Below are 144,179 nucleotides of genomic sequence, written 5' to 3'. Positions count from 1 at the left end.
CATTCGCGTGAAATTGAAAAATCAGTGGCTTTCTCGGCGGTACAGAAATGCAGATGGAAATCTTCAAGAATATTTTTACAAGCAGATGAGAGCTGCAAAATATTTCGAGCCCGGGCTCTCCGCGTATGAAATGATTTTTTCGATCGTACAACAGTTCCCGAGCCGTGTACGAGAAGCGTTAGCATCAGTAGAATATACTATAGATTCCATAGCCCAGGCTTTGTCACGGTTGGATGGCGTACAGAGAGAACGCGATGTTGAACGAAAACATTATCAGGGGGATAATAATCGTGGTCAACAAGATAATCAATATATAAGAAATGTCCAGCAAATTCACGTGCAAGACACGGAACAAAATACGAATTACAATCGAAATTATAACAACGGACGAAACTTATACGCGCCGTATGATAGGAGATCGAATAACAACTGCGCTCAAGGCCAATATAGAGATTATTCCCGTCAACAGTTCGAACCACGAAACGAAAATTACATGCTTCCAGATACGCGTTATCCACCACCGAATTTAAGAGTAAATAGCGCTAACGATGGAAATAGAAGGCAAAATGAAAACAATTTAAACCAACGTACGGCATTCCAAATAAAGGTCCGGTAGAGTGTCGCGGTATTTATGATTTCGGCAAGGACCTGGAAAATTATATCAACATCTCGAATTCAGAGAGGAATAGGAATACAAAAACAAAATGTTTGTCGGTGAAAACTAAGATCTTTGATATTGAAGCCTCGGCATTAATTGACACAGGTAGCCAGGTAACATGCGTGTCAGAAGAGTTTTGGAAAGAATTGTCAAATATTCACAAAATAGAAGAATTACCAGTAGTCAACGTATACATTATAACGGCAATCGGTAAAAAGACCACGCGAGTAAGCAGACAAATTTTAATGGATATCAAAATCGGGGATATCATTTGTCGGTCAGCATTTCTGGCGATACCGCGTTTAACCGAACAAATTATCCTTGGTCACGATTGGCTGTTAAAAAACGAGAGTATTTTAAATTATAAAACCCTGCAAATGTCGGTCCGTGGGATCGGTGTCCCGGAAGATTTAATCTCTTTCCACTGTGAGTCGTCCGGAAGGGTGGTCACTGTCGAAACGAATAACGCAATTTATGTATGTGTTTTGAGTCTAAGCTCTATTTCGGAGCAAAATCAAGAAAACGTCGATGACGTTCATGATTTCCAACCGTGATGAATCGTCTATGAACGTTCTTGACAATCGCGATGTCATTGTTAAAAAAATTACAAAAAAAAGTGACGTGTCCCCTGACGGTCATGTGCAGATGACGGAGAAAACTTGGGTATCCCAGGATGATGAACCGACTATGACTGGTCACGAGACAGGTCAAGTGAATTTAAAAAACATAAATATTCATATGAATGATCATGAAAGTGCGAAATGTCATGCTAATGATAATAACGACTTAATTATTGATAATAATAATGAATTGAGTGTTGATACAAATAAAAATGATAATGTTGAATCAAAATTAAAAACTTATGACACTATTATCTCCAAGTTGAATAAAAATCTGTCAGTGGAGAATTCGTGTTCGATAAATGAGATAATTCTTGATAATCAAATGATGTTGAGCGATGAAGACTCCGCGAATATCGAAAAAAATGACGAGGAAAATATAATATGCGAATTGCGTGATATCGGAATAGATCAGTGGGACCAAAGCTTCCAGGACGACCTTCAGGAGGTCGCGCGCAAGCTAAAGGGATTAAATGAGGAACAAATTGGGAAGGTGATCGGTATGTTACAGAAATACGAAAGGCTTTTTACTGATAAATCCGAAGCCACTGACATATACACGCATAAATTGCGAATTATACCACATAAACCGTTCGTAAAACGCTCGTACCCTATACCGTTTGCCGTACGCGAATCAGTTAGTGCAGAAATACAAAGAATGCTTGCAGCAGGAATAATAGAACGCTCTGAGAGTCAATATTGCAACCCATTGCACGTTGTGAAAAAGAAAGATGGCCGCGTTCGCTTATGTTTAGATGCGCGTGCTCTCAATAATATTATAGAATCGGATAACGAAACTCCTCCGAAGATTAATGAGTTAGTACAAAGATTTCACGGAGTAGAAATTATGTCATCTGTCGATCTTGCCCATGGCTACTGGCAGATTTCGTTGGCTCCGGAATCGAGGCCGTATACTGCATTTTTGCACGATACTACGCTTTACCAATTTTGTCGAGTCCCATTCGGAGTAAAAACTGCCGGAAGTGGGTTTATTCGGGCTTTAAATATGGCGCTAGGACATGAATTTAATAGTTTTTTGACTTGTTATATTGACGATCTGTTAATATCATCCAAGAGTTTCGATGAGCATCTCGAACACTTGGCTATGATATTTGACAGATTACTAAAATACAACTTTACATTGAATATCGAAAAGTCATTTTTGTGTCGGACGTCAATTCATTTTTTGGGATTTATAATTTCACGGGAAGGAGTCATCCCCAATCCGTCTAAAGTTGAGAAGATAATAAAGTTTGAACCGCCAAAAACTAAAAGGCAATTGCAACAATTCTTAGGAATGTGCAATTATTATAATCAATTCTGTCTCAAATATGCAAATCACATCGAGCCATTTCGAGTATTGCTACAGAAAAATGTCGTATGGAATTGGATAGACCGTCACACTAGAGCCTTCGATGAATTGAAGCACAGCTTTGTCAATTGTGTAGCGTTGAGCCACTGTATCCCCGGTGCAACATACAAATTACAAACTGATGGTAGTGACAATGGAATAAGTGGTTTGCTGTTCCAGACCGATGTACATAATAATTCATACGTGATCTCGCTAGTGAGCAGATGTTTAACGAACGCAGAAAAACGATACACAACTACCGAAAAGGAGTTGTTGGCGATAGTATATTCAGTCATGAAATTTAGAACTTATTTATTAGGTGTTAAATTTCAAATCATTATTGATCATAAGAGCCTTACATTTTTGAAAACTGCTCAATTTCACAGTCTGAGATTGCAGAGGTGGATATTGTTACTCCAGCAATATGATTTTGATATAGAATATTGTAAGGGAAAGGACAACCTGGTCGCGGATTTCTTTAGCCGTCACCCGGAGAGTCAATTTCTTGAGGAAAATCCGGAAAATTTGCTTGTCGCTCGAATGGGATCGTTCGTCACTTTATCAAAAGCGCCTGCTTATCGCGTGGCTCCCATCACAATCCATTCAGTTAAACGCGAAGCCAGTTTTGTCGAAGAATTGAGAGGATTGCCCGAAATGCAAAAGAAAGATGACGATATTAAGCGAATTCTCGATCGGATGAAAGAAAAGGCTCTTGACAAATATTACACAGTCTATGAAGATACTCTATTTAGAAAACATAACGCTCGAGGAGAATGGCAAATAGTTATCCTAAAAATTATCCGCGAAAAAGTAATTGAGGTTGAGCACCACAGAGTTGGGCATGCGGGTGTATATAAGACCACCAAATATATTCAAAATTTTTATTATTGGCATAAGATGGCCTCGGAAATTAAAAAATATGTCGTTAATTGCGACCTCTGTCAAAGAACGAAACCGCTGAATGTAGCAATGACAGGACAATTCAATCGTATGGAGTCAAAAGCACCCCTTGATCTGGTCGCGATAGATTTTTATGGACCGTTACCGCGTTCTACCGGCGGAGTACAATATATACTCGTCGCGTTAGATGTTTTCTCGAAATACATACGTTTATATACACTTCGTAATGCGACAACTCAAGCAGCGTTGAGGAAGATATTAGGCGATTATGTATCACGAATGGGAAAACCCCGTAAAATACTGTCAGACAATGGGACTCAATTTTCGTCATCTAAATGGCGAATCGCGTTGGAAAAAGCTGGTATATCGATATGTTTCTCGTCCGTGCGCCACCCACAGTCAAATCCTGCGGAGCGCGTCATGCGTGAGTTAGGCCGGTTATTTAGAACTATGTGTTATGATCGACATACGCGAGGGGCTCGGTGTATAACAACCGTTGAAAAATTGCTGAATACCACTGTGCATCTGAGCACGGGGTATGCCCCCTGCGAATTGCATTTTGGCCAGAAAGTCACTGACGAGATAAAAAAAATAATAAAGTTTCCGCCCGGAGAAACGATGTCTCACGAAATAATTGTCACGCGGGCTCATGAAAATATTATAAAGAACTTTGAGAAACGACGTGACAAGCAAAAAGCCGTGTCGCAAATCGAAATAAACGAAGGGGATTTTATATTATTGAGAGTGCCTCGCCTGTCCAATGCTTTAGATAAGGTTACCCGCAAATTCTTCCATCTTTTCGAGGGGCCTTATCGAGTCAAGAAGGCGATCACACCAAATGCGTATTAATTATCCGATATAAAAAGTAACAAACTTATAGGAACAGATAATCGAAGCAATTTAAAGAAATATAAATACCCCGCTCACAAGCCTCCGGTGGAATCAAACGTGCCGAATCCAATAAATATGTAATTAGTAAAGAAAAGCTCAAGAAGTCGTCACTCGGATGTTTGTAATCAGGCGCGAACAAGCTGTTGCGTTTTGTAATTAGATATAAGATACATTGACGAGTATTTGTAAATAGATAATTTGTTTGCGTTCATGTTTTGACTATCCATGCCCGCCAACAAAGGGGGATGTTGTAACGATTAAGCGTATCAGTCCGTAGAAAGGAAAGAGAGGGAGAGAAAGAAAAGAGAGGGAGAGAAAGAGAGAGAAAGGGAAACCCGAAATTGGAGACAAGACACAATTCGTTAGACCATCGGAAAGACCAGAGCTCTGCTTCGATCTCTTATTTTGAAGACCTGGAATCGAAGTCGTTGTACACACCCGAAAGAATCTACATCGAGGCACCTCTCCGAGGATCGACGTGACGACGAAGATCCATCAAGGAGCAGTCGCCTAAAAAGGGAGATCATCTGGATGTATCCAGCCTCCCCACAATATATAATCACGGGAATTGGTGGAAACGACGACTACAGCACCGATCAATCGAGAAACAGCAGGTCGAAAGAATTTTTCTTACACAACCGTTTATCTCTCTCTCTTTCGAAGTCGAATCACATCGTAATATTTCCGAAACGAACATTGTAAAAAATTTAAGAACAAGGAGAAGATCGATACTTTGTGACTAGCATTGATAAATTTATAATATTTGGAACAAACCAATGTTTTTCTTATGGTTTCATTTCATTGTATGAAGAATAAAATAGAATAATCGTTATATTATGTTTGAAATGGTTTTTTTATAACCTTTAGTAATGAATTGCTCATGTGAAGCAAGTTTCGAGAGAATAGATTGAACAACTTCTTATAAATCAACTTGCATTTGTGTTTTGAACTACATGAGTGTCACATAGGGTTTCACTAATAAACCTATCCTCAAAATCTCTGGGGTTCCCGTAGCGCGGACTCTCGGATCGACTCGGCGACGTCTCGATCCCATAGCCCGTGGACGGTGAATTGCCTATTTTCTTGGATGCCTGGATTCTCGGAGCGACTCGGCGACGTCTCGATCCCATAATCCAGGGTCCGCCTCTAACCTCTAAAAAATTTCCGGCTTTCCGTTGCACGGAGTTCTCGGATCGATTCGGTGACGTCTCGATCCCATAACACGTGGACGGGAAGTTACCTCTACCCTGTAGATGCTCGGACTCTCGGAAAGATTCGGCGACGTTTCAATCCCATAGCCCGCGGTCTATTTCCTACCTTTTCACATTTTTATTTCTTTCTTATTGTTGAGGAGAATTAAAATTTATCCTATTATCAAAAATTAAATTCTCATTGAAAAATATTGTCCGAAGTGGTCCAGACAGGGAGATCTAGACCCATTTAGAAAATAATCATCCAAGAGGCGATAGATAATACTAGAATTTATATCGAATCAAAAACGGAAAGCAGGATTGTAAAAGCGAAAAATACTCTTATTTGATTTTAAAAGCGAGCATAACAGGACATCGGAAAAATCGAGTCTAACGAATTATAGCACGAAACATTGAATAGAAAGTTTTTTTTAAATGCAAGGCGTGTCGAAAGATTGGAACAAACGCGACAATTAAATTTAAAAATTGTTTTTTAATTACTATTTTTTGTACAATTAAATTCCGAAAATTGAGAAATTTAAAATTATCTCAGACAGAGAAATTGCAACGTTTTCGGGTCTTTCGGGTCTTTTTCTCGCCAGATCCGATTAAACAAAGCAAGACAGTTAAAACAAAAAACATAAATTTGTTTTAGAAATCAGCGAGCAAAAGCGCAAAGTTTCTTTTATTTTGTCAGAATTCGGTAAATTATCTGAATAAAATTGATTATTTTATTTTTTTACTAAAATTAACAGTGTCCGCGTTTCCTTCATACCTGCTCCTTATTATTAAGGTTGCTCGAACCGACGCGTCGCGGCGTTCAGGCCAGGTCGGCAAGAGCGTTTCGTTACAATAAGTATAATAATAATACTCAGTATATGATCAGGTTAGGGGAAGCTCTCGTAAGGCCTCATTAAAACATACTGATCGGTACCATTTCAGACTCGCATGAAATGGCAGCTGTAACGCAAGGCCTGGTTAGGTCCCCGCAGGGTGGGCACCAATACGGCGGTACCACAGTGAGCCTTAGAATGGCCTTTTTGGGGCGACATTCGGTTAGGCCTTAGTACAGCACATCCGATCAGGACCATTTCAGAGTTTTCTTTGTTCAACATTTATTATGGAGAGCCTGATAACAACCAGGTCAGGAATGCCATTACAGTATTGCCCGTTTCACAACCTGATCATGGCCTAATCCTGAACGGGTAAACCCTAACGAATTTCTAGGCGGGAGGTGCTGCCTGATGGTTTTTGTCGTGGGCCCACCACGGCTTCTAAACGTCCGAAGTCGTGAGGGAGGCCTCTCCTCGGTTTTTCAGAGCTGCCCGCCGTATCCCCAAGAGGAAAGGCACCCGAATCACGGTAATCCAGCCGGGAGGAATGTTTCGAGGGGACGGGAGAGGCGAAAGCAACAGGAAGGTGAATTATCGACGTGTCGCGCTTCGTAATTTGAATTCCCGCGAAAGTGTGGACTCTGAGCCCGTGCTCTAGTTTACGCCTAGCGGGTAAGCGCAGCGTTTCGTGGGCCTAGTGGTGGGGATGGCGCCGAATATTGAGGACCACTCGTTCGCACAATTAGTCTTGTTCCGATCACCTCACCGGCGAGTCAGAAGTCGAAGCCTGCTACCATCGAGGCCCTCTTTCCTTTTCCGAATGTGCGACGAGTGATTTCCTCAGTAAACCTACTACTCTTTCTCCACAAGTTCTTTGTTAGAGTTGAACCTACCTTTTTCGGAATTTAGTTCCAGTTTTTCGAGTTTTGTTGCCTGGTGGCTTTTCTTTTGAGGGCGACATGTGTGACAAAGTATCGTGCGAGATTGCGGCCGATACTTCCAGTGTCTCCATTTTTCGTATAGTTTATGCAGAAGCTCAGCTTTATCAAAGAATTCATCGTTAACTTGGTTCAATTCCGTATTGCATTATTTCGAGAAAGTTATAGGGACGATGATTCGTTCGATTTTGAGAAAGCGCTACGTATTGCGCGCAGCAAATTTCGAGTTATCTTTTGTCTCTCTCTCCTTGCACGTGTCAAAGGCTCTAGCGGGCGCGCTCGCCGCGCGATGTTTGCGTTGCGTCTCTCTCGCTCTCATTGTCGCGTTCGGAATGTACAACGGTTAGTCAAGCTGTTGTTTTTCAGTATTTTTCCTTCGAGTCTTTTGTATTGCGCATTCTTTCTGATATTCTGCTGTATTATTTCTTGCCTCATGATCGACATATTTTCTGTCCCCTTTTTCGAGTATTCTATTGTGAAATCCTGTAAATTTTCCTCGTCGATTATAATTTCGCCTATCTTTTGCCTTTCGCGTTGCGCCTAAGTATTGTTCCGAATCGCGGAACACTACCTTTCGCGATCTTTTGTTGCCGTGGTGTAGAATAGCTCGCGGATGAATTATTGGGTAAAGAATCACCGGGTGTCAATTATTTTTTACCTTTGCGCTATCTACGACACTTGCGTAAGTTACCTGGGATTGTTTCGCAATGGTTACTTTGTTGCCTCCCCTGCCGTAGTGACCATCGCGTTACAATTCCCGTCATAGCAGTTACCTATTACCTATTACCTGTAGCTACCTTACGTACTCGGGTAAGCTGTTTGCAACATTTAGTTACCTGCGAGTAATTAAGGCCAATGCGAAAGCGCATTTAAAATATCATGTTTCCGAATTATTCATTTGTTAAATTTAAATAGCGAATCCAAAAATTATTTTTCGATTTATTATTCGGTTTAAATTTAATTGGCGCAATCGCATATTGTTCTCTTTGTATAATTGGTTTCTTCGTCTAAATTGTCCATAAATGACGAATACTGTTCTGAATTTTAGACTTTGTTGTTGATTATTTCTTTTGTGTTTCGTAATTGCTTTTTTGCCCCAAGGATCCCCCCCCCCCCTCTGCCTTTTGTATTTCAGATTAGCTGAGTAGTCGGACCGTCCTCGGTCATTCGTTCCCCTCGTGTACTCTAAGTTTTAGCTTTGCGTTGCGTTACGATCGCGAGAATCGACGAAAATAAAGTCGATTAATTCGACGGTATCTGGCGCCCAGTTCATTCTCGCAGCCAAAGAGTCATACGGGAAGGAGCAAGTGAGCCGAGAAGGGACTGGATCGTCCCCCCCCCCCGCCCCTCTGGGAAAATGTTGTTACAGCATGCGTGTGTATATGTGTATTCACGAGCGCGTCTGCCGGGAATGGATGTTTAGGGGCAGAGGGAAGCTAAAGTTTGAAAAACTTACTTTCATTTTGAGGTCCGGGTTCTTTCCTGCCTGGTTGATGCTCATTATTGGGATCCTCACTTCCACCTATGTTTTCCAGATCTGAAAAAAATTGAAGAAAAAAGTGATTAGAGAGATACACCGGAAAAATTCAATATTTACCATGTATCACTAAGTTCATCTATAAGAAGTAGTGTGGTATATCATGATATTTTTTCTTAACCTTTTTGTACCAAAGATATATTCAGTCAGAAAGACTTCGTTATGACACACTTAAACTCAATTCATTAGCTTATTCCAACCAGATCTAGCTCTGCTCGGAGTATGCTAATGAATTGAGTTTAAGTGTGTCATAATGAAGACTTCTGACTGAATATATCATTGGTCCAGAAAGGTTAGGAAAACTGTCAACCTACCACACCACTTCTTGAAGACGAACTCAACGAAAAATTATTGAATTTCTCCGGTGTGTCTCTCTGATCACTGTGAATGAACGTGTCAAACTGTATCGAAGCTTTTGTTACCATGTAATATATACCACACGTTAATTCACAGTGGTCAATGAGATACACCGGAGAAATTCAACATATTCACGGTGATCGGCGAGAAATAAAAAGTACTCACCCATGTCCAGTTCGGCAAAATCCATCTGAAAATATGAAAAATATAATTATTGAATATAATGTAATTAATTAATATAAATATGAGCGGCGAAAAAATACTTACCTCTCCAAACGACATGGTTCCTCTATCCCTGTTTATGAAACAATGCCGGTTGCTAACCGCGGTTTCGACGTTCCTTTCACGGCTGACCGTGGATCATGAACCATCAACAGAGGCACAAAACTGGCGACACCAAGAGACGCGGTAGTGGCTCGACGTCAAGTATTAGGAACTAAAATCACACGCGGGATCTACCGCACTCTTATAAAAGTAAAAAAGGCACGCCAAGTATTAAAAGGTCGTGACCGTCGTTTTAAATGATTTTCTATATTCGCATTGTCAATAAATAAATTTTAAAAAATGTTTAACTGTGAAAAAATATGAGATCTATTGTAACATATACAGTGAATGAATTACGTTTCCTGTAGGAATTCTGAATTTTGGAAATAAAAAAAAATGAGATCATTTTCTAACGTAGCCAAGTACAGTGAATGAATTAAGGTTCTTGTGGAATTCATTCGTGTACACTTTTAGCCCTAATCCCTCACTTATTCATAAAAATTTTCCAGCAAACGTCACAGAGCAACAAAGGTTTCTCGAATGATTCTGCAATTATTAAGAGATTATCATCTGTTTTTATGCTAGCACGGGTTATAAACTTAAAACAGTTTACGCGTACAAGTGCATGCATTGTATCTATACGATGAACTGCACAAATTCATTTTCAACATTACACACAAGCTTGGCGTGCATGGTTTTCAATCGGAAGCTCGGGAAGAGACAATTGTTTAAATTTACTATGAAAACAATAATTAATTAGAATTGTATGAACGAGTGTGAAAAAAACCGATCCCCCAATAAAATAAGAGGGGCCCTGTTATATAATGATTTGGTAAACAATACAGATGGGTGAAATTTGTGGATAAAATTGAACAATTAAACGAACGGATAAAGAAATGAAATCAATCAATCCCTTTATATGCCTTTATCTTGTACGGATAGATACGGCCATTCTTTCATGCCCATACGCATTTTAATTTATCGACGCGTCACTTTCACTCGTTTGTCCGTACACTCTTTTTTTTACCATGATGAATTACACAAGTATTGAAATGGATGAACAAAGAAGTAAGCTGTGTAAACATTGATTTGAGAAAAGAAAACGCGTTGAATACGAAACTTTTGGAGTAATGAATTTATCAGTCAAACTGGTCAAGAATAGATATTTTTCTTTGTGTACACAGCGCGAGATCTTACGTCGAACTACTCAATAAAATAGTTGGATGGAAAAGGGATGGCAAATTAAAAAACAATTACATGAGAGGATCATCAAGTTTTCTTCAAATATATGGATGGATGAGGCATTCCTTCGCCGAGCTTCCGATTGAAAACCATGCACGCCAAGCTTGTGTGTAATGTTGAAAATGAATTTGTGCAGTTCATCGTATAGATACAATGCATGCACTTGTACGCGTAAACTGTTTTAAGTTTATAATCCGAGCTAGCATAAAAACAGATGATAATCTCTTAATAATTGCAGAATCATTCGAGAAACCTTTGTTGCTCTGTGACGTTTGCTGGAAAATTTTTCTGAATAAGTGAGGGATTAGGGCTAAAAGTGTACACGAATGAATTCCACAAGAACCTTAATTCATTCACTGTACTTGGCTACGTTAGAAAATGATCTCATTTTTTTTTATTTCCAAAATTCAGAATTCCTACAGGAAACGTAATTCATTCACTGTATATGTTACAATAGATCTCATATTTTTTCACAGTTAAACATTTTTTTAAATTTATTTATTGACAATGCGAATATAGAAAATCATTTAAAACGACGGTCACGGCCTTTTAATACTTGGCGTGCCTTTTTTACTTTTTGAAGTTTTAATATTTACTGATTTCACTTCTTTTTGCGAGACGTGACAACTATATAGGGATCGTCTTTCATTCACTATATTTGTCAACTTCAGAAAACGATCTCATTTTTTTTTCTATTTTGAAGTTTTTTATTGATAATACAAATATAGAAAATTATTGGAAACTACGGTCGCGACCTTTTAATAATTGGCGTTCTTTTTTTACTTTGTCAATTATTTTTTTTTCTAATTTAGCTTATTTTTTAGAGGCGTGACAATATTTACTTAAGAAAAAAAATACATTCATCGTCTTCGACGAAAATTTTTAAAACGATTTGTTTCAAGTTGAGTGCTTTTCTCTATGTGCCAAAAGCAATCGACACAGCCAATTTTTCTATATAGACGGACGAAAACTGTGCGGTTATGTTCATGTGAGTTGAAACCTTTTACAAGCAATAATGGTGACGATTTTGATTATCCATTCAGCAAATCGAATTTTCCAATGAAAGATTGGGAAATTCCTATGCAATGGGATGATATTTTCATTTCCTATTCCTTTTTTTGAAAAGTTCCCCTTGTTTACTTGGAAAAATGATTTTTGAAACTATCTTCTTTTCATTCATGGATTCCATGTTGACATGGATACTGTCAATGGTTTGCAATGTCCAAGGAGATGTTTCCATGGTATTCAATGTCTAAGACCACAGCTTTATGGTTATTGGTGTCCAGTGATATTTTTTTAATGGTCTTCTGTAACGTCTGAACCTGCCTCGTCAATGCAAACTATTAAATCGCAGATCTAGATATCGATAACTATGAGGAAATATATCGTAAACCATTGCACCGTTTACCTAAATATCGAGAAATATAAAATTGGCGAATATATATTGAAAAATACGAAGGCATCCACCTAGACATCGAAAACCCTATAGTCGCCAAACTAGACATCGTAAACTATAGAGCCGACGACCTAGATATCGAAAAGCTTAGAAAAACTCACCACACTATCGGAAACTATGGAGCCATTGACTTTCATATCGGGAACCATTGACAAATTCACCTTAACATCGGAAACTATGGAGCTATCGACCGGGATAGTGAAAACTATGAAGTCGTCAACCTAGTCCACGAAAACAATGGGAAAACATACCTGGACATTGAAAACTACGGAGCCGTTGATCTAGACCTCGAAAAGCATGAAGAAACATACCAAGGCGACGAAAGCCATGGAGAAATATACCTAGCCATCGAAAACCATGGAGCTGTCGATGTAGACATCGAAAACAATGGAACCGTCGACCTAGACCATGAAAACCATGGAGAACCATAACCAAACATCGAAAACTATGGAATTGTTGACCTAGCATCAAAAGCCATGACGGAATATACCTGGACCACGAAAACCATGAAGGAACATACGTAGACATTTAAAACTATGAAGAAATATACCTGGACATCCAAAACCATGGAGGAATATACCTAGACATTGAAAAATATATAGACACATACCTAGACATCGAAAAGTATGGAGTCATCGACCTAGATCACGGAAATGATGAAGAAATATACCTAGAAAACAAAAACTATGGAAACTCAGACCTAGCCATCGAAAACTGTGGAACCATCAATTTAGACCACGAAAACCATGGAGAAACATACCCAGACATCGAAAAACATGGAGGAATATACCTGAACCACGAAAACCATGATGAAACATGCCTAGACATTGAAAACCATGGAGGAATATACCTGGACGACGAAAAACATGGAGGAATATACCTGGACCACGAAAACCATGGAAGAATCTACGTAGACCACGAAAACCATAGAAAAACATATCCATACATCGAAAACCATGGAGGAATATACCTGGACCACGAAAACCACGTAGGAACATATCCAGACATCGAAAACCATGAAGGCATATACTTAGACATCAAAACCCATGGAAGAATTATCCTAGACCACGAAAACCATGAAGAAACATGCCTAGACATTGAAAACCATGGAGGAATATACCTAGACATCGAAACCCATGGAGGAATTATCCTCGACCACGAAAACCCGAGAGAAACATACCTGAACATCGAAAACTGTGGAGCCGTCGACCTCAACTCCGAAAACCATGAAGAAACATACCCAGACCACGAAAACCATGAAGAAACATATCCATACATTGAAAACCATGGAGAAATATACCTGGACCACGAAAACCATGTAGGAACATATCCAGACATCGAAAACCATGAAGGAATATACCTAGACATCAAAACCCATGGAGGAATTATCCTAGACCACGAAAACCATGGAGAAGCATACTTGGGCATCGAAAACTGTGGAGCCGTCGACCTCGACCCCGAAAACCATGATAAAACATGCCTAGACATTGAAAACCATGGAGGAATATACCTAGACATCAAAACCCATGGAGGAATTATCCTCGACCACGAAAACCCGAGAGAAACATACCTGAACATCGAAAACTGTGGAGCCGTCGACCTCGACTGCGAAAATCATGAAGAAACATACCCAGACCACGAAAACCATGGAGAAACAAATCCAGCCATCGAAAACCATGGAGGAATATACCTGAACCACGAAAACCATGATGAAACATGCCTAAACATTGAAAACCATGGAGGAATATACCTGGACGACGAAATACATGGAGGAATATGCCTGGACCACGAAAACCATGTAGGAACATATCCAGACATCGAAAACCATGAAGGAATATACCTAGACATCAAAACCCATGGAGGAATTATCCTAGACCACGAAAACCATGAAGAAACATGCCTAGACATTGAAAACCATGGAGGAATTATCCGAGACCACGAAAACCATGGAGAAACATACCTGGACATCGAAACCTGTGGAGCCGTCAACCTCGATCGCGAAAACCATGGAGGAATATATCTGGACATAAAAAACTATGGGGTCGTCCACCTAGAAATCGAAATTCGCGATAGAATGTACCTAAACCTAGTCCTCCAAAACCCATGATCTATCGCCCTAGACATCCTCGAAAAATCCAGCGGCGTCGACCAGAATTTTATATTTTTTTATTTTTATTATTTATTATTTAATGTTATTCGTATTATTCAATTTTTTTGTTTTCTTATATTATTATCATTTTATATTATATATTGTATAATATAATATATATATTATATTATATATTAATTATAATAAAATATTTATTATAATAATATTTTATTATTAATTAATATTAATAAATAAAATATATATTATATAATTATATACATATTTTATGCGCAAACCAGGAGCTGGTATTGCCCCCGCTGTGCGCCCATTCTCTGTCTCTCTCGCTCGGCGACGCAGAAGGAGAGGGGGTAGCCGCGTTCAGCGCAGTGCGTGACGTAGAGTGTGACAAAAGTAAGAAATCGTGCAAAGGACGTAAGTCCAAATGTAAACAAGCGTAACTTACGCCCCTCTGTCTCTGAGAAAATGAAAATCCCGAAATGATGGATTTTAAATCACTAACGTTACATATCTCAGGATCTACTGGACGGATTTACTTGCAACAAAGACCAATGGAAAGAGAAAAATCGAAAAAAAATCGTCACAAATTTTCAAGTTCTTTTATGAAATGGTTTATTTGTGAGAACCATTTGAAAATTCTGTGACGTCATAAAACCGGCATATTCGCGTATATAAGAGTAGCGGCAGGGCTCGCGCTGGCTTTTCTTTTGCGCTGCAGTTTTTCCTTTTAATACTTGGCGTCGAGCCGCTACCGCGTCTCTTGATTCTCAAATTCTATTTCATGTGGACAATCATGTGACGGTATAGACAGCACTGAAAGAGCACTGGAATGTCGAAGTTGTAATTCGATATGTTTTACAATCAGAGCTTATCAACTGTACTCGAGTGCACTAGAGTCATTATACTCAGTCGGACTGTGAACATCGTGTCATTAAAACCTTCGTGCTCTTCGTAAAACCACGTTACTTTCGAAATTTTTTTTGAAATGGAATAAAAACAAAGTCGCAGCAGTTGATTTATTTAAACTGCTCACAAATGGGTGAGTCGTATAATTATTCGTTTATGCTATGGAATGCTTCAATGCTTGTAAAATTGGATGTATTTTATTACTTATAACATAACAAGTCCAATTACATCATGTTGATGATTTTCAAATGGGGGTGTAAATTTTAGAGACACAAAATGAAATGCAGAATTGAAAGAACATAACTACCCCAGCCCATGAAAAGAACACCGAAGGTAACGAAAAAAAATGATTTATTGTCTATATACTGTAACGTAACGCTCTTGCCGACCTGGCCTGAACGCCGCCATGCGTCGGTTCGAGCTACCTTAATTTTGAAAGGAGCAGGTATGAAAGAAACGTGAGAACGCGGAATTTGAATTTGAAAAATTTAACAATTCCGATTTATTCAATTTTGATCGATTTTACAGGATAAATTCGTTTTTTTTCATTTATTATTGTGATTGTGTTCGCCAATTAGGGGAAATTCGATTGCGCTCGCCGTTTTCGAATTTGAACAATTTTTAATTTACGGGTTTTTCGCTCGCTTTTAAAAATAGTAGTTTCGATAATTCAAAAGTGTTTTGATTTTATACAATAAAAGAAATTTATTAATTTGACGCAATATAACCTCAAATTCGAACCGCGGCCTTTTGAATTATTTAAAATTTACAAGATTTACAAAATTTACAGAAATCTCGGTTTTGTTTGACTCGGACTCGATTAATTTCAACTTTGAATTTAAAAAGAGAATTTACAGAATTTACAAATTTACAAATTAATTTACAAGAAAAATCATCTCTGATTATAGCAAGCAAAAGAATAATAAAAAAAAATAAGTTCAGTTAAGGAACAAACCCCAGGCTATGGGATAGAAACGTCGCCGAATCCCTCCGAGAGTCTGAGCATTTGGAAGAATCGGAGAACTCCGTGCAACGGAAAGCTTGTAAAATTTAGAGGTTAGGTGTGGACCCTGGATTATGGGATCGAGATCTCACCGAATCGCTCCAAGAATCCAGGCATCCAGGAAAATTAGGATAGGTTAGATTGCTTGCTAAAATCAGGAAGAATGTTTGAGGTCAGCCTTTTTGTTCCGAGTCAGAATTTTGAGGAAGGACTGCCTCCCGAATGAGTCGCGCAGCGCTTCTTATACCCGTGTCCCCACCATACAATTATCAAACGCCGAATTTTCGGTTTTTGGATCGGTTCTGCGCATCTTTCTGTAACGCCTTCTCTGATTGGCCCGTTGTCATGATTCACGCTCGCCCGTTGGTTGCGCGGGCTAACATACGATACGCGGACTACCGCTTTTCACGTTTTTCAGCTTTGTGTGATTATCAACAAAAAAAACTTCCATTTGATTCGTTATTATTTATTTTATTCTTTAATTTGGCATTGTTACTTCATTTAATATGATTCGAATAATTACAATCGCTAAAAGTCACGTACGCGTCCTATAGCCCATTAACGCTCTATCCGCGCATGCGTCATAAACACGCGTCTTGTTTTATTTGAATTGACACCAATTTTCTAAAAGAAATAATCTTTTCATTACTTTTCTTCGATCCGTTATAATTTTCCGCATCTTTTGAGCCTATTTACATAATTTTACGAAATCGCGTTTAGTTTTTATTAATAAAAGAGAAAAATATGATAGTTCGAGTTTTTAATACGCGGCGCCGCTAGTGTCGCGCTCCGCCGCTTGTATCGGGCCTTTGTATTGCCCTCCAGTACGGCCGCCGCCGGCCAACAGTGACGCGTCTCACCGGTCGTTGTACGCGCTTGATCAAAACATCGCGCCGCGTCGCGATGTTTTTCGAGGTTATGTTCGGGTTCGAGTCGATTCGGGTCGTTCAGAAGGGCGTTACGTTACAATACCTATATATCAATATTAATATTACATAAAACAACCGAACTAAATAATTCGTATTTATTTATTCATTTAATTTATAATACCCCAGAGGTTCAGGGCAGATCATAATTTACCAAGTGTTGTTTTTTGTTATTATTATATTTCTAGCAATTTTTTTTCATCTATTTTTTGAAATTCATATCGAAAATCGTAAACAAGATATCAAAGAGTAAAATCCGTCGAAAATTAATTTTGTGATTTCATCATGTGGTTGGTTATTTTTAATTTTCCTTAGGCGGACGGAATTACCCCAATTCCTCTTAATCGAACATCAGAATCAGAATTATTTACTGTGTACATTATTATGTATTAATACTCGAACAGATGAGCCGCAATCCATTATTAAGAGAATTGTCAACCCCTCGCCGATACAACTAAATCAAACTATCGCAGAACAAGGTCGGATAACCTGTTCTGGAGTGTCCTAAAGCGAGGAGAACAAAAGTACACGAATGAAGGTTGAACTGGGGAAAGGAAAGATTTTTCAACAAAACGTATCAATGTACAATTTTTCATAACATTCCAATAAAACCTTCATTATACTCTAAATTTGTATATAATATTATGGATTTTTTACGATTTTTCACATCCGCATTCTCACCAGCACTTCTTAAAAAATAGAATTCGAATTTGAGTTTAAAACACCACTAACACAATATCATGCTCACGATATCTATAGTATATAAAAAATGTATGATTATTAAATGATTATTGAATTAAAATACCACTAACACAGTAACTGAGCACTAAAATCAGTGAGCTTTCACATCACGATCACGATCACGATATATATAGGTATATCATCCATGGTCACGATGTTAGGTCAACTTGGACACTGACAGCGTTCCAACCTCATTATTTCATGCATATAATAGAAATGGTAAGCTGTCAGAAATGTCATCTGTCAGAAATGACAGATTTCCGAAAAGGCGTAACTAAGAATCGTTATATTCCCGAAAAGTCATAAACCAGAAACGACATAAACCCGAAAAATTCCTATGCGGATATAACCATTCATGAGTCCTCTAAAATGGTATCAACGACAGGTGGCAGCACTCGCATCTGTACGAAAATGGAAAATGCCATGATTTGGGTCAGGTTTTTGAGGAACTCGAAAATACAGCGTGTAATTTTGCTTTCATTTTTTGTATAATACCCGAAACCAAAATAAAAGGCAACCAACAGAACAGGAATTTCCGCGGAGGGGAGGAAGCAATTTTTTTTATTATTTGTAGTATATAAAAAATCAAGTTTACAAACAAAATACATTTTTTATTCGCAAAGAACAATCGAAAGACAGAATTTTATTTTTTCATAATACATGTGATTGTAAATTATTAATTGTTATAAATAAACGTTTATATCATTATTCGCGTACAGAGCTAAATTTTTTAAGGGCTTCCGATCTTCCAGCTCATCGTCAAAAACAATTTGTTGTTTCACTCTCTCTCTCTCTCTCTCTGTCTCTCTCTCGCGGGAGTGCGGACGTGTTTGAAGTCGTTCCGTAGAAAAACCGATTTTCCTATGGGTAAAACCGGTCGAAAATTTCTGGAAGACAGCTAAAAAGTTGTATTTTATTAAAGAGAGTCATAATAGTGCAAATTTCGCGAAAATATCTTGATTTTGTGAGTTAAAATCGAGTTTATACTTCGTAATTTTGATCGGTGATAATTAATGACACGTACTCGCCATTAATTACGAGGTGCCGAGCGGTGGCCAAAAGTGCAACGTCGTTGCTAAGAACGCTGAACCCCGTTCGTATGTAATATACGTCGCGGGCCTTAACTCTATGTTTTGTGATATAGACGGTATTTCTTACCGGCATGAGTGTCAATGATTCAACTATAATAGAGGTGACGGATTTTGATGAATTTAAGTGTTCTGCGTGTAAAAAATATATCTCGACAAATGTGGTGAAGTGCAAGTCCTGCGTGAAACGATTCTTTCACCCGGGATGTAAGTTTAAGCATAAAGTGCTAAATGAACAGAAGGAAGTAGTGCCGTGCCCGGGACCATTTGAGCAAATTATTCAGAAGAAGGTAACAACGCCAACAATGGAACGGAAGAATAGTCGAGATAGATCATCATCGGTGAGAGGTAGTAGTGGCGGTACACCGTCAGCTGCAGGAGTGAAAATTGACTGGATAATTACGACTGTGAAAGAAATGAAGGATGAGATGGTATGTAAGAACGAAATTAGAAAAATTATCAAGGAGATAGTCCGTGAAGAAATGCAATATGTAATAAAGGAGTTTAGAAAATTTTTGAAGGAAGAGACGGGGCAACCCGTAACAGTACCAACGGTATCATACAGCCAGGTTGTGAAAAAACAACAGAAAGAGAAGGTTATAATTATTAAACCTAACAAACAACAAGAAAGTGAGGCTACAAAAAAAGCAATAAAGGAACGAGTGGATATAAAAAATATGGCTGTGGGTGTGACAAGACTGAAGAAAGGCAACCATGGAACGGTGATTCTGGGTTGTGACACACGAGAAGAAATTGAAACGCTGAAAGCAAAAATGCAAGATAAAATGGGAGAGGATTTCAAAGTGACAGAATCAACACAGACGAAACCAAAATTGAAGATTATAAATATTGACGAAGAAGAAATGCAATTGGAAGACGATCAACTCGTTGATACAATTAAGATGCAGAATGGAACTGAATCACTCGTAGAAGGTAAAATTCAAGTTGTCAAACGGATCTTTGGAAAAAAGGCCAGAGAGTGAATGAAGCGAGAAAAGGGAGAGATCGTGACAGGGGTGAAGGATCAATTATAATAGAAGTCGATGAGCAGACACATAATGTGTTATTAGCCAAAGGAAAACTCAATGTTGGTTGGAAAAAATGTCTAGTTTTTAATCATGTGAACGTGTAAAGATGTTACAAGTGCTGGGGTTTTTACCATATAGCAAAGAATTGCACAAGAGAAGAAAAATGTAGTAAATGCGCAGGAAATCATAACGCGGAGGAATGTACAGTGTCGAAAACTCGATGTGTGAACTGTATGTTTAAAAATCAACAGTACGGCCTGAAAATAAACGAAGAACATACTGCGTTGGACCGGGAATGTCCTACGTACAAAAGGGCAATGCAAGAAGAAAAGAGAAGAGCAGGGTGGGTGAACTGACAATTACAGAAGGAAGAGAAGTCATCATACATGGAAGTGACTGGAATGGAGTCAACAGAAAGGGTAAAAATGGATAGCAACACAGGGGAATACAAAATTGTCATTTGCCGAGCAAATAAAGTGGAAATAGCGCGTAGAAAAACAATATAGAAGAATCATTCTTGTGAGCGATGGTGTGAAAATATGATTTGGTGACCGCATTGTGAAAGAATTATGAAAGAATTATTAGAGTAAAAAAGGATTGTTGGAATAGTATATGTATGGTAGTTTCGAATAATGGTATGAGTGTAAATGAGTTGAATAAACTGCAGATAGTGCAAAATCGGGTGATGTGAGTCATCAGGTTTATAAAGGTAAATGACACACGGCAGGTGCAATGTGTGAAAGAACGCTAAAAGAATAACATGACAGAATGGTAATAGAGCGATACGTTTCTGAAAATCAATGAGTATGCAGGAGGAAACTTATTTTACACATACACAGTAAAATAGTACCTAGATGTAAGAAATTTTGTAAACAAATGTACTACAAATAGCTGAGAAAGCTAATAAACATCAATCAATCAATCAATCAATCAATCAATCAATCAGTCAATCAATCTCTCTCTCTCTCTCTCTCTCTCTCTCTCTCAGTCAGCTCAGTCTTCAGCATCGCTGTCTGTGACGATGAGTTTCCAATCCCCATCGTCGGTCTCACTTTTAGCTTCAAAAATATCCTCCCAGTCAGGGGATTCAAAAATCGGTCCCGTGTTAAGCTCGTTCCCCCCATCGTTCTTGTTTTGTGTTCCGGACTCAACATTTTCATAACGCTGCTGTGGTTTTTCAATTTGAAAAGCTTCTTCCCCAAGCTCGGCATTATTTTCCGCGATCCCAAGATTGCTTGTTGTTTCATCGACGAGCTTTTCCGGCTCCACATCAGCCTCTTCTTCACCGGCGATTTCTAAAGAAAATTATTAATACTGTATTATGTTTTCTATAAATTTGTGATTTGTAGAAAAAACATCTTAAATCACTCCCAACTCTTTGTTTTTCATTTTTGAAAAAATTTGTCTGAAATTGGAACCCTTTCAAGGTTTTTTTTTTATTTTTGAAAAAAGTTTGTTTTTAAGAAATCATTAAAAATAAGTAAAAAATTGTAGAGAGTGAAACTTTTTCAAAAGACAGGACTTTAGATGACAACATGGCTTAGTTAAAACGAAAAAGTGAAATAATAATATAATTATATACCTTCACCGATTTCCGTTAAAAATGCGCTGATCAGACTTCTCAAGGTGTTTATAAAATTGCCAATTGTGCGATTCCTTTCAGATCGATCTTGTTTATCCAAATCTGCGATATTTTTCCACGCGTTGTCAATTTTATCATTTTTCGTTTTGCTGCCTGTCGATTCGGTCCGATTCGGTCGAAAACCATGTTCGATTTGAATGTACTGCAAGTGAAACATTTCCTGGATGGCTTTGAGGGAATCTGTGTTTAGAGAAATTTTTAAAGAGCCAACATTGTAATCAATAGTGAGGAATTCAATTATGGTTGGATACGCGCATACATGATCCAATTGATTGTATTTTGGGGAAAAAGAATGAAAACGTACTTAGAAATTTGACTATTTCGAGCCTCGTCGACATTTCTTTTTTCAGGGTTCTATGATATCGCTCGATCACGTTATTTGTCCGATGCTTTGCTTCGAAAACACTGAAATTTTCTGGAGTTACTGTTTTTATCCAATATCTTTCGTAGTAATTGAATAATGGTTCCATTACGTATTGTAGTTTTTTATTTTGATGCAGTCGTGATAAAAGAATTTCGAAGCCTTCTTTTACATATTCAGCCGGTAGGAAAGCTAGATTCATTAAATCCCTTTCGAATATCTTCGCTTCTTTAGCAAGAGCGAAATCTCTCTTGACTTGCGACAATATTCGCATTTTTTGCCTCTTCCCTAATATAGCCTGTTCCAGAGAATGGTCATTTAAAATAATAAAATTCTTATTTATTAATAGAAAGTGAACTAGGAAGCAAATTCGATAACGAAATTATTTCTTTCATTTTAAAAAATGGAATAATATGTTGAAATGGACCTTTTTCAGAATTTAATAAATATCGAGCTTAATCGGCCTCGACTTTCTCTTAAGTTTACTTTAAAAAAAATCAAAATAAATTTTGACCTATACTTCAATTAAACAAAATTAAATTCCAACACATCGTTCCATTTTGGGAAATAAAATTGAAAAAATCATCGTCGTTGGATCCGCTTTGGAAGCATCTACGTATACATAATATTATAACAGCTTCACAGCTCATTTTTGAAGAGGAAAAAGAAATATTTCTTACATGACACAAATGAAATAAACATCCTTGAATCTTGGCTCCGGGAAATGCCGTTTGAACATTTTTTTGAAGAGCTCTTTCAAAATCGCAAAGAACTTTCAATGGCTTCACATTTGGGAGTACCTTTTCGACGATTCCACGGATTACTGCTTTGTATGCAACATCATTTTTACGACTCATAAGTGCCCATGCTACGGGTAGAGCCTAAATACATAAAAACACAAGTACGGAAGAAACTTTTATAAAACAGATATATTCTTGACGAAAAAAGTATATAGAAGAGCGTGTGAAAATTCATAAATGAATCTGAAAATGGACGCTCGAATGAATGCCCGCGCGCGAGCGTGTGTCTGGCATGCATGCATGCATATTGCTAAAAAGGGGGTGTGTTGGGATCTTGATTTTTATGAATAATTATTTGTTTTTCTCCTTTTGGGAACTAAAATCAATCGATTTTTTAGTAATTAGCTAAAACATAGTTCGAAGTATAAAAAAGAAGATCATAAGGCAATTAAATATGAAAACCATGAACATTATAAAATAAAGTCATGACAATTCATACTGTTTCATTTTTTTCGGCCATGATCGTCCAAAATTGGTAGATTCCATCAATATTAGGCATAACATTGAATGTAGCATCCACAAACATGTATTGTGCATCATTAAATTTTTGTGCATATTCGTTATTGGCAAGAATAACGTGGATTCCCTTGTCGGTGTCCTCTACATGCCACGACGAAATCGTATGTTCTAGTGTTTCACTAGAACCATCTTCTTCGTCGGTTATCGTTACGGTGTAGCTCAATCTCTTTTTCCACTGTTCGATCTGCAGTACAGGGAATAAATCAATAATATCAATTGGCGATGGCGGTTGATCTTCAGCCCGCCAACGACTCATCGTGAAGCTGAATTCAGTAAAAGTCATATACTGTGCCGCCTCTGGGTGCCTGTGAAATAATATCAATTAAATAAATTATGCGATATTCAATTGAATTTAAAAAATAAATATTTCACTGTAATGAATGACGATGATGACGATGATGATGATGATGACGATGATGACGATGATAACGATGATGATGATGACGATGATGATGACGATGATGACGACGATGATGACGATGACGATGATGACGATGACGATGATGATGATGATGATGACGATGATGATGATGATGATGACGATGATGACGATGATGACGATGATGACGATGACGATGACGATGATGACGATGATGACGATGATGACGATGACGATGACGATGACGATGACGATGACGATGATGATTTGTTTATTTGCCTTAGAACTTCTGTTAGGCAATAAGTAGAAAAAGAAGTAAAGTCCAGTTCGGTTACAATATGCCGAACTGGACATTCGCATTACATTTAGTGTATAAAAGTAACTTAAAATTAAACTAAACTAATCTACAATAGAATAGAAAAATTTAGATAGATAGCGTAATATTAGTATAGCTAAGCAATTATTTATTTATATTTATATTTGTATTTATATTTATATGCCGGAATCGCAAGAGAAAAGATATTCTCGTAAAGCAGCCTTCAAAGTGGAGAGAGAGTGCAAGGATGTGATGTACGGAGGGAGTGAATGCCAAAACTTTTTTTTTTTTTACTAAGGAGTTACGGAAATCCTTTTTACGGATTCCGTGTAGTCTTACGGACTACATGGGTATGTGGGACTCCCAAAAAAACAGGCCTACCTACTAAAACCGCCACCTCCTTGTTGTCCTTCCCCTCAGCCAGGGACTATGTTGATATTTCTTCTGACTGGGGGTTCTGTCTGTGTTCGTTCGTCCGTTCTGTCCCACCGTTCTCGTAACGTCGCGTCACTCCGTCTGCTCAGTTATCTGTCAAGCAGCCGTCCACGTTCTTCCGTCTCAGTATCGTTACCGTGAAGGTGGCGACTAAGCGCCACCATTCCGGTTCGTGCAGCATCACCTCGACGATGTTATCGGGGGAGATGCTGCCAACCGTTGTCTCCAGTTCTCGTCTGAGTCCTGTCCAGCGGACACACACGAAGAACGTGTGTTTCGCGTCGTCTCGTTCGTGTCCACAGTACTTACAGTCCGGTGTCCGTATTCTGTTCAATCTGTGGAGGTACCGTCGGAAGTAACCGTGACCCGTCCGAAGCTGGGTAACGTAAAAATTCACGTCGCCAAACTTCCTTCCGAGCCACGGCCTCAGGTCCCGTATAAGTCGTCTCGTCCAGTTACTATCGTGTCCGTCTGTCCACCGTCCTTGCCATTCGTAAATCGTCCTTTCGCGCTCGGCAACTGCCGCGTTCTTCCGTCCTATGTCTGCACTGATTCCGTAGATCCTCTTGCGTTCAAAGGCAAGGAGATCCACGGGAATTACGCCCGCCACCACCAGAACAGCTTATGCAGAGACTGTTTGGTAGGAGCAAGCGATTCGCAACGCACCCTGTCTCTGTACCATAGTCATCGTCTTACAGTACTTCTTCGTTTTCAGGGAGTCTGCCCATATTTCGGCGCCGTATAGGAGGATCGAGTGGGCTGTTGCCATAAGCAGTCGCCGTTTCCCCGGTCTCGGTCCCGTCGTGTTTGCCATCAGGCGGCTCAAGGATGCTATCCTCTCTGCCGCCCTCTGGGCCGTCTTCGTATCAAGGGTTACGCCAAGGTACTTGACTTCCCCCTTGGTCTCCGTCTCGTACGTCCCCGCCCTCATGGGAAGTATGGTCTGTATGCGTCTTCTCGTAAGAAACGTCAGTTCCGTCTTTTTTGTTGCGAGTTGCAGTCCGTTGTCTGTCATCCAACGTCCAACTCGTCTCATGGTCTGGTTCAACGTTAGCTGCGCCAGCTCGGGAGATCGCTCTGTGATCAACGCCGCTACGTCATCAGCGTAGGCGACGAGGGTCACTCCGAGTGGCATCCCAAGTCGAAGTAGGCTGTCGTATAAACCATTCCAGAAGTCAGGTCCCAGCGGTGACCTGCCTTGTTACCTGCCCTTCGATCGTCTCGTACGTTATTCGTCTGTTTTTCAGGTAATCCTCCATAACTCGAGCCAAGTATGATGGGATCCCGAAGTTGCTTTTCAGCGCCTCCAAGATATCCACCCACCTGGCCGAGTTGAAAGCATTCCTGATGTCCAGCGTCACCAGCAGCACGGCAGGTCGGGCTGCGTGGCAGTGTCTGTCCAGTTCCAGGAAAGAGTCAACCACCTTTTGGATTGCTCCAATCGTCGATTGACCCCTCCTGAAACGTTTATCTTCTGACTCCGCAGCCATTAGCAAGAGATGAAATCGAAAATTTGTAAAGGTTCTGAAATCAGAGAAAAATTCTTGATTCTCGAAATTTTTAAAAGTTCTTAAATTAGAGGAAAATTCTGAAAATTAGCAACAATGGCTGATTTCAGTCCCAACGAAATCGTTGATATGCTCCTTACCCGCAAACGCACTTGCACTTGGTACGTTAAAGATCTCTTCACGGTACATCCTGGATACCTCTAAAATAGTTGAAAATGATGTTCTTACTTGAAAAATATGAACTTAATCAAAAAAATTTTTCAACAAAAGTTTTTGGTTTTGCGCTGAAAAATTTTTTGGTGATGAAAAAAAGTTATGTTTCCATTCGAAAAAAACATGTCGGCCATTCTAACGCCGCCATTTTGAATTTTGAATCCACAAACCAATTTTTATCATACGTCCCCCTTCAACCCCTAAAAGTTTTGTTCCACACAATATTTGATCCGAGCAATATTTTCCGAGAAAAGTCAAGTGTAAGATTAAAATGGGACACCCTGTATATCATGTGTAGTAATGTAGGTTATATATGCGAGTTCCCTTTGATAGCTGTGTCGTAACGAACCGGTCGGGGTTTGACGTTACGAAGTGTGGGACAAATGTAACAAACGTTCGCACAGTTAACTCATGTTTAAACATAATTTGTATCGATCCAATCGACGTCGAATATTGTGAATAATATCAGAAGCTCCTGAAAGCCTGAAGAGAATCGATTTTCTTATAAGTCTGAGTTTAAATTTGGAGTTTGTCCTTCGATAAATTACTTGTCCTTCGATTGATATCATAAATTTTAATGCTGCACGTAACTCATATGGTGACTGTTTTCAATTGATTAGAAAATACTTGGCCTCGAATTGATATAATAAATTTTAATGCTGCACGTAAATTAGATGGAAGTTTTTTTAATTAATTGAGCTGTTCGAATAAAATAAGAAGAATGAGGCATCGGTTTCCAAAATTATTTCAAGCGTGATGTTTCGGTTTTTTATGTTTTGCTTGTTATTTGATGCTTTGGACACTCCAAAAAATAGATACAGATTAGTTTTTTTTTAATATAATGTTTTTTCTAGATTTGTGAAATTTTTTCGAACTGTTCTGTATTTTTTTTTATAAAGTAATTTTTTTACAATTATATATTCTATATTAATCCTCTAGAATTGCTCTTGCATATGAAACACTATCTGTCGATTTCGCAAGATTATAAAACCGTGCAAACGATTGCGATTCCTTTAACCACCCTGCTGACTTTCTTATAGTGTCTCATTTTAAACCTTTTCGCATTGCCACGGAAGAGGACGCGGGACGCGTACTATGGGCTAAAAAATTTGCCGTATCGATTCCACTCTTTACCAGTATCTTCATTACCCATCCAGCGAGTGTTTGGGAAGACACTTTTTTATAAGGTCTTTTTAAGGCAAAAAAAAGTGATTTCTCACTATTTCATATCGAACTAGTTCGCTTTATGTACGACTCGAGAGTCGTACCCACACAAACGCTTCTCCGAGCTTCGCACCTTGGAAAGGTTAAAAGCGGTTGAGAGCGACATCGGCCGGAAGTCTTCATAGTATCGGAGATCCTGATCTGAACGGTATTACCGCTTCTATTAATGTTACTTATTTTAATTAAAGATATAGCTTGCATACGCGAACCTGTTACGAGAGCGAGAAGCTTAACGAGATTTTCGGTTAAAACCTCCATTGACAAATCACTATTTTTCCCTAACGACTCCAAATAATCAAGAACTATTTTTGGATCCCACGTAAAATCGTGCTGGGGTCTCGTCGGACGTTTTTCTGCAATTCCTTCTAAAAGACGTTTTACTCTAGGGTCTTGACCCATAAACGGACCCACTATTAAGGAGATCGCTGAACGCAAGGAGTTCAAAGATCCATAAGATGCCCCTTTTTGAAACTCTATCGCGAGAAGAGCGAGAATATCCTCGATCGTTGGCGTGTACAAATCAATGTTACGTTCCTTGCAGAAATCCCACCATTTTCGCAATGCACAGTCGTACTGCTTTTGGAAACTCGTGTGCCGCCAGGTTGATATCAAGTTCAACGCCTTCTCTAGAACGCGTCTCAACTGAAAAGCCCTCCGGATAACAAACCTACCTCCAGGGTAAGATTCTCCCACAATGGGTAAGGCTGTTCGGTAGGGAACAGTAACAAATATTTATTAGGAGAGAAAATAATCGATTTTTTAACAAGCATGGCTCGGAAAAAAGAGTACCGAGGTTGGGTTGACCACTGAGGAACTACGACAATTACCGTAGCTCCTTCCTCTCTAATTTTTCGTAAAACCCTCGGAATCACTGAGAATGAGGAAAAAGCATATGCGATTGTGAAAGCGCTCCATTGAATCATGAAAAAATCAGTCGCCGAGCTCTCCGGATCGCGAGACCACGAAATGAAACGTTTATATTTCGCATTGACGCGTGATGCAAATAAATCGACCTAAGGCTCCCCAATTTTCTAGAAATATTTCGAAAAGCCCAACTCGCTAGGGAAAACTCAGTTTCCATACAAAGCTTTAGAGACTCGAAATCAGCCTCTGCGTTCTCCTTGGTACCAATAAATGATGCCATAATTATAATATTTCGTACTTCGCCCCATTTCCAAATCTTTATTGCCATGCTATTCATCTTTTTAAAACGCGTACCACCCATCCGATTAATGTAGGCAATGGCAGTAGTACTGTCCAGTCTCAACAAAATATCTTTATCTTTTATTTTACTGGCGAAACACTTTAGCCCGAAAAAGTGAGTGTGCTTTAGACCACACTACTGAAGTAAAACTTTTTTCGCAACGTACAGATGTATGGGCCATTCCACCAATTATGGAATTAATTTGTGCTGGAGGGTATGAATTATGTATAATGGTCATTGCTTTTCAAAAGTACGTGTCACTGTGAGCTTTCATGATTTATTTCAATTTTTTTTGTCTAGCCGTTTCTAAGGTAAATATTTACTTTATTCACTTTTCCTAAAAAGCATGGAAAAAAAAAGTTATAGAGGTTTGAAAATTTGCAATTGTTAACTTCTCGTGTTGAAAATATCGAACTTCTGAATTGTTTTTTGGAACACTAAAAGTAGTCATTTTTATGTGAAAAAACCTCAGCTTTTCGATAAAAATATTTTAAATATTCTCAGGGATCAGATAAATCCTGAAAAAGCAATTATAACTTTAAAATTGCTTTTTCTCCTCATGTACCATATTTTAAATATTTTAGAATATTTTTTTCGTAAAGTTCAAACTTTTTTTTACAAAGAAACAGTGCTATTTTATTTTAAGATTCTTAAAAAATCAAGTATAAAACAATCAAGTTGAATGATACGCCGTGAATTATTGTAATTAAAATTTTTTTATAAAATCACTTATTTTTATTGTTTCGTCTTTGCTTTTCATATCGTTCGTTTAAAGCTATTGAATTCAAAATTCACACACGCTTTACTGATCGAGATGTATATATTTCATGAATTAGCAGTGAGGAACGAGAGATTGATTGATTGATTGATTAATATATTTATGCCCTAGCAAAGCTATGGGGCACAAGGTACAAAGAATAACAAATAGCATAAAACAAGAATAAAACGAAGTAAGAAAATAAGTGAAAAGTAAATAATAAAAGAACTAAAGATTAAAAAGTAACATTATTTGAGTGTAGTGCATAATAGCCTAAAATTAAAAGAATGACAAGCTCGTTAGACTAGTAACGTACCTAAACTAAACTAAGTAAATACAAGCGTAATAAAGTAAATATAAGCGAATAAGTAGAACAAATGAGTAGAGATAAAGTAAGAAGACAAATAAAGTATAATTGCGCGAAAGTCAGCGAACAGTAAACTGGAGATACCCATGAAACATCCGAACAGATAAGAGGAAGGAAAAGAAAAGAAAAGTAATAGACAGACAGAAAATATACGCGCGAAATTTCTATCACTTGCTCATATAGGACTTCTATCAATGTTCGTGTAAAGCAGGCTAACGCACTAACACTGCGTAAATGAGAGAAAGAGAGAAAGAAAATGTGCGTGCGCATCACACACTCTCTCTCTCTCTCTTGCTCCTACAATACTTCCAAGTCAGGGCTCAAGACTAAATGTAAGAGTGAGGACGATGGGCCTACACTGTGTATCAAGACTCGGTAGAGTCTCGGGACAAGTACATTGACAGCCCTGTCGTTTGCTGGCCTGAGGCTCTCGCCGAGACTATACTTTCTCTGAATAAGACAATTCGCGGTGGTGGGGGTAAAATTTGCTTGTGATTTTTTTAAATTACGAAACTCATGAGTTATGTACGGCTTTGAAAATTGAACTTTTAGCTAATTAAGAACTTCTCTGTCGAATGAACCCAAAATCAGCATGATCAGTGTCGTAATTTCTGAGAAAAAACTTTGCACGGGCTTAAGATTATGCAAAAGTTACTAACACATTCAGGATTTGACGCATCTGTATACGCGTACTCCTGTTACGTCCTAGCATTACGCTAAACGCCCCTCACTTTTTCTCTTCAACTCAAACGCTATCACAAGTATATTTCTAACCTTTATCATCATTTGTCGATACATAGTTCTTATCTAAGAATATATTTAAACACAGAGCGTATCCAGACCATCCATAACAAATACATCCTGCGAGACACTCGGCGTTCGCACATATTTTTTCCTCAACTGTCCATTCTTTAAACACTCATAACGCGCGCCCTAGACTCTCCCCGATGTTCCGGCGCCATAAATAATCCTACAAGACGAACACGGAAAACCGTAAGTAAACACTCCAAGACCGATTTCCTATCCTTCAATTTGTTATCAATGCAACATTTCCTAAATCCACAGAAAATTCCAGAACCGCGTTTCGAAACTCGTGTTTCCCACGAGTCCTGAAAACAGATGCTCGTATCTCAAGGACAACACGTGCAAATATCAGAACTCCGCTCAACACACTTTCCCTAATTCTAAGAAATCTCGAGCGACTTTTCCTCCAATCATATCTCCGGAAAAGTCTCCCCCATATTCAAATCCAATCAGCAAATCAGACGATACTTTTTACCCAATCCAAACTAAAAAAACACAGAGAACAACCCCCTCTACAGCATCCTACCCCCAAAAAACACATCCTCCTCTCGAACTCTAACTAGGCTATGAATCTTAGTTGTTAGTCAGTTAGCAGCGAACTTTTACAACATTAAGACTGAAGCCCAATCTCATAAACTTAAACTCGTCAATCAAATCGCTAACTCATACAAGTAATAATTTTACCAACTCTAACAGTATAAATAAGTGTAATAAGTTTATCAATAAACTCATCGGTATATTTTGTAGTAAACAAAATATTGTGACCAGCACTTATTTGAGAAGCCTTCGACACCGCTTCAGAATTGGAAAACCCTTCCAATTAGCGAGCACAACCTCAACACACAGGTCACGCATATCTGAAAATATAACGTGTGTCCTCGGGCGCCGCACTAGTCCCAAGGAAGACTCACCGGCAGCGGTACTCAAAAGTACACCCTGCCTCTCTAAATCGGCGACTGTGCGTCTCCATCTAAACCTCCCTCTCGGGACGTAACACTCCAACCGCTACAAACATAGGCCCCTTGGCCCCCATGATCACCAATCCCTGGTGAGAGAAATTTTGCTGCAACCAATGAAGGGTGAGAGAATTTTTGGGCCAATGACATTCAATAAAAAGAGCAAAGAAGTTTGGCGGAAAGCTGAGGAGCTCGAGAGCTCGAAATCACTAATCACTCGAAAGTCACCAGCCGAACTTTCACGTCGTGTTGGCGTTTGGGGTTATGATGTTGTTACGTCCTAGCATTACGCTAAACGCCCCTCACTTTTGCTCTTCAACTCAAACGCTATCACGAATATATTTCTAACCTTTATCATCATTTGTCGATACATAGTTCGTATCTAAGAATATATATAAACACAGAGCGTATCCAGACCATCCATAACAAATACATCCTGCGAGACACTCGGCGCTCGCACATATTTTTTTTCCTCAACTGTTCATTCTTTAAACACTCACAACGCGTGCCCTAGACTCTCCCCGACGTTCCGGCGCCATAAATAATCCTATACGACGAGCACGGAAAACCAGGAATAAACACTCCAAGACCGATTTCCTATCCTTGAATTTATTATCAATGCAGCATTTCCTAAATCCACACAAAATTCCAGAGATGCGTTCCGAAACTCGCGTTTCCCACGAGTCACGAAAACAGATGCTCTTATCTCAAGTGCAACACGTGCACATCTCAGAACTCCGCTCAACACACTTTCCCTAATTCTAAGAAATCTCGAGCGACTTTTCCTCCAATCATATCTCCGGAAAAGTCTCCCCCATATTCAAATCCAATCATCAAATCAGACGATACTTTTTACCCAATCCAAACTAAAAAACCACACAGAACAAACCCCCTCTACAGCATCCTACCCCCAAAAAACACATCCTCCTCTCGAACTCTAACTAGGCTAAGAATCTTAGTTGTTAGTCAGTTAGCATCGAACTATAAAGACATTAACATCGGAGAACTCTCCTCTCTCTAAATCCTAATTCATCTTAGAGAGCTCCGAATAATAGCTAACTCTTTGTTTAACAGTTTAATTTCTTAATTTGTAAAGTAAATAAGTGCATAAGTGTCTCAATAAACACATCAGAATATTTTGTAATAAACAAAATATCATCGAGTGTACTTATTTCATCAAGCCTTCGACACCGCTCAACAATTGGAAAATCCTTCCAATTCGCGGGCACAACCTCAATAAAAGGTCACGTATACCTGAAAATATAGTATATGTTCTCGGGCCTCGCACAAGTCCCAAAGAAGACTCACTGGCAGAGGTACTCAGCGTACACTCTGCTTCCCTAAATCGGCGACTGTGCGCCCCCAAACTAATCCTCCCTCCTGGGACGTAACAATGTTAGGAAGTAGGAAGTGCGTGCGGGAAAATAAAAATAATTTTCGCGTCATCTAACAAAGTGTATACTAATATTTATTCTGTTAAAACTTACCCTAGGAAAAAAAAGGTTGGGACAAGTACATTGATGGTCCTTCGTTTGCTGATAATTCCATCCATAACAAAAAAACTTAAAAAAATTTTTTTTTCAAATTGTAAAAAAAATTATTTGATAAAAAAAAATACAGAACAATTCGAAAAAAATTTCACAAATCTTGAAAAAACATTATATTAAAACAAAAACTAATCTGTATCTATTTTTTAAAGTGTCAAATGAATCAAATAACAAGTAAAAAATAAAAAACCGAAAGATCGGTCTTGAAATCATTTTGGAAACCGATGCCTCATTCTTCTTATTAGATTCGAACAGCTAAACCAACTGAAAAAAATTCCATCTAATTTACGTGCGGCATTAAAATTTATTAGATTAATTCGAGGCCAAGTATTTTCTAATGAATTGAAAAAAGTTACCACTTGAATTACGTGCAGCATTAAAATTTATGATATCAATCGGTGGACAAGTATTTTATTAGTAACTCCAAATTTTGACATTATTAAATTCTTCTAAGATTCTTTGACATTATTAATTCTTTTAAATCCAAAAAAATCACATGAAAGCTAGTCATATGTTACTCTATGGTGGCAGAGACTTATAAGAAAATCAATTCTTCTCAGACTTTCAGGATCCTCTGGTATTATTCACAAAATTCGACGTCGATTGGATCGATACAAATTATGTTTAAATATGTGTTAAAAGTACTTGTCCGGCCCATCCCTATTCATTTAAATAAAAATCAATCATGAAAAAATGGAATTGTATGGCAGAATCCGGTTAAACATTTATTGAAATGCGATTCATTATTAGTTTAATGTTCTTAATAATAGTATAGGTTAGTTCTTATTCCAAATGGAATTCGTTTGCTGGAAGAATAAGTGAGAAGCAAAAATTGCCGTCATTGAATACAAACTGGAGAGTTATTTTTTAAACTTGAACATATATATTGTGTACAATTATTTTCATTTATCAATGGACAATAATATCGCTTGTATATTGCGGAACAATTTCTTTGCTTTTTTTATTAAATTAGTGCAATTACGTAAAAATTACTTGAAGATAATTCTCTCAATTCCCTCTGCATGGATACTTGTGATCCATCAGTTCTAGACAAGCACTGATTATTATTGGGATGAACAATTTAAACGGAAAGTGATGGGCCGGACAAGTACTTTTAACACATATTTAAACATAATTTGTATCGATCCAATCGACGTCGAATTTTGTGAATAATACCAGAGGATCCTGAAAGTCTGAGAAGAATTGATTTTCTTATAAGTCTCTGCCACCATAGAGTAACATATGACTAGCTTTCATGTGATTTTTTTGGATTTAAAAGAATTAATAATGTCAAAGAATCTTAGAAGAATTTAATAATGTCAAAATTTGGAGTTACTAATAAAATACTTGTCCACCGATTGATATCATAAATTTTAATGCTGCACGTAATTCAAGTGGTAACTTTTTTCAATTCATTAGAAAATACTTGGCCTCGAATTAATCTAATAAATTTTAATGCCGCACGTAAATTAGATGGAATTTTTTTCAGTTGGTTTAGCTGTTCGAATCTAATAAGAAGAATGAGGCATCGGTTTCCAAAATGATTTCAAGACCGATCTTTCGGTTTTTTATTTTTTACTTGTTATTTGATTCATTTGACACTTTAAAAAATAGATACAGATTAGTTTTTGTTTTAATATAATGTTTTTTCAAGATTTGTGAAATTTTTTTCGAATTGTTCTGTATTTTTTTTTATCAAATAATTTTTTTTACAATTTAAAAAAAAAATTTTTTTAAGTTTTTTTGTTATGGATGGAATTATCAGCAAACGAAGGACCATCAATGTACTTGTCCCAACCTTTTTTTTCCTAGGGGAAGTTTATGGTTTGATATCACGTCTTTTTTCTCAAAAGTTCCTTATTTATTTTCAGTTGACTATAGGATTTTAGTTTGAATTTCTATGGATTATTTATGATTTTCGTCTTATAACGTTGGTTTTCACGAAAAAAGACCTATTTTTTGTCAAAATAGTACTGAAAATATTTCGTCACAGGTCTGTCCTTGTACTTTGGCAATTTTTTTCCTTGTACCCTAATATGTTTTGTCCATTGGGAACTCAAGAGCATGTAGCAATGCGTGTTGCGGGCTGAGATGTGATTTCTGGCTTATAACGTTAGAAAAAAGAAAGGAAAAGAGGAAAGACAGATCAATTTCAAGACACAACAAATCCAACAGAATTGGCCATTTTTAAATGTCGCTTTTGCATTCTGAATCTAGACGTTTTCGTGTCATCCAAAACATGCCCCCGATGAAATATATTTCCAAAGTTTGCAAGTGGCCGCTGAGATCCAATTATCTACAGTTTGATAGTTGCAGAAAAAAGGCACCCGAAAACATTTATTGTGTCAGAACTCAAAGAAGCAAAAAAAACTGAGCGTACTTAATTCTACAGAGAAACGGAAATCAAAGACGTTTAAGGTACCTGCATTGGTTGTGGAGGAAAACAATTTCATTTCAGGATAATTTAGAAAAAAATTTAGAAATTCAGAAATTTAGCATGGAATTTAGAAAAAGGAAAATAAAGTTAAATAGTAAAGCTGAAAACTTTTGTGATGAATTTTTGAAATTACATGTTACGGTTGGAGTAAAAAATTAAAATGATTGGCACACATGCTGCGACACAAAAATATCAAAGTTTGAAGGTATTCGCTTCATACCGCAGTAATACAAACTTCAATACTATTTGAAAAGAAACACTTTAAAACTTGCTGAACAAAGTTCCATTCCATATTACTATAATCAAAGATAGGGGGTGATACTAGCACATATACTTATCCACAGAAATTTCAAAGTTCGCAGGTATCTGCTGCGATTCAATGTATCTGCGCAATTAGTTTGGAAGACAGCAATTTCAAATCCATCCATAAATGAGCAACTGAAGACTTTTCTAATGAATTTTTCACTTCATATTTATGTTACGGTGAGAGTCAAAAAGTAAAATGAATGGCACAGTATATAAATTTTATAGTTTGCAGATTTTTACTGTATTTCAGTGATCCAAATATATAGTATTATAGTGAAAGGGTGTTAGAAGTCATGATGTTACATTGAAATGACATAGCGCACATAACATTCAGAAATTCTGTGGGTTCCCATGATGTTGGCAGGCATTATACTCAATCGCATTCAAAACTGAGCAACTGTAGACTTATCGTAATGAATGTTTTCACCAATAATTCCACATTTGCAGTTTGCAGAATAGGAATACTCAACATACACGTTATTTCATTCAATACAAGTATTGTTGTCAAAATTTGTGTTTGCCTACCGCATTCTGAAGATTTAACTTTTCATATTATCAGCAAAAAAAGCATCCAAAGACTTTTTGGAACAAGTTTCAAAATTTATTACTCGACAGGCCAGGTGGAAAAAGTATAACTACACTTATATCAACACCAGAAACTGTTTTGAGAATCTGATATACAAAATGTGCGAATAATGATCATAGTCGGAAACCACTTGAATCAGGTTACCACAATCAGCATGAAGAAATGGTAGAAAATTAAAGGACACATATTAGGCAACCAATTAATAATATGTATCGATCCGCTGCAAACCGATGGAGTCAAAACAAGGATCGGAAATAGCAGAGCCAGACTCAATAGGACGCAAAATATGGAAATATTCAAAAATAATGATGACACAAAAAATAAATTAGAAAACATTTATTCGATTGGAGTTTCTCACATTATATATACTAACAGTTCCGTGTGTTCTTGTTTTATTAATTATCAACCATAATATTTCAGAACGCAAAAAGAAAATTTGACGTTATAAGTTGACGAACATTTTTTCTTACAACTTCCAGACCTATTTTTGATAAACTGATTTGCCTTATTTATATTATTCATTAACTATGCGAACGTTTGTTACATATGTCCCGCACTTCGTAACGTCAAACCCCGGCCGGTTCGTTACCACACAGCTATCAAAGGGAACTCGTATATATAATCTACATAATTACACATGATATATAATCACGCAACTGACGATATATTTACACTGAACAATATTCCGCGCACTCTGGTTTAATTGAAAGATTATCTCAGTTGACACTTATTTCCAATCGAACGAAATAATGAAATCTTGAAAAGTTTCGTTGACTTATGCATCGCGCATTTTTTATATTTTTTATTTGCACACACAGATCACAGTCTACATTTACGCGGCCGCTTTTATACCAGTTTAGTATACCACAAGTTTTAACAAAATAAATATTAACCACTTTTCACTAACCATTTTCATTTATTAATTAGAGTCCGCACACAACAGCACTTTGGGGATCATAACCTCACCTGTCAAAATGACATTCAGTATGAAAACAAGTCTCGGGTGGTTTCGGATGTGCGTATCGATGTATTGATATCATATAACCTATTTACAAATGATATAAATGATAAACTTATTTTCAGTCAAACGAATTAATGAAATCTTAAAAAGTTTCGTCGACATGCACCGCGTATTTTTTTATTTTATTCTTTTTTACACAGGACAGATCACATACTACATTTACGCGACTGCTTTGTTGTGTCCGCGAAGACCGTCGCGAAGGGACGAGTTATCAAGGACGAGTATTTAAGGGATTTAGGCCGAAAGAGCTAAACTCCAACTCGATACTTTTACAACAAGTTAGCAATAAGTTTATTTAAGAAGTTACAAATTCGAGGTTTTGTTGCCTCGAGACCAATCGTTACAATTCTCGTCAAAGACTGTCGAATTTTGGGTTAGTCGATAATTTTATAGATTTGGGGGTTTTCCCCTTCTCGTGCGAATATAACCTAGATTTCCTTCTGGAAGTTTCGAAACCATAAACTTCCCCTAGGGGAAAAAAGGTTGGGACAAGTACATTGATGGTCTCTTGTTTCTGGATGACATAGAAAAAAGATTTAGAACCAGGAAAAAAATTATATAAAAATAATAAACGAAAAATTAAAAAGTTCAAAAAAATTCAACAAAAATAAAAAACAATCGAAAAAATTCTGTAAAGAAAAATAATAAAATTTCAAAAAAATTCATAAATATTGAAGACATTGAAAAATGTACTATCCAAGTTACATGTAGTATAAAAATGTATGATATCAATTGGAGGCCAAGTTTTTATTGATAATTTGGAATATTTATCCAACAAATTGGAAACTTTAATGAAATTCATGATAATTATTTTCACGAAAAAAGTTAATGAAAAAAAAGTCATAACGGAAGTTACGTGCAGTACTAAAATGTATTATATCAATTCGAGGTCAAGTATTTATCAGTTATTCGAAATATAATCTCCGGCGACAAATGAGCGTTGAGAATCCTTGTCGGGCTCACAACGTTTTATCAAAATTATTAAAAAATTAATGGAAATAAAATCATTAAAAATTCACATGAAAGTCATTCGTTACTTCAACAAGGTACACACTTGAAAGAATCGATTCCCCTCCGACTTTCAGGATCCCCTCGTATTATTCACAACATTCAACTTCGATTGGATCGCTACAAATTATGTTCAAATACGTCTTAAACGTACTTGTCCGGCCCATCACTTTTTATTCAAATTGCTCATTCGAAAACAAATCAGGGCTGTTCTATAATGACAAATATAATAAAATGGATAAAAATAAAAATAATATCTCCAAGTAATTTGAACTTGATTGTTCGCAAGTTCGTATAGCAATATCCACTTCTCATTTTCTTCAGTGAACACATACCATTCGGTAAGAACCAATGAAAATGAGAAATAATCAGACGCATTACTAGAAATTTTCGAACCTACTCAGCCATGCAATGTTTTTTTTTCTATAGTCACGTACACATTTTGATAAATATCACTAGTCGAGTACGACACGTGGATTCCTGGAATTTTTAGAAAAATGATTTTGTTGTGAATTATGTCTCCATATAATATAAATAGATTAATCAACTTCGTCTTTCATTTTCGTTTCATTTTGACAAGAGCGATTCGAAGGAAAATTATTTTCTCGGCAATTACTGTTCCTTAATATTAACACATGCATTTATTTCGTTTTTGATTTGTTTTCGAATGAGCAATTTGAATAAAAAGTGATGGGCCGGACAAGTACGTTTAAGACGTATTTGAACATAATTTGTAGCGATCCAATCGAAGTTGAATGTTGTGAATAATACGAGGGGATCCTGAAAGTCGGAGGGGAATCGATTCTTTCAAGTGTGTACCTTGTTGAAGTAACGAATGACTTTCATGTGAATTTTTAATGATTTTATTTCCATTAATTTTTTAATAATTTTGATAAAACGTTGTGAGCCCGACAAGGATTCTCAACGCTCATTTGTCGCCGGAGATTATATTTCGAATAACTGATAAATACTTGACCTCGAATTGATATAATACATTTTAGTACTGCACGTAACTTCCGTTATGACTTTTTTTTCATTAACTTTTTTCGTGAAAATAATTATCATGAATTTCATTAAAGTTTCCAATTTGTTGGATAAATATTCCAAATTATCAATAAAAACTTGGCCTCCAATTGATATCATACATTTTTATACTACATGTAACTTGGATAGTACATTTTTCAATGTCTTCAATATTTATGAATTTTTTTGAAATTTTATTATTTTTCTTTACAGAATTTTTTCGATTGTTTTTTATTTTTGTTGAATTTTTTTGAACTTTTTAATTTTTCGTTTATTATTTTTATATAATTTTTTTCCTGGTTCTAAATCTTTTTTCTATGTCATCCAGAAACAAGAGACCATCAATGTACTTGTCCCAACCTTTTTTCCCCTAGGGGAAGTTTATGGTTTGATATCACGCCTTTTTTCTCAAAAGTTCCTCATTTATGTTATGACGGTTATAGGATTTTAGTATAAATTTCTATGAATTATTTGCTTAGTACATTTTTATAGATTCCATTCTCATACGAACATTTTTTATGGGATAATCTTTTTCATGAAATTATCAGCAAATAAGGGACCATCAATGTACTTTTCCCAATCTTATTTTCCCTAGGTATGATGTTCGGATTATAAAGTTGGTTTCCACCATAAAAGACCAATTTTTCGTAAACATTGTAGTGAAAATATTTCGTCACAAGTCTGCCCTTGAACTTTGGCGATTTTTTTCCTTATACTCTAATATGTTATGCCTATTAGGAACTCAACAGCATGGAGGAATCCGGGATGAGGCCCGCGAAATGAATTTCGGTTTATAATGTTGGTTTCCACGTAAAAGACCAATTTTTCTTCAAAATTGTACTGAAAATATTTCGGCACTGGTTTGGTCTTGGACTTTGGTGATTTTTCTTCTCGTCTTCTAATATGTTTTGTCTATTGGGAACCCAAGAGCATGAAGAAATGCGTGTTGTGGGCCGTAATATGATTTTCGGCTTATAACGTTGGTTTCCACGAAATAAGATCTATTTTTCGTCAAAATTGTACTGGAAATATTTCGTCACCGGTCTGTCCTTGGCCTTTGGCGATTTTTTCCAAGTCTTCATACCAAGAAACAACTGACGTAAAGATTTCCTTAATAGAACAGATTTCATTTATCCTTTTTCTTCAAAATTCAAATGAAAGATAGATCAAATTCAAGACACGAAAAATCCAACAGATTTGCCCACTTTGAATGTCGCTTTTGCATTCTGAATCTAGAGATTTCATTTCATCCAAAACGTCCCCCCAATGAAATATATTTCCAAAGTTTGCAAGTGGCCGCTGAGATCCAATTATCCACAGTTTGATAGTTGCTGAAAAAAAGTACCCGAAAACTTCTAACATTTATTATGCCAGAACTCAAAGCAGCAAAAAAAACTAAGCGAACTTAATTCAACAAAGCACAGAATTCAAAAACGTTTAAGGTACCTGCATTGGTTTTGGAGAAAAACCATTTCAGGACAATTCAGAAATTAATTTAGAAATTCGAAAACTCACAATGGAGTAGAAAAAGGAAAATTGAAGTATCTAGAAATGCGGAAGACTTTCGTGATGAATTTTCTAGATTACATGATACGGTTGGAGGAAATGATTTGAATGATTGGCACACATGCTGCAACACAGAAATATCAAAGTTTGGAAGTATTCGCTGTATATCAGTCATACAAACTTCAATACTATTTGAAAAGGAACACTTAAAAACTTGCCGAACCAAGTTCCATTACATATTACCATAATCAAAGATAAGGGGTGATCCGTCGCATATATATTTTTCCACAGAAATTTCAGAGTTCGCAGGTATCTGCTGTGGTTCAATGTATCTGCGCAATGAGCTTCGAAGACAGCAATTTCAAATCTATCCATAAATGAGCAACTGAAGACTTTTATAATCAATTTTTTACTTCATATAGATGTTACAGTTAGAGTCAAAATGTAAAATGAATGGCACAGTATTTGAATTGTATAGTTTGCAGATTTTTGCAGTATTTTAATGATCCGAATCTACAGCATTATAATGAAAAGTTGTCAAAAGTCATGATGTTACATTAAAATGACATAGCGCACATTGCATTCAGCAATTCTGTAAGTTTCTAGGGATGTTGGTAGGCATCATATTTGATCGCATCCAAAACTGAGCAACAGTAGACTTATCGGAATGAATTTTTTTTATAATAATTCCATATTTGTAGTTTGCAAAGTGGAAATACTCAACATACATGTCATTCTATAAGTTTTGTTATCAAAATTTGTGTTTGCATACCGCATTCCTAAGATACGACTTTTCATATCATTAGCAAAAAAAGCATCCAAAGGCTTTCTGGAAAAGTTTCCAAATTTATCACTCGACAGACCTAATGGGAAAAGAATAACTACACACTATACCAAGACCAGATTTTTTTTTGAAAATCTGATTTACAAAATGTGCAATTCAAGATCATGGTTAGAAACCTCTCGAATCATGTTACCACAATCATCACGAAGGAGTAGAAAATCATAGAACACATATTAGGGAACGAATTAATAATATGAATCGATCCGCTGCAAACTGAGCGGGTGAAAACAAGGATCGGAGAGGGCAGAGCCAAACTGAATATCAAGCAAAATATGGGGATGTTTAAAAATAATCACGACACAAGAAATAAATTAGAAAATATTTATTCAATTAAAGTTTCTAATATCATTCTAACAGTTGCGTGTATTTTTGTTCTATTTATTCGTATATATAACCTATGTACACATGATATATAACCACGCCACTGACAATTTATTCGCACTGGACAATATTTCTCGTACTCTGGTTTAATTGAAGGATTATTTCAGTTAACACTTATTTCCAATCGAACGAAATAATGAAATCTTGAAAAGTTTCGTTGACATATATGCATCGCGCATTTTTTATATTCTTTTTCACACACACATCACAGACTACATTACGCGGCCGCTTTGATACCGGTTTAATATATCACAAATAACAAAATAAATAGTAATATGCACTTCTTTAGATGACGAAAATTATTTTTTTATTGATCCCGCACGCACTTCGTAATGTCGAAACTCTGTTCATACGATCAAAAACTGACACATGGTTTGTACATATATATATGTATATCGGTCGAATTTATGACTGCTGATACCAGCTGTGCTGCGCCGTGTGCGACGTTCTGAAGTTGACGTTAGATTTCCAATCATCAACAACTAATTTCAACAACCAATCACAACGTCTAAAAATGGATGTCGTCAGATCCAACGAATCAGAAACTCGAGAGCATCAAAGTGCCTTTGATGGTGTTTATAAATACAGACGCATAAATTCTTGAATGTGTTGGTAACTTTTGCATAATCTTGAGCCCGTGCAAAGTTTTTTCTCAGCAATTACAACACCGATCATGCTGATTTAAGGCGGAATCGAAAGAGAATTAATCAATTGGCTTAAACTTCAATTTTCAAGTTGCTAAATGGCTCCTGAGCTTCGTAATTCAATAAAATCACATGCCAATTTTACCCCCACCACGGCGAATCGTTTTATTCAGAGAAAGTATAGTCTCGGCGAGAGTCTCGGGCCAGCAGACGACAGGGCTGTCAATGTACTTGTCCCGAGACTCTACCGAGTCTCTTGATGTTGACATCGAGGGTCGATGCGCTCGTTCGGGAGCATCGATATTTCACCATTCCTGCGTTTGCGCTGAGAGTGCTTAATTTGTTTTAATGAGTGCGATGTACGGGCACAACAGCTTTTATACCGGTTTAGTTTAGCATTTCACAGGTTTTAGTACTATGCACTTCGTTAGATGACGAAAGTTTTCTTTATTTATCCCACACGCATTCCATAATGTCAAAACTCCGTTTGTTTATACGATGATCGAAAACTGACACATGATTTATATATATATATAATATTCACGGAGTCTGAGCGCGGTCGGGGTAAGACTCAAAAGTTAGAAGGCCTAAAATGGCGAACAGGCATTCTGTATAACGCATATATAGATATACAGAATGCCTGTTCGCTATTTTAGGCCTTCTAACTCTTGAGCCCCACCCGCGGTCGGCCTAGCAGCTGGAGGAGCCGACATCGTTGAGCCAATCAGAATGCGTAGAGGCACAACTCTACTACCACTAACTACGTCAAAACGCGTATACGTATACGTCGAACTCGTGATGTGTCAGTAACTTTTGCATAATCTTGAGCCCGTGCAAAGTTTTTTCTCAGCAAATACGCCACCGAGCATGCTGATTTTGGGCTCATTCGACAGAGAACTTCTTAATTAGCTTAAAGTTCAATTTTGAAAGCCGTACATAACTCATGAGCTTCGCAATTAAAGAAAATCACATGCCAATTTTACCCCCACCACCGCGAATCGTTTTATTCAGAGAAAGTATAGTCTCGGCGAGAGCCTCGGGCCAGCAGACGACAGGGCTGTCAATGTACTTGTCCCGAGACTCTACCGAGTCTCTTGATGGTATACTAAACCGGTATACGCTAGGCAAGTATCTCTTGTGGCGCCGCCAGTTGGTGTCAAAGAACAACTCTAGGGTGACGAATGGCTTCCATACCACATGTCAACTTGTGTCGAGTGCTTACTGAAAATTCTTTAAATGATGAAAAATGTCATCAAATCGCAATTGTTGTGTCGTGGGATGTAATAGTATTGAAAAAAAAAGTGATGGTGTACATTTTTATACTTTTCCTAATCGACCATGGGAATTGGAACGAAGGAAATATTGGATAAGTGTTGTCCGTCGTAACACGTAAGTGTCGTTCTCTTATTTTGATATGCAACTAATGTTTTTTCCGAAAAGAATATGAAAATACATCATTTCAAATAAAACAGAAATAATTTGAATGAAATCCTTGTTAATAGCTGATGTGTCACAATTAATCTTATATTTGTTCCAGTTCAGACGGTAAGCCATGGAAGCCAAGTAAAAATTCAAGAATTTGCAGTCTACATTTTTGCGGAGGTGAAAAGTCTAACAATCCTGCAAATGATGCATACAATCCAACAATCTTCCCGTCCGTCTACAAAACGAGAAAATATTCAAATTCAAAAAGAGCGGAGAGATTAACAGCGAGAAGAAAGAGATTGCAGGAAGTCACTGCTGGTTTCACACCGCTTAATAATTTTTCTTGTAAGTTTAATTTACAATATTGGCCAAAAAAAGACTAATTGAAAAAATAATTCAGATGTATTATTTCATGAAGGGACAAACAAGGCAGGAATCTCCACTGAAACCATGGACTCAATGGATGATTATACGAATGGAGGAAATAATTTTGAACATGTGGCTACCCAAACCGAACCAATTTTTTTCAATGATTCACCGATACCTAGTGATGGCCCATCAACATTATTTTGCTGGCAAAATTCAGTAACTAATGAAGCTTCCACACAAACATCTATCGTCTTGACAAATAAGTGCCAAGTCAAAGTGTCGATACCACTACCAAAAAAAACTAAAAATGTTTGCATTGGCCCAAACTATCCATTAAAAATGGGATTTGCTGGATTTGAGGACATAAAAGATGACACAACGATGAAGCAACTGGGAGGAATATCCTTATCTTTTTTTCACGTGTTACTGGCATTTATTCAACCGCAAGAAAAGGGACAGCCAGCTTTTTACAGAATTTTGAACGGAAAGAATAGACTGCTATTGTTCTTAATGAAGATGAAACTTGGATTAAGCTTTGGAGCAATCGGATGCATTTTTAAGGTTTCAAAAACAACTGCTTCAAATATATTTTATGAAGTTCTTGAAACTCTTTATGAAAAGACGAAAACTTGGATATTTTGGCCTTCGAGGGAAGCAATAAAAGAAATCATGCCTTCAGCATTCAAGGATCATCCTAATTGTCGTGCAATAATAGATTGCACTGAACTTCCGTGCGACACACCACCAACTGTTGAACAACGAATCCATATGTACTCGAGATATAAGGGCGGCTTCACGGTCAAGTTCTTAATTGCTATTTCTCCTTCAGGTATGATCACCTTCATTTCTAAAGGATATGGTGGTCGCTCTACTGATGGATTTATTACCAATGATTCCGGATTCATAAGCCTGGTGGAACCTGGTGATGAAATTATGGCGGACAAAGGATTTCCTCAAATAAGAACTGTACTTCTCGAACGTCAGTGTGTACTCGTAATGCCTCCGTTTGCTATGAATCCTCAATTTACAGTGGAAGAAATTTCTCAGGGTTATTCGATAGCATCAGTTCGAATTCATGTAGAGAGGGCTATTCAACGGGTAAAAATTTTTTGCATTTTACGTCACATTTCTATTGAATTGTTAGAATACATAGATAAAATCATGTACATCGCCTGCGTTCTGGCAAATAACAAAGAACCAATCATTCGGTTGGAGGCTCCGGACTCTGAATAAAACTTCAACAGAAAACAAGAATTTTTAAATATATTTATTTTGATAAAACTTTACAGCATAAAAACTTTATAGAATTAATAACGAATTATAAACTTTTGTATTCATAAAATCTTCCATAGTTATTAATAAAAACACTGGTATATAACTCTTCTTTTTACACTTGTTTTTATCCCATACATTCGGTTTCTTCTTCCATTCTCGTTTCAAATGATTGAATGAAGTACGAGAAATAAAATTTCTCTATCTTTGGAATAAGAGTACTTAAAAACTCTTCATTTCGTGCAATTTGTAGATAAACAAATTGCAATTCAGAATAAACAAAAAAATGACAAATTTTCACAGCAACCACGTACATTGATACTTGGACTTGAGTATAGTACTTGTGACTAGTCAGCAGTTCAAGTTTATCGTTCTCATTCCATTTTAAAAACCCAACAAAACTCTTGCGATTGAGGACATCGATTATTGGTGTGTCTTTACAGGAGTAAGGACATTTTATTTCCACTAATTCGAAATCGGTTCCGTTAAAAATGAATCCATCCGGACTGCAAGCAAGGAATGGTTGGTTAAGTGAGATTACTAAACCTGATTCATAGACCTTATGCTGAATCAATTTTGAAAAGAAGTCCCTTGCATGAGGTTCTAATTCTAGACCGTAACGCATGGCTTGATTCGTTATTTTTTTGTTCGAATTTTTTATGAATCTTGAAGCGAGAGATTCATAGTCTTTGCGTCTTGTTTTGATATGATGGACGTTCTCACTACAGGTTATTCTCACCCGTCGTTTCTCAAACCAAATTGCTGTTTGAGATTGATTTAAAGAATCAAAACAGATGTCGATCCATTGCTGCTCATTCACTTTGATTTTTGATTCAAAAAATGAAGAAGAACTTTCAGGGCATGTAATTTTTGTTAATTGTCGAGTACCGTCTTGAAGTGTTCTGTATTCGCAATAGTTATAAATATTGAAGGCACTTTCTTTTTGCAGCTGGAGTAATTTCGAAAACAATTCACGACAAGATGCTTCTTTTCTTCGCTTAGAGTGTTCTCTTTCTTCTTTCTCCTGAATACAAGTTTCTTCAGCTTTCAGCATAGCAATCATTGCACAATTTTCTTGTCGATGAGCATCTGATACATTCTCAACATTTTCATATGTGTAAAATGTCTTATCTGTAATATTTCCTTTCTTAAAAGGGAACAGAGTTTCAATTGTACATCCTTTGGCATATTTACGAAGCTGCTGCTCTGGCGGACGATTCCAGATCATCGGTTCATCTGTTTGCGATGTTGTGTGCTCTTCATTAGCGAAAACACACAATGCCGCAGCATGTTTGCAAAAGAGTACGCCTGCCTTGCACGTACAGTGTGCACTTAGTACAGTGCGTCCATTTTCTTGATCTATCTGTAAAATTATGCATTTTATTGTTTATCATCCGAATTTTCAAAAATTGCCTTTTATTGACTTACCTTTACGCTTGGAGAATAGATGTTTTCTTTTTTCAAAGTGCTTCGAGCACCCGGCGTTTCCCTTAACACCGAACCACTAATAATTCGATCATTGCCATTAATTATTTCTTTTACATCACTCACGTGAAAACTTTTTACTAATTTTGCACCTTTTGAAATGCTTTTGGGACGAAAAATGCTTAAATCTACTGACTGGAATCCGTTTGTTATGACATGAGACATTGCGCGCGCGTTCTGCTATCCGCCAAAAGTTGCGCATGAATGCCATAGGGCGGCGTACCAATCGACTCAGAGTGATACTTGCCTAGCGTATAAAAGCGGCCGCGTAAATGTAGACTGTGATCTGTGTGTGAAAATGAAAAATATAAAAAAATGCGCGATGCTTATGTCAACGAAACTTTTCAATATTTCATTATTTTGTTCGATTGGAAATAAGTGTCAACTGAGATAATCTTTCAATTAAACCAGAGTGCGCGGAATATTGTCAAGTGTAAATATATCGTCGGTTGCGTGATTATATATCATGTGTAATAATGTAGGTTATATATGCGAGTTCCCTTTGATAGCTGTGTGGTAATAACGAACCGGCCGGGGTTTTATGTAACGAAGTGCGGGACAAATGTAACAAACGTTCGCATAGTTAGTGAATAATATAAATAAGGCAAATCAGTTTATCAAAAATAGGTCTGGAAGTTGTAAGGAAAAATGTTCGTCAACCTAAAACGTCAAATTTTCTTTTTGCGATATGAAATATTATGGTTGATAATTAATAAATCAAAAACACACGGAACTGTTAGTGTATAATGTGAGAAACTCCAATCGAATAAATGTTTTCTAATTTATTTCTTGTGTCAACATTATTTTTGAATATTCCCATATTTTGTTTCCTATTGAGTTTGGCTCTGCTCTTTCCGATCCTTGTTTTGACTCCATCGGTTTGCAGCGGATCGATACATATTATTAATTGGTTGCCTAATATGTGTCCTATGATTTTCTACTATTTCTTCATGCTGATTGTGGTAACGTGATTCAAGAGGTTTCCAATTATGATCATCAATCGCACATTTTGTACAACAGATTCTCAAAACAGTTTCTGGTCTTGATATAAGTGTAGTTATTCTTTTTCCACCTGGTCTGTCGAGTGATAAATTTTGAAACTTGTTCCAAAAAGTCTTTGAATGCTTTTTTTGCTGATAATATGAAAAGTTGAATCTTCGGAATGCGGTAGGCAAACTCAAATATTGACAACAATACTTATGAAATGACGTGTATGTTGAGTATTCCTATTCTGCAAACTGCAAATGTGGAATTATTGGTGAAAACATTCATTACAATAAGTGTACAGTTGCTCAGTTTTCGATGCGATTAAGTATAATACCTGCCAACATCATGGAAACCTACAGAATTTCTGAATGTTATGTGCGCTATGTCATTTTAATGTAACATCATGACTTCTAACAACTTTTCACTCTAATACTATAGATTTGGATCATTGAAATACAGCAAAAATCTGCAAACTATAAAATTTATATACTGTGCCATTTATTTTATTTTTTGACTCGCACCGTAACATAAATATCAAGTGAAAAATTCATTACAGAAGTCTTCAGTTGCTCATTTATGGATGGATTTGAAATTGCTGTCTTCCAAACTCATTGCGCAGATACATTGAATCACAGCAGATACCTGCGAACTTGGAAATTTCTATGGATAAGTATGTGTGCTAAGTATCACCCCCTATCTTTGATTGTGGTAATATGTAATGGAACTTTGTTCAGCAAGTTTCAAAGTATTTCTTTTCAAATAGTATTAAAGTTTGTATTACTGCGGTATGGAGCGAATACCTTCAAACTTTGATATTTTTGTGACGCAGCATGTGTGCCAATTATTTAAATTTTTTACTCCAACCGTAACATGTAATTTCAAAAATTCATCACAAAAGTTTTCAGCTTTACTAATTATCTTAATTTTCCTTTTTCTAAATTCTATGCTAAATTTCTGAATTTCCTAATTTATTTCTAAATTATCCTGAAAGGAAATTGTTTTCCTCCACAACTAATGCAGGTACCTTAAACGTCTTTGAATTCCGTTGCTCTGTTGAATCAAGTACGCTCAGTTTTTTTTACTTCTTTGAATTCTGACATAATAAATGTTTCCGGGTGCCTTTTTTCTGCAACTATCAAACTGTAGATAATTGGATCTCCGCGGCCACTTGTAAACTTTGGAAATATATGGCATCGGGGGCATGTTTTGGATGACACAAAAATGTCTAGATTCAAAATGCAAAAACGACATTTAAAAATGGCCAATTCTGTTGGATTCGTTGTGTCTTGAATTTGATCTATCTTTCCTCTTTTCCTTTCTTTTCACTAACGTTATAAGCCGGAAATCATATCTCAGCCCACAACAAGCATTGCTACATGCTCTTGAGTTTCCAATGGACAAAACATATTAGAAGATAAGGAGAAAAATCACCAAAGTCCAAGAACAAACCTCTATCGAAATATTTCCAGTACAATTTTGACGAAATTTAGGTCTTTTTTCGTGGAAACCAACGTTATAAGCCGAAAATCATATCTCGGCCTCCAACCCGCTTTCCATCGTGCTCTTTGGTTCCTAATTGACAAAACATATTAAGATACAAGGAAAAAAATCGCCAAAGTCCAAGAACAAACCTGTGACGAAATATTTCCAGTTCAATTTTTACGAAAAATAAGTCTTTTTTAGTGGAACCCAACGTTATAAGCCGAAAATCATATCCCGGCCTCCAACCCGCTTTCGACCGTGCTCTTGTGTTCCTGATTGACAAAACATATTAGAGGACAAGGGAAAAAATCGCCAAAGTCCGAGGACAGACCTGTGACGAAATATGTCCAGTACAATTTTGACGAAAAATAGGTCTTTTTTCGTGAAAACCAACGTTATAAGACGAAAATCATAAATAATTCATAGAAATTTAAACTAAAATCCTATATTCAACTGAACATAAATAAGCAACTTTTGCGAAAAAAGACGTGATATCAAACCATAAACTTCCCTTAGGAAAAAAAAGGTTGGGACAAGTACATTGATGGTCCCTCGTTTGCTGATAATTCCATCCATAAAAGAAACTTTAAAAATATTTTCTTTTTAAATTGTCAAAAAAATTATTTTATAAAAAAAAATACAGAACAATTCGAAAAAGTTGTCACAAATCTTGAAAAAACATTATCTGTAAAAAAAACTAATCTGTATCTATTTTTTAAAGTGTCAAAAGAATCAAATAACAAGTAAAAAATAAAAAACCGAACAATCGCGCTTGAAATCATTTTGGAAACCGATGCCTCATTCTTCTTATTTGATTCGAACAGCTAAATCAATTGAAAAAAATTCCATCTAATTTACGTGCAGCATTAAAATTTATTATATCAATTCAAGGTCAAGTATTTTCTAATGAATTGAAAAAAGTTACCACTTGAGTTACGTGCAGCACTAAAATTTATGATATCAATCGAAGGACAAGTAATTTATGAGTAACTCCAAATTTCAACATTATGGAATTGTTCTAAGAAGCTTTTAAATCCAAAAAAATCACATGCAAGCTAGTCATTTCTTACTCTATGGTGGCAAAGACTTATAAGAAAATCGATTCTTTTCAGACTTTCAGGAGCTTCTGATATTATTCACAATATTCGACGTCGATTGGATCGATACAAATTATGTTTAAATATGAGTTAAAAGTACTTGTCCTGCCCATCACTTTCCATTAAAATTGTTTATTCAAATAAAAATCAGGGCTTCTCTAGAACTGATCGAGCACAAATATTCATGCAGAGCGAATTTAGAGAGTTATCTTCAAGTAATATTCCCTTAATTGCACTAATTGAATGAGAATGGAAACGAATTGTCCTGTACTATACAAGGGATGTTATTGTGCATCGATAAATAAAAAACATTTTGGACATTAAATATGTTCAAGCTTCCAAAATAACTCCCCAGTTTGTATTCCAATGACGGCAATTTTTATTTCTCACTTCTTCCAGCGAACGAATTTCATTCGGCATAACTAACCTATATACTATTATTAAGAACATTAAACTAATACTAAATCGCATTTCAATAAATCTTTTACCTGATTCTGCCGTTCAATTTCGTTTTTTTGTGATCGATTTTTATTTGTATGAATAGTGATGGCCCGGACAAGTACTTTTAACTCATATTTAAACATAATTTTTATCGATCCAATCGACGTCGAATGTTGTGAATAATATCAGAAGCTCCTGAAAGCCTGAAGAGAATCGATTTTCTTATAAGTCTCTGCCACTATAGAGTAAGAAATGGCTAGCTTGCATGTGATTTTTTTCGATTTAAAAGCTTCTAAGAACAATTCCATGATGTTGAAATTTGGAGTTACTCATAAATTACTTGTCCTTCGATTGATATCATAAATTTTAATGCTGCACGTAACTCAAGTGGTGACTGTTTTCAATTGAATAGAAAATACTTGGCCTCGAATTGATATAATAAATTTTAATGCTGCACGTAAATTAGATGGAAGTTTTTTTAATTGATTTAGCTGTTCGAATAAAATTAGAAGAATGAGGCATCGGTTTCCAAAATTATTTCAAGCGTGATGTTTCGGTTTTTTATGTTTTAATTGTTATTTAATGCTTTTGACACTTTAAAAAATAGATACAGATTAGTTTTTTTTTTAATATAATGTTTTTTCAAGATTTGTGAAATTTTTTTCGAATTGTTCTGTATTTTTTTTTATAAAGTAACTTTTTTACAATTTAAAAAAAAAAAATTTCATATTTTTTTTATGGATGTAATTCTCAGCAAACAAGGGATCATCAATGTACTTGTCCCCACCTTTTTTTTCCTAGGGTTATGTATTTCTATCTCTACCAACGTATATCTCTCTCTCAATTATCGTTCGCCTCGCCCAATCACACGAGCCCATGGCAATGAGCGTGAGAGAGAACGAAAATGTACATGCGCATGCGCATTCACACTTTTCGTAGCACTTCCTTTATACACTTCCGTAACAAGATTTTCATCGGTTTACCCCCCAAGCCCAGCGCGCCTAAGGAGTTTTACTTCAAAAAGCAATAATTTTTTCTGACGAAGCACATTTCTGAATGAATGGTTACGTCAACAAACAAAGTTATTGTTTTTGGAGCTTGTTAAATCCTACAGTCGTAATGGCAACGTCGCTTTATCCCTAAAAAGTGACCGTGTGGGCAGCCATGTTAATAAAAGATATGTACCTATATTTCTTTAATTGTACTTTCACCGGAGAGACATACAAAGGAATGTTCGTGACAAAGTTCTTTCCTTATACGAAGAAGAGAGATCTCCTTAAATCTTTTAATTTTATACAAGACGAAGCAGCTCTTCATTGCACACAAGTATTTGAGTCCATCAATAAAGTTTATGGCGCTCGAATTATTGGCCTAGGGTGTCCACCCTTTGCTAGAAGAACAGGATTAGAGTGGCCACCTTATTCGCCAGATTTCAATCCCTGTGATTTCTCTTTATGGGGCTATATTGAAGATCATTGCTATGAAAATAACTGAAGAATAATAGATGATTTAATTAAAGGCATTAAGAAATACCATCAATGACATTTCAGACGAAATATTAGAACATGTTTTTGATAGTTTTAGGATGCGTTTGGATATTTGTGCCAAATCAGATGGTTCTCATTTCGAAAATATATATCATTGATACCTCACATTCTTCACTGTATTTTTAAATCAATAGTTTGTACTAATAGTGCTTTGTTATATATAATAAAATAGACGTGAAATGAAAATGACAATTGTCTTTTATTAAAAAACATTAACATTTTCAGAGTCCTTTCATTATTTAAAAAATAGTGATTCATTAATTTTCACATATTCCTATGGGACACCCTGTATGTTCTACATACCATGTATGCTTCTGCATACATTTTTCCTTACGTGTAATCAGCTAAAAAATTTGTACTTGCGGTTTTTGGGGTCACTAATTACAAATCTGCCCTTAAGATTTGAAAATTCAAGATCGCGGATCCAGGATAAGGAACCGAAACGCTCAAAATAGCTTGATGAAGTCGAAAATTCGTATGTAGGGGTTTATTTGATTAAAATGGAGCTTATAATTTAAAAACGATTGGTGAACTGAAACATGAAATATTCTTGGTACCGACTAAATTCGGCACTTCAGGATTATCAGAGTCGCTAATTTTGAAGTCAGCCAAAATATATAAACTTGAAAAGTATAACGGCCTTGAATGCAAGCAGTCACTTCATTTGAATAAAAGACATTACTTCGAGCGCTCACGTGTCATTCATCATGAAACTGAATTTAAAATATAGATATTAGACTTATTGCACTAAAATAAAAAAAAAGTATTATGATTAGAATGTAACTCAGGACTTTAAACTTTTTGCTGTAGCTGATCAGGATGCATACAGTCCTGTCGAATAATCGTTCGAAAAGTAAAAATAAATATAATCGAAAAGTAAAAAAATATATACAAAATAAAAAAGAACAAATATAAAGCAAAAAACATACTAAAATGTACTAAAAAAAATGGCGCTAGAAATTATCTATGTCCTCGCCGTTAGCTCCGAGTGTAATGCTAAAAGCATAATTCTATCAGAAATTCAGTGTCACAGAATGAACATATTCAGTAACACTGATGTTTCAGTAATTCCAGTAAAATTACGGTTTTGTACTACGATATTGGATCCACTACTTTTAATTTGTGTGTGTGCGTGCGTGTGTGTGTGTGCGTGTGTGTGTGTGTGTAACTCGAAAACGGTTTTAGATGCAGGACTACCGTTTTGCACAGATGTTAATCTGTACAAGCTCTTCGTTCTCTGATAATTTTGTCAGAATTTATAAAAAATTACGAATTTGACGACGTTTTGAAATTTTCATAAAAAAGGTTTCGACGCTCTAACTTTCGAAAATTTTAAAATTTATTAATAATTTTTTTTTTTTTTTTTATAAATAGATTATCATAATAGGAAGGTTGGTATTAAATTTGGGGAATATCGGTTGAGCGGTTTAAATTTTATGATTTTTTGAATTTTACGAAAATATGAGTTTTTCAAAATATCGTCTAACCGCTTTAATTTTTGGAAATTTTATAAGATATCGTGTATCAGTCTACTTTCTTTATACTTTCCAGCAAAGTTGTCGGAATTATTTAATTCAAATATAAATAGAAAAACGATGAAAATTTTTTTGATGGATTTAAACAAAGAGATAAATTTATATTCGTAAAAGAAGGTAGAGAAAATATATTATTTCCTTGTATACAAAAAAAATGCTGACAATTAAAATTTGCAAATTGCTTCCTCAAGATGGTCATGATGCACGGTGCTCAAAATGCACGATGCTCAAAGCTTCCTCTATGAGGAAGCCAAAATGCAAAATATAGCACCTTATAGAGTAAGCTTTGAGCATCGTGCATCTTGAGCACCGTGCATCTTGACCATCTTTTTTTGCACTGTAGTGGTTATTAACGTCCTCCAAGTGTAACATAAGCCCTTTATCAAGAGACGCGGTAGCGGCTCGACGCCAAGTATTAAAAGGAAAAACTGCAGCGCAAAAGAAAAGCCAGCGCGAGCCCTGCCGCTACTCTTATATACGCGAATATGCCGGTTTTATGACGTCACAGAATTTTCAAATGGCTCTCACAAATAAACCATTTCATAAAAGAACTTGAAAATTTGTGACGATTTTTTTTCGATTTTTCTCTTTCCATTGGTCTTTGTTGCAAGTAAATCCGTCCAGTAGATCCTGAGATATGTAACGTTAGGGATTTAAAATCCATCATTTCGGGATTTTCATTTTCTTAGAGACAGAGAGGCGTAAGTTACGCTTGTTTACATTTGGACTTACGTCCTTTGCACGATTTCTTACTTTTGTCACACTCTACGTCACGCACTACGCTGAACGCGGCTACCCCCTCTCCTTCTGCGTCGCCGAGCGAGAGAGACAGAGAATGGGCGCACAGCGGGGGCAATACCAGCTCCTGGTTTGCGCATAAAATATGTATATAATTATATAATATATATTTTATTTATTAATATTAATTAATAATAAAATATTATTATAATAAATATTTTATTATAATTAACATATAATATAATATATATATTATATTATACAATATATAATATAAAATGATAATATTATAATAAAATAAAAAAATTGAATAATACGAATAACATTAAATAATAAATAATAAAAATAAAAAAATATAAAATTCTGGTCGACGCCGCTGGATTTTTCGAGGATGTCTAGGGCGATAGCTCATGGGTTTTGGAGGACTAGGTTTAGGTACATTCTATCGCGATTTTCGATTTCTAGGTGGACGACCCCATAGTTTTTTATGTCCAGATATATTCCTCCATGGCTTTCGTCGTCTAGGTATGTTTTTTCATGGTTACCGAGGTCTGGGTCGACGGCTCCTTAGTTTTTGATGTCCAGGTATGTTTCTTCATGGTTTTCATGGTTTCGGATAATTCCTCCATGGATTTCGATGTCTAGGTATATTCCTCCATGGTTTCTGATGTGCGAGTGTATTTCTCCATAGTTTTTCATGTCCACGTGTATTTCTCTATAGTTCTTGATGTCTAGGTATATTCCTCCATGGTTTTCGCGATCGAGGTTGACGGCTCCACAGGTTTCGATGTCCAGGTATGTTTCTCCATGGTTTTCGTGGTCTCGGATAATTCCTCTATGGGTTTCGATGTCTAGGTATATTCCTCTATGGTTTCTGATGTGCAGGTGTATTTCTCCATAGTTCTTGATGTCTAAGGTATATTTCTCCATGGTTTTCGTGGTCTAAGTATGTCTCTTGATGGTTTTCGCGGTCGAGGTCGACGGTTCCACAGTTTTCGATGCCTAGGTATGTTTCTCCATGATTTTCGTGGTCTAGGATAATTTCTCCATGGGTTTTGATGTCTAGGTATTTTCCTTCATGGTTTTCAATGTCTAGACGTTTTCCTTCATGGTTTTCGTGGTCCAGGTATATTCCTCCATGGTTTTCGTGGTCTAGGTACAATCCTCCATGGTTTTCGTGGTCTAGGTACGTTTGTTCATGGTTTCAATGTCTAGGCATGTTCCTTCATGGTTTTCGTCATCCAGGTATATTCCTCCATGGTTATCTCGGTATAGGTAGATTCCTCTATGGTTTTCGTGGTCTAGGTATGTTTCTTCATGGTGTTCGTAGTCGAGGTCGACGGCTCCACAGTTTTCGATGTCCAGGTATGTTTCTCTCGGGTTTTCGTGGTCGAGGATAATTCCTCCATGGGTTTCGATGTCTAGGTATATTCCTCCATGATTTTCAATGTCTAGGCATGTTTAATCATGGTTTTCGCGGTCGAGGTCGACGGCTCCACAGTTTTCGATGTCCAAGTATGCTTCTCCATGGTTTTCGTGGTCTAGGATAATTCCTCCATGGGTTTTGATGTCTAGGTATATTCTTTCATGGTTTTGAATGTCTGGACATGTTCCTTCATGGTTTTCGTGGTCCAGGTATATTCCTCCATGGTTTTCGATGTATGGATATGTTTGTCCATGGTTTTCGTGGTCTAGGTAGATTCCTCCATAGTTTTCGTGGTCTAGGTAGATTCCTCCATGGTTTTCGTGGTTCAGGTATATTCCTCCAGGGTTTTCGATGTCTGGATATGTTTTTCTATGGTTTTCGTGGTCTACGTAGATTCTTCCATGGTTTTCGTGGTCTAGGTATGTTTCTTCATGGTTTTCGCAGTCGAGGTCGACGGCTCTACAGTTTTCAATGACCAAGTATGAAGGACCACGAAAACCATGTTCCTTCATGGTTTTCGTGTTCCAGGTATATTCCTCCATGGTTTTCAATATCTAGGCATGTTTCATCATGGTTTTCGTGGTTCAGGTATATTCCTCCATGGTTTTCGATGTCTGGGTATGTTTCTCCATGGTTTTCGTGGTCTAAGTTGATGGTTCCACAGTTTTCGATGGCTAGGTCTGAGTTTCCATAGTTTTTGTTCTCTAGGTATATTTCTTCATCATTTCCGCGATCTAGGTCGATGACTCCATACTTTTCGATGTCTAGGTATGTGTCTACATATTTTTCAATGTCTAGGTATATTCCTCCATGGTTTTGGATGTCCAGGTATATTTCTTCATAGTTTTAAATGTCTACGTATGTTCCTTCATGGTTTTCGTGGTCCAGGTATATTCCGTCATGGCTTTTGATGCTAGGTCAACATTTCCATAGTTTTCGACGTTTGGTTATGGTTCTCCATGGTTTTCATGGTCTAGGTCGACGGTTCCATTGTTTTCGATGTCTACGTCGACAGCTCCATGGTTTTCGATGGCTAGGTATATTTCTCCATGGCTTTCGTCGTGCTGGTATGTTTTTTCATGCTTTTCGAGGTCTAGATCAACGGCTCCGTAGTTTTCAATGTCCAGGTATGTTTTCCCATTGTTTTCGTGGACTAGGTTGACGACTTCATAGTTTTCACTATTCCGGTCCATAGCTCCATAGTTTCCGATGTTAAGGTGAATTTGTCCATGGTTCCCGATATGAAAGTCAATGGCTCCATAGTTTCCGATAGTGTGGTGAGTTTTTCTAAGGTTTTCGATATCTAGGTCGTCGGCTCTATAGTTTTCGAAGTCTAGTTTGGCGACTATAGAGTTTTCGATGTCTAGGTGGATGCCTTCGTATTTTTCAATATATATTCGACAATTTTATATTTCCCGATATTTAGGTAAACGGTGCAATGGTTTACGATATATTTCCTCATAGTTATCGATATCTAGATCTGCGATTTAATAGTTTACATTGACGAGGCAGGTTCAGACGTTACAGAAGACCATGAAAAAATATCACTGGACACCAATAACCATAAAGCTGTGGTCTTAGACATTGAATACCATGGAAACATTTCCTTGGACATTGCAAACCATTGACAGTATCCATGTCAACATGGAATCCATGAATGAGATGAAGATAGTTTCAAAAATCATTTTTCCTAGTAAACAAGTGGAGCTTTTCAAAAAAAGGAATAGAAAATGAAAATATCATCCCATTGCATAGGAATTTCCCAATCTTTCATTGGAAAATTCGATTTGCTGAATGGATAATCAAAATCGTCACCATTATTGCTTGTAAAAGGTTTCAACTCACATGAACATAACCGCACAGTTTTCGTCCGTCTACATAGAAAAATTGGCTGTGTCGATTGCTTTTGGCACATAGAGAAAAGCACTCAACTTGAAACAAATCGTTTTAAAAATTTTCGTCGAAGACGAGGAATGTATTTTTTCTCTTAAGTAAATATTGTCACGCCTCTAAAAAATCAGCTAAGTTAGAAAAAAAATAATTGACAAAGTAAAAAAAGAACGCCAATTATTAAAAGGTCGCGACCATAGTTTCCAATAATTTTCTATATTTGCATTATCAATAAAAAACTTCAAAATATAAAAAAAAAATGAGATCGTTTTCTGAAGTTGACAAATATAGTGAATGAAATACGATTCCTATATAGTTGTCACGTCTCGCAAAAAGAAGTGAAATCAGTAAATATTAAAACTTCAAAAAGTAAAAAAGGCACGCCAAGTATTAAAAGGTCGTGACCGTCGTTTTAAATGATTTTCTATATTCGCATTGTCAATAAATAAATTTAAAAAAATATTCAACTGTGAAAAAATTAGAGATCTATTGTAACATATACAGTGAATGAATTACGTTTCCTGTAGGAATTCTGAATTTTGGAAATAAAAAAAAATGAGATCATTTTCTAACGTAGCCAAGTACAGTGAATGAATTAAGGTTCTTGTGGAATTCATTCGTGTACACTTTTAGCCCTAATCCCTCACTTATTCAGAAAAATTTTCCAGCAAACGTCACAGAGCAACAAAGGTTTCTCGAATGATTCTGCAATTATTAAGAGATTATCATCTGTTTTTATGCTAGCTCGGATTATAAACTTAAAACAGTTTACGCGTACAAGTGCATGCATTGTATCTATACGATGAACTGCACAAATTCATTTTCAACATTACACACAAGCTTGGCGTGCATGGTTTTCAATCGGAAGCTCGGCGAAGGAATGCCTCATCCGTCCATATATTTGAAGAAAACTTGATGATCCTCTCATGTAATTGTTTTTTAATTTGCCATCCCTTTTCCATCCAACTATTTTATTGAGTAGTTCGACGTGAAATCCCGCGCTGTGTACACAAAAAAAATATCTATTCTTGACTAGTTTGACTGATAAATTCATTACTCCAAATGTTTCGTATTCAACGCGTTTTCTTTTCTCAAATCAATGTTTACACAGCTTACTTCTTTGTTCATCCATTTCAATACTTGTGTAATTCATCCAATCATCTGCCCATTTGGTAAAAAAAGAGTGTACGGACAAACGAGTGAAAGTGACGCGTGGATAAATTAAAATGCGTATGGCCATGAAAGAATGGCCGTATCTATCCGTACAAGATAAAGGCATATAAAGGGATTGATTGATTTCATTTCTTTATCCGTTCGTTTAATTGTTCAATTTTATCCACAAATTTCACCCATCTGTATTGTTTACCAAATCATTATATAACAGGGCCCCTCTTATTTTATTGGGGGATCGGTTTTTTTCACACTCGTTCATACAATTCTAATTAATTTTTGTTTTCATAGTAAATTTGAACAATTGTATCTTCCCGAGCTTTCGATTGAAAACCATGCACGCCAAGCTTGTGTGTAATGTTGAAAATGAATTTGTGCAGTTCATCGTATAGATACAATGCATGCACTTGTACGCGTAAACTGTTTTAAGTTTATAATCCGAGCTAGCATAAAAACAGATGATAATCTCTTAATAATTGCAGAATCATTCGAGAAACCTTTGTTGCTCTGTGACGTTTGCTGGAAAATTTTTCTGAATAAGTGAGGGATTAGGGCTAAAAGTGTACACGAATGAATTCCACAAGAACCTTAATTCATTCACTGTACTTGGCTACGTTAGAAAATGATCTCATTTTTTTTTATTTCCAAAATTCAGAATTCCTACAGGAAACGTAATTCATTCACTGTATATGTTACAATAGATCTCTAATTTTTTCACAGTTGAATATTTTTTTAAATTTATTTATTGACAATGCGAATATAGAAAATCATTTAAAACAACGGTCACGACCTTTTAATACTTGGCGTGCCTTTTTTACTTTTTGTATTAATACAGTAGGCCCGATTGACCCTCTAACACCCTAAAAATATATTTACATTCATTATTAGGCGCTAAAAAACAGTTTGATTGAAGGGAAAAAGAATGGAAATAGGTGACATACCAGTATGCCACTATGCTCCAAAGGAATAAATAATAGATACATATGTAGAAGATTCAAATGATATGGCAAGAGGAAGCCCATGTGGTAGTGAGAATAACTGTGAGATTGTTTTGTTTTTTCAGCTGAAATCAGTTGAGATTGTGTTTACCTGAGAATAGTACTGCGTAGTAATCATTTCGAAAGAGACTACTAGTTATTAACATCAAACTTCACAATAAGTAAGTTCGTTTGGTTGTTAAAGTTCTTGCGTAATTTTCATGGCTATGTTTGTAGAAAAGTAATTGAATAGGTACCAATGAGGCACAAAGGTCACCTCACGATATACCTGTTTTCATGTTTCCCGCTTTTCCTTAAAGGCATACGCAGGGAGGTGAATACATGCCAAACCTATTAGAACAACAACGCTAATCAGTGAGTGCAAATAGCTTTCAAAACTTGCTTATCTCAAATGATACTACGACTCTATTAAAGGCTACATCTTTATCAGTATCCTATTTCGTGAAAATATCCAGTATTGCTTCGAATAACGCGGAAGACTGTCTTATTTTGTAACGTTGAAACTTTAACTGCATGATACCTATTCGACGTAATATTTAGAGAGTAATTAACTAAATAAAGTTTAACTGGTTCGCTGAACATGTTGGGCGTGAACATGAAATCAATTGTTGTCTTTCGGCTAAAGTGCTTTAGTCTTACCCTCGCCATTATTTGTGGAGTTGCAGCCGTTAGCTCCAATTTCGATGAACGAAAACCGGCTTCGCAATATGGAAGAGCACCACTTCTTGAGAGATTTGCGTGGAAGGATCTTGACTGGGCTTATCCGGATGAAGGGAGCAGACAGGCCGCTATAGAAAACAACGATTTTATACCCGAGAGTGCACTTCCAATTGGAATAGAAGTATGGAGAAACAAACTATTTATCGGTGTACCAAGATGGACTGATGGTAAGATCATCGAATTTATCAAACATGTCAAGACCAATGTAAAACCTCCAAGAATGTTTAAATGTTATGAGTAACCCTGAAATAATATGACCCCTAGGGAAAAAAGGTTGGGACAAGTACCTTGATAGTCCTTTGTTTCCTGATCATATCATGAAAAGTGTAAACAAATTCCATAAAAAAATTATAAAACCATGTGTAAATAATTTCAACAGAACGATTCGAAAAAAATTTCACATCGATACCTCATTCTTTTTATTTTATTCTAAAAGCTTCATGAATTGACAAAAAATTCCATCTCAGTTACGTGTAGAATTAAAATTTATGATATCAATTCAAGGCCAAGTATTTAAGGGTAATTTGTAATATTCATTCTTATGGGGAACCATCAGAAACTTGAGAGAGTTCTAATGAATCAAAAAAGTTACTATTTGAGTTACGTACAGCCCTAAAATTTATGATATCAATCGGAGGACAAGTGTTTTATTAGCAATTCCGAGTTTGAATAAAATTGTTCTATGGAGCGTTTAAATGAATAAAAAAATCACATGAAAGGTATTGCTACTCTATGGTGGCAGAGATTTAGAAGATAACCGATTCCCCTCAGACTTTCAGGATCCCCTGGTATTATTGACAATATTCGACGTCGATTTTGGATCGGTACAAATTATGTTTAAATAGGTGTTAAAAGGGTAGGCTGTCATACTCCAGAAATGTAAGAGTTCAGAAATTACAGATTTCCGAAAGTCACAACCTTGAAATGACGTACTCCCGAAAAGACTTGACCCAGAAATGACATATTCCCGAAAAGACATATACCCGAAAAGACATAGCCCCGAAACGTTATATTCTCGAAAAAACAAAACTAGACATGTTGTACGACAGGAAGCTCCCTTCACGAGCTGTCAGACTTTGGGCATTCGCAGAATGCTAACAGGTGGGGCTGTGAGTAGCTGCATTCTATAAAAAAAGGATTGGCACATGAACTTCGAAGGGCTCCAACAAGAGTCACAAGAACGACATGGTTATCTAATGAATTTTTTTGAAATTAGATCGTTTTATTTTACGTAATAATTATTTCTCATCAAAACTCATTCACAATACTTTGAATTCAGTCACATGTTTTTCGATTGAAATCGCCAGTTAATATCGCGTTCAATAACTATTCCAAATAAGTATGTTTTAGTTTTGAATTTTATATAAATATATATAAACATATGATCAAAAATATTTTTTTCGGTGTTTTTTTATTGGTGACAAAAAAGTTTCCTGCTTGCGAAGAAGAAATAAAGCGACACGAATAATTGATCAATATTGAATAAATATTTATTATTTTTTAACCTGTCAAACTGATTTTTTTTATTTAAATTTTTAATATCTTTTTGAGCCGAGTCACTTGATGTACATGTTTCACTATGATTCCGTGTCGCTATCGGAGATGGTCAGAGTCCAGCCTCCATCATCTTCGCTCTCACTTTCTTCTACAGGGTGTCCCATTTTAATCTTACACCTGACTTTTCTCGGAAAATATTGCTCGGATCAAATATTGTGTGCAACAAAACTTTTAGGGGTTGAAGGGGGACGTTTGATAAAAATTGGTTTGTGGATCCAAAATTCAAAATGGCGGCGTTAGAATGGCCGACATGTTTTTTTCGAATGGAAACATAACTTTTTTTCATCACCAAAAAATTTTTCAGCGCAAAACCAACAACTTTTGTTGGAAAAATTTTTTGATTAAGTTCATATTTTTCAAGTAAGAACATCATTTTCAACTATTTTAGAGGTATCCAGGATGTACCGCGAAGAGATCTTTAACGTACCAAGTGCAAGTGCGTTTGCGTGTAAGGAGCATATCAATGATTTCGTTGGGACTGAAATCAGCCATTGTTGCTAATTTTCAGAATTTTCCTCTAATTTAAGAACTTTTAAAAATTTCGAGAATCAAGAATTTTTCTCTGATTTCAGAACCTTTACAAATTTTCGATTTCGTCTCTTGTTAATGGCTGCGGAGTCAGAAGATAAACGTTTGAATTAATTTTTCATCCGTGGGCGATCACAATGACTTCTAAAATAAAAAATTCTTCTCTGATTTACAACTCAAAAGTAGGCGTAAGTCTCGCTTACGTGAACTTATCTTTAAGCGTAAGCCTCGTTTGCGTGTACTTATCTTTAAGCGTAAGCCTCGTTTACGATTAAAGGTAAGTTCACTTTGTAAGCGATTGAAGAAAACATCATTGGTAGTACTGACGTAGTCTGACTTTGCGTAGTTCTCTTACTTTAGAGTTTTAAATCAAAGAAGAATTTTTTATTTTAGAAGTCATTGTGATCGCCCACGGATGAAAAATTGATTGAAACGTTTATCTTCTGACTCCGCAGCCATTAGCAAGAGACGAAATCAAAAATTTATAAAGGTTCTGAAATCAGAGAAAAATTCTTGATTCTCAAAATTTTTAAAAGTTCTTAAATTAGAGAAAAATTCTGAAAATTAGCAACAATGACTGATTTCAGTCCCAACGAAATCGTTGATATGCTCCTTACACGCAAACGCACTTGCACTTGGTACGTTAAAGATCTCTTCGCGGTACATCCTGGATACCTCTAAAATAGTTGAAAATGATGTTCTTACTTGAAAAATATGAACTTAATCAAAAAAATTTTTCAACAAAAGTTTTTGGTTTTGCGCTGAAAAATTTTTTGGTGATGAAAAAAAGTTATGTTTCCATTCGAAAAAAACATGTCGGCCATTCTAACGCCGCCATTTTGAATTTTGAATCCACAAACCAATTTTTATCATACGTCCCCCTTCAACCCCTAAAAGTTTTGTTCCACACAATATTTGATCCGAGCAATATTTTCCGAAAAAAGTCAAGTGTAAGATTAAAATGGGACACCCTGTATAATTTTCTCTACCTCTTTTCCTATAGCCTCGTTTCCCATTTCTTCTTCTTCTTGTTCTTCCTCTTCCAAAGTTTCCTTCTCTCCTATTTCCTTATTTCTTTCGTCTCCACTGTGATATCGCCTTGCCGCCTGGATCTTGGTGGGACTCGTGACATAACTTTCCGTCAATTGCATTGATTCCATCCGTTCTGACTCATCATGATCAACATTTTCTTCTTCGTCACTATGCGTAACATCCGTCCTGGGCCGCGGGATTGATCGAATTTCGGTAATAGAACGGAGCTCCTCATTTCCATCGACGTTTTCTTCCTCCACCATGTCTACAATACAGTAAGTTTTTGAAACCTGCAATACAGCACGAATGCTGTAAAAAAACTAGAGACAAGTACATTTATGCCCTCTGGGAAGTCATCTGTAAAATCATGGAAATCAATGGTCGTAAGACTTTAAATCCAAGAAACAAAACGTTGTTAAATAAATGCAGAAGTTGCCGAGTACATCGCACTACGAACAAAAGAATTACAAAAGAAGAAAAATAGGACACAACAAATTACAACCACAAAGAATACAAAGACAAAACATTACAAAAACAAATTGCGACTAAAATAAATTAAGATCATAAAAATTTTAAATAAATTACCCACGGAAAAAAATTATATACCAAAAAATTGAAACAAAAAAAATTTGGCCGTTGTACTTGGCGTTTTTTTTCTAACTAATATTATCTAATTTACCTGTATCTTATACTCACAAATTCGAAAGTCGAGTAAAACGCCAAGTACAACGGCCAAATTTTTTTTGTTTCAATTTTTTGGTATATAATTTTTTTCCGTGGGTAATTTATTTAAAATTTTTATGATCTTAATTTATTTTAGTCGCAATTTGTTTTTGTAATGTTTTGTCTTTGTATTCTTTGTGGTTGTAATTTGTTGTGTCCTATTTTTCTTCTTTTGTAATTCTTTTGTTCGTAGTGCGATGTACTCGGCAACTTCTGCATGTATTTAACAACGTTTTGTTTCTTGGATTTAAAGTCTTACGACCATTGATTTCCATGATTTTACAGATGACTTCCCAGAGGGCATAAATGTACTTGTCTCTAGTTTTTTTACAGCATTCGTGCTGTATTGCAGGTTTATTTGACGACTTTTTGTGTACTCGAAATCTGAAATTTTATGGGATACATTGAAAAATTGAAATAATGATCATAAAATTGAAACATCTGATCACCCAATAAAGCAGTTTATATATTCACCTACACCCATCTCTCTCTATATATTTATTTTGACATGCTGAAGCCGAATTCCAAAATACCGTGAAAATAGGTGAAAATTGCGAAAAATGGTCGTTGAGCAAAATTTTGTTGACCTAAATCTAGAATGTTTCTCGTGTTTTTCGAAAGTTCTGATAAACAAGGTTTCAGACAATATTTCGGATTTTTCGATTCTCACAAGTGACCCATGAATCTCATTGTCAGTATCCACTTATATATTTGAAGCCCCTGGCTCAAGGAATGTCTTGGTATGAATCAGTTGAGATTTCACACAATCTGGACAAGCGATGAGAATTTTTATTATGAGGTCCAAAAGCTTGGAATATTTCCATGAGGCACCCGAGACTTTGTAAAACCATGTTGACCAATTGATTTTGTTCTTCCGAACAGATGTACCAATATTGCGATCGTAGAAAATCACTCCGTATCGGTTTGAAGTTAAAAGTATTATTAGGAAATTGTGCACCCTTTCCACTGCAAAATCTATCGACGTCAAAAAATCGAATTGAAACTTGAATATTACTTCAGAAATCAATTGACTGTAGAATTTTAATTAAAATTGAACATGACGCTAAACGAGTTTATCAGTTGTGCAGTTTATATTCTGTTTTAGGATGTTTTATCAAAAGGTAATGATTAAAAATGATGAATACAACGTTTTTATCACTCCTTGTTTGCCGGTTCGTTTGCCTGTTTTGCTTTTGAACCAGGCAAATTTCCGGGTCCCTTCCTATTATTGTACCGCGAAACAAGACTCTGCAAGACCGGAAACGAAAAAAAAAACACGCATTAGTTTTGCTATGGCTGAATTTTCAAAAACCCAAGATTTCGCGGTGTCGAGGACGAAATGAACGGTGGTGTGAAAATAATATGTCAACTCGAGGAAAATACAAGAAATAATTCCCTGTCCGTCGAGTAAAGCTCGAATGACCGAGGAATGACCTTCCACAAGAAAAGCGAGTATAAAGTGTACGTAACAAGTTCTAATACTTTGGGAATCCATGAGCTTGGTTCGTTACGACAAAGTCTCCAAAACTTCTGTGTGAAATGAAAAATACCACCAAGCGGAACCATCTGACATTGCTCTGACTCGATAGCATACCATGAATAAATGACGAATGAGAAATAGTGAAGCTGCGACAAGCCTCTTCCACATTTATCAGCACTGGGGATCAAGGGACGCGGTAGCGGCTCGTATTGTTACAAGATTCTGCAATCGAAAACATGCAATTACTGTTTTACTTTGGAAAAACGTTTATCAGAAAATCTTTTAATCATAAATGACATTTCAAATGATTTGATTCCATCCAATAGTCGTAAGACTTTTAAAAGTTCTCTTTAAATTCAAGTCAATAATGAACATTTTTCTGCTTACTTGACAACCATAAACTACACGGCAGAACACACAGCACAGGCATTATTAACATTTTTTTATAGAAGTATCCAAAAGTCTGAGAATTTCAAAACCATTGTCACCAGCTTGTACGTATGCAATTACAATCGCAAGATCTCTATCATCATTTTCTTTTCAGACCACCAGAAATTTTCTCAATGCGTCGAGCCCTTGACTAGAATTAAACTTTCTTAGTGTTTTTCCATACAATGGGTTTGCTTCTTCGGTAGATATTTTTGTAGTCCTTGATCTTATTCGTCACTCCTATCTTGGGTTATTTTATTTATATTTTTCAATGGAATCTATCCAATTTTTGATAAAATAGCATAATGAAAATGATAATGATCATCTACAAATCTGATAATATTCAATTTTGGAGAGCTGATGAAAATTGTCGCCATGACAAAGATGCAGAGGCATGGATTTATTTATTTATTTAAATCTCCTTTAAAATGTAAAAGGATATTTAAAAACCAATTTCTCGTGAATTATTGAATAAAATGTTTTCCATATGATATAACAAATGAAACGAAAATGGAATGTGTAGGGAATTGAAATCTGAGTATATAATCAAACAAATATCGTAGACGAATATAAATTCTTCATTTGTTATTAAATAAAATGTTTTCCATGAGAATTGAATAAAGAATCAAAAATGTAATGTGTTAAATTGAATTATTGTAAAAATAGATATATTCAACAAATATACCCATCTATAATATTCAATTCAATTCTACACATTTCCGTTTGGATTCAATATTTATATCATACACAATACATTTTATTTGAAAATTTATTCCGAACTAGGGTGCATTCCGTGCGATTAAGCGTGTGAATAGTTTTCTTGTAGCACTGCAGCGCTACTTTTATTGCAACAGCGTCTTCAAGCCCACCAATCTTGAAGCAGTTCAATAAGAATAAACAGGAGTACAGGGGGATGGCTCCATAGTTTTCGATGTCCAGGTATATTTCTCAAGAGTTTTTGATGTCTAGGTATATTTCTCTACGGCTTTCGATGGCGAGGTCAACGGCTCCATAGTTTTCGATATTTAGGTCGCTGTAGTTTATGGGGTCGAGAACAATCTCTCAATGATTACCATGTTAACACTGTTATTGTCATTGTTTTTCGATGTTTGAGAGGACGTTTCCATGTTTCATTATCTTTTTCATCTCGTATCATGTTTCATTAGGTTCCAGTATCTAGATTGACAGTTTCATGTTTATCAGTGTCCGGTGATATTTATTCACGATATTCTGGGTTCTTGAAATCTCCCCTGTTATTGAAGACCATGGAGTCTTCGATCAGGATATCGATAACCATGATGAAATATATCCAGACATCGCAAACCATTGAGTCATCGACCTCGACATCGAAAGCTACGGGGAAAATACCTAGACATCAAAAACTGTGGAGCCGTCGACCTGGACATCGAAAACTATAGAGCTATCGACCCAAACTTTGAAAACCATGGATCCATCAACCTAGACATCGCAAACCGTAGAGAAACATAGCTAGACATGGAAAATTATGGAACTGTCGACCGGGATAGCGAAAACTATGGAGAACTATACCTGGACATGAAAAACCATGGAGAAATATGCCTAGGCATCGAAAAACATGGAGAAGTATACCTAGACATTAAAAACTATAGCGCCGACGACCTGGATAACGGAAACAGTGGAAAAAAATATACCTAGACATTGAAAACCATGAAGAAATATATCTGGACATCGAAAACTATGGAGGCGCCGACTTAAATCTCGAAAACCTTGCAGTCGTCGACCTAGATATCGAAAACTATGGAGCCGTCGATCTGGACATCAAAAACCATGGAACCGTCGACCTAGACATAAAAAACCATGGAGCCTTCGACCTAGACATCGAAAACCATAGAGCTGTCGACCTAGACATCAAAAGCCGTTAAGAAATATACCTAGGGTCGAAATCTATGAAGCCGTCGATGTGAATGGCAACGACTATCATGAATCATACCTAGACATCGAAAACCATGAAGAAATATACCTAGACATCGAAAACTATGGAGAAATATACGTAGACATCGAAGACTATGGACAAATATACCTGGACATCGAAAACCATGAGGAAATATACCTAGACATCGGAAACTACGGACCCATCGACCTAGACATCGAAATTCTTGGAGCCGTCGACCTAGACATTGAGAATCGTGGAGAAATATACTTAGACATCGAAAACCATGGAGAAATATACCTAGACTTCGAAAATCTGGGAGAAATCTATCTAGACATCGAAAACCATGGAGCTGTCGACCTAGACTTCGAAAACCTGGGAGAAATCTATCTAGACATCGAAAACCATGGAGCCGTCGACCTAGAAATCGAAAACTATCAAGCCACCTACGAGAGATGGATTTTGCTTGTGCCCTTGGTGAAAAGGGGTCGAGATCGTTTCTCTACTGCGTATGCACCGACACATCATTCTAACCTCGTACGATGACGCGCGTAATTATTTTTTTCCTGCAAGTTTTGCTCATACAAAAAATAAAGAATGTACGAATGTACATTTGGCGCATTCTTCACTTAAATTCACTCCAATGCTTATCATCAACGATAAACACGAGTAAAAAAAAGCCCAATCCAACGATTTACTCGATAGCATCATACCTACTAAAAGAACATTAAACGATAGCATCACACCGACTAAAAGAACATTAAAAAAAAGATTCGGCCACAATACGTGACTCAGATTTCTTGGTAAAACGAACATGTGGTATCCTTTAATCTCTGAATGATTCGATAACATTTCGTGAAATTGACAGCTTAAATTTTGAATACAACGGGGAACTGTCACTTTCCAAATTTTTGAAGCATGAACAGATTCATGGAAATATATAGGTATACAATTTGTATTATGACACCAGAAAAAAATATATAGATATATAAAATGTATTATGGCACCAGATTTGTCACTAAAGAAAAAACAAATAAACATCAAAAATGTGTGCGAAAAAATGCAACATTTTTTGATGAAATTAAAAAATAAATAATTAATATCTTTTCAATGCGTTAAGCTACAGAGTTCGTAGAGGTCGCGATCGAAAGATAAAAAAAAATAAAAAATACGTCATCTTGCAGGATTCTTTGGAATACTGTAATTATTCAGTTATTAAAGAAATAAATTTTGAGTGTTATCGAAAACAGCTGAAAAACACTCTCGCTCCGGTAAAGACTCTCTGGAAGCGACTCGTCATACATAAATGTACTTGTCTCAGAGTCGCTACCGCGACTCTAGATGACTTTTTTTCAGCTGTTACTTCTTTTCTCTATTTTTTTTCTCATTTTTACTCAATCTAATATGATCATTTTTTTCCTTTGTTATTTCCACAATTCAGCGATTCGGGACGATTCTAACTTCTATGCACCCTTTTTTACACTTTATAGGTTCAACGATAATTTTAATAACAATTACCTTCGGAAATTCCAGATAGAAAAGCGTCTGTCGACGCTCGCATCTCCACAATGAACTCCCAAATTTTGTCATGCCTCTCAAAAGTACTTGTCCGGCCCATCACTTTTCATTTAAATTTTTTATTCAAATAAAAATCTATAATAACATAACGAAATTGTACGGCAGAATCCGGTTGAAAAGTTACTGAAATAAGATTTATTATCCATTTAATATTTCTAAGAAAAGTATAGGTTAATTCTTATAACGAATAGAATTATTTCGTTGGAAGAAATGAGAAGTAAACATTACCGTCACTGTAATATAAACTGGGGGGTCATTCTAGAAGCTCAAACATATTTATTGTGCAAAATGTTTTTCATTTATCGATTCACAGTAATATCCCTTGTGTATTACAGGAGAATTCATTTGCATTTGTTATTAATTTAACACATTAAGTATAAATTACTGCAAAATAACTTTCTCAATCCCCTCTGTATGCATACTTATGATCCGTCAGTCTTAGAAGGGCCCTGATTTTTATTTGAATGAAAAATTTGAATGAAAAGTGATGGGCCGGACAAGTACTTTTAACACATATTTAAACATAATTTGTACCGATCCAAAATCGACGTCGAATATTGTCAATAATACCAGGGGATCCTGAAAGACTGAGGGGAATCGATTGTCTTCTAAATCTCTGCCACCATAGAGTAGCAATACCTTTGATGTGATTTTTTTATTTATTTAAACGCTTTTTTTCCCTAGGGGAACTTTTGGGATTTTATATCACGACTTTTTTTTCAAAAGTTCAGCAATCTTGTTTTCCGGGTTAAATATCGATATATTCTTGTAGCTTCTTACCTATTTTTTTCTGCAAAATTAAGAAAAAATAATAGCTATTTAGCAGACAAGAATTTCAACATTTTCAATAAAATCGTAATAGTAAAAAAGTCTTTTTTATTTCATGTAATTTGTTATTGATGAGCTCAAGAACCAAAATCAACAGAGTGTGGAATGTAGAATTTGATTGATTTATCAAGGAATTCTCTGTCGTACATGTTGGAATAAATGAAATTGGCCATTTCAATGACCCCGGGTAAACTGAACAAAACTTTAAATAATTTTCTAAGTGGTATAAACGTTAAGAAAACCGGAATTGGCTGTCTCACTATAATATTATTAATTATTTTCTCATCGATTCTTGCGCCTATAAAAACTTTTTCGGGAGGAATGTAAAAACCTGTATCTTTTAATGTTCGTTTTCGCCGATACTCGGTCGCCTCTGCGGGAAATGCGTTGTTCATACACGAGACAATATTTGTAAAATTATTACGAGTAGCGTCGCTGGGTACAACACAATTTTCTAGAAGCGTGCCGATGTTACATGTAAAAAGAGCAGTTTTCTCAACTATACCTTGAATTGTGGTTCGCGTTAACGTTTTATCTTCGTGCTATTGTCGCAAAAATGTCTGTGTCAATGAATCGAAATGATTTTGAAAAAATTGTGGTTCGAAAATATGCGCCTGATCAGGAGGTACTTCTTCATCTCCTATGGGAATATTTGCATCTTCTAAAATGTCTTGTGCATCAATGCGATCAAAGCCTACTTCGGGTACGTTCTAATTATGAAATTGTTGCGGGTGCTTTTTCCGAACGTGTCTTTTGAACGAATTGAAACGTTCTCATACAATCAGCTTCGCAACAAGTGTACTTCGATAAATTTACGTGATAAATTTGTATATGTAAAAACAAAGCTGCAGAAGTTTCAAATTATTCATCGCACTCTGCATTTGACCCTCTTGCAATGCAAGTATACATTTTAACGGAATTTTTTTTTTTTCAAATGAAATCAGGTAATTATATCAAGCAAACAAATGTTTCCTCGATATTATGAAGATTATTAATTATCGTTAATTAGAAGAATTTCAAAAGCTCTCTTCCGTTATGACAAACAATTATAAAAGCGTTTGAAATTCAAAGTTGGCTGATGAGGGCTCTGACTGAGCATGATACCTTGTCGTACTTGGTATTCAATTCGTAAAAATACCTTTGGAAGAACATCCAAACGTTGCGAGATTCTAGAGGATATTCCAAATTCAAAACGTGGAATAATTTGAAACATACGTCCACTGCTGCAAGTGTATTGTCCAAACGATATATGATGTCCTCGAAAACTACATAAGATTGAACGATTTCTGACGTAGACTGTCCTACAATTACACTGACAGGCTGAAGTGAATGGTGTAACTTTTCATATTTCATTCTTCGCATGCGAAGAGAAATTTCCATGTCGGCAGGTGTCTAAAATGAAGAATTAAAGTTTTTTTATAATATTTTCGTACGCTCATTTAAACGAGAGTCATTATTTAATGAGATAAAATTTATAAAAACGGAGAGAAAATTGATATCATTGAATATCTTGACGTGAATAATGAAAGATTCCTGAGACTCTGCGATTATGGGTTTCCATGTTTTTTTTTCTTTTGTGATTGGTGCAGGCAGTAAAGCCGGTAGTAAGTGCAAGATTGTAACGTCTTTACAATCTAAGCAAAATAATTCATTTAAATGCAATTAAATTCAAAAAAAAATATGTTACAAGTTAGAATTTCCAAAAAAATAGTATATTACGACCCTAGGCCCGAAAGTTGGATTTCCTGGCATCTAACATTTGGGCCGTGGGTTGTATACTATTTTTCTTGATCCCGTAGCCGAAAGTACGTTCAATAATTACTAGCAATTGCGAGGAGGGGGGGGGGGGGGGGGGGGGTGCCCGCCCGACTTTTGCAGGACCGAGGCGAAGCCGAGGTTTTGCTGGTCGGGGCGGGCATTAAAAACATAAACAAACAGTCAAAAAACACACACACAAAATATCACACAATGATACAACAATATTATTAGTACAAATAAATAATTCGTTGATACATGTCTGATTCAAAGTCCCATGATAGTTAACAATTTTTATATATGAATATTTCCCGCTATACTTGACAATTTATATGAATATGTGCTTTCCTCTGAATCTGGAATTTGGAAATACAACATTATTCCGGACGACCATATTCATTTTATAAGTTCGGTTACATTATTTTCTGTTTTCGCATCTGAACGAACAAATGTATGTTATTCGTCCGGGTTCATGGCAGTATAGCGCATAACATGAATGATAAAAGCTACGCTATATGCGCCCGCTTAAAGCAAATAATAATGATGCTTGGCAACGAATAAACAAAATCATGGCAACGAATACAGGCTTCACATTCATATATCGAAATGTTAAAGGATCACCGGCAGCAAAAATATCGTCACAGCGCACTGAAGTTAGCCGAGTTAGCCGGCCACGAAAAATGCTCTTCCCGGCCTGAAATGCGGCCGGAAAGTGCGTACTTTCGGCTAGGGGAGCAAGAAAAAGTATTTTTAAGATTGAGTCAAATGGAGTGAATCATAAAAACGGGTAACGTAAATAAATAAATGTACCTTCAGTTGAATTCTCATTCAAAACCAGAATTTGATTGAGGATGCTTTTGTCCTTTGCTGATCAATTTTTCATTATGAGAAAAATTTTTTCTCTCTTACTCTGCCAACGAGTTATCAAGCTCGATTCTTTCTCCGGATATGCCACCTTGAAATCCGAACTAATCTGAGAATTAATGTAATTCGTAAATGACCATGAAATGCAATAAAACACAGCATTCATATTTTTCAATACAATGTGTTCTTACCAGTGTGTATCCCAAAGGATGTCTCAGAGCAGGCCAATCTTGAATGATTTGCGTAATAGTGACGTCCGTATCATATTGAACTTGCAATAAACGATTGGGTGTTGTTGTGCTCCACAAGCTCAACACTTTAGTCCAAGGCTCTGAATAATGGCTAAGCCAAGTTTTAGCTTCAGTGAATTCGTGTTCAGCTATTACTGTATTAATAAGGTTTGAATTAATATAAATAATAACAGAGAAAATAACGTTCTTTAAACAAGTTTAGTAAAGGTAAAATCCCTACGTTGATCATTGCGAATTTGTATGTTGAATGACTTCCCAGCTTCCTTGCTCTTTTGACACAGATTGCTGTGTTTTTTCAATGCAGAATTGCGATTACGGTAACGATATGGAAGTTTGCCTTTGGAAATGGTTTGTTGTTTGCCCTCAGTAAATGGCGGAATATAATAAGCGCTCTGAAGAAGTTTTGAGTATAATTAAGACTTTGAAAAGTATCAGGAAAAAAATTATTTAAAAAATAACCAAAATTCATATATATTCTAACGGTACGTTTTTGCTAGTGCACACCGTCATGCGTGGATTCGGGCAATTCTATGTTAAAGAAGAGCGGGCATGAAAGAAATACAAAAGTGCGATGAAATTAAATTGAAAATAGCAAATGATTTATTGAATTTTGAATATTCACGGATCAAATTACAAAAATAAATGAATTTTGTTTCGCACGAGAATTTTGTTTCCGGTATTTTTCTTGATAATACTTGATTTTTATTGAAATTTTGCAATAATTCAATTTTTCGAAATTGTAATGACTATTATCTCGCCAACGCTTGTTTGATCGATTAAATAATTATTTTTAATGAGCTTTAATTTTATAAACTCACTTCTTGACTCTATACAATACAAATTAATTGTTCGAGTGGATTTTTCTTGTTCATCTCACTGTTTTGACTCCATATAATTCAAATTAATGATTTTTGGTGAGTAATTTTGTTTTGAATAATTTAATTAGCTCAAAATGATACATGACTCGAAATTGTCTCGTCAGAGAATAAAGGAACGGCTCAGGTTTTAGAAAATTAATTTAATTAATTGAATCGCCACTCAGAAAACAATGATTCGTTGGAAAAGAATCCACCCAGAGATCTTGAGACAGAACGAACCCGAACTGTCCCGGCCCTTCTGGAATGGAAAGATAGGAAACCTACCCAAGAATCTTGTGTCCGAACGAAATCAAACGGCCATGGCCCTCTTGGATAGAGAAAGGATTGGAAATCTACCAGGAATCTCGAGACAGAACGGAATCGAACTGTCCCGGCCCTCCTGGATAGATGGGAAACTCACCTAAGAATCTTGAGTTCAAACGAAATCGAATGAACCCGGCCCTCTTAGCGTGAGGAGAAAAGGTGTTATTTTTGAATTCTGAGTGGTATTTTTAGCGATGTTATTTTGCTCTTTGTTTTTAGAGTTGTTCTGAAATGAGCCAAAATTTTTATGTTTCTTTGGCATCCTGAGGCAATGAGATCCCGCCGATGTAAATACTCGTGCGTGCCATGTCGTTGAAATAAGTATTTGAGAGTGTGTTTCGCTTCAATATATACCGGTGATTCTGAAGGAAACAGTTCACATATCAGCTTAGCGAGTGCTTGAAAATTTTGATTTGATAAATGATTCCCTAGTTCGGTGACCAGTTTATCAATCAGAATGCAAGTTAATTTTGGGCGCATATACTCGTTAAGTCTGCCATTCGAATCATAAGTTGCGCAAATCAATTTACCATCGGCACAAGATGAAAGAAATTTCTTCAACTCCTGGATAGTAATTGATTGCATTACAATTTTTTTTTTTCAAGGTGTATATAGCATATCTTTTATGCGATTAAAATAATATCAATTGATGAATAGTAAAAAATATTACAATCATGCTTACCTGCACACGTTTGTTTTGATTGGGTAGGGGTCAAAACAACGAACGACAAAATAGCGAACAGGGCATTCAGTATATCTATATATGCATATATAGATATATACAGAATGCCTGTTCGCTATTTTGATCGTTCGCTGTTTTGACCCCCACCAGTTATGATGCTGGAGGTGAATACGCTGTCAAGTGTGTCTTCTAATGATACTGAGATAACTAAAGGTGTTGCGCAACAGGTTTTTTTGGCAAGTGTTGATGTGGCCTCATGCGTTGAACCCTAATCAGAAATAATTATAAAAGATTAAATACATTAATACTACTTTTCAATTAACGATGAGAACCATATATACGTCTTTCTTTGAACCTGCTCAATTTTTGCAATTTCTCCCTCATCTATATAATAAAAAATTCTAATTCTTTTGAGGTCGAGGGGAAGGATTCATCAACTTGAGGTCGTTTTTCAATTGCACTCGGATCAATTTCTGATACAGGCGTGGATTCATCAGGAGAGGATACTCGTAAACTCTTTATGGCTCTGAAAAATCGTACTCGATTGCCAAGAGGTTCGATAAGAACGTTGACTATCTCCATTGGCATGTCTTTAATTTCGTCTATACTCACACAATTTTCTGAAAAATTCGTGTAAAACTACTGTTTAAATGCGAATACGATATTTCACGATGAATATTTTCTAAACTGGAGAATAAAAATCATGATGAAATGCATCGTTTTTTTGTAACAGAATAATTTTAATATATGTAAACTTACCGCGAAATATGCTGATATAATCCGCTAAACCGAATTTTTCCAAAACTTTCTCCGTTTCGACGTCCATGTTCACTTTACGGAGAAGAGTCTCGCCTAAAAGCCGGGGAAAATCGTAGCACGTAGACGTATACAAAAACACGAGATGTATAAAGAAAAGGACTCGTAGAGTAATCTCGCGCGTTAGCAATCGATCCACTCACGAAAATGTTTTCTTTAAGTAGTAAGGCTATACCAGTTCTAACTCAGGGATCTCAGGGGGGAGCGGGGACGGGGGAGCGCGGGGACCGTTGCGGGGCTGCATGGTATGTGGAGGGGGAAGGTTCTCGCACAGCGGGGGTGCGGCGGCACTTTGAAGAGACAAAAGATTTTTTTACACCCTCCAATGACTGATTTATGTTTCTGGTATATCAGATTGAACGGAATTTTCTTTTTAAAGTGCTCTTGCCGAAGATGATCTTAATTATCGGACTCCGTGACGAAAGATGTTTACATGTCACACTAATGACAAATTTATGTGTCCGGTGTTACGTATTTTGTATTCTTGAGGTGGTGCAAGTTCCGACAAGATTTCTGTTTTCAAAACCAGTTTTAACCGATGGGCTCTTAGGGGGAGTGCGACAACGGGGAAGCGCATTGCGGGGGCTGCATGGTGTGTGGAGGTTCTCAGGGTAACAAAGAGAGGGAGAGGGGAGCAGCGGTCCTGTTTGCGGCATTGCATAGACAAAGTATATTTTCAGGAATAAAAAGAACTCGTGGATGCCCCCGCCCCCCCCCCTCCCCCCCTCGAATGACTGATTTATGTTTCCTGCGGAGTTTTAAGAAAAGTCAGTTGAGAAGAAAAGTGCTCTCAATTATTGGAATCCGTGACGGAGACCCCTAATGAGAAATTTATGTGTCCCATATTACATATTTTTACATTCGTGAGATGGTGATGAGATTTCTTTAAAAATGCACCTGCCCTTCCCTCCAACTTTTGACTTGAGAGATGTTTAGAAGAATGTTTTCCGAGAAAAAAAAAATGTTCACATTGGACTAGAAATCTTTACAGAGATGCACTCGCTCAATGACAGATTTATGTGTCCGGTGTTGCACATTTTTAACCTGCAGAGGCATTTCTCAAAAGGCGCAAGAAGGGATTTTTGAAGTCAACCGCACTTCCTCGATTAGATCCTGGGTACCACATTCGAGTTTCCAGAAAAGTCAAGATTTTTCCTCCCTCCTACTCATCCCCACCTCAGAAACGAAAAAACGCGTATATAAAATGAAACAATTTTGAGGAAGGTTCAGACTCTGTTGAGACGACGTAACAGTTACATTTCGAGTCAAATTTCGTTCAGCGCATCATGTCTCTCACCGTCGACATCGCTACCGAGCAATTGCTGCGTATGCAAGCAACTCTTCTGCGGACGTTGGAGCAATTTTTGGTGTGGGAACACCAGTGTGATACCCTTATCGAATCGCTGGAGGAGCAAGTTCGATCGAAACGACCGCGACTGGGATATCACCACTCGGTCACTTCGCAAATCTTGCGTCTCGAATGTTTGAAGCAGGCAACACGCCAACGCTTCATACATTGGGGCGGAGGATTAAATGATCATGGATTAACATGGCGTGAAATTGACAGCGCATTTGAAAATCGCTTGTCAACCGGTGCTGTGATTAATCGTGATCATATCGACCCACGAAAGTTTCTATTGGATGCGTATGAGCTTGTTGAAGAACAAGTGCAGGCTCATATTTGCAAATATAATAGTATAAAAGTGAACACTTCGTTTAACGGAGAGTTTACCGTGGGCGATAAGCGGGCAAATAAAAGTGTCAACACGGGAAATGTTGAACTTTTCACAACATCGGACTTGAGTGAGTGGTATCGGAAGCGAGTCGTGGAGCCGACTCTGAGATCGCTCGAGGAGTTCCAGGAGAGTGACAGTGGCTGGACATTAACATCAATAACAAATTTAACTGTGAACATCAACAAGTACAACGCTTTGCGGGCGGGATGTCACGTTTCATTGGCGAAACGTATACAGTTGAAAAGAGCGGTGGTAAATGTGAAATCGGCGGATAATGCGTGTTTTGGATGGGCTATGACTGCTGCACTTTATCCAGCAGAAAAAAACAGCGATCGCACATCCTCTTACCCGCATTATTCAACGATATTCAACTTCCAAGGCATCAACTTCCCTATGACGTTGGACCAGATTGGGAAATTTGAGAAGATGAATAATCTCTCAATCAATGTCTATAGCGAGAAGGAGGAAGTCATTCTACCAGTCCGCGTGAGCAAGGAGAAGAAAGAGCGACACTTCAACTTGCTTTACATCGAAGACGTGTCGGGATGTGGAATTGGACACTTCGCGTGGATCAAGAATTTATCCCGGCTCGTCAACTCACAGCTCAATTCTGATGGGCACAAGAAATACATCTGTGATCGGTAAGTATTTTTAATATACAACTGTATACATTTCTTTACGATTATGATAATATACTGTAAATATTTGAAATTTTTTATTGTTATAGATGCCTTCATTACTTCCCAACCATTGATAAGCTGCAGTTCCATGAGGTGGATTGTGGCGTTATCAACGATTGTGCCGTTCGACTACCAGCTGAGAACGACAAATGGTTGGAGTTTACCAATGCCAATCGGAAGGAGCGTCTCCCGTTCGTGGTATACGCCGACCTCGAATGCATCTTGGAGAAGACCAGCGCTGAAGAAAGGGAGAAAAATAAGAGCCAACATCATCGCGTCTTCAGCGTTGGATATTATGTAAAGTGCTCCTACGATGATTCGCTTTCGGGATACCACGAACGCCGAGGTGAGGACTGCGTGGAATGGTTCGTAGAAGAACTTAAACAATTAGCTTTGCGCGTAGAAAAGATTCTTCTTACGAACGTACCGATGAAAGAATTGTCTCCGCAAGAGTGGAGGAAATTTCGGGAAGAAAAAGAGTGCCATATTTGTGAGAAACCTTTTGTCGAGGGTGACGAGCGTGTTCGCGATCATTGCCACTTGACAGGGCAATTCAGAGGTCCGGCTCATTCAAATTGTAATTTAAACTATCAGAATTCGTTTTTCATGCCAATAGTTTTCCACAATTTATCCGGTTATGATGCACATTTTATAATTAAAGAAGTAGCAACTGCGTTCGCGGGGAAAATCGACTTGCTCCCAATAACAAAAGAAAAGTACATCTCCTTCTCGAAAACGGTTCAAACAGGCAAAGACACGCGGAAAAATATAAAATTGCGTTTCATTGACTCGCTCAGATTTCTCAATACGAGCCTAGACAAATTAGCATCCTTTTTAACTGTAGATAAACTCGCGACGTTAAAGTCGCAATTCCAAGATGTAGACCATTTTCATTTATTAACACGGAAAGGTGTCTTCCCGTACGAGTATATTGACAGTTTCGAAAAGTTGGATGAAACGGAGCTTCCACCGCGGGAAGCATTTTACAGCTCTTTAACTGATTCAACAGTTTCCGAGAAGGAGTATGCACATGCGAAAAATGTGTGGGAACGATTTTCAACGCGAACGCTCGGCGAATACAGCGATTTATACTTGAAGACTGACGTATTACTATTAGCCGATATCTTTGAGAATTTTCGCGATACTTGCCTGAAAAGTTATGGTCTTGACCCTGCGTTTTACTACACTCTCCCCGGATATACCTGGGATGCCATGATGAAATATACAAAAGTAAAGTTTGAATTGCTCACAGACATCGACATGGTATTGTTTGTGGAGAGAGGTATCCGAGGTGGTCTTAGTCAATGCTCCAAAAGACATGCCCGTGCCAATAACAAGTACATGAACTCGTATGACCCATCTATTCCATCGTCATACTTGATGTATTTTGATGTGAACAATTTGTATGGTTGGGCAATGAGTCAACCACTGCCGTATGCAGATTTCGAATGGATTGAAGACCTTGCCAACTTCAACATCGAGTCTCATCCATTTGAATCTGAAATTGGCTATATTCTTGAGGTTGATCTGGAATATCCGAAACACTTGCACGATGCACATAGTGATTTGCCATTTTGTCCAACGCATGACAAACCTCCGGGCGCGAAGCAAGAGAAGCTTCTTGCCACGGTGAATGCGAAAAAACGATATGTCATCCACTATCGTGCATTGCAGCAGTGTTTGAAACATGGTTTGACAATCACTAAAATTCATAGAGTCTTGAAGTTTAAGCAATCTTCCTGGCTCAAAACATACATTGATTTGAATACACAGTTTCGTACACGTGCGAAAAATGATTTTGAAAAAAATCTATTCAAATTAATGAATAATGCCGTGTTTGGAAAAACCATGGAGGATGTTCGTAGTCACGTCCAAGTTAAACTGTTAACGGAATGGGCAGGTCGATACGGAGCAGAGGCTATGATTGCTAAACCTAACTTTCACAGTCGAAGTATTTTTGCGGAAAATTTAATCGCTGTAGAGTTGCGAAATCTACAAGTCAAATTCAATAAACCGATATATGTTGGCATGTCTATTTTAGATATTTCAAAAACTTGTTTATATGAATTCCATCACGAGTTCATGATGCCGTCGTATCAAAATAAATGTAAAGTCATGTATACGGATACTGATAGTTTAATTTACCACATTGAATGTGAAGATGTGTACGAGGACATGAAATGTAATCTCGACAAATATGACACCAGTGACTATCCCCATGACAACGTTTATGGTATACCGCTAGTCAACAAAAAGGTCCCGGGTCTCATGAAAGATGAGAACAATGGGGCCATAATGACCGAATTCGTTGGACTTAGATCGAAGATGTATGCGACGCGAGTTGAGGGTGAGAACGATGTTAAAAAAGCAAAAGGAGTAAAAAGTAATGTTGTGGCGAGGACCATAACATTCGAAGATTACGTGAAATGTCTCAATGAGCAGATCGAAATGAAGCGTTCTCAATCTTCAATTCGCTCGACATTACACAATGTCTATACCATCACGGAGACAAAAATTGCTCTAAGTCCACACGATGACAAGCGTTATGTTATACCTGGAACGGTAGACACGTTACCATGGGGCCATTACAATATTCCCGAATTTCCAGAAGCTATGGAGGCATAGATCATTGTAAATACGAATGTGTGCTTGTGAATGTTAGAGATTGCGAGAATATTTGTACATTGAAAGCGAAAAAAAAAAATTGTGAGAGTGAGAACTTGTTCTCAACATTGATATGAAATAAAAAAAATTTTGTGCGAGAGGACTTTTCCTCAAAAACTTGTAAATTTGTAAATATATGTTGTAATTTATGTAAAATAAAAATTTTTTGTGAAAATCTGTCATTCTTTTTCTTTAATCTGCTTTTCATGCGGAGTTGGGGAAAGGTCGTAAAAATCAATCAGACTTTTGAATTTTCCATCTTTATTGTTTACAAATCATTTTTACTTATCCAACTATTGTGTGTTTTGTCGAAACCTAGCCATTTTACAAACAACTGACTACCACGTTTCTTCAATACTTTTTCAATAAGATATATGTCGGGATATTTTGCTCGAAGCAGCTCTTGCTCATAGAAACTACCTGCGATGGGTTCATCTTGATGATCTTTTATATTATAAGTAACTGGATTAGTTTTTCTAACTCGATATATTGTAAATATTTCCGTTGTCCAGTTTGGTGTATAACCTTTTTCGAATACATTCTTAAATTTACTTATGCGTACTTTATCACCGATTTTAAATTTTGCTTGGTTTCCAACTTCTGATCTATTGTATACATTACGCAACAGGCGTTTTTCATTCGCAGTGTTCACATCTTTCGGTTTCATTTTTATCGTACGATGTAATGTATCATTATATTTTATAATTAATGTATCGAGAATATCGATCCATTTCCAGTTTCCGCGAAAACTAAATTGAATCCACATTTTATTCTTAAGTGTACGATTGAAGCGCTCACAAATTGATGCTTTCAAATTACTAAATGTAGAATACAAGTGTATATTATACTTTTTCATCAAAGCCTTAAAGTCAGTATTATAAAATTCTTTTCCTTGATCGACGTGAAGATTTTTCGGTATGCGCCCTTTGCTGAGAATCGTCTCCATTGCAGCACTCACATCTTTTCCACTTTTACTCTTCAACGGTGCGGCCCAGGCGAATTTGGAGAATATATCGATGACGGTGAGGAGAAATTTATGGTTGGAGTTGTGTTGTGCATATGCAGACATATCTACAAGATCAGCTTGCCAAGTCTCATCCAGGCCGCGTATATCCACATGTCGACGTGGATAATTCCGCCGAGCTGGCTTATGCAGTTCTTCAACCACCGCAAGCTTCTTTTCACTCATTTTTTCTTCTCCCCCCCACAGTCCTCATCAATTGCAGAAGATAAGAGTCTGGAGGATTTTTCACTGACTTATCATTAGATGATCTCGTAAAAACTTCATATCATCATGAAGTTCTGAGATTTCTCTCTTTATATTATCAATTTCTTCACGGAGATGGGCGAGCTCGGTTCTCACACGCTTTTCTGCAGCCGCCACATTCGATTCACACTTTTGATTCGTTGTATGAGTCACACTATGAGTTATAGAATGAATGTGTTTGCTGAATGCACCGAGTGTTACAACATCTCGAGCATTTACTGGCTCGCCAACGTTGCTCAGTCGTTTTCGTTCCAAGTCGTAATGACCGTCCGATGTAATTTTGAATCCAGCACCTGGTTTACCCGGAGGACCTGCACCACGTCTACTCAACTTTCGTCCAAACACATCGACGCTCATGTTGGGAATGTGGATGAAAGCAAGCCATCACATGTTAATAAATGATTTCAGCTTCACGCAACTCCTCGATAATCGATATAATTTCATTCGAATGTGATGAATTTCCAGCAGCTTGCGATGCGAGCAATAAGCGAAGACGATCTACCAGCTCATTTGGATCATCCCAATGAACATAGTCGACAGAGGTATGCTTTCGTGCTACCTTATACTGAGGCAGAGCACCACCTTTCTTATCGTTGCTACCGAGCATTTGGGATATATAATTTTTAAATTTAGTATTTTTATCCTGACGTACCGCACCCGTGCGTTTATAAAATTTTTTATGAGCATTCGTTGTGATGATAATTTTCTGATATTTCTCCAAGTCATTTGGTGTTAGATATTTGAGTTCGGGCTCTTTTTTAAACAACAGTTCCACCAAGCCAATACTTTTGGGATACTTTTCATCTCCAACCACTATATGATCGAGTTCGAAATGAATTGGTGAATCACCAATCATTAATCTGTTTTGAGCGAGATTTCGTACTCCATACACGCCATCTAATCTTGTTTTGTTATTACTACGCAGTAAGCCCAGATATTCACGTATCAAATTATCAACATCTCCAGATGATTCCAAGTTATCATCGTCCTCATCATCATCATTATTATCTTCATGAATATCATTATCACTATTTTTAGTTAAGGGTACACCGACATTCTCATCAGTAATTGCATCATGCCAAATATCATCTTTGAAAGAAATATCTTGCTTCATGCTATTTTCTCCGAAATTTGGAGACTCTTCCTTCTTCTCCTCCTGCTCCTCCTCCTCTTCCTCCTTTTTAACATTTACACGTTCATTCTTAATTTTAGGTTTTTTCGTATATGAAACTAGTTCTTCTAATGGTTCAACAATCGGTTTAAACACATCTTGCATTTTCTGCTGAGCACTATCACGTCCACTTTTCAACATTCGATGTTTTCGTCTGATTGCATCACTCGCCTTGGCAAGTTCACTCAATACAGCCGTCTCCTTTAAAAGTTCTTTGCGCTTCATGTTGACACGAGTAAGTCAGACTTTAGACTGTCTTGTAAAATCCAGGGGAACAATTATTTATCATCATCATCATCATCATCGATAGTGAGGAAAGAATCAAATCCCCTTCTATATCTTCCAGCATTCAACTCACTGTCCTTGTCAATCGTGATGAATCCATACTTGTCCGATTTCCAACACTTGACACACATTTTTTTGAAACTTGCATAAGTCATATCCGTATTGACATGATCATTATATACATGCTTGAGGTTCATATCATCTTGTTTGAATAGCACTATAAAATTTGCATTGTCTCTCACGAGATGTTTCGGAATACGAGTATACGTCTGACAGAGATAAAAACTATCCACAATCTCGTGTCTTCCCATGGAAAAAAATGCTCTCACGTTGTCCTGTTTCTCACACGCTATATCGTCAAAAATGAATATGGAGTTTGGGCGAGCTTCACTAGGTGCCACAACTTGTTCATGCTCGTTAAATTGAAAAAATTCCACTCCTTCCACAGGTTTAAGCATTTGCTCGAGCAATCGGTATTTAGGCTGCTTCAAAGATTTCGAGTATAGATATATATTCTCAAATCTCAAACCATTTGGATGTATTAGGAGCGTGAGTAAGGCATTCGTTTTTCCACAATTCGAGGGGCCACAAAATACGGCTCGAATGCTGTTAGGTAGTAAGTTTCCATGACGCTTCTTCACACTACCCGCTCCAACAATAAATTCATCGAAATTTATTATGGGGAGTTGACCGCTCGAAACTTGTTTCTTCGACTTCATCTCGCATGCGACTGATTGAAAAAATCATATAAATGCAACTTTATAATGTTGGAATAGTCAGTCGAATTGTAACCACTGCGGAGTGATGATTGTACATGATAAACCTGGTAAAGGTTTGGTAAACAGTATAATCAACAATCTCCCCGTGGAACTACATCTACCGGGATATCAATATTGTGGACCCGGTACGAAATTGATCAAACGTCTTGCTCGTGGTGATCCTGGTATAAACGCGCTGGACGCTGCGTGTAAAGAACACGATATCGCATATTCGAAAAATCGTGAAAACTTGGAAGCACGACATCTGGCGGATAAAATTTTGGCTGAACAAGCCTGGCAACGTGTAACCTCGAAAGACGCAAGTCTTGGTGAAAGAGCAAGTGCTTGGGCCGTGACAAACATTATGAAGGCGAAAAAGAAATTTGGTCTAGGTATGAAAGGAGTGACGAAAAAGACCAAAAAAAGTGTTTGCCTGAAAAAGATCATTAGTGCCGCAAAGAAAGCCATGATTCGTAGTGGTGACCCCCGTGAAATCGTCATGTCAGCATTGAAAGGTGCGCGTGCCAGTGTTAAAGGTGTTAAAGTACGCACGCCTCGGGTTCTACCTGTACCTCGCAAAATCGGCGGTTTATTGCCCTTCCTCGTACCCATCTTTGCCGGCCTTAGCGCCGTTGGTGCACTGTCTGGTGGAAGTGCTGCAATAGTCAAAGCTGTAAATGCTGCTCAAGCGGCTAAAAAGGAATTGGAGGAAAGTAAACGTCACAACAGAACACTCGAGGCCATCGCTTTGGGTAAAGGTTTACATCTGAAACCATACAAACAGGGTTTGGGTCTTTACCTCGGGACAAAAAACGTATAATCACGCTACCACATCAACCACTCACCGACATCGATCTGCTAAAGTATGCGAGAGCCATGAAAATTCGTAACTTTCGTGGGGTTTTCATGCGTGACACTTTGCCTGAAAATGGACCACACAAGCAAGAATCAGCAATCGTGAATTTGGATAAAAATGTGGGCCCTGGGACACACTGGGTTGCATATAAAAAGAATGGTCAACGAGTCACATACTTTGACAGCTTCGGTAATCTCCCACCTCCACCCGAACTCATGAAATACTTCAATGTTGGTAGCGTGAAATACAATTATAAAAAGTATCAGGAATACGATACAATAATATGCGGGCATTTATGCTTGAAATTTTTGTGTGGACAACTAAATCGACGAGACAATTATGCACTATATAAATGAGGACTATGGAGCTGCGTGTTTAGTTCTAAATCTGCGAGCATCATGGATGATAGTTTGACGATCACCATTACTGGATCATCCTCCATACTCGAGGCACAATTTTTTCCACCCATCGAACTATCGCCCGACAAAAATTATACTCTTGGACTCGTCGAGCTGCTCACATTCAATTCGATTCCAAATATCGACATTGGTTGCAATGAATTTCACGTTGGAAATCATGTGGTGACCATTCCAACGGGCAGCTATGAAATTGAAGATATTGAAAAATATTTGAAAACTGAGTTGGCATCTAAAAACATACAAATTCAGCTTAAGCCGAATAATTATACGCTACGCAGTGAAATTGAGTGCAATCAATCGATTGATTTTACATCCAAAAATTCGATTGGACCTTTGCTGGGTTTTACGTCGCGTCGATTGGAGCCCAATAAAAGACATGTGTCCGATCTACCCGTGTCCATTCTCAAAGTGAACGCCATTCGAGTCGAGTGTAACATAACCACTGGTGCATACATCAACGGGCGAAAAGTTCATACAATTCACGAATTTTTCCCATCTGTACCGGCCGGCTATAAAATCATCGAAGTACCGTCGAGCGTCATTTATCTACCAATCACAACTCGTCGCATTGACAATATACAGCTTCGTATTGTCGATCAAGACGGAGATTTGATCAATTTCCGCGGTGAAGTCATCACCATAAGACTTCATATAAAATCTCAATGGGCATAATTTACAATCATCGTATTGGCAATATTAATAAGCCAACATGGGATCGCGAAAGCAGTCGTCGATCAACGCTCAAAGAGCTAACACCTCAAAACCTTCTGCTATTGAAGAGTTTGGGTCTCAAAATTCGTGGAGTTCGCGTGTGAGAAATTATCTGCTTTGCTCGTTGTGCATCTGCTGCCTGCAATGGAGGAAGAAATCGTAAACATCCAGACACCCGTCATGTTTGACGAATCCATCATACATTATGAGGTTCATGCTCATCAACCATACGCATCGTCAACATACAACAATAGTGATGAAATACGTATTTCAATCCAACATCAAGATTTATCAATTCTACCGAGCAAAAGTTCAATTCACATTTGCGGCAAACTGACAAAGGCGGATGGTGCAGCGTTAGCTGCAACGAGCCTCGTCAACAATGCCATTTGTCATTTATTCGAGGAGGTGCGTTATGAACTTAACGCAGTTGAAATCGATCGTAATAAAAATGTGGGAATCACATCTCTTATGAAAGGATATACATCTCATTCGTCGGCGAGAAGTGCAATGCTTGAGAACACCGGTTGGCTCGATGTTGAGGAGACTAAACAAATTGTAGACGTAGCAGGCAACTTTGACGTATGCATACCACTGAGCATGCTGCTGGGATTTGCTGAAGATTATCGAAAAATGGTGGTGAATGCAAAGCACGAATTGATTTTGACTAGATCACGTTCCGATGATAATGCCATAGTTCAACCAGCCGCTGAAGATTATAAAATTACACTACGGAAAATTGAATGGCTCGTTCCATACGTCACCGTGGCGGATAAACGGAAAATTCAATTGCTGAAATTCATCGCCAAAGATACCCCAATTCCAATGAGTTTTCGTACGTGGGAATTGTATGAATATCCAATGTTACCGGCGACATCGAAACACGTGTGGTCAGTCAAGACATCAACGCAGCTGGAAAAACCTCGATATGTGATCCTGGCATTCCAAACAGGACGAAAGAATAATAAGAGGCAAAATGCGAGTAATTTTGATCATTGCAACGTTACTGATGTAAAATTATACTTGAATTCACAATGTTATCCTTATGGTAATATGAATTTGAATATAGAACAAAATCAGTATGCAGTACTCTACGATATGTATACAAACTTTCAACCGATGTACTACAATAAGGAGGCCGAACCATGGCTTACAAAAGCGGATTTTCTCAAATTTGCACCTCTCATTGTGATTGACTGCTCGAAGCAGAACGATTCTCTCAAGTCTGGACCTGTTGATGTGCGCCTCGAATTTGAAACAAGCACAAATATTCCAGCACAAACATGCGCATACTGCCTTATTCTACACGATCGCATCGTTGAATACAATCCTGTGAGTGGTGGGGTGAGAAAATTGGTATAAAACCGTACCATCAACTTCTTCGGCCAACAGTCATCATGGATTTTGTCATCGATCTACAAGGCTTCAAAGGACCCATTAATGAGTTTATACTCAAAGAAATTTCAATCATTCGTGCGGACGTGAAGAATGCTGAACCTCTCACACTTTTCTTCGCACCACCGTATGCATGGGATTCTCTGCCGACAAAGTATAAAACGACAAACAAATGGCTGGAACGTAATTTTCATGGATTGCCATGGGATTTTGGTGTAATACCATACGATGCTGCAAGAGGAATAATTCAAACTATCTTACGCGGCGCTCATACCATCTTCGTAAAAGGCGGCGAAAAGTCTTTATGGCTGACGAACTTTTTGGATCTGTCAACGGAGATTGTCGATTTGGAGACTTTGGACTGCCCATCGTTGAAAAAACTGCCGAAAAGTCCATCGAAATGCGACCATCACCACCACATCAACGAATCGAAATTTAATTGTGCAACGAAGAATGTAAAATCTTTGCAAAGCTGGTTATACGTATATCATGCATTATGTAATAGAGGGATCTTGGAATAAACAAAACAATTTTTTCATAAATGTGTAATTTTATTTATACAATATTCCTCCTCCTCCTCCTCCTTCAACATACATTTCATCGGTGATTCAGATATATACATTTTTGCGTTGAGAATATTAGAAATCTCTTTGAGAAAATTCAATAGCGTTCCAATCACCACCGAGATATTTCATGTATATTTGTCCACAATGAGCCGTTTCCAGAAGTTTCTCGAATACCGCTGGATTCTGATCGAATGCCTTGACAACTCGCGGTGGCAGGAATACGGTGAATTCATTCCCGATTTCGGCGACGTATCTTTTTCCCCATTTGGTATTTGCTGTCCGCACGTCCGAGATGAGATATTCCTCGTTGACTTGGAGTTCTTTCAGCTTCTTGGCGGGGAGATACTCTGACTTTGCAATGATATTGTTGATGGCGGAGAACTCCATTATGGATATAGTTTTTTGAGATTTTCTTTAAAGAGCAAGTCTTGACTCAACTTTACGAAGACGTGAAGTGATGCTTTTTTCTTCTGGACTCTGCTATTTGTAGTTTTTCCATCTATCCCTACCCCAAAACTGAACCATCCCCTTCCACACGCTTTCAAACAGGTTCAAACGTGATCTATATTGGAATCGATGCAATCTCCTCCGGTGGTCCTTTTTTCTGTACAGGCTCTTTGATTCCGCCGACGTTATGAACACGTGCATTCTAAACTTGTTTAAACACGTTCACAGCATTTCCTACAATTTCGACGTTACGGAGCCGGACCGTCAATATGATCGTCCATCGATGATACATTCCAATGTTCAACGCAACGACGTAATAATGCAATCTCACTATCGGATTTGTAATATTCCGGTAAACGATCCCACAAAATATCTGTATATTCACCAAAGTATTCCTTGAAGATGGTTGGAGATATAATTTGGAGCTCCTCCGATGTCATTTCACAGGGATTTTTTATCCGTAAAGTCCCATAGATGTTTACAAGTCGTTCCATAATCGAGCACTTTTCACAATTTCTACGTCTGGGTCTAGCTGAATCAACATGAGTTCGCACCCAGGGTTGATTGAAATGATCGAAACACAATTGATATGATTGCACATCAGCATCACATTGCAAATACTTGGGTAAACGATCCCATAACGTAGGAATAGAATTACTATAGTACTTTAAAAGCAAAGCCTTCGGCAATGACTCAAGTTCATTTTCCGTTAATGTCGATGGATCTTTTGCTGGATGGATAGCATACATACTAGCACACCTTTCCATCGCGACGTTTACTTTCAGAATAAGCGTTCGATGTGAAAATTTTTTTTTTCTCGGAAAACATTCAAACAACTCTCAAGTCAAAAGTTCGGGGAAGGGCAGGTGCATTTTGAAAAAGAAATCTCGTCGGATCTTGCGCCGTCTGAGGAATGTAGAGATATGTAACACTGGACATTTATCATTAGACGTCGTGTGACGTGCAATTCTCGGAATAACAATATATTTTTTCAAAGATACAAGTCTCAAGTGAAAAGTCGGGGGAGGGGCATTTTGAAAAAGAAATCTCATGGAAACTGGCACCATCTCAGGAATGCAAAAATATCTAGGACACATAAATTTGTCATTAGAGTAGTGCTTTGGTCCGATAATTGAGATCATTTTCGAAAAGAGCAGGTCACTTTTTCAAAAGAAAATTCCGTCCAATGCAATCTGATGATCACACCGGAAACATAAATCAGTCATTCGAGAAGTGCGGCAATCTTTTGTCATCAAAGTGCCGCCGCACCCCCGCTGTCCGAGAACCTTCCCCCTCCACATACCATGCAGCCCCGCAACGGTCCCCGCGCTCCCCCGTCCCCGCTCCCCCCTGAGATCCCTGAGTTAGAACTGGTATAGCCTTACTACTTCTTTACGAAGAAGAATCAAGCACAGAAGCCGGTGAAAATCGTAGCACACGTGGTTGTACACAAAAACCCGAGATGTACGCGCAAAGTAACTTTTACACGACGAAACCACGAGACGACGCCTAAAAAGACTCGTAAAGAATTCGCCCGCGTTATCAATCATTTCACTCACGAAAATGTTTTCCTTACGCAGGAGAGCCACACACGAAAGTTAATGAAAAATGTAGCACGTGATCGCACACGAGAACACAAAACATGAGGACTCGCAGACTTGTGCGCAATAACAATGGTTCCGGCCACAGAAATTGGCGGGTTGATAACGAGAAGGCGAGAAAACGCGTAAGACTACAGCAGCGCGACGGTGCACCGCGAGAGAGACTACTTCCAGAATTAGCCACTAGGGTACACCACTAAATAAAAATATATATTAGATTTAAATAGAGCACTATGATAAAAATGAATAGCATAGTATTCAACATTATGAAAAACTTATTTGAATCAAATGAATAAAAACTGAATAAATAATCCTACTCAGTTGAAATAGATTTTTTTTTCTGGGCGTTCCGCTTAATGCAATGCATCTCTTATTTTTGGGAGTGATAAAATGGCTGCTTGAAAAGTAGGTTCCTCAGAATAGCCCTTATCGAATGAAAACCTCAAGCCTGCGTCTCTTCAAAATCGCATGGCTTTATCCTTTATCCTACTGTACTGCAGCACAGTCATTTTCTAGCTTGTTTTGTCCCCGAATCAGTACAAACATTTCCTGCTTATATCAGTGGCATGTCGAATTCTCTGCACTCTAAAATATGTTGTAGAATCCGCTGACTATGCGAATGATTTACTACGAAAGTTTGTCCAGCTTGTGCCTCTGCTGTGTGGGTGTGATTCCCAAATAATGAATATTCACCATCTCATCCATATTGTAGACGATGTGAAGCATTTTCAACTGCTAGTGACAGAAATTTCTGCATTCTGGGCAGAAAATTATCTCGACAAGCTTGTGCACTTTTAAAAATCCATTGGCACAAGTCATGAACGGGTTGTCAGAACAAGATTCTCATCCAGCGGAAAAAATTCACAAAAGTGAACAGCTATTCAAAACGTAATTTTTAAAAACAACAGTATTACAGAAGTACGAATGAATGGAATGATCATTTCGTACATGGCGCCGAACAATGTGGTGCAATTGAAAAATGGCAAAATCATGTTTGTGAAAAATATATCAATGGTGACTCCAAAAAAAAAAAAAATGCAGTAAATTGCAAGAAGAAGATCGAGAGAAATGAAGATGGACTTTTGTTGACTGGATTGTTTGTCAAAAATGTGCGAGAGATTTTTTCAGAGCCTCATTTATCAAATGAATTTGACTCGTTTGAAATTCTCGTAATTTGTAGTGAATTCGTCACGATACCTTCCGAAACAGTTGAACACAAATGTAGTCGAAACGACCGAAAACCATCGAAAACGATCGATTTTGACCGTGTGAGAAAAGCGCATGCGCAGAGCACGTAAAAGTGATACTTCCCACCACTAATCTACTTCAACATCTAATCGACCCCGACGAACGATCGAAAAAGCAAGGAAAACGTGGTTGCGTTATATAAAATAATAAAAACTTTGCATATTTGCCGTGAATGTATGCAACGATTGGCATTGCATCACACCGACGATCGTCGGTGCGAGGAATCTCCAACGATCTGCATGCTAGAACGTTTTACAGTGACGTTTCGTACTGGCGGCAAACAGTGCTACACTGTGACTGGCATACCGGCACTACGAAGATCTGTCGCTCCGTTTCTGGATTTCTTCAGCAAAAAAAAAGCATGTTTTCACTGCTTATAACGGGATTCAATTATTAAAAAATTATTTTTTGAAACCTGTCGAAGAAAATAATACGTTTCTCTTTTTAATTGACGAAAATCAGTCATGTATTTCCAAAGACCGTCCGACATAATTTATTTTTTATAAACGAATATATTAATACACTAACATTCAGCTCAATTTAAACAGCGTCATTAAAAGGAGTGACCTCGGAAATAGAAATTGATACATGCAAAATCTGGCTTGATGATGTTAGAAACTTCAAACTGCTGTAACCGTTGAACAGTTGGTTCTAGGCTACCGACTCTAAGCACTTTATTTGTAGGGAATTCAATTCTCTTCAAAAATACGTTAGTAGAATATCAAATATGTTGGAAATATCTACATTTTCGATGATAATAACTATTTCACGGCTCTTGAGTTGATGAGTCAATATATTGATTGAAAAAAAAATTCAATTTTCAAAGAATATTACATTGTGTATCAAGGAGGCAAAGTGGCAATTTCAACGCCGAGCGCGATGTTTTCAGTACGAGTCGCAGCCGAGCGCGCGAGGCGAAGACTCGTACTGAAAACATCGCGCGAGGCGTTGAAAGCCGTTGCCTCCGAGGTACACACGATACTTTATATAACAAAACCACGTTTCCGAGCTTCATCAGAGCTGAATATATAATGCACAATATGTTTTAAAATAATATTTCATTTTGGAATGTATTATATTAACTGCATGTAGTATAAAACATTCACTTAATGATTGTAACGCGTGGGAGGGGGGTCGCAGGGGGCGAAGCCCCCCGCGGGGGTCTGGGGGGCGGAGCCCCCCGAGAAGAACTCTTATGATTTTTAAATAAAGTAAAATCTCCAGGTAATTAAATAAACATATAGTTCATGTTTCAAGTTTTTTATTTTACATTCATTTGACAAAATTCCATCAGACAATGGAATTTAAATTATCATTGCGAACGAATTTTTCATATATCAAATAGATGTTGTACGGTGTGGAATATTCCGAAATAGATTGTATCGAGTTTGCTAATTTCGCTGAGGAATCTTCTGTGATAAATGACGTCCTTGATCTGTACCTTTCATGAAACGAAATTTTTCATTTTTGGATTATATTAACTGTACAGTTTTTCAAAATAAAATTTTGTTTTTTGGGTGAGTCGGAATTGCTGTCACTCGATTCTCTATCAACATTTTCTTTAGCACTTGTAATTGTTTCAATTTTTCGATGTTTCAGTGGTGGAGAATTGGTGTTCTTTTTTGAAGGTCCGGTTGAGGGAAAATTCAGTGCCTCCGATAATATGTTGCCAATTTTTGATTTATTTTTTATTGATTCTTCGATGTAGTTTTCTGCGACGGTGCTGGATTTCCATCCACCGTGGCGTTTTAAAGTTGTAATATTGGCTCCGCTGTCTGCGAGCAATGTTGCTGAGGTTCTGCGAAAGGCATGGCCGGTGTAGCTCGATGGGTTATCCAACTTCAGATAAATAGCGATTTCTTTTGGCATTTTGGAAAACTTATGAATCCCGATGACTTGTGAGGTGCATTTTCCTTTTTGGAAGTTCAAGAAAAATCGTTCCGTTGCTGCATTTGGTGGACGTAGGTCAGCATACTGTTGTACAATTTTGGCAAAATTTTCAGTGATGACGAAGGTACGAGGCTTCTTTGTTTTGGTATTTGGCAGATTGACGATTAGTATTTCACCCTGTTTGGTAATGTCTTTCAGTTTTACATTCACTAGTTCATTGCTGCGACAAGCTCCGGCGATGCCAAAAATGAGAGCAACCTGTAAAAGATGCGTCATATTTATTTGTAGGAAATAAAATTACAAACTGGTTTTACAAACATTAAAAAAATGTTCAATTTACCTTTGTTGCCAAATATTCGTTGTTTGGAGCTTCAGATAGAAACTTCTCCACGTTTTCCGATGATAGCACGTTTGACTTTTTACTTGTGAATCCTGAAGATTTTTTTCTTAAAAAAGCTTTTAACGAGTGATACGAGTCAATGTCAATTTTTTCGTTTATCTTCAATGTTGCTTTCAGCATGGAATATATGGACCACAGCGTTGACGATTTATATTTCTGGGCCAATTCGCTGAAATACGCCATTATGATGGATTCTGATGTAATTTTTGTTTTGTGTGCTCGTTTCCACTTTATAAATGTTTCGTATGCGGTATCATAATAATATTTTGATTTTGTTGGTAGCAAATTATTTTTCGTTTTTTCAGCTGCTTCTTTCAGATCGGGTGGTGTGCACTGGGCCCACTCATCGCTACTATGTTTTTCATTTTCACTCATTATTTTTCCGTTTAATTTGTCTTTTTTAATTTTTCTTTAGCACGACGCAGATGATGTTACTCTTTCTGTGAAAAACGTACTAAAGTGAGGTTATGTATCTGGCCCTTCGCGAAGATTCTAGGTAGGTTTAGTTCTGTAATCGAACAACTGATGGCAGCAGCTTTGCTGCTTAACGGCGTATAATAATGAACGGACTGCGTGATAGGAGCGCAGGCGCGGAGTACGCATTCAGGCACTTTTTCGTACAGTTAGTACAGAAAAGTCTACTTTCCAGTCCTAGGAGTTGAAAGTGGTGTTTTTTTGTACTCCTTACCACTAATCTACTTTAACAGTCGGTAAAACATTTACTTTCCGTACCACTGGCAGGCTCGAAAAGCGAGGAAAACGTGGTTGTGTTATATAAAAGATTTTTTTTTTAATTTTGAGATTTTGAAGCATGACCTCAGCCGAATAACAAAATTTTGCAGATTTCCAATGGAAAAGCATGGTTTAAATTTTACCCTACTCTTTCCTATTTAAGAAAGAAAGTGCATTTTATGTTTGCATAACGTTTCATGACTTTTTTTAGAATTTTTTCATGATCATTTTCCTCATAATACCAAAAAACATACAAAAGTCGTTTGAGGGACCACTAAATATTTTTTTTAATCTTAAATTTTGGCAAAGTCACTTTTTTACATGTACTAACATCCCTCTTCGGTCCACGAAAAGAAAGTTCGATTTTCATGTTTAATTATTAAAAAAAAATGAATATTACCGTATTCAACAGGACTGTTTTTTGGGTGGGAAGGACCTGCTGAAACGATGACATTATCATTGAAGTTTATTCCTTTATTATACAAAGTGTTGCCTTGTCTTAATTGTTTCGATTTTTCGTTGCAATTCTTCCCAGTTTTGTCAGGGATTCTTATGGGTAGCTGAAGATATTCGTCCAAGCCGCTGATGTTTTTGCACTCTTCGCTGACTTAAAAGTTTTTTTCTTTCGGTGTCCATGCTCAATTAACTACAAAATCTACAATGGAAATTTGGAGGATTCACGAAGTAAGATGCACAGAAGAATTATGCTCCGAAAATTCGCATGAAGAAAATTAGGTTATGTAACACAGCACGCGCTTTCTTCCTCCCGAGCTCACTCGTGCTACTAGCAGGAATAACCCTACGATCGCGTGCTATATAATAGTACTTTTCATACATATCGAGTTGAACGAGTCCGCCGCTGGTCAGCAAAAACGTGGCGTAGCTAGATACCTGGCACTAGGTACAACTGGACCGCCACTAGCCAGCTTGAAACTCAGAAAAGCTGGTGAGCGAACGTACCTAGCGGCTAGCTAGGCTTTTTTTTGAAATTTTTTTTTCGGATAGCACTGAGTACTATCCGGCTTGGTAACCAGTACTATCTTCTTCTCTCCGTGTGCTTGAACACCTCTGGTGGCCGCGCTTGAGCGTGCTCGCACTGTCACCTGAGGAGATCAATCAGGTACCGGCTGTATTGGCAAGATTTTCTGCAGTTTCCCTTCGCCCTCGGTAAATGCAATCCGGTGGGGAGTACGGCTGCAGCCGCAAATATAGAGGGATTCGTGATGGAAAGAGGGAAGAGAGTTCGTAAAAATCGGAAAGGTTATAGAGATGAAAGACCATTTCGCACGTTTCCTAAATTTCGATAGATCGTTTCGGTAATGGTTGTTGACCTCTGCCAGCGGAGATTTTCCGAAGATCCCTGATGCTATATGACGCATCGCGAGGTGAAACACCTCCTGGTGAAGGCTTCGAGCTAGCGATCTTTGTTCGAAGTTCGATGCTCGATGACAAAAATATTGACAACCTTGACATAGCGTATGAGAGACTTTTATATAAAAAATTACTATGTTTTTATAGTAACGTCGGACTATATCGATTTTATAATAATAATCGCCACAGAGGGTGGGCCGGACAAGTATTTTTAACACATATTTAAACATAATTTGTATCGATCCAATCGACGTCGAATTTTGTGAATAATGCCACAGGATCCTGAAAGTCTGAGAAGAATCGATTTTCTTATAAGTGTCTAACACCATAGAGTAACAAATGACTAGCTTTCATGTGATTTTTTTTGGATTTAAAAGCTTCTTAGAACGATTTAATAATTTCAAAATTTGGAGTTACTGATGAAATACTTGTCCACCGATTGATATCATAAATTTTAGTGCTGGACATAATTTAAGTTATGACTTTTTTCAATTCATTAGAAAATACTTGACCTTGAATTGATATAATAAATTTTAATGCTGCACGTAAATTAGATGGAATTTTTTTCAATTGATTTAGATGTTCGAATCAAATGGGAAGAATAAGGCATCAGTTTCCAAAATGATTTCAAGGGCGATTTTCCGGTTTTTATTGTTTACTTATTATTTGATTCTTTTGACACTCTAATAAATGGATACAGATTAGTTTTTTTTTAATATAATGTTTTTTCAAGATTTGTGAAATTTTTTTCGAATTGCTCTGTATTTTTTTTATAAAATAATTTATTTATTTAATTTTTTTTTAAATTAATTTTATGGATGGAATTATTAGCAAACGAGGGACCATCAATGTACTTGTCTCAACCTTTTTTCCTAGTTCCAGTTTATGGTTTGATATAACGTCTTTTTTGTCATAAGTTCCTTATTTGTGTAGTAGTAGTAGTAGTGGAGTTTTAACATGCATACCCTTGTCGGGTTTTTACATGGTGTGCGTCTCTTGTATTTCCTCTATTTATATATTTCCACTATTCGTTTCTTTTCCCACTGTTTTTTTTTGTTTTTTCCACTATACACACTGTGGACCTACTTTTTTTACGTGGGTTCCGAACCACAGAGAGTACAGCTTGGGACACTTAAAAAAATCCATTGGTGTCGGCGGCGGGAATCGAACCCGGGCTCGCTGGGTGGGAGCCGGGCCCGTTACCACTGAGCCACTGCCTCTCCTTTCCTTATTTGTGTTCAGATGACTATAGGATTTTAGTTTAAATTTTTATGAATTATTTATTTATGATTTTCGGCTTATAACGTTGGTTTCCACGAAAAAAGACCTATTTTTCGTCAAAATTGTACTGAAAATATTTCGATAGAGGTTTGTTCTTGGACTTTGGTGATTGTTTCCCTTGTTTTCTAATATGTTTTGTCCATTAGGAACTCAAGAGCATGGAGCAATGCGTGTTGCGGGCCGAGATATGATTTTCGGCTTATAACGTTAGAAAAAAGAAAGGAAAAGAGGAAAGATAGATCAAATTCAAGATACAACAAATTCAACAGAATTTGCTATTTTCAATGTCGCTTTTGCATTCTGTGTCTAGACATTTTCGTGTCATCCAAAATGTGCCCCCGATGAAATATATTTCCAAAGTTTGCAAGTGGCCGCTGAGATCCAATTATCTACAGTTTGATAGTTCCCGAAAAAAGGCACCCGGAACATTTATTATGTCAGAACTCAAAGAAGCAAAAAAAAACTTAGCGTACTTAATTCAACAGAGTAACGGAATTCAAAGACGTTTAAGGTACCTGCATTGGTTGTGGAGGAAAACAATTTCATTTCAGGATAATTTAGAAATGAATTTAGTAATTCAGAAATTTAGCATAGAATTTAGAAAAAGGAAAATTCAGTAAATTAGTAAAGCTGAAAACTTTTGTGATGAATTTTTGAAATTATATGTTACGGTTGGAGTAAAAAATTTAAATGATTGGCACACATGCTGCGACACAAAAATATGAAATTTTGAAGGTATTCGCTCCATACCGCAGTAATACAAACTTCAATACTATTTGAAAAGAAACACTTTAAAACTTGCTGAACAAAGATCCATTACATATTACCATAATCAAAGATGAGGGGTGATACTTAGCACATATACTTATCCGTAGAAATTTCAAAGTTCGCAGGTATCTGCTGCGATTCAATGTATCTGCGCAATAAGTTTGGAAGACAGCAATTTCAAATCCATCCATAAATGAGCAACTGAAGACTCTATGGCCATTAACCTCGTCACATTTCCGAAGACGTAGAACTAATCATTCTCTTGATTTTCGAATAGTTTCTGGTATGAAAGCGGTGCTATCATGGTAGTGACGTTACAATGCCAGTGTTTACAATCATCAGAAACATCTCCGGCTATTATTGACATTATTGTTGAGAAATTATTGTCGGAAATGTATGGAGGTTAATGGCCTTCACTTCAGCCATTTGTTAAAATAAATTTTCTGCAAAAAAACATGAATTACATTATTCAGATAATCCTATTGTCAATAACATCACGACTTCCCGTCTTTACATAGGTATCATAGGTAATGAAAGGAATGTAGTGAAATAACTTGTTAACTATTAGGTTTAGGGCTAATGTAGGTCTATACTTTTTTACTCAGAATTCGATACTCCACCGTATTTTTATATAAAAAATATACCATTCCGCTTAAAAAAACGAAGTTGATCTTCAAATCTTCGAAACGGCTCTACCTATCAAAACAACATATGTACCACATAATGTGCCTCTCAAAACCGTGCAACGTATGTCTAAACATTTTTTTCATACAACGCTTATTTTAGCAATTATTCGAAGTGGTCACGTTAAATGTATACTAACCCTGTATACTAACAATTCCGTGTATTCTTGTTTTATTAATTACACCGGCACACAAAAAAAAAGTGGTAAGTACCTAGAACCGGACCCATCAATCTCTACGTATTTTGGCCCGCTGAATCTGAATCCGGGGTCAGATTGGCCAATATACCTCCAAAATTTTTAGTAAATTTCAAAAAACCGCGAAAATGACGGAAAATTGCTGTTTAAAGCATGATAAAAGTTGTCTTCGACCTTAATCGGGGGTGTTTTTTTATGTAATTTGATGCGCTGAATCTGAATCTGGAGTCAGATAGGCTGATATACCCGCAAAATTTTGAGTAACTGCAAAAATATCTAAAAATGGGTCAAAATCGCTAGCATGGGTAGAAAAAGAATTTTATTGATCTAGATCGAGTATGCTCTTTATGTATTTTGATGCGCTGAAACCGAAACCGGGCGAATATTAAACTCGTACGTCTCCAAAATTTTGCTTCCATGGAAAAAACCGGCTAAAATTGTTCTTTATGAATTTCGAGCAGCTCAATCCGAATCCAGTAGCTAGTAGTCGCGATCATACATACTTCGGTCGAAGATCGTTAAAAATAACAAAAAATAGCAATAAAAACGTAAAAAAATAGTTTTTTAAATGTTTTACACATGCATGATTCATCTTAAACTGTACATAAAAAAAAAGATCTGTATATTCTGTATGCAATAAACTAGAAACTGGGGAAAATTGTTTAAAAAACTTGAATATAATACTATCGCAGGCATGATTAAAATTCTTTTATGAGGTTTGCTTCAGTATTAAAATAGTCGACTGGAGTGCGAATTGGACACCACATACAGTTTGTTCGGGCCAAAATACGTAGAGATTGATGGGTCCGGTTCTGGGTACTTACCACTTTTTTTTTTTATGTTTCGGTGTTATCAACCCTAATATTTCAGATCGCAAAAAGAAAATTTGACGTTATTGAGGTTGACGAACATTTTTCCTTACAACTTCCAGACCTATTTTTGATAAACTGATTTGCCTTATTTATATTATTCACTAACTATGCGAACGTTTGTTACATTTGTCTCGCATTTCCTAACGTCAAACCCTGGCCGGTTCCTTACCACACAGCTATCAAAGGGAACTCGTATTTATAACCTACATTATTACACATGATATATAATCACGCGACTGACGATGTATTTACACTGGACAATATTCCGCGCACTCTGGTTTAATTAAAAGATTATCTCAGTTGACACTTATTTCCAATCGAACGAAATAATGAAATCTTGAAAGTTTCGTTGACATATGCATCGCGCATTTGTTTATATTTTTTATTTTCACACACAGTTCACAGTTTACATTTACGCGGCCGCTTTTATACCGATTTAGTATACGTAAGTTTTAACAAAATAAATATTAATATGCACTTCGTTAGATGATGCGAAAATTATTTTTATTTTCCCGCACGCACTTCATAACATCATAACCCCAAACGTCAACAGGACGTGAAACTTCGGTTGGTGACTTTCGAGTGCTTTCAAGCTCTCGAACTCCTTAGCTTTCCGCCAAACTTCCGTCCTCTTTTTATTGAATGTTATTGGCCCAAAAATTCGCTCACCCTTCATTGGTTGCAACAAAATTTCCCTCACCAGGGATTGGTGATCATGGGGGCCAAGGGGCCTATGTTTGTAGCGGTTGGGGTACGCGTATACAGATACGTCAAATCCTGAATGTGTTAGTAACTTTTGCATAATCTTAAGCCTGTGCAAAGTTTTTCCTCAGAAATTACGACACCGATCATGCTGATTTTGAGCTCATTCGACAGAGAACTTCTTAATTAGCTAAAAGTTCAATTTTCAAAGCCGTACATAACTCATGAGCTTCGCAATTAAAGAAAATCACATGCCAATTTTACCCCCACCACCGCGAATCGTTTTATTCAGAGAAAGTATAGTCTCGGCGAGAGCCTCAGGCCAGCAGACGGTAGGGCTGTCAATGTACTTATCCCAAGACTCTACTCTTGATATAAGTCTCTCCGTGTATGCCTTCCCTTGAGACGAATTCGACGATGTTTTTCGATACGGAACTCGACTGGATCATATGTTTTGAATAATCGCGACTTCCTCTCCTCGGCTGACTGTCGCTTGCTCCCAAAAATATAAATAACACCGGCATTAAAAAAAAAGTGGTCAGTATCTGGAACTAGACTCATCAACCCCTACGTATATTTTCGCCTGCTGAATTCGAACCCGGGGTTAGATTGGCCAATATACCTCCAAAATTTTGAGTAAATTCGGAAAAACCGCAAAAATTGCAGAAAATCGTTGTTCAAAAGTATGATAAAAGTTATCTTCGACCTTAAGCGGGTGAGTTTTTTTATGTAATTTGATACGCTAAATCTAAATCTCGGGTCAAATGGGCTGATAGACCCCCAAAATTTTGAGTAAACTGCAAAAAACCTCTAATAATGGGTCAAAATCGCTACCATGGGTATGGGAAAAGTTTTATTAATCCATATTAAGTACGGTCTTTGTATATTTTAATGCGCTGAAACCGAATCCAGAGTCTGTTTAACTCGTACGTCTCTAAAAGTTTGCTCCCATGAAAAGGCTAATAGTCCCGTTCATGCATATTTCCGTCGAAGATTATGGAAAATAGCAAAAAAACACATCAAAAAATTGTTTTCGTGATGTGATCGAGAAATAAGGAACCATCAATGTACTTATCCCAACCTCTTTTCCCTATTCAATTTTTCTTGGTTGAAGATTTGGATAGCTTTGCTTTCATCATCTAGGAGGTAATCGTCATCCTCGGAACTTTCTACTTGATAGATATCGTCAACTTCCATTACGATCTCTTCATCGGAAAGTTTCACATCTATCGGTTCGGTAATTACGGTTTCATCCGCGACCAGTATTTGTGCTCATTTCTGGACTGATGAAACGTTGCCGTGTACAATTTCATTATTGGAATTTTTCGTGAAACCAATTATGTGGATCATACAAAAGTAGTAGTTGTCTTGACCTATCGGTGCAGACCACATCATAGGTTTTGTGAATTACAAGTACTCTTGCTTTCTGGACTTATTCTAGCGTATTAACATTGTCTTACACCGACCACGAACTGTATGGGGTATCCACTCCGCATTTAAGTCTGCTATTTTAATATCGGAGCAAACCTCAGATTCAAATTCCGTGCATCAAATTACATAAAAAACACCCCCGAGTAAGGTCGAATACAACTCATAACAAGCTTTTAATTGTAATTTTCCGCTGTTTTTGCGGGTTTTTGGAATTTACTCAAAATTTTGAGGGTGTATCAGCTAATCTGACCCCAGATTCAGATTTAGCGCATCAAGTTACATAAAAACTACCACCGAATAAGGTCGAAGATAACTTTATCAAGCTTTTAACAGCGACTATCCGCCATTTTTGTGGTTTTTTAGAATTTACCAAAACTTTTGGAGATATATTGGCCAATATGATCCCAGATTCAAGGTACTGAGCACTTCTTTTTGTGTGACAGTGTAATCGAAATAAAATTAAATAAAATGAAATAACGCTAGCTTTTGACTCTGAAATATTTTCTCGAGACGAATTCATCATCGGTATCCGATGTTTTCTCTCTCACCATACCTTTTTCCTTAAATATTCCAAAGAATTATATGGAATAATATATTTCCAATATATTATTAGCTGATTTATATATAGGTATATTCTCTGTAGGTTACCACATAATGCTAGTGTCACTAGATAACAATACAAATAAACATAAATAATGTGGATGGAAAAAAGCACGACTTTTGGATGCAACTTAAAGATATTTCATTAATATCTTTCTTAAGCTTAAGCCTTAAGCTGTAGAGTTCTGATTGTAAGAGGTCACAGTCGATAGAAGAAAAAAACATGAACTTGCAACGTTCTCTGAACTGCTGTGTTTATTTTATTATTAAATATTTAAAGAAATACCTCTCGAGCTGCTACCACGATTCAAAATCATTAATCAAGGTCAATCATGTAGGATCTTGAGAATATCAAATGATAGAATTTTCCCAAAATGTAAGTCACTTTCTAGGTATACCAGCAACGCTAAATTACATATCTCTCGATAGAAATGGCCGGGGATCGCCAAAATTAAACCCTTATCCAAGTTGGAGCAAAAATGTTGCTGGGGCTTGCAATACCGGTTTCACTAACGTTTACAGGTAAGATTTTTCATTCACTAATGCAGTTTATCGACATAACATAGTTAAATCATTAATATATAAACAGAATGCATGCCGATAAGTGCAATCGACTCTGGGTCCTTGATACTGGTACGTTAGGTTTGGGTCCTGCAACGGTCCAAGTATGTCCATATACCCTAAACATCATCGACCTGACTACTGACAAGGTTTTACGACAGTATCAGCTACGAGCAGAGGACCTCAAACCGGTAATTAATTTTTTTCGCTATTCGCATTACGATTTGAAGTTTGCTACAAATTTCACAATATGCTAAAACACCAAAAAAATTGATTCGTCATAGTCAGGTGAATAAAAATTGTCGAATGGCAGTGATTTATGGTGGTGTTATTGCGTCTCCTCGTCGGTATAGAAGTTAGATTCGACAATTTTTAAATATTTTACATGACGAAAGAGTTAACGTTTTATATCTCAACAAATATCAATCTAAATAATTCGTTTTATAAGACTGTTCTTGTAGGAAATTCAATTTTCTACAAGTTTGCCATTTACATTTTTCCCATAAATCCAGTTACTTTTGAAAAGAAGTAAAAGAAATAAAAATTTTCTTCAAAAATTAGATTCAGTGACCTGTGCACATTACAGCTACGCACAATGGCCACTTTTGTAAAGTATTTAATTCTGAGTAAGTGGCGTCTTATGCAATATAATAGTATAGAATCACAATGAGGGTGGGGTTCAATATGTCGAATAACTGAATTGTAGAACGGTCGATATTTCGAAATTTTTAAAGTTGTAATATCAGTTTGGAGAAAAATAAGTAATTCGAAATTCTTATTCCCGATGGAATATTCAGCACATTGCGTGTTTAATCAAAAATTCCTTCTTTGAATTCGTATTTACCCCAAAATATATATTTCAATAGTTTTTATTTCGAATGCAATTTTAACAGACCATCTGATTGTCAAAAATTCACATTTTCGAATTCAAAATGGAGAGTAATTTTTTTTACAGACAGACCAGAATATAGAGTAGCAAAAAATCGAAAGTGAATTTTTCGAGTTTATAAAACTTAGATATGCAGAATAGCGATAGCTCGAAAGGGCGAAAGTCAAAATGGCTATGTTTAAAATTGGAGATCACCGGTCTGAGTAAGTGAGTGAGTGAGACGCGTATATTTGGGGCTCCATTGCTTTTCTTTATTTTGATCGATCGACTTTCTAACGTTTCGCTATTTTGACTGTTCGACTTTTTGGTGTTTCAGTATTTCAATTTCAGTAATATTTGGTGTTTCGATATTATGTTTTCAAAATTGTGAATTTTCACAGTATCACTGACTGTAGTAATTTATGAATCGACAGAGTGATAGTCGAATTTCCGAAAAATCGATATTTTAGTCATCGTCTTATGGGCGATTATTGCATTCTATTTTCGATGTAAACGTGCTTCGAACCTTGCAGTTTCTGCTTTATTTATTTTCGGCATTCAAAGCTCTAGTCGAATCTATCTGTCTCCATATTATCATTCGAAGTTTATAAACTCGAGATTTTAGCTGTTCGAAATTTTAGTCATTCCAATATTTGATCCCCACCCTCACAATGAGATATAGATATTTGAAAAAAAAATCGAAGTTTACGTTTATTTTATATGGGAAATCTTTTCATAAGCTGCAAAAATACTTAGAGTCAATATTAAGGGCTCAAATTTTAAGGGAATTTTTTTTTTTAAAAAAAGCACCCTAATTTCTAGGAAAAAATGAAATACGGAAATGGTAGATTTTAATCTTTTAGTCTTAATTTTAATTTTACGTATTATCGGACTCTTCTCGAGATTGTTTTTATCTCATAACAGCACTCAAATTTATTATATCAATCGAAGGACAAGCGTTTTATTAGCAATTCTGAGTTTAAATGAAATTGTTCTATGGAGCGTTTAAATAAAAAAAAAAATTACAACAAAGGTATTGTAATTTGTTACTCTATGGTGGCAGAGATTTAGAAGAAAATCGATTCCCCTCAGACTTTCAGGATCCCCTGGTATTATTGACAATATTCGACGTCAATTTTGGATCGGTACAAATTATGTTTAAATATGTGTTAAAAGTACTTATCCGGCCCATCACTTGTCATTAAAATTTTTCGTTCAAATAAAAATCAGGGCCCTTCTGGTAGTGATGGATTATAAGTACCCATACATTGGGGATTGAGAAAGTTATTTCCAAATAATTTTTACTTATTTGCGTCAAATTAATAACAATTGCAAATGAATTCTCCTATAATTTAAAGGGGATATTCCTGTACATCGATAAATAAACGAAAAACATTTTGCAACAATAAATATGTTTAAGCCTCTAGAATGACCTCCCAGTTTATATTACAATGACGGCAATTTTTCCTTCTGCTTTCTTCCAGCGAAATAATTCCATACGGTATAAGAACTAACCCATACTTTTATTGGAATCATTAAACGGATAATAAATCGCATTTCAGTAAATTGTCAACCGGATTCTACCGTACAATTTTCTTATTTTATTATAGATTTTTATTTGAATGAAAAATTTAAATGAAAAGTGATGGGCCGGACAAGTACTTTTAACACATATTTAAACATAATTTGTACCGATCCAAAATTGACGTTGAATATTGTCAATAATACCAGGTGATCCTGAAAGTCTGAGGGGAATCGATTTTCTTCTAAATCTTTGCCATCACAGAGTAACAAATTACAATACCTTTCATGTGATTTTTTTTTTTTATTTAAACGCTCCATAGAACAATTTCATTCAAACTCGGAATTGCTAAAAAAACGCTTGTCCTTCGATTGACATCATAAATTTTAGTGCTGCACGTAACTGAAATGGTAACTTTTTTGATTTATTAGAACTCTCTGCAGTTCCTGATGGTTTACCCATAAGAATTATTATATTCCGGATTACTCTTAAATACTTGGCTTCAAATCGATATCATAAATTTTAATGCTGCACGTAACTTAGATGGAATTTTTTAGTAATTGATTTAGCTTTTCGAATAAGATAAAAAGAATGGGGCATCGGTGTGAAACTTTTTTCGAATTGTTCTGTTGAAATTATTTACACATAGTTTTATAATTTTTTTTATGGAATTTTTTTACCCTTTTCGTGATTTGATCAGGAATCATGGGATCATCAATGTACTTGTCCCAACCTTTTTTTCCCTAGAGGAACTTTTAGGATTTTATATCAGAGCTTTTTTCTCAAAAGTTCAGCAATCTTGTTTTTCGGGTTAAATTAAGCTGAGCTAACTACTATCACGCTAATGTGAGAGACACATAATAAAAGGAATATTTCGAGAGTTTATTTGTCAACGATAATCGAACGCAATGCCGAGAGACGTTCAACTAATAATCTCTTTCAATTGATTTATGGATTTCCTTTATTGGATTAATGTAAAATAGAACGAGTGCCTGGGAATGGTTTTACTAATGCGATAATTGGCCTGGACTGAGCCAGATTTAATCTAATAAAAATGAAGTGGTGGCATGGGCTATACCAAGAACTTATAAAATTACGTGGCATGGGCTATACCTAGAGCTCATATCTAGTGTAACGTAACGCTCTTGCCGACCTGGCCTGAACGCCGCCACGCGTCGGTTCGAGCTACCTTAATTTTAAAAGGAGCAGGTATGAAAGAAACGTGAGAACGCGGAATTTAGATTTTGAAGAATTTAACAATTCCGATTTATTCAATTTTGATTGATTTCACAGGATAAATTAGTTTTTTGATTTGTGGTCGTGAAACGTTCGCGATCGCGCTCGCCAATTGTGAAAAATTTTGTTTCACTCGCCGTTTCAAATTTGAGCAATTTTTAATTTACGTGTTTTTCGCCTATTTTCAAAATAATAGTTTCGATAATTCAATCGTGTTTCGATTTTATACAATAAAAGAATTTATTATAGGTTTGACGAGATATAACCTCAAATTCGCACCACGGCCTTTTTAATTATTTGAAATTTACAAGACAATTATTTGAACTTTACAGAAATCTTGGTTTTGTTTGACTCGGACTCGATTAGTTTCAACTTTGAATTTAAAAAGAGAATTTACAAATTTACAAATCAATTTACAAGAAAAATCATCCCTGATTCTAGCAAGCAAAAAGAAATAAAAATTGGTTAAGTTAAGGAACAAACCCCCGGCTCTGGGATTGAAACGTCACCGAATCGCTCCCAGATCCCGTGCAACGGAAATTTGGAAAGTTTAGAGGTTAGGTGCGGACCCTGGACTCTGGGATTGAAACGTCGCCGAATCGCTCCGAGATTCCAGGCATCCAGGAAAAATTAGGATAATAGGTTAGGTTGCTTGCCAAAATCAAGAAGAATGTTTGAGGTCAGCCTTTTTGTTCCGAGTCAGAATTTTGAGGAAAGACTGCCTACCGAATGAGTCGCGCAGCGCTTCTTATACCAGTGTCCCCACCATAAAATTATCAAACGCCGAATTTTCGATTTTCGGATCGGTTCTGCGCATCTTTTCGTAACGCCTTCTCTGATTGGCCCGTTGCCATGATTCACGCTCGCCCGTTGGTTGCGCGGACTACCGCTTTTTATGTTTTTCTGCTTATTACGATGTTCAACAACAAAAACTTCAATTTGATCCGTTATTATTTAATTTTCTTCATTTTTTAATATTGTTAGTTGTTTTAATATGATTCGAATAATTACAATTGCTAAAAGTCACGTACGCGTCCTATAGCCCATTAACGCTCTATCCGCGCATGCGTCATAAACACGCGTCTTGTTTTATTTGAATTGATACCAATTTTCTAAAAGAAATAATCTTTTCCTTATTTTTCTTCGATTCGTTATAATTTTCCGCTTCATTTGAGCCTAGTTACAATATTTTACGAAATCGCGTTGAATTTCAATTAACAAAACAAAAAAATATAACTGTTCGAGTTTTTAATACGCGGCGCCGCTAGTGTCGCGCTCCGCCGCTTGTATCAGGCCTTTGTATTGCCCTCCAGTACGGCCACCGCCGGCCAGCAGTGACGCGTCTCACCGGTCGTTGTACGCGCTCGGTCAAAACATCGCGCCGCGTTGCGATGTTTTTTTGAGGTTATGTTCGGGTTCAAGTCGATTCGGTCGTTCAGGAGGAGGTTACGTTACACTAGATGTGGCCGGGGCTGTGCCAAGTAGTGTGACTTCCGTGGCACGTGGTAGTCGGACACTGTGTCGAGAGACACCTGTTCTCGAAATCAGTTAGACTGTGGTGATAGGTGGACGCAGTGCCAGGAGACACGACCATCGGGGTAGGATGGGCTTTCCTAAGAATATGTGGAAGCTGGACACTATGCCAGGAAACACGCCGAGAGTAGTTAATCGGATGGGAGTTTTTGGATTAAATGATAGGATTCACGGAGGTACCGCCTTATATACATTTTGCTCCGTAATACGGCGAAGCGCGGGGTGCGGGGTTTGCGCTCACGTCCCACAGATACCGGTGTATGTGTGCGTTAGTAACGTGTTGTAACGGTACGTTTGTGCTTGTGCACACCGTCACGCGTGGATTCGAGCAATTCTATGTTAAAGAAGAGCGGGCATGAAAGAAAAACAAAAGTGCGATGAAATTAAATTGAAAATAACAAATGATTTATTGAATTTTGAATATTCACGGATCAAATTACAAAAAATAAATGAATTTTGTTTTGCATGAGAATTTTGTTTCCGGTATTTTTCTTGATAATACTTGATTTCACCGGCACACAAAAAAAAAGTGGTCAGTACTTTTGACTAGACCCATATAATTCTATGTATTTTGATGCGCTGAATCAGAATTCGGGGCCAGTTCAACGCCTACACCCACCAATTTTAGGGAAATTGCGAAAAACTGCTAAAAATCTCAAATAATCGCATTTTTGGGTATTCAAACAACTTTCATGACCTATATAATGCATGATTTTCATGTAATTTGATGCGCTGGATCAGAATTCGGGGCCAGTTAAGCGCCTACACCCATTAATTTTGAGTAAATTGCGAAAAACTGCTAAAAATCTCATATAATCGCATTTTTGCGAATTCAAACATCTTCCTTGGCCTATATAATGTATTTTTCATGTAATTTGATGCAGTGAATCTAAATGCAGGGTTATTTTAGCTCGTACAACTTCAAAATGTTGAATAAGTCATAAAATCGCATTTTTGAGTATTAAAAATTTTATTTGACCGTAATCATGCATGATTTTCATGTAATTTGATGTGCTGAGTCAGAATTCGGGGCCAGTTCAACGCCTACACCCACCAATTTTAGGGAAATTGCGAAAAACTGCTAAAAATCTCAAATAATCGCATTTATGGGTATTCAAACAACTTTCTTGACCTATATAATGCATGATTTTCATGTAATTTGATGCGCTGGATCAGAATTCGGGGCCAGTTAAGCGCCTACACCCATTAATTTTGAGTAAATTGCGAAAAACTGCTAAAAACCTCAAATAATCGCATTTTTGCGAATTCAAACATCTTCCTTGGCCTATATAATGTATGATTTTCATGTAATTTGATGTGGTGAATCTGAATGCAGGGTTATTTTAGCTCGTACAACTTCAAAATGTTGAGTAAGTCAAAAAATCGCATTTTTGAGTATTCAAAATTTTTTTTGACTTGAATCATGCATGATTTTTATGTAATTTGATGTGCTCAATTCGTATATATTTTTATCATTTTTTGTGGATGCTAAAAGAGATGCAAGAGTGATGCAGAAAATATGAGAAAAGATTTTTTTTAGACATCACACCGTTCTTCTTGTGTAACGAACTCTTTTTTCCTCAAATGTTCGGTGCAGTGGATTTCTCTTTCTCTTCATATTTTCTTTCTTTATATCTCCCTTCAGCGTCCAGCGAAAATCTGCCATCATGTTGACGTTCCATACCTCCCCTGATACCGACTCTCCATTCCGCTTATATCTTGATGGAATCGTTCTCCTTGTTCTTCACTATAATCTCCGAGGTTTTGAGGGAAATAGTCGAGGTGAGAGTGTAGGAAGTGCAGTTTAAGATTCATTACGCAACCTAAATTTTTATAACTTCCCAACAACTCGTCAACTAAGTTCTGGTAATTCTCACTTTTCGTATTTCCTAAGAAGGCCTGCGATACATTTTTAAAACTTAGCCAAGCAGCTTTTTCAATATCACTCATTTCATCAAGAAAATTTTCGTCTGAAAATAAATTCCGAATTTGAGATTCATCGAAAATCCCTTCTATTAATTTAGCTTCACTTATCACGGGAAACTTTTCTCTCAAATACTGAAAACAGTTGACATCTTTATTCACAGCTTTGACATACTGCTTCATAAGACCCAGCTTAATATGTAACGGTGGTAGCAGATATTTTGGAGGATCAAGTAATGGTATCCGTATGATGTTTTTACTACCGGGATCGAAGTTCGTTCTCGTTGGCCACTCTTTCTGAACATAGTATCGTTTCCTGTCCCTACTATCCCATAAACATAAAAAGCAGGGATTTTTCGTGAAACCCGATTGTTGTCCTAAAAGTATTGTTGCAATTTTCAGATCACCACAAATTTGCCAGAGATGTTCCGAATACTTTATTTTTTCCAATAATACCTGTAAATGTTCATAAGTCTCTTTCAGTTCGATCGAGTGTACTATTGGAATGGGTGCGTATGTGTTCCCGTTATGGAGAAGAACAGCTTTGAGACTTCTTTTCGAAGAATCAATGAAGAGTCTCCACTCATCATTTTTGTATATGTTTGGTTTCAATTTATCCACCAATCCTTTTACATTCAAACAATATACTAAAGAATTCTCTTCATCGTTCGCGAAAAATTGCCGAAACTCTTTCTCCCTATTACGATAAAAGTAAGCTGACGTTCCTTTAGCCAGCAGATTTTTCTTCCTCAATGCTGCTTTTTATGGGATAGTAGGGACAGGAAACGACACTATGTTCAGAAAGAGTGGCCAACGAGAACGAACTTCGATCCCGGTAGTAAAAACATCATACGGGTACCATTAATTGATCCTCCAAAATATCTGCTACCACCGTTACATATTAAGCTGGGTCTTATGAAGCAGTATGTCAAAGCTGTGAATAAAGATGTCAACTGTTTTCAGTATTTGAGAGAAAAGTTTCCCGTGATAAGTGAAGCTAAATTAATAGAAGGGATTTTCGATGAATCTCAAATTCGGAATTTATTTTCAGACGAAAATTTTCTTGATGAAATGAGTGATATTGAAAAAGCTGCTTGGCTAAGTTTTAAAAATGTATCGCAGGCCTTCTTAGGAAATACGAAAAGTGAGAATTACCAGAACTTAGTTGACGAGTTGTTGGGAAGTTATAAAAATTTAGGTTGCGTAATGAATCTTAAACTGCACTTCCTACACTCTCACCTCGACTATTTCCCTCAAAACCTCGGAGATTATAGTGAAGAACAAGGAGAACGATTCCATCAAGATATAAGCGGAATGGAGAGTCGGTATCAGGGGAGGTATGGAACGTCAACATGATGGCAGATTTTTGCTGGACGCTGAAGAGGGATATAAAGAAAGAAAATATGAAGAGAAAGAGAAATCCACTGCACCGAACATTTGAGGAAAAAAGAGTTCGTTACACAAGAAGAACGGTGTGATGTCTAAAAAAAATCTTTTCTCATATTTTCTGCATCACTCTTGCATCTCTTTTAGCATCCACAAAAAATGATAAAAATATATACGAATTGAGCACATCAAATTACATGAAAATCATGCATTATATAGGTCAAGAAAGTTGTTTGAATACCCAAAAATGCGATTATTTGAGATTTTTAGCAGTTTTTCGCAATTTCCCTAAAATTGGTGGGTGTAGGCGTTGAACTGGCCCCGAATTCTGATTCAGCACATCAAATTACATAAAAATCATGCATTTTATAGGTCAAGAAAGATGTTTGAATACCCGAAAATGCGATTATTTGAGATTTTTAGCAGTTTTTCGCAATTTTCTCAAAATTGGTGGGTGTAGGCGCTGAACTGGCCCCGAAATTTGATTCAGCGCATCAAAATACATAGAATTATATGGGTCTAGTCAAAAGTACTGACCACTTTTTTTTTTTGTGTGCCGGTGTTTTTATTGAAATTTTACAATAATTTAATTTTTCGAAATTGTAATGACTATTATCTCGCCAACGCTTGTTTGATCGATTAATGAACTTTAGTTTAAACTTACTTCTTGACTCTATACAATACAAATTAATTGTTCGAGTGGATTTTTCTTGTTGATCTCAATCTTTTGACTCGATATAATTGAAATTAATGATTTTTGGTGAGTAATTTTGTTTTGAATAATTTTGTTAGCTCAAAATGATACATAACTCGAAATTGTCTCGTCAGAGAATAAAGAAACCGGAGGTCGACCCCTCCGATTTTGATCTAATTTATATATGTTGTGTTACATCGAAAACTAAGAAACACGTATTTTTTCTTATCGGCCCATAAACGGTTTAACGGGGTGAAAACAACCCCCGAAGATGGGCACCTCACGGGGTGGTTTCTCAGTTTCGCATATAAGCGCTTTATGTATTCGAATGAAACCAACGCTAAAATATTTATATTGATAAATCATCGAAAACACGCCCAAGGCTTTCTAGGGAAGAGGGTTTTTAAGGGGTGAACAACCTCTAATTCGAAAATTTGATTCTGTACCATAAAAACTATTTTTCCGATTCGAACGGTACCAACTGCATTTTGTAGAGGTCGAAAAATTAGTCGATACGTGTTTCGGGGTTTTTCGGAAAAATTCGCTTTTAAGGGGGTAAATCACCCCTTTCGTTGTAATACCTTATATCATTATAAAAACATTTTTATTCTTAATTATATTGTTGTACGGTAGCGCAACCACTTATATATATTATTGGAATGTGTTCAAACTCGAAAATAAGTTTACCTTTGACCGTATCTCTACGCGAGATCATCCCCGTATCGATAATTTCCACATCGCCCCTTTGTAAGTTACGATTTATTTATTATGAAGAAAATAAAGCATAGATTTAAATGTGATAAGCTATAGACCATAGAATGTTATATATTCGAAAGGAATTCCTGCCGCAGAGCCCCGTTCAGAAAAAAATAGAAAATTATATTTAATTATAAAGTATAGTATGTATATCCATATTAAATGATGTGCACACTCCATGCTACGCTTTGTAAATTTATATTAAATGATACATCAGAGTATAACGGAATAAAAATATCACGGCCTTTATGTCCAGCGCCGATTACCAAACTCCAAAGTGTCTTGATCGTGATTTTATCGTGATATGACTATTATTATTGATTGCTGAAAGCCCAATCAATAATGAAGAACGGGAATTGAAAGAAAATATCGAAAAATTTTTACTGCAAAGTATGCAAGATTTTACCGGAATGGAATATATTGAAGAAAATACTTTAGATTTTCAAGAGCCTAATAAAGAGTGTGAGGCGAATCCTATAGAAGATAATGCGATGGAATGGAGTCGTGGAACACCATACGATACATGTTCGACCGATGAAAAAAATTTGAGCTATGATTATAAAAGAAGAGCAGTTGAATTTTGGAGGAGCGGAAATCTATGCTTTATTTCCTTCATAATAAATAAATCGTAACTCACAAAGGGGCGATGTGAAAATTATCGATACGGGGATGATCTCGCGTAGAAATACGGTCAAAGGTAAACTTATTTTCGAGTTTTAACACATTCCAATAATATATATAAGTGGTTGTGCTACCGTACAACAATATAATTAAGAATAAAAATGTTTTTATAATGATATAAGGTATTACGACGAAAGGGGTGATTTACCCCCTTAAAAGCGAATTTTTCTGAAAAACTCCAAAACACGTATCGACTAATTTTTCGACCTCTACAAAATGCAGTTGGTACCGTTCGAATCGGAAAAATAGTTTTTATGGTACAGAATCAAATTTTCGAATTAGAGGTTGTTCACCCCTTAAAAACCCTCTTCCCTAGAAAGCCTTGGGCGTGTTTTCGATGATTTATCAATATAAATATTTTAGCGTTGGTTTCATTCGAATACGTAAAGCGCTTATATGCAAAACTGAGAAACCATCCCGTGAGATGCCCATCTTCGGGGGTTGTTTTCAACTCGTTAAACCGTTTATGGGCCGATAAGAAAAAATACGTATCTCTTAGTTTTCGATGTACATATATAAATTAGATCAAAATCGGAGGGGTCGACCTCCCTATGTTTCCTTGTCAGAAAACAATGATTCGTTGGAAAACAATCCACCCAGAGATCTTGAGACAGAACGAACCCGAACTGTCCCGGCTCTTCTGGAATGGAAAGGTAGGAAACTTAGCCAAGAATCTTGTGTCCGAACGGAATCGAACGGCCACGGCCCTCTTGGATAGAAAAAATGATTGGAAATCTACCAGGAATCTTGAGACAGAACGGAATCGAACTGTCTCGGCCCTCCTGGATAGATCAGAAACTCTCACCTAAGAATCTTGAGTTCAAACGAAATTGAATGAACCCGGCCCTCTTAGCGTGAGGAGGAAAGGTGTTATTTTTGAATTCTGAGTGGTATTTTAGCGATGTTATTTTGCTCTTTGTTTTTAGAGCTGTTCTGAAATGAGCCAAAATTTTTATGTTTCTTTATTCTTGCTTCTATTGGCGAGTTTACGTGGCGAGATCCTGAGGCAAGACTGGCGTTTGATATTTGCGAGTGCGAGTCAAGCTCTCTAAGATTCGAGACGAAACTGGCTCGTTGTTAGCTCAGTGAGCGTTGTTTCTTGAACGAGTCTAGCGTGGTGAGATTGGAGACGAGACTGGCTCCCGGAGCTTCTGCGCTCGGGTTCTTATACCTGTTGAAACAAAGGAAATAATAATAATAACTCTTTTGGACTTTGTCCCTTTCTCTGATTCGCTGCGCGACTTAATCTCGAACCAGGGACTCCCACTCTAAATTCTCTAATTGGTGCGCTAACTTCCCCACGTGGGTCCCAATTGGCCGAGTCGAGCTGTAGTCACACTGCGCATGTGCAAGAATTTAATGAAACTTAATAAAACCAATTTTTATTGCTTTTATGCACATTTCGCGTCTTTTTAAATTATTTTGTTCTATTTTCTATTAATTTTGTCCATAAGATTATTTTTATTTGATTTTATTCACTAATTTTCCGAAAGTCACGTTCTTGCACGTGCTTGTTGAATGTAGGTCATTGCGCATGCGCATTGTGCACGCTCGATCTCTCAAAGAAAAGTTTTCTTAAAAATTTAAATAATTTTGATTTGAAACTTTCACCCATTTGTTCAAAATATGTTTTTCTAATATTCCGCATTAATTTGATGAACAAGAAAAAGTTTAATTAATTGATATTTAACAAAATAAAGAATTTCACGAATCTAGGGAATTTTGGCGAAGCGAAATTGAGTTGGCAGCAGTGAGCGCCTCGCTTCCCGAGCGCCGCTTCGCGAAGTGACCAGTTTCTAACATGGCCACCGATGTAAACACTCGTGCATGCCATGTCGTCAAGTAAAAGAGAAATAAAGTGTTCTAGTTGGTGTATTTCGCTTCAGTGTATCGTTACAATATATTGGAGACCTCCATGTCCAATGGGAAGGGGACCATAAATATCTGAGCTGACCAAATCTAACACACCTTTAGAAATCATGAATTTATGCTCTCCTTCCATGGACAACGTCAAATATTTGACACGTTGACATAAATAATACGCCAAAACGAATTTTTTTATTTCGATGCGCATCTTTTTCCAATAAAAAAACTGCTTCACGTATGATATGGTCTTAAAGACTCCCGGGTGTCCGAGTTTAACATGAATATCCTCGAGGAGTAACTGTTGCACCTCCTTCGGAATCACGATTCTCCACGATATTCCTTCTTTCTCTCGATGAAACCAGATTATTTTATTCTCTCGTATTCTCTTTTATTGTATTCTCGATGAAAACAGATTATATTATAGATAAAAAAATTAGAGGAAGGAACGCATGGCCATCGTGACTAATGATGAAGCTTCGTCGTTTTTCTCAGATAACAAATGTTTATGCAATCTCGTGACGCTTGGTTTTTGCTCTTGCTCTTCATGGAAACGTCCATCTGGATTTCTACTAAAAAAATCCGCCACTACGTTGTCTACCCCTCGACAATGGGATTTAGAAAAAGAAAATTGCTGTAAAAACACGCACCACCGAGCAATGCGAAAATTACTGAAAGATTTCGAATTTAAAAACGTAAGGCACTGATGGTCCGTTATGATATTAAAATGATTTTCAATGAGATAAACCCGAAATTTATTAGCAGCATAAACGATACCAAGTGAACTACACCACTATGGAGAAGGAGTTCTCCATAGTGATGTAGTTCACTTCACATTTCGTAAGGCAACGCGAAACTACGCTCACAACGTTGTGATTCCCCGCATTGTCAAGCTGATACAAAATTCCTCTAATGCCCCGATCACTTGCATCGGTTTGAACTCGAAAAGAAGAGTTCGGAATTATGTGTTTAAGGGAAATACATTTTGCAAAATCGGATTTCAAATTCTTAAATGCTCGCGCATGCGCCGGAGTCCAACTCTACTCGACATCCCTTTTAACCCCTTCATTGATGAGCCCGCCAAATGGCGGGCTGTCGAAAAAATGCGTTATATACGGAAACTTCTTCAAACTTTAAAACCAAAATCTGTACTCGAGGGTTTTCGGGGTCGCTGATTACGATTCCGATCTCAAAATTTAGAAATTCAAAATGGCGGATGCAATATGGCGGACCGAAAATACACAAAATCGTTCAATCAAAGTGAAAGTCGGTACTCGGGGGTTCTTAAGGTCGCTGATTACAAATCTGCATTTAAAATTTGTCAATTCAAGATGGCGGATCCAATATGGCGGATCGATAAATGAAAAACATCATTCGATGAGAGCGCAATCTGGTACTCGGGGGTTTTTGGGGTCGTTGATTGCAAATCTACACTTAAAATTTGGAAATTGAATACATATTCATTTTTCACCTCCAGCATTAGTTCACGATTTTTAATTTTTACTTATGTTTATCAGAAATGGTTTTCGCTTATTGAATAATTGCTGTAATGAAATATAAAAAGTCAAGGTGAAGCCATCCACATGAGAATAATCGAAAATTCAATATTTTGTTTATTCGTCTAAAATGATCTAAAAATAACGATAGTTGTACTTGCCTCCTCAGGCATTGTCCACCTGCACAATCGAAAAAATTTAACGCATCAAGAGACTCGGTAGAGTCTCGGGACAAGTACATTGACAGCCCTGTCGTCTGCTGGCCCGAGGCTCTCGCCGAGTATACTTTCTCTGAATAAAACGATTCGCCGTTGTGGGGGTAAAATTGGCAAGTGATTTTTTTGAATTACGGAACTTCTGAGTCATCTGAAGCTTTGAAAATTGAACTGGAGATTATTTAATAAATTCTCTTTCGATTCCACCTAAAATCAGCATGATCGGTGGCGTAATTGCTGAGAAAAAACTTTGCACGGACTCAAGATTATGCAAAAGTTACCAACACATTCAAGAATTTATGTGTCCGTATTTATAAACACCATCAAAGGCACTTTGATGCTCTCGAGTTTCTGATTGGTTGGATCTGACGACATCCATTTTTAGACGTTGTGATTGGTTGTTGAAATTGGTTGTTGATGATTGGAAATCTGATGTCAACTTCAGAACGTAGCACACGGCAGCACAGCAGACATTAAAAAAACGTAGCACGGTAACAGCAGTCATAAATTCTACCGATATATATTGAAACTGAATGTTATTTCCCTCGTTTGCTATGATTATTCACCGTGGGGATTTCTTTTGAAGGAGTTGATCTCTCGCGATCTTGTACCGGTCCGGGTTCGTTGACCGGACCCGATGTTTTGATGTTTTCGGAGCGGTAAAGGCCGGGATAGGAGAGTTGGGGAGTGTTGCCTCAGCTCGGCGTCCTAGCTCTGTTTATTTACAGTGCCTGGTAGGCGATTCGGCTCAACATCGGCTGAGGATCGGAGCGAGGATTGTCTGTTGGGAAAGTCTATTTATAGCATGGGTATCACCTTATTTTCTGATAGTCCCACGTGATGCGGAGAGACGTAAAATAAAGGGATTTGTTATGAGTGATTCGTCGACCGATAGTCTGGCGCGATGCCGAGATATTTTCGACGGATACACTCGATCTTGGAGATGTACAGGGTGTCGTGAGAGTGTGGGGAGGTTTAGATGCGACAGCGTTACGATTGTTGGCGCTACTCTTGATTTTACTGTGTGGGTTGGGCGATCTCGCGAACTTATCTTCTAATGGTATGGGCTATACCGAGACTTAGATTGTTAACTGGCTTGGGCTTTGCCGAGGACTTAGAACACACAGGGCCTTGAATTCTGTGACCACTGATGATCGGACGCGATGCCTAGAGACACTTGTCTCGTCCCTAGGGTTTAGTGGCCTGGGCTGGACCAAGGTGGTAATTTTGCTGACTAGTGATAGTCGGACACTATGCCGAGAGACACTTGTCGCCAAAATCAGGGAAATTTATCGAGATAGCTGGATGCTATGCCAGGAGACTCGATGACTTTTGAATAGGATGGGCTTTCCTGAGGATGCGTGTTAGCTGATCGCTATGCCAGGATTCACGTGGAGATTTTGGTTTGGATGAAGGAGTTGGATTAAAATGATCATTTCGCCGCTTCGGTGTCGCCTTATATATCCTTGCTTGGATGGGACGGCGGGCTGCGGGGAGCGGGGTTTCGCGTTGTGCTCTTGGGGAGACGGGTCTCGTGGTTCTGGCCTCTCACGCACGTCGTGTGTGTCTGCTGGTAACGCGTATCGTTACAATATATGTACAAACCATGTATCAGTTTTTGATCGTATGTACAGAGTTTTGACATTACGAAGTGCGTGCGGGATTACAAAAAACGATTTTCGTCATCTAGCGAAGTACATATTACCATTTATTTTGTTAAAATTTGTGATATACTAAGCCGGTATCAAAGCGGCCGCGTAAATGTAGTCGGTGGTCTGTGTGTGAAAAAGTATAAAAAAATGCGTGATGCATATATCAACGAAACTCTTCAAGATTTCATCATTTCGTTCGATTGGAAATAAGTGTTAACTGAAATAATCGTTCAATTAAACCAGAGTGCGAAAAATATTGTCCAATGTAAATATATCGTCAGTTGTGTGGTTATATATCATGTGTAAATAGGTTATATATACGAATTAATAAAAGAAAAACACACGGAACTGTTAGAATGATGTTAGAAACTTTAATTGAATAAATGTTTTCTAATTTATTTCTTGTGTCATCATTATTTTTAACCATTCCTATATTTTGCTTGATATTAAGTTTGGCTCTGCCCTCTCCGATCCTTGTTTTCACCCCATCGGTTTGCAGCGGATTGATACATATTATTAATTTGTTGCCTGAAATGTGTCCTCTGGTTTTCTACTACTTTTTCATGCTGATTGAGGTAACATGATTCGAGAGATTTCTAACCATGATCATCAATTGATCCTTTTGTAAATCCAATTTTCAAAAAAAAATTTTGGTCTTGGTATCAGTATAATTATTCTTTTTCTACTTGGTCTGTCGAGTGATAAGTTTGTAAACTTGTTCCAGAAAGCCTTTGGATGCTTGTCTTTCTGATGATATGAAAAGTCGTATCTTCGGAATGCAGTGGGCAAACATAAATTTTGATAATAGAACTTATGAAATGACATGTATGTTGAGTATTCCCACTTTGCAAACTGCAAATGTGGAATTATTAATGAAAAGATTCATTACGATAAGTCTGCAGTTGCTCAGTTTTGGATACAATCAAATAACATCCAACATCCATGGAAATATACAGAATTTCTGAATGCAATGTGCGCTATGTCACTTTAATGTAACATCATGTCGTTTGACAACTTTTCATTCTAATACTGTAGATTCGGAGCATTGAAATAAAGCAAAGATCTGCAAACTATACAATTTATATACTGTGCCATTCATTTTAGTTTTTGACCCTAACTGTAACATATATATAAAGTGAAAAATTCATTACAAAAGTCCTCAGTTTCTCATTTATGGATAGATTTGAAATTGCTGTCTCCAAAACTCATTGCGTAGATACATTGAATCGCAGTAGATAACTGCAAACTCTGAAATTTCTGTGCATAAATATGTGTGATACGTATCACCCCCTATCTTTGATTATGGTAATATATAATGGAACTTGGTTCAGCAAACTTTAAAATGTTTCTTTTCAAATAGTATTGAAGTTTGTATTATTGCTGTGAAGCGAATACCTCCAAAATTTCATATTTCTGTGTCGCAGCATGTGTGCCAATCATTCAAATTTCTTACTCCAACCGTAACATGTAATCTCAAAAATTCATCACAAACGTCTTCAGCTTTTCTAAATTCCTAAATTTTCCGTTTTCTATTTTATTCTGAGTTTTTAAACTTTTAAATTCATTCCTGAATTCTCCTGAAATTGTTTTTCTCCAAAACCAATGCAGATACCTTAAACGTCTTTGAATTCCGTTGCTCTGTTGAATTAAGTACGCTCAGTTTTTTTGCTTCTTTGAGTTCTGACATAATAAATGTTTCCGGGTGCCTTTTTTCAGCAACTATCAAACTGTAGATAATTGGATCTCAGCGGCCACGTGCAAACTTTGGAAATATATTCACTGCCACCATAGAGTAAGAAATGACTAGCTTGGATGTGATTTTTTTGGATTTAAAAGCTTCTTAGAACAATTCCATAATGTTGAAATTTGGAGTTACTAATACAATACTTGTCCACCGATTGATATCATAAATTTTAGTGCTGCACATAATTCAAGTGGTAACTGTTTTCAATTCATTAGAAAATACTTGGCTTCGAATTCATATAATAAATTTTAATGCTGCACGTAAATGAAATGGATTTTTTTTAAATTGATTTAGCTGTTCGAATCAAATAAGAAGAATGAGGCATCAGTGTCCAAGTTTTTTTTTATGGATGGAATTATCAGCAAACACGACACCATCAATGTACTTGTCCCAACCTTTTTTTCCCTAGGGGAAGTTTATGGTTTTGACATTTCCAAAACGAATACAATAAAAACGCACGAGTCTTCACTTACATTTGATCTAGCAGAAATATCCACATCAATTTTTAGTAAAATTTTTAATAAATTTGATAAAAATTTACTAGTAAATTTTTATCAAATTTACTAGTAAAAGGGTTTATTTTTGAAATTTCGGATCCGCCATTTTGCATTTTCAAATTTCAAGTGCAGATTTGTAATCAGTGACCTCAAAAACCTTCGAGTCCCAACTGTCGCTTTCATTAAACGAGTTTTTGTGTTTTCGGTCCGCCATATTGGATGTGCCATTTTGAATTTTGAAATTTTGAGGTTGGAATCGTAATCAGTGATCCCAAAAATCTCCGAGTATCAACTGTCGCTTTCATTAAACGATTTTTTTGTTTTTTCGGTCCGCCATATTGAATCCGCCATTTCGAATTTCTAAATTTTGAGGTCGGAATCGTAATCAGCGACCCCGAAAACCCCCGACTTCCAAATTTCAAGTTGATAGTAAGCAAAATATCTTCTACCAGAAATGGTCACTTCATTCTGAAATGCTCTATCAGTGAAGGGGTTAATAATTCTCGTAACGAGGCGAGAGATTCGCTGTGTCTAGGATTGATCTGACGGTAATAATTACAAAAGCCTAAAAATTGCTGCAAATTACGTTTAATTTTCGGTTCAGAAAATTGAAAAATAACTGATAATCGTGATGGGTCAGGAACAACTCCTTGTTCCGACAGTACAAAATCCAAAAAGGAAATTGATTGTTGAAAAAACTGACATTTTGACATTTACAACGTAAAGTTGTATTCCATCTACCACCGGAAAATCTCTTCAAGTACTTCGAAATGTATCTCTATTATTCTCGGTCCTATGAGAACGTCATCTATATAACACGAAATATACTGGTCTAAATCTTTACCCAATGCAAAACTCAGCGATCGGATAAATCCGCTCCCAGCTGTTTTAAGACCGGAAGGGATTCTGCAGAACTCGTACAAATTCGATTCAAATAAAAACGCTGTATAAGGTGGAGATTCCACATGCAACGGCACTTGCCAGTAACCGTGCGTGAGATCAATTTTCGAGAAATACCTCGATCCATTAATTTTTTGTAGCAACTCTGATAGTAGTGGCGGAGACTCTTGGTCGTCGTCAATTACTTTATTCAAATGTCGCTCATCAAGACAAACTCTCACGGATCCGTTGTCCTTTTTAACAATTCTAAGAGGATTACGGAATTTGCTAACCGCCCTTTCGATAACGTGATTTTTTAACAATTCCTCAATTTCCTTCGCGATCGCAGGACGCAATTGATGCGGGATGGGGTACGTAAAACGAATTTTTAAAGTCTCGCAATTTAATCGAATTCTGTGCTCATATCCTCGAGCACAGCCCGGTTTGTCAGAAAATAAAGATTTATATTTTTCTAACAAATTTGTGAAACATTTCCTGTCTCGATTTCCGAGCGATAAGAGTTTGCACGCGGACGAGTGAGAGGCCGCGGAAGCGTCATTTGTTTTCATGAGATTTACTCCAAAATCACCAGTCAACTCTATCATGTTATTATTGCCATCATTTTCCGGCTTATCTGTGTCTGATGTTTGAACTTTGAGTTTCTCATTATTATTGCCGGGATCTCTTACGTTAATAGTATAAACTTGAGTTTTTTCATTATCTCGTGAACACAGGGGGGGATTGAAATTCCGAACTGTGAGAAGTCAGAAGGCTCAAAAGTCCGAAAATCTCGCTAGTGCGATATATCTATATATTTCGAGCCCCAGCTAGATTTTCGGAATTTTGAGCCTTCTGATTTCTCGCAGTTCGGAATTTCAATCCCGCCCCGTGAACACACCAACGCCTTCGGTGATCCCCGCTTGAATATCACCGTCGACGGAGACAGAAGCGTTCCGAAAACTTCAATTTGCACGGTCTTATAATTTATTATGACTTGATTACGAGACACCCAATCGTGGCCGAGTATCACGTCGGATGTAAGGAAAGGAATCACCAAGAACAACGATCCAATCGTTTGATTTTCCATGCACAGTGGCACATAAATCTGCCGCTTAATACCTGTAGCTTTTCTCTGAATAGCTGTCGAAACAACTATATTTGAGACCAGTAGCTTCTCTATTCTGTTTTGTTTTATAAGATGTTGATATAAATTTTCTGAGATCGCAGTAATCTGATTACCGGTGTCGGACATTGCTACAACGTCGATATTAAAAATTTTTGTTCTGGCATGTGGACTTAGTGCTATTGGAGTTCCCCCCTTTAAATGTGATTCCGATCCTTTTTCAACTCCTTCATCTAAATCATCGACAAAATCAAATAGCTTGTGGCACGGTGCCGGACCGGAATACAACGCACCATTCGTTAGTTTAAAGAGTTCATATTATTATTCTGAATAAATGGGTTTGTGTCGGCGGTGCAAAGCGAGTGTCCGGTAAGGCAAAACCGTACGACTGTCTATTCTGTTGACCGACCGTATTTGTTGTGAAATAGGGATTATTGCGTCCTCGACCGCGTCGACTGTATCTCTCGTCTCTCGTTTTTCTCTCCGGTAATCCACTCGAATTCTCTGTACTATTTATACTATTTACTTTAATTGCGCCGTTTTGCCTCTGATAGTGATTATTCACGGATCTTTTATTTTCACGATCTCTATCCATTCTTACGACATTAAGGTTTCCCAATGTTTGTACGATCATATCTGTATCCGCGAAGTTTATTGCCGCCAACGTTTCTTTTACCCACGTCGGATACTGTTGCATGATTTCTTGGGAGAAGAATCCTTGTTCGCGAGATAATCGTTGGGAATTTGGGCAGAAAGAGTAAAAGGAAAGAGAAAAGCAAAAAGGAAAATATCGTTATGATTTACTTACCCCTATTCGAGGGTTACCGTTTCGACGGCTGAAGGAACGGTCGGTGCCGGTGGTGTGGGGGGCTCGGCTGTCGTTGCGACGGCAGGGCGAGAAGTCAGCCTTACCACCGCGACCGGTGCGTTTTTCGGGAAGGTTGAAAAAGATACGTGACGTACCACGTAGGTCGATCCGCCAGGTGACGATGGTGCGGTATCTGCAGATGCGTCCGAGAGTTCGCCCGATTCGGAGACGTTTGCCGGGTTGGGAAGACCGGTGTTGACTGACACGACACTGATTGATGTGGGGGGTGAACCGCGACTGGTTATAACGATTTGACTGTTCGGTGGATTTTTGTCGCCGTTTCTCTGGGTTTGCGCTTGGTAAAGGATGGCTTTCGCTTTGCGGATTTGAAATGCCCTGCCGGCTCGGCGCTTAGGCATGGCGCTCGAACATCTTGACAAATTTTATGGGAGTCAGAATCTGCTCACTGTAGGTGATGGAAGGAATTCTACGCTTCGTGCCGATTTTACAAGGCGCGGAGAACGAAGAATAGGGGGTCGCAAAATGCGCCGATTTGCTAGGCGCAGTGATTGCGAGGGATAAGAGAGTTTCCTGTGCCGACGTGCCGATTAGTAAGGCTCGGAAGGCAAAAGTCAGGATTACCCGCGCTTATCGTAACAGCGCAGGTGTTTGGGAGCAGATAATGAACCCCAAAAAAATTGAAAAGAAACAAAAAGATAACTACTAATGAATTTGCGAACCAAAAGGAATTAACAGGTTGCCGGTTTTTGGAAATTTGCGATAAAACTCGGAAGAAAAATATTGGAAGTTGACGACGGAAATAAGCGAAGAGTAATTACCGATAATCGCGAAGAAGCCGGAAATAAATATAACTGAGGCGGATGAATGTTGTGCACTTCGGTGATATATTTGAACAAAAGGGTATTGAGGGGTGTCTCCGTAGAGATCTTACAACGGTTTTACAAAATGAAGTTTTTTTTTATGAATCGATTTTAGTCTCGCGACGTTTTGACAAGGTCCTACTCGGATCGAGAGGCGCAATAGTCTGATGAGAGATCGAGAACTGAAGATCTTGCGCTCTTAAATAAACACCCCGAGAAGGCACCCCGAGAGAGTGAAAAAAAATGACGTGATTGCAACTAATTGTAAGCAGTTTTGGCCATGGTTGACACACACGCGCGCACACGTGCGTCGCGCGACTCGAGGGTGTAATACGATTCCTTCAGATAAGCGACCGTCTTCGGGAGTGACTTCTCGAGCGTAAGTACAAAGTTGCGCTTCATATACTTTATTCTTTTATGTATTATATTCTCTCGCGCGCTTAATTCTTTTATCTTGCATTATGGAGAAATATCCCTGTATTCCCATTGAAATCATTAGATATTTAATAAAGATTAGTTATCCATTGATTTCGCTTTATTTTTTTCCTTTATAATTATGGAGCGAAAGCACGTTACATGTTTGTTCCTTAGAATATCAACGATTAATTAACCTTGGTTAATTGGTCGTTGATTTGACAGTTAATTATTGCGGGATGATGACTTTCCGAGTTCTAAAGAGATGAAGCAAGTGAAAATGTTTGACAATGGAGTATAAGTCTAACTGGGCGGCGATGGCTACAAGACTCTAAATCACCGTGTCAATAGGCGCCTGTCGCTCAGGCGTCTTACAATACCCGTGAATTTCCGGCAACGCTGAATATCACTGAGAAAAACCCGCGCGGGGCTGATAACCAAGGGGAAGGGGGCAAGAGGGCCGCTGCCGATGCGCAATTCACTTCACTAATTTTATCCACCACAGCACTTTTTATAATACGATGGATAGTCCTGCGAAACCGTGGCGAAGCGAAGAAAAATACTTTCAAACGAGCCCGATGGGCCTGGAGAGTAAGCAGGGGAGAAGACGGGAAAACGACTTGGCGAGTGCGTAGACAGCCAGGACGAAAAATGGCCGTTGGCCACGTGTTGCCTTTCGTCGCGACTGTACAGAGAGCGAAAACGACTTATTTGAGGTTCTAGGCGTTCTAATCGCGGAACAATCCGGCGTCAACAGTGTCAAAAATCCAAGTCGGTAATCCAGGGAAGAGTCTTCGTCGTTTAAATATCTCTCATTAATCACAGAATATCGCTGGGAAAGTACGGAGAGCCACGGAACGCACGTCGAGTCGTGTAGAAGAGACGTCTCATGCCGGCTCCCGCGATCTTCTTCCTGGTTGCGCAACATCGATCGATAAGCGCGTCAACGCAGGGTCCAATGGCGATGGTTCATTTTGCACATCGCGAAGTATTCGGTGGCGAGGGCGAAAGCAGGGAGAGGAACAGGGCTAGAACCTCGGGGCTGGATTGGCTGGCGACGTAGTAACGTCACGATCGCTGATTGATTCTTCACCCCATGTGCGGCGCCTCGAGTCGATGTATTGATCGCAGGCGCCGCCGTGGTGAGTTACATAATCTCGATGTTTAATTTTATCAATCCTAGTGGAGCGCCTCGAGCCGATGCGCTGATAGCTATCGCTGCCGTGGCCGGCTGGAGCACTGCAACCGACGGCTCGCTCCTGCGAGTTGTTTGGGTTTGCGCTCCTGAGAATCCGCGATATTGTGCCGAGAAAGTACGGGTGGTGCGACGAGTGTTGTTCTTCGTGTCAGAATTTTCCTTGGCAACTCGGGTCGATGTTGTGGAGACGTGGAACGTCCGCTATGGTCGAACCTCGACGCCGGAGACCCGACGGGCAACCGTTCGAGGTCTTGTTGTTGCCCGCCAGTGTTAACGTTTCGAGGTTAGAAGCCTCCGACTCGACTTCTGTCACTCCAGTAACGGCTTTGCTGCTGAGGCTCTTCGTGCCGGTAAGGGGCTCACCCCCTTATCAGCATGTTGTTGGGGAATCGGGGTTGTGAGGGTCTGGAGTCTGGTGCATGGAGCGGGGACTCTTCTTGGTGTTGTTCGAACCGGTGCTGATCTTTTCTGATGACTTTCAGGTGCTGCGGTGGTCCAGGTCTTGAGTCGATGGCGACGTGCGTAGGCTGAGACTTCAGATTAGGGGCTATGACGGGGACTCATAAGGAGTCAAAATACAGGGACGGGGCTCGCTGGCTTAAAATTACAGGGAAGAAAAAGTGCTGCGGTGAGCCACCTCCACGACTCTGGTGATGGAGTGGTCACAACGTCACAATATTTATATTTAGGAGCAGGGTTTTCTAGTGTATGAAATGGTACACAACATCGTATTGCATGAAATTGTTTTTTGTAAATGTTTATTGAAAATAATTGATGCATTAAGGATGATCATATTACTATTAATGATAAGAATAGTAATATTCGAAATAAGTTGTATTCGCCGTAGGGTGGTACACTTATTGCAGATGAGGATTTAAAATTAGTACCTGATTCAAACCTATAAATCTACGTTTGAATATCGGACCACAAAGCGTCTACGGAGAGAAAAGCTTTGTCGGATATTCCATCGCTTTTAATGTCGTAGACATATTTTCCCAAAAACTTCCAAATGATTTCCGATTCCATTTGGTACTTTGTGGATAATTCCCAGGTTATTTTGAAATAGCAGTCGACCGCTGCCATCAAATTGGAGCACTCGTACTTGGCGTCGTTGATAATCACAAGTACAGACGAAAACATCGTTTCCGATCCGATCGTCACGACGAATGGCTGTAGCGTCAACCCATATTTGAAAAGTTTTATGCGCTATTTTTGTAGTAGGCTATCAAGCTCTCCAGAATTTTTAAAGAATCAGATATTTCATTAAATAAACTTATCATCCTTCGTATATCATTCGTAAAAAATTGCATACATAGATTGCATATAGTCTAGTTGTGAAATAAAATCTAAATTAGTCAGACGCTTGAAAATTACATGCTTCTATTTGGAATAGTTTTTTAAAAACTATTATGTCCCGAAAACTCTACAACCACTTTACATGAAAATTGTCACAGAAGATCTTCAGAAAAGAAAACAAAATGACATAATTCCATATCAATAAAAAGTAGTTGCGACAAAAAAGAAGTATTTAAATTGACCCTTTTTTGACATATCTAGATATAAGTCCTTAAGGCCTGGAAATGATATTCACCTCAATTTGCATAACAAAACTCTCCGCAACTTTCACCTGCGAAGGCTGCTATCTTGTACCAGGCTTTATCGGATTTCGATTGGTTCGGAAGAGATAAGGTAGAGTTAACAACCTTAAAGTCATCGGGGTTGCTTGCTCTGAAAAAAAGGAATGTGAAGATATAGATTAGAAAAAAATAATTGTAAAATTAAAAAATAATGTACAATTCAATGTAAACATTATTTACAAAAAAATGTCAGTATCATACCGTTCAAAAGTTCTTGGCCAATGTTTTTCGTCTTGGCGAATGCCAATATTTTTTGTGCCACATTGTTCCAAGTTTCGAGAAATACATTTGGATCCGTAACTCACTTCCAAGCTTTGAAATCCAGGCAAAGCTAAAAATAATAGGTACGGTACTATTCATTAATGCCTGGTCAAGTTGCATTATGACAGGTCCAGGCATTAATGGAACATAGTGTACATACTGTGACGTGACATTTTGACCCACCACTCGTACGAATCGTGTCGACCAGTGGACCGGGTTTACGGCCCATTTCTGACGCCTTATCAACTCGTTGGGTATTGGTCGAAACCAGACTCACTGTTGTGTACATATAATTTTAAGTTTTGGATACCACCGATAGCACCGACTCGAGAGATTTTAGTACCTTTAGTTACCTACCACCGACGTTGTTAGGAAGAGAGAGGAAGAGTTTAGTTTATTTATTAGGAGTTAATTTGACGTTTGAATTTAAGTAATCTCATGTTTGATTGTGAGGGGTTTGGTGTTGCCGCCACCACATATGGCCTCGGAATAATTATTATTGTGACGATAACGGAAACCGTCTCCCCGAAACTCCCGCGAAAACCGTCTTGGAGGGACGAGTGATCGTGGACGAATTATTTAAAGGTTTATTGCCAATAAATGAGTTGAACTCCAGCTCAATACTTTAAAGCAGGTTAACAATAGGTTTATTAGATAAAGTTTTACAAAGTCAAGGCTTATTTGCTTTGAGACCAAATGATTAACTTATTATTGGAAATTATGGCTGACTATTGCAGACTGCCTAATTCGGGCAGTGTCAAATGTTTTTATATGTTCGTCGATTTCCCCTAAAATGGTATCAATTTATCCCTACTATTGGTTATTCATTCTCGATCGATCTCGAGCGATCGGTGGCGTGGCGTGATGCTCTTAGGGTATGTCTCATTGGAGTTGAGAAGGCAGTTTTTTTCTTGTCTTGTTTCGCCATCGGAATTTGGTGGAAACCAGAAGCAAGGCGAGAGTGGTAAAGTATTTGGCTCGTCCCAACTGGTCCAATATCTCGGTAATATTGGGCAGTGGATATGAGTCTCCTTCTGTGACTTCGCTTAATTTACGAAAATCCACTACTACTCATTTTCGAACGTTGCCTTCAGCATCCGCCTTTTTTGGAACCAGTAGAGGTGCATTCCATGGACTTTTGCTTGGACGTATGATTCCGTCTCACAGCATTTCTTTTGCTTGAGTCATCACCTCGGACTCGTGAGTTTCGGGCACTCTGTACGACCTAATGTTTATCGGTACAGTTCCTACTTTTATGTAGATTCGCTGCTTCACGAGATCTGTGGTAACGAGTATTTCTCCTTCGAGATGAAATACATCTGAGAATTTCTCACTGACATGAGTTTTTTTGCTTTTCTATGATTTTCTCTGTCAAAAACAATTCGATGCCCGAGGATCGGAATCAATTCCTTCGCCATGTCAGTATTCATAATGAGAAACGCCTCTTTATCAATCTCTTATTCTGAATTAAAAAAAAAGTCCCTATCTCTGTTTAAAAGTATTCAACATGATCGAAATCGAATTCGCTCTCGTACGGGATTCTCGCTATGCGCGCAGAAATGATTTGAGCCCAAAGAATTATTTAAATATCTTATTGTTTTTTTTTTTTTTCGAAAAGTTCTGAATTCCTGGTTTGAGGAATGGGATCGGTGAAAGTTGAGACGGGATAATTAGAAGTAGAAATGCGAAGTTTTTATAAAATATGAATAACGATATCACAGATTTATTACTAGTTGGAAGTACAAAATGCTGAGAAAGTTCACAAATGGTATAATGCCTGCAAAGCACGCCGGTTTGAAAAGAGCCGAGAACGAAATGAATTTCAAAAGAATTGTCGAAGTAATACTGAAAATAACCGGAGGAATGCACTGAAGTATTTACCGAATAATGTCCCGAAGTGCCACGATTGTAAGTCGCGAATACTCCCGATAGAATGAAACCGAATTGTTTGAAGTAAATCCGAGATAGGTTAAAGCACGAGAATCGTATCGATCCGTCGCGTACCGACATCCGTGGAAGAATAAGTAACCAAAGAAAAGACTCGAAGAAACATATTGAAGTATTCCCCAAGTATTCCTAAAGTGCCGCGGTTGTAAGTCGTAACACTCCCGATACACTTTGAGGATTGAAAACCCGAATTGAAGGAAAGAAAACCATAAATTTAGAAGCACGCGAATCGCTATCGATCCATTGCGTTCCTAGATCCCAGCAAGAAGCAGGAAGTCAGCGCGAAGGGCTCGGAGAGGGGAAATGCACGCAGAGGTACACTGTACCGCCGAGCTCAAGCGAGAGACCGACCGTCGACTGAGGGCCTCACGCGAGAGAAGGACAAACTATGCTCTTTTCTGAACACTTATGAAGATTTCCATTACTATGCAAGATAGTAAAAGGAAAAATTAGGTTGCTTACATTCGACTTGCGCTGATACGAATAAAAAAGTCATCGCTATAACTTAAATTATTTATTTAATTTTATATTTCATTATTTATTATAATAAAGCTATTAAATGTATAACTGCATAAAAAAAAATACACGTAGCAGCATAAACGCAAACTAACTGTATTTGAACCGTTGTAAAAAATGAAAGATAAACACAAGTTAGAAGAAAAAGAAACCCTATCTTTTTGGAAACAGGAAAGAAGAAAGAGGAAGAGGAAACTAATAGATTTTGTTTTTGCATCTTATTGCGTATTATATTCTTTTAAACCCACCACATCAAGATTTCATATGGAATTAATTGAAAATGGGTTCACACACGGTGTGTGATTGGACTAATTTAATTCGTGAAGTACTATAACATTGGGTAATTCAAAATTAAGCATGTCAGATTGGCGGCCCAAATAAAATCGTTGAAATAGATGAAGCCAAATTTGGCAAAAGGAAATATAACCGAGGTCGTGTTATTGATGGAGAGTGAGTATTTGGTAGGATCGAGCGTGGAACGAAAAACATATTTATGGAGCTCGTTCCAGGTCGAGATGCAGAAACACTACTTGGCATTATTAAAAAAAGGATCAAACTAGGAACAATCATAATGTCGAATTGTTCGAAGGCATACAAATGTCTTAATACAGAAGGTTTTTGTGATTTTGATATTTTGTGTGCAGCAGTTTATGTGGGAATCTTTGGCTTTTATTTGATATTTTCCTGGTTTCATGATTTAGGATATAAACATTTGACTGTTAAGCAAAGCATTAACTTTGTTGATCCTGATACCGGTGCCTACACTCAAAATATTAAACGCTCACGCGATGCTCGTTCGATGCGATCGTGATGCTCGTTCAACGATTCCAAAGTACGGTCGTCGGAAATATTTCATGAGTGGATACATCGCCAAATTCACGTTCCGTCGATATTGCCCGAACCACACGGAGCGCATACATTTTCTATTTACCGCAATCACAGATTTTTTTGAAGATACTAACTCCGATACTCAATAAATATAGCAAAATCGGATGCGTGTGGTACATCTTTTTGTGTGTGCATGCAGAACATCCTTGTGTGCATGCAGAACATCTTTGTTGGGGTGCATGCAGAGCATCCAACGCCCATCCCTCTCCCTCTGTGTGTATGTGTGTGTGCGCGCGCATCGCGCGTGCGTGCGTGCGTGTATGTGTGTGTGTCATATGTACTCTTAATCTATATAGCAGTTAAATTTATATAACTTCTCATAGTCAGTTTTTTACATTTTTTATGACGTTGCAGTTCTTACCTCGCCTTATTACTTACATGGGATATTTTTTTTTTTTACTTAAAATAAGTAAGACAAAAGTTTGGTGCAGTTTTGAGCTGCAGCCCGGATTCGACATAATTACCAAAAATTTCACCTGCAAACACATTGATGTAATTAGCGAGTCCCCAGCTCTGAAGTTTCTCAGAGACAAAATCGGTGGAATTTGTCTCCTCTTCATTTATGGGCTTCATCTCGGAATGTTTGATTATTTTTTATTTTTAAATATAAAGTATCTGTTATATTTTCTATTTCGTATTTCTTAAAATTGACCAGGTATTACAAATTCGTAATCACTTATTATAACTGAATAAATTGTCTCTATCCCGATCGATCGCTCGAATCACTGTCCACGCCTATACAATAAACAAGAAACAACAGAACTAAAACACTCAGTCAATCTCGTTTCTTCCACTGTCTTGAAAAGGAGCTTCCCACCTCTGTTCTAGCATCTCGTAATACACAAATATTTATTGATTGTCGTTGGTTCCACAAGTTGAATCGACGATTCTGTCCGTTTTGGATTCTACCAAGAAAAATTCAGAGCTTTCATGTTACCGAAGTGACTATTTACTATTGTTTATTACTATCTTAATGAGATTGAGATACTAATAGTTAGTGGCGAGTTCTGAACTATTTGAAGATTTCAATAGACAATTCTAATCTTTCTGCATTCTATTGGAAAGAATTCTAATTCTGCATTGTACTGATATGAGTATTAATAATTGTGAATACTTTTTTGACTTCGCAAGAAAAGAAGTTATACAAATTCGAGCTGTAACTCATTTCAACATTGAAAAAGAAATTAGGTCGCTAGTCCTAGGGAAAAAAATGAATAATAATGTAAATGCGCAGCGTCTTTCGATAAGTTAAAAAACAATGCGATATTTATGACGATTTCTATTTGCCCCTGAAGAATCCAATGTGTTTTCCAAACAACACCGATCCTTGCAGAAAATAAGTTAGGCTTGCACAAATAAACATTTGTAATAAAAAAATATTGATATTTTGAAAGAATAGCGTTTCTAGAACGTTTTGAAGAAGAACGTTTCTAGAGTTCTAGGGTTCTAGTAGTTCCTTCAATATGTTCTACAAATCTTCCCTCCTACTGATTTTGATGGAGACAAAGATAAAGATACGGGAGCCTGATCAAAATCGAAATGAATATTTAAATAAGAATTTATTTTTCGAAAATCGGACTTCTGCCATAAGTTACATCTGTTTTTCAGAGTTCTACAAATATTCTCTGCTACTCATGTTAGTTTATTACATCTACAAATGAGGACTTGAGGACTAGACTGCAACGGAAAAAGATCTGGATTTCATTTTTTGGAAGATAAGATTTTTGCTTCGAGTTCTGTTTACCCCCAAAGAACTCTACACATTATCCTTATTTGACTTTTTGATCTAACCAATACTTTCCTCGGTGCAAGACTGTAACAACAACAAATAGCGACGTCAGTCCTGTAATTTTCGAAACCATTTTTCGGCTTTGTAAATAACAGAACTATTTCCGAAACGTTGTTTCATTTTGCCTGCTCTTCATTCTGATAGAATGAACTGATGATATTTGACTCTGATAAAAACTAAAAATATATGAAAAAAAATCTGTTTTGAAAATCAGATTTTTAAATAGATTTCTGTTTGCACACCTACGAGTTCTATGAATCTCCCCAGCTACTGATTTTGATACATCTAGAAATTCTGATTTTCGGCTAGACTGGAACCAAAAGCAGTTCAAATTTTTTTTTACGAAAATCGCAGTTTTGGCTCGAGTTCTATTTGCTCCCCCGAAGAGTTCTACACATTCTCCTTATTTCATTTTTTGATCCAACGAATACTTTCTTCGGTGCGAGCCCGTAAAAAATACGAATTGAGAAGTTAGCCCCCCAGTAATTTCAAATTCATTTTTGAAAAATGAAATTAACAGAACTATTAAAATAAAGTATGAAGAACTAATGAACTGTGTGGGGGCAACAAGAACTTATTTTTTTTATTTCATGGGGTGGGGCGGGGGGGGGGGGGGGGCAACTTCACATCTGTGGTAACTTTACGATGTACTTAATGTTTGATCTTTAATTTTGGAAGATGGAAGGTCTGATGCTCCTTTTATGGTATAATTAATGAATGAGTTATTGAAAGGATTGTAACTCAATCATGAAGTAAAGTTATCAAGTACTTTGTCACAGCTAAATTATCTGCGCTATAAGTCGAACAAGACAAATGGGTTTTATTACGAGTAATATATTAAAGCAGCATCGGAGAAAGTTACATTCATAGAAAAGTTACAAAAATTTAAACAGCGTATCTTGAATCTTATTTGCAGAGCACCTTAATCTCTTACATCGCAGTGGACATAGGCAACGGTGGTTGCAACGACTCTTTTGCTTACTTGCCCGACCAGCTGGGTTACGGTCTCATAGTCTATGATTGGAAAGCAAACAAATCTTGGCGGGTGAGCCATGACTTTTTTTTCCCAGATCCATTGGCCGGCGATTACAATATTGCTGGTGTAAATTTCCAATGGGGTCCCGAAGGAATTTTTGGCATGGCTCTTTCACCAATCGCCAAAGATGGATTTAGAACTTTGTATTTTCATCCTCTCAACAGTAATAGAGAGTTTGCTGTTTCAACGAGAGTTCTCAGGGATGAGGACCTTTCAGCAAACAGTTATCACGAATTCCAGGTGAAAAATCTAACTATAATGAAAATTATATGGATCATAGCTTTATGCAAATCAATTCTTGACTTTGATATGGATCTGCAGGCACTTCCTGAGCGATACATGGGCCATTCAACAGCAGAAGCCATGGATGACAATGGTGTCATGGTTTTTAATTTGATTGACCAGAATGCCGTGGGATGTTGGAATTCATTACTACCATATGGCCCGCAAAACCACGGAATAATAGCTAGACATGACCAAGCTTTGATTTTTCCAGTCGATATAAAAGTATGTTTCCCTGTCAATTTTTTTCCAATTCTCATTTTTTTCGCGATATCAATACGATACTCATGTCATATTGAAATTCATTAAATGTTACTACTTCAGATCAGTTGTTTATTCGAACGTCTAATTAATGTCTTACTTTTAAGATTGTTCATGGAGTTGTTTGGATGATGTCGAATCGCTTGTCAATATGGGGGTTTTCTGAAATGGATTATAACGATGTAAACTTCAGGATCATGACGGTACCTTTGCAAGACGCGATCGCTGGTACAATTTGTCAAAATACCCAATGGCAGTACGGAACGATGAACAACATGGTTATCTGGAATCAGTGATCAGAACAACACCTATTGCTTGCTGAATAATGTAAATTATATAAAAAATAAACATTTTCTGCAACGAACCCAAAATTATTTTTACATTGTTCCTTTGACAAGTTAATTGGAGTGAGTCCGTAAAGGCAAAAGAAGCCGTTTCTATCACACGGAATAGATAAAAAAAATTGTACAGTTGAATTTCCTTCCGTCTCTTTTGAATAATCGATGTAATGGAGTGCCATGTAGCATATGGTTCGTGTGTGTTGTGTCGTAATACTTCACAACGCTGCTGAAAAGTTATTTTTTCTGCGTTGACAGACAAAAACTGTTTAGTCACATTCAAATGATATAAATCTTGTCTATATTAGAATGATCTCATATTTTTTTCCTTATCATGAAACAAATAATGCAGTAAAAAATTTCAATTTGACAATGAAAATATACAAAGATCATTTAAAACTAAGGTTGTGATTTTTCAATACTTGTCGCTCTTTTTTAACTTTTTTTCGAGTGTTTTTACTGCCAGGAAAACGTTTCCGGATAAAAGTCCAAAAAAGTTCCCACGCTCTTTTTTCTTCTACTGCGCCACTGGCTTAGATCTCGGATGGTACAAGGAAGACATTCAATAAGAAGGGAAGACGTTCAGTTTTACTTTGGTTTATTCGAAAAGTCCCTTTTTACGGGTGCTACGTCATTTCGAAGGACGTTGATCTTTGGTTCTAGAAGGTTCCATGGGCGGGGTGGGGGGTGGGGGGGGGGGCAGTGATACCATAAACGCGCAGTGACCTTGGGTGTTTGTAGTAGATATACAAGAAGAGTTCTGGATCGAGGGGGTAATGCGGATCACTCTTTCCTCCGGGGGTAATGTGGGTCAGAATGTTCTCAAAGGATGACGTCATAGAACATTCTCGAACGATGAGAATGTTCGAAGTTTGAGAATGTACTATGACTCAAACGATGACGTCGTTTGAACCTTCGATGATGACGTTCGACCATTTGGTGAGAAGGGTAGTGGGGGAGGGATAGACAAAAGAGCGGGGGAAGGATGGTTGAGGGGGGTGACAGGTATATATACCAATTTTTTAATTATATTACATCAGTTCAAACGCTCGAGCTTTTCAAAGATGGAAATGATTTTGGATTTGCAAGCATTTAAAGTTCCATCGAATAAATTTGTAGTGGAGGAAATGGGGGCAGTCAAAATTTCCAATGAGAATTGTGAAGAGGTGGGGTGCGTACTTCTTAAACCGCCTGGCGAATGGAACAGTTTACCAACCAAGTATAGAACAAATTTATGGTGTCAACATAATCACCATGGCATTCCATGGGATGTTGGAGATATACCATATGCTAAGCTTAAAAATGTATTCAATACTATTATAAAAGGTTTTAGTCGTATTTATGTGAAAGGATTGGAGAAGAAACGATGGATCGAAGATATTATAGGTCACTCGATACCTACAATCAACTTGGAGGATTGGGGCTGCCTCGCTCTGCGAGAGTTGAGTATACTAAGATGCTGGCATCATAAATATCATGATGGCATACTCAATTATATGTGCGCCCTAGAAAATATTCTGCGTTTGAAGATGTGGTACTTGAAGCATTATATTGAAATGTCATCATTCGCAAGATCCTTCAAATTATTTCACATATTGGGAGGTATACGAAATATGATGACTGAAGATATCGCGCATTTACCTAAAGAATTTATCACGACGTACGCATGAAGGGATTGATGGAAGGATTGATGATGTCTGGAGCGGATTACCTGAAAATATATGTTTTGTGTATAACTTCTTTTAATTTTTCTTTTGATGGTTCGTAAAAAAAAGAAATCTCAATTTTTCGTGTGACGTTGCTTGATAATTCACAGATCAATTCCAGAACAGGATATAACTGTCTTTTCACCTGATATAAAACGAATAATAAAAATTATTTATTGATTATACTATAAGAAAACAAATACCAAAAAAAAAATTCAATCCGCAGCAACCAAAAACAATTATATAGTCATCATCTGTTTTAATAAATCCGCAGCCATCACTAGCTAAAATTGGTATATCAAGTCATACGAAAAGAACATTATGAAAACATTAATCAATCCGCGGCCGTCACCAGCCAAAAATAATGAAACCATATAATGAATTCCTCAATCCGCGGCCATCACCAGCCAAAATCGTTAAACCATGTAATGAATTAATCAATCCGCAGCCATCACCAGCCAAAAAGAGTTAAACCATGTAATGAATTAATCAATCCGTGGCTATCACCAGCCAAAAAATAATTGAACCATGTAATGAATTGCGATCATCAAGAATAAGAATAATGATATGAAAGCCAGTACCTTAGATCCTTATTTCGTATTTGATTTTATTTTTTTTTTTTTTATCTCAATATGTACATCCATCTTCAATCAACTCAATGTGTTGACTGACTGTTTTTTTCGTGTCGTTTCGGGTTCATGACAACGGACCACGAGAGAAAGAAAAAAGAAAATACTCGAGCGCGAGCGGTTTCGCCAAGTTCACTCAATGATTCAAAAATGATTTATTTCCAATTATTTTTTCCATTGAATCACATTGGTTTTTTTTTTTAAACAACATGCAAATAGACAATGATATTATAGGATTTCGTCGTTGCTGAAAACATTATTGCAACACAAATAGTGATGATTTCGATGGTCCTGAACCTTTCATTAAAAATTGTTACAAATGTCAGTTGGAATAATTTATTGTATTATGCAATATTAAAAACGGAATAAAAAAAGTTTTCAATTCCGAATCTCGCATTAAATGTCCTATCGAGTAATCTGAAGAATTTCGCTATCAATGTTTAGATGCAAGCATCTCTCTATACCGTAAAAACATGAGCGTCAAATTTCAACGTCGTATATAGTAGTACGCGTCGAGTTCTTTATGTAGGCCAGTCGCAGTAGCTTGCGTACAAGCGTTGAACTGTTCATCGAAAAAATCTTGAACAAGGATGCTCATGAACAAGGATTTTCACGAGAGAATCAATTATTTTTATCGTTTAACGCTCATATTGAAGATGTAAAATATGGGTCAAAGTCGCACCCAAGGTTTTTTTGCTGTGCGGGTGCTTTGAATACATCGGTCAAGCTTCGAATTTCAATGTCGTAGTAGCAGGCGTCGAGCTCTTTATGATATGGGTTACGCATTGAACTGCATGTACCGCGTAAATATGAGAGTCGAATTCCTTGTGTTCAGGAATTAGCGAGGTTTCGGTGCCGGCGAGCGCTCTCGGGATCGAGCGCTCGCCCCACCGCGGGCGTCGCTAGCTCGCGGGCTCGGGAATTCGGGAAACGTGAGACAATGGGCTTTTCGTGCTCTAGTTCTCACGCTCTCGCGGGGGGTCAGCACGTACTGGACACGGAATTCGGGCGCGATCGACGCGACGTGTGGCGCATGCCCACGGCGCGTCTTCATCGATCTCCATATTGATTGATTAGTCTTTGATCCGGTCGTACAGCGTGCTGACGTGCTCCGTAGTCTTTATCTTTCTTTTCGACCACATCTCTAATCTCGGGTTCTCTTTCTAAAAATAATGTGCTCATCGCATTCGGGACATTATCGAGTACAATCGGACACGGTTTTCGGGACCCTTTTACAAAGGATTCCTCCTCTATTTCGGGATTATCTTTCGGGCAAGCGCGAGCACGCGTCAGCTATCCTTTCGGCATCGTCGAACGTGCGTTCGACGACGAACACCGGGTCACTTCTCACGTGTTCCTTCTCACCGGGCTAATATTTCAGGCCTATCATTCATTGTCGGGACATTCCTTTATTGTTACTTTACCATCGACATCAAATAAAGCACCACCTTGTTACACGTTTTACGCCGACCTGCATTGCGTCATTTATTTTCCCACCAACACCAGACCTTCACGCAACACCTTGGGTGTCGAACTCTTTACGAGCCATCTTCAAAAAGATCCGTGGTTCATCAGAGTAAAAAAGAATCACAAATAAATATTGTTAAATAGTTGGATAACATAATTATGCTTTTTCATCTAATATGAGATGATAAAAATGCGACGCATTATGTTAGCTGCATCAGAATAATAAAGGAGCTCCGGTTACAAATGCGAAGTAAACCTTCGATGACCTTTGAAGCTTCTAGAAAATGCTGGTTGAATAAACAAAGTAGCAGGATATATAAGATTGAAATTAAGCATATCAAATTTTATTTTGCCTTAGTTGTTCATTTCAAATTGAGCTCAAGATGGATAGATGTGCGCGTATGTATACAATCGATCCATTGAAATCACCTTCGACGTTGACTAAAAATGATTTCGAATCAATTCCTAAGGTTCTGCTTATAAAATATTATAGCAGATTCATTCCTTCGTTACGGGATCGATTTCCTGAATATTTGCAGAGTGATAGTGAGGTTCAATCGTATCAATATTGTCATGATCATTTTAATCCACCATGGGTGCGGTCTCATATTGATGATCTGGAGCCAATACGTCGAGACTGTGAAAAATGTTGGATCATGGAGCAACTAGTGAATACTTATGCAATTTATTGTACAAGAAATTCTTCTGAAATGATGGCTGAAGAACTCTTGATTATATCACTATCAACGTTCAAAAAATATTTCAGTGACTTGTTGTGCCCGTACATCGCACTCCTAAAATAAAGAGTATATAAATTAAGCGTTCTCAGCATAAATGCATCGATGGCGAAATATCGACGTTCCCGAACAAGCGCATCGACTCTCGATGTCATCACCGAAACTTCGAGAAAGAATATCACGCCATATTGTCACGAGAGGGGGAAAAACCCCCGAGTCTATAAATTAATCAACTAACCAAAATTCGACAGTCTTTGACGAGAATTGTAACGATTGGTCTCGAGGCAATAAAACCTCGAATTTGTAACTTCTTAAATAAACTTATTGTTAACTTGTATAAGTATCGAGTTGGAGTTCAGCTCTTTTGGCTTAAATCCCTTAAATACTCATCCTTGATAACTCGTCCCTTCGCGACGGTCTTCGCGGACACAACAGACTTTACAGATATTTTGTGGTAGCGTTTACTACATTAATACAAATCTGACGTTGAAATTCAATCAATCCGTCGATGTTATGATCATTGGAATACATCTTCGATGGAAGAGCACATTGAAGCTCCAGCGCCTCTACGAAAAAATTGTAAAAAATGTCAAGAGAGTGAAATTCACTCATGAACCTGTCCCTGCACGTATGCGTTGTAATGGGTGTGGGGGTGATTTGCGTTATAATTGAATAGAGTTGCAACTGGAAACAAAGAGAGGTAGCAGGATATAAGATATAAGATAGAAATTCAGCAAATTTCCCAGTAAGCCGATGGTCAGTCATGGAGAAACTCGATCCAGACCAGTTGAGTCTACAAAGTTTCTCAACGATATCATAGAATTTCAAGAGAATGTAAGAAAAGTCAAAGGTGATCAAGACTGCAGTAATCCAGCTTGTGCTCAGTGCAAACGTATGCACGAAGCAAGTGATATTATCAATAAACACGTTCAAATTTTTGTTCTCAAATTTTGTGTTTATTTTCTTGAACATTTTCGTGATTCATGAACGAAGTTCATGAAAAACTTCGTGAAGTTTTCCATAAGACTCCCAATTTTTCCATTCAACTCCGTCCTATTAACTGGGCACACACAAATTATTTCTCGATTACCGAGAAGATTTGAGTACTAGATACTTACAAATCGTACGGGCGGGAGTATCTGTTCTCGAGGATCCAGTTCGAGATTCGAATAATAATTTTTTACCACATTGACAAATTATTTTGTCTAAAATAATGAATATTTAGTTTAACGTATTGAACTAAATAATTTGGTTGAGCGAAACAAAATTTGTTTCGGTCAACCAAATTTTGTTTTCAGTCCGTCGAAAATTTTAGTTGCTGCAACAGAATTCTAAACGTCGCAGAATAAAATGTTTTGTTCAACGAAGTACATCATGTATTGTTTGAATTGTATTGGCTTGGCAACAGAGCGACCTTGGCTCGACCTCTGTGCGTTGCCTCGTGCCGTCGCGAGTTGGGGCCCTCGGAATTCGCTGGCTCAGCATCGCCTGATCCCGGGTTCCGAGGAGGAATATCCTTGGGTGCGACCGGAGTGCTGACGGCGCGGGAGTGTCGCGCCACGACGATCGCTTTCGAGCAATCGTCGCCGTGGGTGATATTCTCGGGCCTCAGTTCCGTTTGATCGCTTTAGACACTCGGTCGTCCCCTTGGATAACTCCGTAAGTTAGCCACTCGCGGCGGTTCAGTAAATCCTGAAATAAAGGTGAAACCGCACAGAGGCCGTCAGCCTAACTTTCGTCAACAAACGCGAAGTGAGCAACACACTGCCCCTTGCCTCACGGACGTTCTTTTGCCGAGTCTTGCAGACTTTTGCGTGCACCCTCTAAAATTACGAAAAAAATATAACCAAATGAGATCCTATAACGCAACTAGTCTTAAAAATCGTTGGATTAATTGAAGTTTTTTTGAGAATTTTTTGAAAAAAAAATGAAACTGTCTTATTGCCTAAAATGAATGGTTTTTTGCTTAAAACCGCGAAAAATTGATTAAAATCCACACCAATAATTTTTTAAAAAAATATCTTCAAAAAGAACAGAAAAAACACTCGAGTTTAAAAAAAAAAGTTCAATTCGGCCCGTTTTGAAAAGAAAAAAATCTCTATTTTTTTCCAAAAATCATAACTTATTATCCACTCGACCTTAATAAGGGTAATCATAACTTATTACCCAAGCAACCTTAATAATAAGGAGCAGGTATGAAGGAAATGCGGACACCGTGAATTTTAGTAAAAACATAAAAATAATCAATTTTACTCAAATAATTGACCAAATTTGGACAAATAACAGAAATTTTGCGCTTTTGCTCGCTGATTCTAAAACAACTTTGTGTTTTTTGTTTTAATTTGTCTTACTTTGTTTAATCGGATCCGGCGAGAGAAAAAACCACGAAAGACTCGAAAACGTTGCAAATTCTTTGTCTGAGAAAAATTTATTTTCTCAATTTTCAAATTTTAATTGTACAAAAATAATAAATAATTAAAGAAAAATCCGTTTTAAATTTAATTGTCGCGTTTGTTCTAATTTTGCGACAAGCCTCAAACTTAAAAACTCGAAAATCAATGTCTCACACGCTATAATTCGCTAGATTCAATTTTTCCGATGTCCTGTGATGCTCGCTTTAAAATCAAATAAATCCAAGAGTATTTTTCGTTTTTACAAACTTTTAATTTTGTTTTTTTTTATTCGATATAAACTCTAATTCGGCTTTAGTTTTTGTTAATTTTATCAATTGGGTCAGATCTCTCTACTTGGACCAATTCGGATAGAATTTTATCAAACGTGAATTTAATTTTAAATAATCGAACAAATTTTAATTCTCCTCATACAATAAAATAAAAATGAAAAGGTAGGATGTAGACCACAGGCTATGGGATCGAGACGTCGCCGAATCGATCCGAGAGTCCGCGCAACGGGAAACTTAGAAAATTTCGAGGAAGGATTGACTATTGCTGAGGCAGAATGAGAGGTGTACTGAGAGAGGTCCGAGTTGATCCTTTAGCCAGAGA

General features: G+C 37.3%; 2 protein-coding genes across 2 annotated transcripts; both read left to right on the top strand.

The window, feature by feature from the left end:
- Positions 1 to 44,684: 44,684 nt before the first annotated feature.
- LOC122405985 (uncharacterized) lies at positions 44,685 to 45,872 on the top strand. The gene has a single exon (XM_043411106.1). It carries the CDS (start codon positions 44,700 to 44,702, stop codon positions 45,849 to 45,851), a length of 1,152 nt encoding a protein of 383 aa, XP_043267041.1. The 5' UTR covers positions 44,685 to 44,699; the 3' UTR covers positions 45,852 to 45,872.
- A 15,257-nt stretch (positions 45,873 to 61,129) lies between these two features.
- On the top strand, positions 61,130 to 136,661 carry LOC122406510 (protein yellow-like). Its single transcript, XM_043412005.1, has 6 exons — positions 61,130 to 61,573; positions 104,143 to 104,272; positions 104,340 to 104,502; positions 135,635 to 135,994; positions 136,076 to 136,261; positions 136,405 to 136,661. The coding sequence occupies exons 1-6, from the start codon at positions 61,267 to 61,269 to the stop codon at positions 136,591 to 136,593; spliced, it is 1,335 nt and encodes a 444-aa protein (XP_043267940.1). The 5' UTR covers positions 61,130 to 61,266; the 3' UTR covers positions 136,594 to 136,661.
- The last annotated feature ends 7,518 nt before the right edge of the window (positions 136,662 to 144,179 follow it).

Source organism: Venturia canescens, chromosome 2, assembly GCF_019457755.1.
Source record: "Venturia canescens isolate UGA chromosome 2, ASM1945775v1, whole genome shotgun sequence".
Lineage (NCBI taxonomy): Eukaryota > Metazoa > Arthropoda > Insecta > Hymenoptera > Ichneumonidae > Venturia > Venturia canescens.
This window is presented reverse-complemented; position numbering and strand designations above follow the sequence as displayed.

Bases quoted from the DNA above. Each gene is read 5' to 3' on its own strand.
- LOC122406510 (XM_043412005.1), top strand. From the start codon at position 61,267: ATGTTGGGCGTGAACATGAAATCAATTGTTGTCTTTCGGCTAAAGTGC. The intron at 104,273-104,339 runs GTAAGATTTTTC...ATATATAAACAG, and splicing joins GGTTTCACTAACGTTTACAG to AATGCATGCCGATAAGTGCA. The intron at 136,262-136,404 runs GTATGTTTCCCT...CTTACTTTTAAG, and splicing joins TTTTTCCAGTCGATATAAAA to ATTGTTCATGGAGTTGTTTG.
- LOC122405985 (XM_043411106.1), top strand. From the start codon at position 44,700: ATGGACTCAATGGATGATTATACGAATGGAGGAAATAATTTTGAACAT.